Consider the following 141,920-nt stretch of genomic DNA (forward strand, 5'->3'; position numbering starts at 1 on the left):
ACGTGTATTCGTCCCGCAAATTTACGGTACGGCCGTCACGGTGCGGTACGCGCACCCATGCGACGAATACGGCCCACAGCGCAAACACACCCACATGCAGGCACTTGCGAGGTCCGTGCGAGAACAGCGTGCGTGGCCGGGCACACCGAGCTCAGACTTCAGAGCGGCGAAAGTGCACAGAGGAAAAAGGCACATTTACATTGGAACAGCTGCAGGGTCATTACAGTTTTCTGGTCGTGAAGTTAAATTCTCTCTGGAAGTGAAACTGAAACTTAGCAAGGAGGATAAGTTTAAAGGGGCAGTAAGCAAGTGGATGCCTGAACACAGAATGACACCAGTATCACTAATTACCACGGCAAGCCTATAGAAAATTATTCTATTTAATAATAATAATTATCATAATTATCATAAATATAATATATAAATTTAAAAGATTTAAAAAAAAATTATATTAATAATAATTATTATAAATATTTTGTTTCTGTTGTACCGAACTCGTACCGAACCGTGACCCCAATACCGAGGTACGTACCGAACCGTGGCTTCTGTGTACCGTTACACCCCTAGTCCTTGAGCAAGACACTTAACCCCTAATTGCTCCCGATGAGCAGGTTGGCACCTTGCATGGTTGCCTCTGCCATTGGTGTGTGAATGTGTAAAATGTGAGGAACAAATTGTAAAACGCTTTGGATAAAAGCACTATATAAATGCAGCCATTTACCATTTAAGGACAGGGCTCAACACATAGCCTTGATGGGGCACCTGTGTTCAGGGTCAGGGTAAAGGATGTTAATTTACCGAGCCTGACAGAGTTTGTTGGTCAAAAAGTCCAGGGTCCAGTTGCAGAGTGCTGTGGTGAGGCCGAGGTCGAGCAGTTTAGTGACCAGCTTAGTGGGCATGATGGTGTTAAACGCTGGAGATGGCATCCTCTGTCCTGGAGTGATAGGCGTACTGGTGCGGGTCGAGTGATGGGGAGGTGGTGACTTTTATGTGGTTCAGCACTTGTTTTACAGTCTTTGTCTGTATTATAGTGTTCATTATTTGCTTTTTCTTTATTATTGTTTGATTCTTGAGTCTTGATTTTAAGTTGTTTATTACACTATTTTTCTTTTCTATTGTTTGATTCTTGACATTTATTTTTTGATTATTATTTCAATGTGTCAACTATTTGTGTCTGTGTGTGTGTATTTATTAAACATCACTTTTTATTTGAATGTGTCCATTATTCTCTCTTTCTTTGTGTTTGACTCTTTTAATTTGGGATTTTTAAAGTGTTTGTTACTTGTTTTTTCTCTTCATTTGTTAAATATTTGGAGGTATACAGTAGGTATATGTATGTATGTATGTATGTATGTATGTATGTATGTATGTATGTATGTATGTATGTATGTATGTATGTATGTATGTATGTATGTATGTATGTATGTTTTTGTTTTGTTCTATGTGGACCCCAGGAAGAATAGCTGTTGCCTAGGTGACAGCTAATGGGGAATCGAATAAACAATAAACAATACACTTCAATATAATGGGACAATGCAATGGGACGGTAGTGGTTCAGGCATGTTACTGATGATTGTTTAGGCACAGGGGTGATGGTGGTGTTTTTTAGGACCTTGGGCAGTGACACGTTAAAGACCAGTCAGCTGGTCTGCACATGCTCTTATCACCCATCCCGGTTGATAAGTAGACAGTAGACGTGACCTCAGAAGTAGACAGCACTTGATCGTCTGGTGGTGGCAGGGCTTTGGTGGCAGTCTCCGCCACATATAATACAATTTGTTCAGTTGCATAAACATATTAATCACAACTAAATATTTGATTAATTATATTTCCTATGCATAAATGAAGCAACACGCTAATCAATCTTCTTCCAGGGTTGCACTCATTCACTTGATTTAATTAATCTGTCAGAGAACGCCTTCATCAGTGTTTGTTCGGATGGCAAAAAACATTCTGCGACAGATGAATTAAATCGAGTGAATGGAATATTGTGCAACCCTCTCTTCATATAATGATTCCAAAATTGTACACACACACAGTAATCTGGCTGGCTAACAGAGCATATGAGGGAGTAAATAAATAAATAATAAATAAATGGTGCATTTATATAGTGCTTTTATCCAATTTTGTTCCTCACATTCACCCAATCACTCACACACCGATGGCAGAGGCAACCATGCAAGGTGCCAACCTGCACATCGGGAGCAATTAGGGGTTAAATGTCTTGCTAAAGGACACATCGACACGCTTCCCGGGAGGAGCAGGAATTGAACCAGGAAGCTACCAGGCGACTGCTCTACCTCTTGAGCCACTGTCCGCCCGGAATACAGATGTGTTGAAATACTGTCACAGGTCGAGGAGACTGGGTCTGGACTGGAGTCTGGACTAGGTTCTTAGTTTGCCCACACAGTAATACAACAGGTGGAGGTGTTTAAATTTAAAGAAAATACTAAAAGTTTATTTGGGGGTAGAAAATCTCCTAATAGAGAATTCCTGTGCAATAGTGCTCATTTACCTTATTTTGGTAGCTTCAATTGATCTATTTGACCGCTGCTACCTTTTTTAACTTTAACTTCACTTTTTAACTTAAGTACTGATTCTATTGTTTGTCCACCACATTGTTTTACTCGTTTTACAATTTTATTGTGAGTCTATTTTAACGTTTTCTATCTATCTATCTATCTATCTATCTATCTATCTATCTATCTATCTATCTATCTATCTATCTATCTATCTATCTATCTATCTATCTATCTATCTATCTATCTATCTAATGGTCCCAGATTAAGGCCTGTCTGGGGCTGTGAGGACAAGATAAACAATGGTCTCCTGCCTCCCTCTAGCGGGCACCATCAGATGGTGCAGGCTATTATTATTTCTGTGTTGTCAAGTTTGATTAATGTTATTTAATTATGTTTGTTGTCGTTGGCTTTCCCTTCCCTTGTGTGATGTTGTCCTCCTGTCTGGTTGTGTTATTGTGATAATGCTTTTGTGTCTAGTTTTGTGTTTATTTGATTCTGTGTTTTGGCCTGGTCTGCCAGGTGTTGCTCATCATAATTAGTCTGTGTATTTAAGTGTGTTCTGTCCTTACTTCCTTGTGGCGTCATTACCTCCGGTTACCCCTTGTTCCTGTCTACGTCGTCCTTGCACTGTTGTTGTTCTGTCTAAGTAAGTGTTGTTAGTGTTCCGTTTTGTTGCCTTTTATTTTCGAGTTCACAGTTCGTATTAGTGCCAGCTCGGCTGCGCCGTTTATGTTCTTTTGTAACGTGTCGTTGTACTAAGTAAAGTCCGTCACTACACGTTATCCTGCCGTCTCTGCCTCCTGTAATTCCGCATATTGGGTTCTCCTCTCCTTCCCTCGCCACCTAATCCTAACAATCTATCTATCTATCTATCTATCTATCTATCTATCTATCTATCTATCTATCTATCTATCTATCTATCTATCTATCTATCTATCTATCTATCTATCTATCTATCTATCTATCTTTCTGTCTGTCTGTCTGTCTGTCTGTCTGTCTGTCTGTCTGTCTGTCTGTCTGTCTGTCTGTCTGTCTGTCTGTCTGTCTGTCTGTCTGTCTGTCTGTCTGTCTGTCTGTCTGTCTATCTATCTATCTATCAATCTATCAATTTATCTATCTTCCTTCCGCTGCCGACAGCCAAATGCCGGTGCGGATATATATACATACATTAAAAATATGATCTCTGACCATTGTGTGTAAACTTGTCACTGTCTTAACTGATTGTATTGTTTATTCTTAGCTTATTTTGTTGAGTCTATGTGTATGAATTTGCTGATAACTGTGTCTTGTTTTGTTGTTATAAATATGGTATTGGGATCAGTGTTGGGTAAATTACTTTAAAAAGGTAACTAGTTACAGTTACTAGTTACTTCTTCCAAAAAGTAACTAAATTACTTACTCAGTTACAAATTATAAAAGTAACTAGTTACTTCAGAAAGTAACTATTGCGTTACTTTCAAGATTTTTTTTTTACATAAACAACATACACAAATCTAAACTATTTTAATGTTGCTGTGGGACAAAGTGAGACTAGCCTCCAATCAAATGCCATGTAGGCTATGTAGATATTATAATTACTATGTTTATATAGTGGATCATACAAATACAAACAGAATAGATGTTTTGGAACTTTTGATATGTATTGCCCCTCAACAGGCCACAACTGGGCAACATTAAATTATGCTTGTTAAGCACTATACCAAAAATAAATAACAAATATATACTGATTGATTGAACATTTTAATTAACAGATTTCAGAATGGGTACAATACAGTACAGCACAATTGTTAAGGGGATGCAGACCAGAGAAAGAGTTTCGTCTTGTTTACATCAGGGTCCCCCATTTTCAATTCATGACATTTATGACGAAAGTCTTTCTCTGGTCTGCATCCCCTTAACAATTGTATGTATTGAGCTGTACTTTACTGTACCCATTCTGCAATCTGTTAATAAACTTTTCAATCAATCAATCAATGACATACACAACATACAGATATAAGAATCTAATCGAATCATCTAAACTAATCTAATCATTACATTTAAGACATGCATGACATACAGAGATATATATCTCTGAGCAGCTGAAGCCTGTGCTATTAAACCAGGAAGTGCAGCACTGTTGATAAGGCTGTCAGCACTGCAGTAGAGCCACTCAGTGCCCTGCGCTGCAAAGAGTGAACACAAAACGCTCATGGACCCACGGTCTCATGTTGACATTGTGTTGTTCGTTGGATTCGTTTTTGAGCTCAAAACGTACACTACACGGACCGCGGTCTCATGCTGACTGATCAGTGATCGCTTGTCTTGTCGCGCTGTGTGTCAGACTCTGGATGCTTTAGACACCCGCCCACCTCCACCTCTGAATGGCTTACCATGACATTGTATTCAACCTCAGCCAATCGTCAGCATGTATGCTTGGCTCGCGCACTGTCCACTAAACAAGGAAGAACATATTATTGCCTCTCGGCGCAGAGATATGTCTGATGAAAGAAACAGGTTCATTCATAGTAACGCGCCGCATTTTTTTGTAGTAACGGTAACGACGTTATTAAGATTGGAAGAGTAATCCATTAGATTACTCGTTACTGAAAAAACGAACGCCGTTAGTAACGAAGTTACTTATAGTGCCGTTATTCCCATCACTGATTGGGATAGACGCCTGCGCAATAGAGCACTCGAAGCAGCTGCTCTCCCACTATTGAACTTGGGGGAGCAAACGTGTCATTTTGCTCCCCCACTTTTTGATCATATGAAAAATATGATATACCCCCCCCCCAATATATAAATCTAACCATAACTACGTAATTTCAATCAAATAAATAATACGCAATGACACTTAATAGCACGTTTTTAAGTTTCCAAAGATTGCGACCCCCCCCCCCCCCCCCCCCTGCCCCATATGGTTTGATCCAGTGCCTCCCATCCCCAGCAGACCGTGGCGCGGCGCACTGCGCTGCAGCCTCCAGGTAGGCTGAGTGTAAATATCAAAGCCCACCGAGTCATTGGTGGCAGGCACGCAGGCTTTTCCACTAAGTTGTTCAAATAAAAGGATTATGTTAGACATGTCTTTACTATTGAGTGGTAGAACTTCTACGGTTCTACCACGCAATACAATAAAAGTGTTTCAAGGTCCCGAAATGCGATCTGGTCATACCGTAAATCCTCTAATAAATAATAATAATAATAACGTCTCCCTCTGGTTGGCGTTAGCTTTAGTGCTAGCCGCTAGCTAACGTTGTCATTATTATTATCTAGATATGTGGTGTCAGCTGGATGACGTTGACTTCGTTTGCAAACGTTAACATTCACTATCTATATCGCAGACGAGCAGGGCCGGATTAACGACGGCCGCGGCCCGAGGGCCTCCTGAGACGAGGGGCCTCCAAAAAAAAATTGTTTTACTTTTTTTTTTTTTTTTATATATTTTTTCTGGATATCGATGTCATGACTGTGCACTGCAGACTCAGGGAGGAGGCAGAAAAGGAGAGAAAGAGACACAAGAGTTACAGGTAATGGAAATATATCTTTTTTCTCTTTCTTATTAAAAACTTGGCCTATTTGAAAGGAGATTGATTTAATAAAAATAAATGAGCGAAAAATCAATATACAGTATATATACAGTATATATATATATTATTATTATAGTAATTGGCTATCATACTGTAATATAAACTGAGTTTTATAGTGAAAAGAGCAGCTTTATTGGTCAAGATTGAAGGCTCTATATTGCAGGAAATTGCACATACAGGTTCATTACATTTAAAAAAAAATTGCCTTGCCTGTCAAAAAAATTAATAAAAATCTTGCACCCCCACTTTCAACTATAACTAGGCGGCCATGGGGACACCCCATGAGAGATAGAATGGGTGACACCCTGAGAGAATAGAGGCGCCAAAATAGTGGCACATACACGGTCGCCACGCCAAACTGGCAGAACGTATACATGCATAGGGGAGGACACCAAATGGCCACACATTTAAATAAATAGGTGCAAGGCACCATCCACAAAAATGGATATAATACTACTACCTCTATACTCAAACATGCTCGTAAAACAACACAGGTTTTACACTCTGGTCACAAGCAATCACAGGCTAGACATGCACTCAAATATACTGCCAGTGATTACAGCTCTGCTTAATTGGTGACGACTGACAGCAATGGGGATACTGAAGTAACAATTAATTCATATTGCCAATCAAGTTAAGATCAAGTTAAAACTAGCTAGATAAATAATATTGATTATGTGTATTTGAGATGTCTGAGGGGCTTTGATGTAACCGGATTAATCTCTCACACACACAAACACCCACTGCCACACATATAGACACACTCACATATTCTCTCATGTGACACTCCACCGCTAACTCACCCACCAGGACATTTTGAGACCACAAATTCATCTAAAACAGGACAAACTGGTTTCAGGTTAATTTGATCAACACACACACACACACACACACACACACACACACACTTATACACACACATACTAACACACACTCTCTTTAAGTGGATCACACAAACACATATAGCCACACACACAGAGAGAGAGAGAGAGATAGAGAGAGAGAGAGAGAGAGAGAGAGAGAGAGAGAGAGAGAGAGAGAGAGAGAGAGAGAGAGAGAGAGAGAGAGAGAGAGAGAGAGAGAGAGAGAGAGACACAGACTCAGGTGACACCCACACACACACACACACACACACACACACACACACACACACACACACACACACACACAGAAACCCGGGGTGGGGCCCTGACCCACCCCTGATCACAAGACCATTATTGTTAAAACCTGTTTATCAAAGAAACCTTTGTAATACGTGTGATTTGGAGCAGCTCATTTTGGATGAGAATAGGGGTCAACAATTTAGATAAGAACCCGGTTTGACCATTGTAAGGGACTCAGTCTAGTCGAGGCTGGGTCAAAGATGGACCTGTTGCTTCTGTGCTGTGGAACCTATGCTTGTATGCTGAATAAATCACCTTTTCACCAACTGGGCCATTGCCTCTGAAAACAATCTCCAGTCTGAATTCTTCTTGGAACCAGCGCTCTCACTCACAAAATCTACTCCAATACAGGGTACTGCTGTAACCAATAGGGTCCAGCTGCAGACCCAGAGACACCTCTCACAGGGCAAGCCTCTGGCATCCACAGAGCTCTGGCGTAAAGTATGGATTTTACGACAATTTAAAGGAAATCGTCGGTATGTTACACTCCAGTGACTCACCCGTCTCCCATCCACTGTAGAACATTTGCTTTCGGAATTTTTTTTACGTTATTGCCATAAAACAGAACGCAGAATGCAGTTAGTTTCTCTACCTTTCTGTGAACGTCTAGCAAATCTGATGAAAAATGGCGGAGAAATTTCATTTATAGGCCTGATATTCTATATTCTATAATCATATTTCAAATTGCATGTATCCGGATGGCAGAATTCAGTGCTGTATCTACAAAACCTTCTGTTTAATCATCTTCCCTTTATTCATTTGCTTAAATATGTTGTACATGTGATCTCAAGAAGGTGCTGAATTGGGTTTTTTCATGTCTGGTAAATTTTAGCATGGTGTTATTCACCGTCAAAGATGACAACATAATAATAATAATAGAATTTATATTCTCCTTTGGTTCATTACAATTTCCTCAAGCCTAGTAACAGACACAATATATCTGACACTGGGAATACATTCCCTGAGATCCATAGATGTCCCTAGATACAGTACCAAGAAAATGCAAATGGCCATTGTAGAAGTGGAGCAATCTTCCATTTACTTTTGGTATGTATTTTTAGGCGGATTTTTTGAAAATAGGGGTAGGACTTAAGAGGTTAATGGCGTTACATCTTATCCCGAGCCATTAAGTGGTGATCAAGTCAGTATTTTGAGACACTGGGTAACAAATAAAAACAAAGTTCCGTTTTTGGGTTGTATGCGTAACATTTTACGCATACAACCCAATAACTGAACTATGTTTTACACAAGTGTTATTGCACTAAGAGTTACTTATTTCAACATGTAAATGCAATAATAAACTGCAGAAGAAATCAGTCGACACCAGTGTTTTCAGCGATTTGGAAAACAGGCTTTTTGATGTATTGCCAAGAACCAGTCCCATTGCCAAATGATTGTTGAATGGCGTTATCTAGAAGAAAGCACAAAGATAATTAAAATGTGTTTCAAATCTAATGGCATTACTATAACTAAGTCTTTGCCAGGGTTAAATTCATAATTTACCATCCTTCGCCAGCCCTATTTAACATGGAGAAGTTCCCCTTCTTTGCAGGGCTATAACTTTTTAAATTGTATTGCTAAATTGACATTACTATGGCCCATTCAACGTCCTATATCTATTGTTCAGGGTGTAGCAACGTTATACTTTTTCATTCACATATTCATACTAAAATACGGTCTAAAGTATAAGTATGTTTTTATCGTTTTCTGCAGCTTTCTCCAGAAAGTGATTTATAGCCCCAAATGCATTATATTGATGATGAAATACAGTTTGATAGGAATCTGCGCGAGATAAAAAATGTCAAATGGACGTGCTTCTAGAAGTTACTAATTATGATCTGATGATGACCGGATGGGGGGGGGTCGTTTATAATTCCGTGGCCAACGTTATATGATTCATCTATGTGGGTGATATGATCATTAGAGCAGTTAGTATCGAACACATTGAAAAATAACGCTGAATCTTACCGTAGCTTCCTCGCGCCGTTGGGCGATGAGCGTGGAACAGAAATGTTCCTATTATGGGATGTAGAAATATCTGATCCATTTCCAGGTTGTATAATAGTATATACGTCAAAATCATGTTGTTTATCGAGTTATTTGCAACCGATCGATGTCCAGTGTATCAAGATGGAGTCCCGCTAACGATAGCAAGTGCCCGGACAAAATATGGGCGAGCACCACTTCAGGCGCGTCACAGTTTGGGCGATCCGCCGATCGGCCACCAGATGGCGCTCTTGAACCGTTAGAGAGTTGAGAGGGGCTCAACAGTAGATCTCAGGTCTCCGGGGGAGAAATATGATTTCGATCACAGATTTTTGAAATATTGATATCAAAGACGTGGTCCAGCGTCTTTGGCAGAATGAGCATGGCGGGGAAAGGATTACGGCTACATGACTTTCGGCATAAAGGAACATTGTAACAACAAATGTGCTTTGTTTGTACTAATTTAGGGTTGTGCCATTATTATTATGCAAAGATAATAATTGTGATTAATTCTGTAATGAGTTGTATGTGTGTTTCTAGCATCCTTGACACCCAAGGACAACGATGTAAATAAGTCACTGCGCCTTTTTCGTTTCTATCCTTGACAAAAATGTATAATGGAGTAATGATCTGTATATGTTTTGGAGTCTAAATAAAACCTACCTACCTACCCACACAATTATACATACATAATATATATTATGTTGTTCAAGTGGGGAGTGGGCCCATGATAACTTTCCGTTTTTGGAAAGTAACGTGTCTGCTTGTGGTTGAGAGACAACAGGAGCATCTGCACTAAGGGTCTCATTCTCATCAGAGGAGGACGCCTCATAATCAGGGTCTCAGACACATTCTCTCCTATGTCACTTTCACCGTCAAATATCTGTGACAACTTCACTGGCAGAAAACTTTTTCTTCAAGGTAATTTTCAAATTAGAGTTTAGAAGGCTGCTATGCAAGCTATGTTTGCTCCTCCCCTATGTTGCGTAAAGTTTAGGTAGTCAAAAATCACAAATAACAATAAAAATACAGTCCGGGATATACATTCTAAAATATATACATTCTAAAATATACAGCCAAAAATATACAGTAAAATGTACAGTAATAAATGTAGAATTTTTTAAATAAAATGTTTTAAGTGTATATTTAGTTTAAAGTGAATGTTAAAGGTGAGTGTTATTCCATACACATGGAATATGTATCTCGATACGATAGAGGGCACACATTGTGAAAACAAAGAACAATTTACCACCTAATAGAGGCCTTGCACAGAGTGTTTAGAATGCCCATTTCTCCTTGTTAGGGACCAAGCAGTGAGACAATGAGGTAACAGGAGTTGTAGATGAAAACTGGGTTTTTATTTACCCTGTCATGAACCAAGCTCAAGGTACAGACAAAAACAAGGGAGACCACACAAGTACTTAAGGTTTTTAAAGAAAAGTAATTTAATTAAGTTATTAAACTATGTACAAAAGTAGTTAAAGAATGAGTGGATCAGTATTATCAGTAATGTAGTGAGTGCATGAATGAATCAGTGTGTGGTGCGTGTAAGTGAGAAGATGAGAAACAAACAAACCAACCAAACCAAACAAACAAAACCCAAAATGCCATGACCAGCCTGGAGGAGAGAGACAGAGATCAGAGGCAGCCTCTCTCTGATATCCTGCCTGGGACACCCCGGCCCAAGTGTGCCCCAATTAGCTGACAAGCCTTCCCCAGCTCTGCTCTGCCAGCCAGAGCAGAGGAAGACAAGACAATGTGGGAGAGGGTCGTCACAACCCACAAGGTGCAAAACCATTGCAAACCAAGAATTTAATAACTAGGCCTATAGATGGGTTTCTCGTCCACGTCAGCAAGGAAGCCAAAAGGAACATAATAATCCTGGTCAGAACAATGGGGCAGACTGTAGAGAGCAGTGGTCACCAACCCGTCGATCTTGATCGACTGGTCGATCTTTGAGACTGTCCCTGTAGATCTTTCCATGAAAAAAAAAAAAAAAAAAAAAAAAAATTTAGATCTTACCCTGAGAGTCCACATTACAGTTCTACTTTTGTTTTGATGTGAAAAGTGATGCTGCACTTAGCACTGACTGAGAAAGTACACATACAGTTCTACTTTTGTTTTGATGTGAAAATGATGCTGCACTTAGCACTGACTGCACTTAGCACTGACTGCACTTAGCACTGACTGAGAAAGTAAACATTACAGTTCTACTTTTGTTTTGATGTGAAAAGTGATGCTGCACTTAGCACTGACTGAGAAAGTACACATTACAGTTCTACTTTATAAAATGCTAATTGTAAATATGTTTGTCAATGTTAATAATATGAGAAAGTCCACATTACAGTTCTACTTTTGTTCTGATGTGAAAACTGATGCTGCACTTAGCACTGACTGCACTTAGCACTGACTGAGAAAGTACACATTACAGTTCTACTTTATAAAATGCTAATTGTAAATATGTTTGTCAATGTTAATAATATGAGAAAGTCCACATTACAGTTCTACTTTTGTTTTGATGTGAAAAGTGATGCTGCATAAGATGACTGCACTTAGCACTGACTGAGAAAGTACATAATAGTTCTACTTTGACGTTTTAATGTTGGACCAAAGCATTGCATGTAATTAGAATACAGACAAATAAAAGTCATTTAGTTTAAAGTACAATCTTGGCTGTCTTTTTCTCTCAAAAGTGATCTTGGGCTTAAAAAGGTTGGTGACCACTGGTATAGAGGATACTTTGTAGGACATGACCTCGAGAACATTTGAAACTGTTTAGGGAGAGATTTCACACAGACACAACCAGGAATGAGGAAGATATGGATAGTGGTTTACCATTGTATCTCTTTGTTCCTGGATTGTAGCCAGCTCTTCATAACAACTCATCAACAATAGTCTTCCGGGATTCTGAAATCGGGGAGGAGATAGCGGGGGGAGCAAATGAATGAATGTGGATGAGAGCCGTGATGTAAGTGATTGCAGCTACGGCTGTGGGGGTGCTGGAGACATGATCGAATAAATGGTAAATGGTAAATGGCTGCTTTTTTATATAGCGCTTTTATCCAAAGCGCTTTACAATTTGTTCCTTACATTTTACCCAATCACTCACACATTCACACAACGACGGCGGAGGCAACCATGCAAGGTGCCAACCTGCTCATCGGGAGCAGTTAGGGGTTAAGTGTCTTGCTCAAGGACACATCGACACGCTGCCCGGGAGGAGCGGGAATCGAACCGGGAACCTCCGGATTGCCAGACGACTGCTCTACCTCCCGAGCCACTGTCGCCCCATAGACTTGTATGCGCCTGAATCTCCTGAACACGGCGCGACCCATTCCTAATCGATCAGAACTAAATCGACGGAGAAAAAGCCCATTTTAAGCACCTATTCCCCATGCACATGCGCAGATTGCCCACGGATTGTGATGCCACGCACACCCGCCCTGGACTGTTCCATCAGAGGGGGGAGCTTCGGTGGTAGTGTGAGTGGCTACAGACCACTGCACTTAAATATAAACATTAGTCTACCTGGAGACTCAATGAGGTAATTGTAGATGTTGCCATAAGACGCGTCTGGCCATTTAGTGGGATCATTGTTTCATTATCCTGTTCGGCTGAAAGGACACTGGCCACCGAAGCTCGCCCCTCTGATGGAACAGTCCAGGGCGGGTGTGTGTGGCGTCACAATCCGTGGGCAATCTGCGCATGTGCATGGGGAATAGGTGCTTAAAAATTGGCTTTTTCTCTGCCGATTTAGTTCTGATCGATTAGGAATGCAACCACTTACATCACGGCTCTCATCCACATTCATTAATTTGCTCCTCCCGCAATCTCCTCCCCGATTTCAATGTAACGCGGAAGTGTAGTGGTCTATTAGGCGCTCTACAAATTAAAGTTATTATTATTATTATCATTCAGTTTACAATTGAACATTCCATGAAAATTATCTATAAATTCTGCATCTTCTGAAACATTTATAAACAGTAAATTCATAAAAAATGGCACCAAAATTTGGTAAATTCCAGTAAATATTGCAATTTTGAAACTTTTTTCTTCTCTTAAGTATCATAACTGGATTCAGTATCCCGAATAACCCCCAAAACAACTCCAACATTGTTGAAATTGATCAAGTAGTTTCTGAGATTTGGCCATTTAGGTGATTATGCAAATGTGTGCTAATTATCTATGTCTGGGATCAAATATGTATACAACAATGGGAAACAACATGCTCCAATAATTGGAGGGAATTTAGATTAATTAATTAAATTAATAATGAGTCGGGAGCTGTGCTGCCTGGGCAGCTGCTCTCCGTTACACAGCCAACAACATTACATTACATAATTATGTTACAACCTTCGTCTATAAAGCAAACAATTATATAAATATTTATATGTAGTTAATAGAGACAAAGGCAGAATTCGACTTAATTTTTTATTAACTCATTGACTGCCACGCATTAGCCTCATCCTGTAGTAGTTACCGCCAGTGCTGTAAATGGTGGGAGTCGCTCACCTTGTTTGCAGGGCTATAACTATTTAAATATTATAGCTATATATGCAATACTATGGCCCATTTGACATAGACTATCTATCGTTCAAGATGTGAAAAAGGAATATTTTTTCCATCCATACATTCTCGTTTTATACCGTGGTGAATATAAGTATAGTTTGCCTCTTTTCCATTGCATAGTACCTACTCGACTCTACTCTACTCGCTTTAGGTACCTGGTACTTCGTTCGTTTTCCACTGCAGGTAGTACTCCGTTTTTCTCCGTGTGGGGAGGCGGGGCCGCTGGCGTACAGCATGAGAGCTCCGTGAGCATAGCTACCGTATGTCCGTGAGGGCTTGGAGCAAGCCAGAGTAAACACAGTTTTCAATCAATCAATCAATCAATCAATCAATCAATCAATCAATCAATAACAACATTAACCAGACTCTCGTTGTGTCTATTCTGCTAACGTTAATGTTACCTCTCATGTCTATTCTGCTAACGTTACCTCATGTCTATTCTGCTAACTTTAACATTACCTCTTGTGTCTATTCTACTAACGTTAACATGACCTCTCGTGTCTATTCTACTAACGTTAGCATTAGGTAATAACCGGTTTAAAATGGATGATGATGATTACCTCACATTGTGTCTATTCTACTAGCATTAACGTTACTAGTACAAACAATCAATAGCGAGTTATATTGATCTTTGCACGCTATGTATGCTAGCCGCAATGCTAACTATTATAATGGTAAAACGCAATCACATTAGCACGTAAGCTAACAAATCAGCTATCTTTTTGTGAGACTAAACTCTCCGCTCTTGGTGGTAAATTGTGTTGATGTTGGTTTTGTTTCATCAATAAATGAGGCAGAATAAACTTTTTTGTTTATTGCACTTGTTCCTGCTGCAAACAAATAATGAACACTACGCGAGGCTATAAAGATGGCGGTGTTGTGTTTTGTGCAGGATGCTCCAACGTGTGACGCTTCTCTCTTCTGACCAATCAGTGGTCTGCAGTGTTTCATCTCACTTTTCTGGTATCGCTTCTACTCGCTTGGAACCTCAAGAAAGGAGGTACTAAAAAAGTACCCGGTACCAGGTACGCCTGTAGCTGTTCCGCAACCGTTCCTATTTCCGGGGTAGGCCTGATTGGCCCCGACAGGCACGTGACCCGCCGCGGCCACGCCCCGCGGCAGCCCCAGGACGCGGCAACGAGGCTGCTGTGGTTCACAGGCGCTTTCCGCCTTCAACGCCGCCCGCAGCATTAGGAAGGAGTTTGCGGCGCCTTTCACATCGCAGTGCAATAATATATATACTAATATATACTAATATACAATACGGCTCACTTTTCCCACTTCAATGACAGAGCCGCTGTTTAATAATATTGTCGCGGCGGAGCTCCGTCGCGGCAGCATTATGTAGCAGTAATCCCCCCTTTTTTACCATCGACTAACTAGCTTAATTGGTAACGCTGCTTGGCTGTGGATCCTATGGTCCGTTTGTGACAAGTTCGATTCCCTTAAATCTTTTTTTTTTTTTTTTTTTTTAACGTGCATTGCACTATAGCGTATTGTATATTGTATATTGTATGGTACAGAGGTACAATTTACAGTAAGGTGTATGCGTTGCAGTGCAAATGCTTCTTACTGTTGCGCTCCAGAGACCGTTACTGTACCATACAATATACAATACGCTATAGTGCAATGCATGTTATAAAAAAAAAAAAAAAAAAAAAACAGATTTAAGGGAATCGAACTTGTCACAAACAGACCATAGGATCCACAGCCAAGCAGCGTTACCAATTGAGCTAGTTAGTCGATGGTAAAAAAGGGGGGATTACTGCTACATAATGCTGCCGCGACGGAGCTCCGCCGCGACAATATTATTAAACAGCGGCTCTGTCATTGAAGTGGGAAAAGTGAGCCGTATTGTATATTAGTATATATTAGTATATATATTATTGCACTGCGATGTGAAAGGCGCCGCGAACTCCTTCCTAATGCTGCGGGCGGCGTTGAAGGCGGAAAGCGCCTGTGAACCAGAGCAGCCTCGTTGCCGCGTCCTGGGGCTGCCGCGGGGCGTGGCCGCGGCGGGTCACGTGCCTGTCGGGGCCAATCAGGCCTACCCCGGAAATAGGAACGGTTGCGGAACAGCTACAGGCACCAGGTACCATCCGCAAATTTTGGCAATGGAAAACCGAAAAGGCAGAGTAGAGTAGAGTAGAGTCGAGTAGGTACCATGCAGTGGAAAAGGGGCATTAGAGTGGTCTAGGGTAATTCCTGGAAGGCTAGTTATAGGCTGCAACGCATATTATACTTAATCCATTGGCATTTCGTTTGTCTCCCTCCTGTGTAACATATCTGTCTCTCAGGGTCTCTCAGTTCCAGCAGCAGCTGGTCAATCACCATCTCACTTCAGCAGCAGCAACAGCTGAGGCTCGTCAGCAATCAACCTCTTCTCTCCCTTCATATATCCCATTGTGTGCAGTGTTAGCCAGAGCTCTGTCTGTGTGTTGGTGATAACTATGTCTCTGTGCTTTTTGATGGTAGAGCTCTCTCTGTTGGGTGGTAATCGAGCTGGTTACAGCTCTGTTTAGGGTGCTTTTGGCACCAGAGCTGGTTAAAGCTCTGTTGGGGTGCTTTTGGCACCAGAGCTGGTTAAAGCTCTGTTGGGGTGCTTTTGGCACCAGAGCTGGTTAAAGCTCTGTTTAGGGGGCTTTTGGTATCTGAGCTGGTTAAAGTTCTGTTTCTTTGTGCCCATTTATTGTTGTATTTTTCTCCTGCCTGTTGTACATTTCTGTTTTATCCCTAACCCGTGTATTTTGTTATTCCATGTTCACCCAGCCTATGGTGATTACTATGTATTAGCCTTTTGTTTTCATACACAGGGAGAATTGAGGACAGGAAGATACCCTGGGTCTACATTTTTGGATCACGTAGGTGACCTGATGTTAAAAATACCAGCTTTAGAGTGAGCACCACCACCTGTACTTTTGGGCGTTCAGAGCCTGTAAAGGGGGGGTGGGTTTTCATTTCCTTTTGTATTTCATTTGGTGCCACTAGGTAGTCCTTCTTGCTCTCTGTGTTGCTGAGTTTTTTTGTTTGTCAAATAAATACTATTATTTTGCAAATCGTTTCATGGTTTTAGTGTCACTGCACCCTCACCTACCCTGTCTGTGGCCTTGTGTTGCATCCCCTTACTGGGGTACGTAACACATATGATCGGTATATTATGTTCCTTCATGCATGCATGAAAGGGGGGGGGGGTCGTTTCTGATTAATTGATTGTCAATAACGGCATTCGTTAGTACAGCATACGCTGATCAGGGCGATGGCTATGAAGACAATGGACAACCAAGCTGAAATTGACGTTAAATTGCTCTTACCTGTGGCCGATGAGAATATTCCAATTATTTGATTGCCATCTGCTAGATCGTATGTCCATTTGGCCCACACCATAACCCCCAACAGCATAAAGCCGATTCAATGCGATCGGGTGAATATCTTGATCCACGTTACAAGAAAACTCCGCCCGGATGACTTTCAATGACACACAGCCACATTCACAGAGTCAGAAAGGAAGTGCAACATCGGCTGCATACCACCAGGTGGCGGTATCGGACCATTGCGATCTCAGACACATTGCCACACAGTACCACAGCCTTCCAGGATGAATTATGAATGGAAATAGTGAATAAAAGAAATAACGATCATAATAACGAGTATACTCGTTGTTGGCATCCAACGATTGGCGGGCTACAGTATAACGAGTATACTCGTTGTTGGCAGCCATTGAGTTAAGACATGTTTTTATATGGGTCGGGACACTATGAAAAATACTATAGAGAATTGTCAGTGCTGTAAAGTTTAAACCTTTTTAAATCTTAGACAAACAAAACACTTTGCTTTTATGAATTATTGTAAGCCGCCATTTGAGGCTTTATAAAAGCAGCACAATGAACACAAATCTGTCAGTGCCGAGTCCGACCTCATCTTAAATAGCAAATGGCATTGCTTGTTGTAGTTAACACTTTCGCGGCCAACCACGTATATATACGCTATTGGGCGCCAGCGGTTAACAGCCAACATTTTTATATCCTATTCAATGTCAGGGACCTGTATGTTGCCGTTAAAAGGCATACTGGGACTCCGAAGGTGCAGTACCGGCCAGATCCTGCTAGTAGGCAGTATAGAGAGTGCAGTAAACCCTGTTCCAGACCGCCTGCTACGTTTAAATGGCTCCGGACAGACTTTTCTAGTAATGGGAAACCTAGGGCTTCACCCGATCGCATTGAATCGTTTTCGGGATCCCCAATCCATATGTTGTGGTGGGTTATGTCGTGGACCAGATGGACATAGGATGGACCAGATGGCGATCAAATAATTGGAATATTCTTTTTGGAATACCACCGACCACAGGTAAGAATAATCTGATGTTCATTTCAGCTTGATCGTGCAAGGTTATCATACCCATCCCCCTGATCGGCATGTGTTGTGGAAATAACGAATGACGTTACTGGCAATCAAATAATCAGAAACGCCCCCCCACCCTTTCATGCATTCATGATGAAACATAATACCTATGATATAGATTTGATTTGAAAATAGTAGCGTGTCGAGGGACGAAACGCCAATGGTTTTAGTAGAATTCACGTTGTGCCCTTTAGCCGGCCTCCCAGGAATTAGCCCGGATCATTCCGAAATTATACTTATATTCACCATGGGATAACGCGTGAACGTATTAATGAAATAATTAGTGCTGTCAATAGATTAAAAAAATTAACTAATTAATCTCACAATTTTCTGTAATTAATCTAGATTAATCTAGATTAAAAATAGCATTTTTCTACTCAAAACCGAAGCTTGTACCAGATATTTACTTTTACTTAATGTAAAATCAACACAAAGAAAGTATATTTAGATTCAAAGACTATTTTAATAGCTTTCTTTGAATACAGTTTCTCTCCTGTGAAATACAAATGTTCAACAAAACCATCAACATTGACTCAGCTAGACCTCTTTCTTATATCCGTGGCGCTAAGATTGAAGATTTTTCACTCCATAGATTAATCTAGATGAATTTATTTTAATGCTTAGATTTAGCTCTACAAACAACGTGACGCACAGTGAAACTATGTAATGGAAAGCTGGCCCAGCTATAGCTAGATGGGGAAATCGAATGGCCGCGAATGTGTTAACAAAGAGAGGCAGAGTTAATGAGGCGTATGACGATCGTTGCTTTGGATTTTGCAGGTGGGAGGGGGGGTTAAAAAAAATATATATATATATATATATATATATATATATATATATATATATATATATATATATATATATATATATATATATATATATATATATATATATATATATATATATATATATATTAGAGCTGGGCCGTTAACGGCGTTAACGTGTTGCGTTAACACGAGACTAGTATCGCGCGATAATATAATTGACGCCGTTAATCTTTTTCTCAACGTTGGGTCTTGTCGTGGAAATATATTATCATGTTCTTATAGATCTGTGTTGAGATATCATGTTATACAGCTTGACTTTCAGTATGACCAGGTTGACTGGTTAATGTGTGTATGTCTCTTTAAGAAGACTCCAATGGACTGACATCTCGCCAGCCATAATTTCTTTGTTGTTGTTCCCACTGACTGAGAACCATTTTTGTTTACCTTCGTCATCATATCTGATATATTATGTTATGTCTGACAACTGTGTATTTAACATACGTGTGAACAGCGCTCTAGGTCAGTCTATGGCCAGACGCTAGTGGGTTAACATATTGTCTCTGACTATAGACTGCCCTTTCATATGTGGCCACGGTGAAATAAACGTTCTTCTTATTGTTAATAAACTTTCTTCTTATTATTGATAATGACTCAGAATGATTTGTAAACGGCTCATCGTTTAGTCCTTTAATATTTCCCATTACAGATGGTGGCGAGTGAAATTATGGGATTTTTTTTTTTTTAACTAGTTTATTAGATTTTAAAGCGATGGGGGTCGAGGTGGCCGCGGGACGGGCTCTGCAGACAGGGTGAATCTTGGGTTTCCAGGGAAGCTCTGCCCTGTCTCAAACTCCTCCGCGCACTGGGGGGGGGAGAGAACAGTCTGCGCCGTCCGTTTGGCTGTCACCTCCGGCTTGAACCTTGGGAACGCGTGGGGAACATTCGGTGAGCTGTTGGCATTCTGTTTAAAGCGGTTTTGTTTTGCATCTATAAAGTAGTTACGATTAGATTAGGGCGTCTAGATTGTCCAGACAGCGAATGACACAGAGTGGTGATTGCCGACGAGCAGTCCAGGGGAGAAATAATATCCTTTGCCTCAAATCCTCCGGGAAAAAACAAGGAGAAGAGGGACGCCTGTCTACCAACTGTCTTGTCAACTCTGACAGGTAAACCTATGGGGATGCGTGTGGGAGTTTGAAGTTATTTTTGGGGTTCTGGGTCTAGATGGTGTCTGACATTAGAACATAGTTTTTCTTTTTGTGTGTAACCCTCTTGTTTTCCTCTGATCACTTGGATTTAAGGGGTACGTTCTGGTAATTAGCGAGAATTACATTTGTATCCGATATTGTAGGCATGTGCAAAGTGTACTGTGAGTATGTTTGGAATTACAGGAGTTCATGCAATAAGTCCCACTATTTAGCATCATTGCGTGGGTTATCTTTTAGGCACTGAATCTGTTTTTCTTTGGGTAACAACGGTCGGACAATCACAGTTAGCCCTGGTGAGAACTGTCTCACTGCTTGTTGGGGAGAGCATCCCGAGGAGCATCCCGAGAAAAGAGGCTGCACAAACCTGCTGGTGTTTGTTTTGTATGCGGCCAGGACGGTCATTGGCATAAGGATTGTGCCTATAGGGAAGAATTTGAGAGGAAAAAGGCACAATGGCGGGCAGAGTTGCAAGGCGGGACGGAGCCCTCAGCGCATTGACTGGACGCACGGTGGGGAGGCATCGACCGGGAGGACATGACGTAGCAGGCAGAGTATAGCGCACACACATGTTTACATACAGGCACGTTATGACAGGGGATGAACAATTCTGGTTGAAATATTCTCATTATTTTGGTTGAAATATTCTCATTATTCTGGTTGAACAAATCTCATTAGATATTTCCATTGAAAATCAGATTTATTTAGAACAGGCTTGATCCATGCATGGTCCTAGTCGAGACCGGCTAGGTGGCATTATTTTTTATAAGCGCAGGGTTTGTGATCACAGGGGGAGGAGGGGTGCCGCTATTTTATCTTGTCTGGACTGTTTTTGCTCATCATCACATTGTACCAGCCACCAAAATACTCATCAATATTTACATAAATTAACACTTATGTCTGTGATCAATACATAGAACTATCCTACATGTCTGTGACCTATCTGTGATCAATACATAGAACTATCCTACATGTCTGTGATATTAGGGTAGAATGTGTTGTCTTTGTACGGCACAGATACAGTACAGTGGGAATACATGTTAGCATGCAAGGGTGACAGTAGAGCATGGGACGACAGTAGAAAATAAAACAGGCATATGGTCAGAGATACGAGCACGTATCACATAGAGAGACGATACTAGGTCTAAAAGGACCCACTGGATATGTAATACAATAAATTAATCGCAGGTATAGATTTGATATCTACAGATATGTAAGGGAGAATTATGTGCGCTATCATTAATTGCAGCGATGATTAAAATGAATGCAATGATATAATACAACATATAGTACAACATATAGCGTAGCTATGACACAGAATAACGTTAATACAATTACATGCATCATTGTTTACAATAAACGGGTGGGGCTAGTCAAAGGACTGGACACGGGGACAAGTTAAACATGAATCAATTTATTATAAGGGGTAGTTTTGAGTCGTGCCTACGCACCGCAGGGCTACTGTTCTAGTATATACGGGTTTGACGCTTCCTCCTCATCGTTGATTGCCTGTAGTAGCTGCATCTAACGTTAGTAGCTAACGTTAAAACTAACCTAAAGTTAGTTGTTCACCAACAATCTCAACATTTGTTTTATCATTGGCTCAAAAACACAGAACCGGACGAGACAAGTTGTTCGCGCATAGGATAATCACAGAACAATACTTCCGGTCCGGTCGGTGGGCTTCAAAATAAAAGTCTAAAGCACCGGAAAATACGTTTATTTTGTACAGCGTTTTCCTCCGCGAGTACTCGAGTACATCATGTGATCGGTCGATCTGGATTATTTTTGCCCATCCCTAGTTTATCCTGTGCTGAAGTCTCCAGTTCAATAGAGATAGTGTATATTTTGGTCTTTATTTGATTATGGTACCACCTTTTTATTTATTAGGTTTCCAGTTTGTTTCCTCACACTTTATTAACATTTTGTACATGGTACTGCGGCGCAAGGTACATTGATAATACATGTACATGTTAAAAGGATGACAAAAAGCCAGACAGAGGGCTTGTGTCCAGTTTCAGGTTGCTCAAACTCATTCAATCATGGGCCAAGGGTCCATTTGCTATACATTGAGACAGGTTTAATGGGAGCATTATTTTTGGGTATAATTAATTGAGAAACCAAATAATGATTTATGATTCTGAGGGATGATTAGAATCAAAAGGGGGGGAAACGGAGAGTTTTTCAATGTATATTTGGTTTATAAACTAATATATAGAGACGCTTCACTATGGCAGCAAGTCATATTGTTTATTGTTGTTGTTGATTGTTTAAAAGGATCCCCATTAGCTGTCACCTAAGTGGCGAGCTAGTCTTCCTGGGGTCCACATAGAAAGACAACAGAAGACACAAAACATAAGACACAGGTGTGAAAAGAAAGAACTGTTTTTCTATGATTATCACAGAGTATATACACTGCAACAAAATAGGAAGGACAGCAGTATTCTTCACTAACAAATTACAGACAATTTGCTTGTGTTATGTCAACTGAGCTTTACAAAACTGTCATGGGAGGTGACTACTCTATTTCCTGTATTGGCCCTTTGATAATATGAGTGGGAAGGGTGATTAGAGGTCTATAGTGAGAGAGTCTATAGAGAAAGGTCTATAGTGAGAGTTTATAGAGAGAGGGGCCCTGAAGAGAAGCGATAAAGGGTCCTAAGATACAGTTTGCCGTATATTTGATAGTAAAATAAGAATGAACCTGATTGCATCTGACAATATATAATATATATATATATATATGGGGAGATGAGAGCAGATAAAGGGTCGAAATGTGCATGGCTTGCCTTAGCAGAGGGTGATAGACGGTGGTTCAGTAGAGCAGGGTGGTTCAGAGTGAATAGCAGCACACTGTGAGGGAACGTTGACATTCCTTGTAAAAACAAATTGATAAGAACGATAGCAGTGTTGGCAGGCTCAGGGTCCACTGCGATATATATGTATATAGATATATATGTATATGTATGTGTATATGTATATGCCTATAATGTCGTGATACAGACATGGACACGATTAGAAAAAATCCTGCAGGAAAGTAACTAGGAAAATGTAATGGAAGGACGGATGTCATAACCTTGCCCTTTTGTTTTGACGCCAGCTGTAATAGTGTGTTTTGGGACAGGCAGTGGCAGAGGTACATGCATGTACATTACAGTGAAATGCTTGGTTCTGTATGAGCCTTCTGAGAGTGTGCTTCATGCCGTAAAAAGAAGTCCAAACACTAACAAAATATACTATACAAACTAAGTACAAAATGCTAAAAATGCTAAAAATTAAGGCCTTAAAAGGGATTAAATTTAATTTGCACAGGTATTAATTTTTTTGGGGGCAGCCCGGCTGTCAGGAGATTAAATATTATTATTAATATTATAAATAAATGTTTCAGAGGTTATATACATATTGTGATACAGTCATTCTAAGGATTAAGTGTGTAATAAATTAGTTTTGTACACTGTAATTGCAAGTTGATATACAGGTTAATTAAATAGAGTTTAATTATACAATGGATTAAATGAGAATTGCACAGAGATCGAAATGTGCATGGGGTGGGGCCTCTCTGTTGTGGGAGATTTATAATATAATATGAGCAAATAACTTTCTGAGTCCAAAGTTGAAATAAGGGGTAGAGGATGGATTCTGTTCCTCACTTGGTCATTGATGGGGAATGCCCAGTTGGAAATCGGACCAGTGTGGACAAGCGTTTGATCACAAAGTGAGACCAAGGTCTCGTTTGAAAACACAGTTAATACACTTAGAAGGAGCTGGAAAATCACCCTGAGGGTTGGCTGAAATGACTTGTTGTGACTGTCTTCTGTGGAAACGGGGCAGTTCCCATGGCGGTGTGACTTGCGGCCTTGTGGCATTCAGGGTTTAATACACTTACATGTAAGGTTAAGATCAGAAACCCCAGAAGCAACAAGCGTTACAGGCTAGAGTTTCAAGTGGTAGACCAGAGTAGCAGAATGTTTTGAATTCCACAGCACAGAGAGCCATAGGGCTCCGAGGTCATCGGCAAGGTGGTAGCATAAACAAGCTGATATACAGCAGCGCCCTCTCATACAACATGAGGAGATTAGAACCAGGGAGTGACACGTCAGCTAAAATACTCTAGACTGAGTTTGCCACCATCTAGGGGGGAAAGTGGGATAATCCAGGCACATTTTTGCAAGAGATGTCAGCTCACCAGAGTCTCATCTGCTCTCACTGCTTCTATTTTTGCCGTTTGTTCTATTTTGGCCTATGTCCCTTAGTTTTGTTATTGACCTTTGGAGTCTGGAACACCCAGCTCTCACCCTTTTGTCCATTTAAATAGCTGTTCCAATAAATATTGTTATTTTTGATAAACTCCTGTCTTGTCCTGTGTCCACCACTTTGCATTCAAGGCCTACACGAGCCATACTTTAGGCTTGAATGTAACATGGGGGCTCTAGCCGGTCTTCAAACAGGTGAGTATGCTCTTAATTTATAATTTGATTTGACCACTTATATGCTGTTTAAATATTTAGTTTAGTGGACACCACAAGTAGGTACTTTCATTGTTTTCTGGCTGTGTTTAGCTTCCTGTGTACCACGTAACCCTGGGGCAGTCGTTGAAGGGATTAGTACCATATACTTGTCTTGTACTATACAATATACTTGACGGGTATATGGTCGATATGATCTTTGGCTGGTAGCAGGTGTGGTTGAAGAAAGCTAGGTCTACAGTGCATTAGCTTTCAGTATAGGTAGGTTAGGGGGCCGGAGAATGAATTAGTGTGTTAGGACCTGATGTAAGTATTTTTGTTAGATTAGACATGTGGTGGGCCTAGCAGTCCTTCTTTGGCTGCAGTGTAGGTTTTAGAAGCTATTTGTGAGTCATATCAGATTGTAAGGATTGTTTGGATTGTTTGGATTTGTTTGTTTGAGTTTGTTTATTGGATGTTGCTTGAGTGTAACACAGGAGGTTTTGCCTCACTTTGTTTGTGTTGCTGAAGAGCGTTTGTTCCATTATTTTTGGGATAAATGTCTACATATATATATGTGACTCCACAGGGTTAGTCTTGTGGGTGGTATGCATTATTGAGCTTGACTTTTTGATCCACTATCTGTTATGCCGTGTATCTTAAATCACTGATTTAATTACGTGCTGACATTTTTGTGGATACAGGGCAAATTGGAGGTTGAGCCCCAGGTCGTAGGAACGGTGGGTGAGTTGCTTGTGTTTAGGGTATTGAACTATATCCCTTATTGTGGTGCACAGTTAATTGTTGTATTCATTTGTTGTCGTTTACTGTGGATGGTGAAGATGACGTTGGACATTGATGATTTTTTTTAATTGTATGGCTAAATTGACATTACTGGGGCCCATTCAACGTCAAGTATCTATTGTTCAGGGTGTAGCAGCATTATACTTTTTCATTCGCATATTCATACTAGAATACGGTCTAAAGTATAAGTATGTTTTTATTGTTTTCTGCAGCATTCTCCAGAACGTGATTTATAGCCCCAAATGCATTATATTGATGATCAAATACAGTTTGATAGCAATCTGCAATTAGATAAGTCTTGGGGAAAAGCAAATATATTTGAGGGGACATTGCATTGTGAGATTGTTATTTGATTTCGAAGCAAAAGTTGTTACCTTGTACATTACCCACTGTGAGCCCACATCGGGTCACTGAGAATGTGTCATATGTTCCATAATAGGGGAAGTTATGTTCTTAAGACATGCCTACCATTACATTTCTAGTGTAATACCGTCACTCCATTTAATGATAAACCAGCTTACTGGCATAAATTCTCTAGCATGGCCTCTATAGGGAGCATGCTATTTGTTTTGGGTATATTAAGATATTGTTTTTGGTGGTTTTTCTGTAGTTTTAGTCTCAATATTGGTACGTCCCAGATGCATCAGAGGGGTGGGGGCTTCAATATTATATATACTATATATATACCGTAGGTTGTTTTTTTGGCCAACGAGACTCTTGAGGGTATAGTATAGAATGTCCTAACTTCAAACCTGAGTGGACACCTTTTTACTATTTTAGTGTCCTCTCTAAGTCCTCTCTGTAAAATGTTACCGGACAGCTTTTTATTTTTATTTCGTTCTCTCTCTTTTCCTTTGGTGAGTCTCTCGCTGAGCGTGTCTCTCTTCAGTCTCCCGTGCGGTCCAAGTACCCCGTCTCTGCCCGAGAAGAGGACACACAGCTATGGGGCGCAGAGGACCACTGACAAGTGCTGGCCCAGCTATTCTACTGAACCGGGGTTCTGCTCTGCAGTTACAGCTATGACACTGGACAGTTCTCCGTGACCATCAGCCGGGGTCAAAGATCTGTGAGACGGTTTCCAGCAGACCTGTTCCATCAGGGGCACAACCGAGAACCTGAGTGGGGGAACCGACTACAGCTGATTACGGGGAAAGTAAGCTGTCCCAGTCTGCTGCAGAACTAGGCCTATCGGCTGGTGAAAGCATACACCCAGCTGATGGGACGCTAAGAACATCAACTGACAGCCAGCCTGATATTATCGGTGGTCCAGAGATAGAGATCTAAGAGGCGGCTTCCATCATGCTTTCGACCAGACTCAGTGGGCATGAACTGATGACAAAGGTCTAAGCCAGCCGGTCTTGCATCGGAGCCATGGACTGCAGAGGAGGGGGTGTTTGGACCATCGGCCGGGGGAAGGAGGAGAGACCGTTCCGGGTTTCGTCACAGATGATAAATGAGGCAAGTTTGAACCAGGACATATACAGATATTACGGTATCATCCTAAGAGATGTTAGGTAATAATGTACTGAACTTGGTTCAGATTGAAGATGTTTTTGAATATGCTGTACATTGCAATGGTAAACTTGAGTTATGTGTGACTTCCCTGAAGATTATATTTCATTCTTTGTGAAGAGTCTGCAAATTTTGTTCTTGTTTCTTGCTGTTAATCTGTTTTCGCTCTACTGACAGGGTTTTGATAATATTTTTTGTTTTGAATAAGGGAAATTATTTTTCTGCAAAATACTCTCCTGTTTTTTTTTGTGATTCTATTTTTCAGCTTGGTGGTGGGAGAAATATGGCCTTGACAAAACCAGAGGCTGGACTGTACTATTGAGTCCTCCGACCACCGTCTGGACATTTGCAAAGAGACGCTAATGATGGTTGGCTGTTATGGCAACTTCTCTTTTGCACGTGACACAGGGTCTATGCAGAGGACCTTTTGTTTTTTAGATAATAAAAATAGTTTATGCTAGTTTATGAGTTATTATAATTTGTGTTATTTTTGGTTTAATGATGATAATATTTTTTGTTGTCTTTATGAAGTGATAATGATTGTGATTAATTATCAGACGGGGGAACTGTCGTGGAAATATATTATCATGTTCTTATAGATCTGTGTTGAGATATCATGTTATACAGCTTGACTTTCAGTATGACCAGGTTGACTGGTTAATGTGTGTATGTCTCTTTAAGAAGACTCCAATGGACTGACATCTCGCCAGCCATAATTTCTTTGTTGTTGTTCCCACTGACTGAGAACCATTTTTGTTTACCTTCGTCATCATATCTGATATATTATGTTATGTCTGACAACTGTGTATTTAACATACGTGTGAACAGCGCTCTAGGTCAGTCTATGGCCAGACGCTAGTGGGTTAACATATTGTCTCTGACTATAGACTGCCCTTTCATATGTGGCCACGGTGAAATAAACGTTCTTCTTATTGTTAATAAACTTTCTTCTTATTATTGATAATGACTCAGAATGATTTGTAAACGGCTCATCGTTTAGTCGATCCTTTAATATTTCCCATTACAGTCTGTATTGTCCTTAAATACTTGCCGTAGTTCACAGCTGTGGTGCCCGGAAGTGATTGCACGTATGTACCGGAGCTGTAGTCAGAATAATGTGTTAAACTAAAGTAACTTTAGTGGTCCGGTAATCATTGTTATACAGGTGAGGTTAAGAAGTCCTCAGGATATAACACAATTCGGCGATGAGGACGTCTGAATCTGCGCAATGCAAGAAAGAAGAAGTCCGTTGAGAGCTTTGTTTACATTATTAACGTTAGCTTAGCGAGTTAGCATGTTAGCTCACGTTAATCGGGCGACACTTGAAAACATCTACAAGAGGAGGAAATCCACTTTACACACTAAAGGAAGGATCGACTGGATTATCGTGAGTGTTTACAACAGAAATGGCTTGGGTTATTGGAAATATTGGACCGTTTGATGACAATGTGGAGCAATATGAAATGAAAATGGGAGACCCTGATGTTAGCATGTTAGCTCACGTTAATCGGGCGGCACTTGAAAACATCTACAAGAGGAGGAAATCCACTTTACACATTATACATTGGCGTCGTTAGATCTGGGCTTCCGGGGCTTTAGCCCCGGATGTTTTTCTCCTAGCCCCGGATCTAAAAAAAAAATTAAAAATTGTTTACATTTTTTTTTTTTTTTTTTTTTTTTTTAACTTTTTTTTTTTTTTTATGTCAGCATCCCCATTGTCTGTGCTGAATGTTTGTTAGTGTTTGGTATTTTTTGTTGGTTTTTAGTACTTTTAAACATCAATTTTTAGTAAGTAGTTTTCATTTGATCCTATAATTTTTTCATTCACCGATTTGTGGACTTTTTTTTTTAGTGTCCTGAAAGGTGCATTATAAATCAAATGCATTATTATTATTATTATTATTATTATTATTATTATTATTATTATTATTATTATTATTATTATTATTATTATTATTATTATTATTATTATTATTATCATCATCCAGGAGGGAAAAGACACTTTGGATAGTAGGGACTGCATCTCTGCCTGTCCTGACCAGGAAACACTTTGCAACTGTGATCTCCTCTTAGTTGGATATTGTAATGTGTGGCGAGGGGTTGCAGCAATTCCACTGAGAGAAACTGGTCTGAGGCTGGATAACATGCCTGTATGCCTCTCATAAGTTGTTATCCAACTCATGAGAACCTGCTCTCAAGCTCTTGCAGCATTCTGTCCATGACTGGATAGAACAGTATCTGTCTCAGCTGATCTCCTGAGCTGAGGTCTGAGCTTGTGCCACAAGATGACTCAACTACATACTCGTCAATCCTTTTCTGCTTCCTCCTTTGGCTGGTAGTATGTTCCTCAATCCAAAGGCCATTACATATGGCCTTTGTCCTGTCATACATGTCCACTGCCATCTCTGAGGTGCGATAACCTTTGAGTGTGTCCTGCACTGTGCTTTTAAATAGTACAGATATTGAAGATGTGCACTTTAACGCAGCAGCACCTGGAGCCATCCATACCCATGTCCAGTGTCCTATAATAAGCTTTAATCGAACCCTGGTTCATTTCCTCGGATAGTCCGGTTGGTTTGGGGTGGTGTGAAAGCTCTTGCAAGTGAACCCTGCTGCGGTTCATTTGAGATGTCAATGCAAAGCGGACCAAAGCCAGGAAAATACCCAAAAATCGAATATTTTTTTTATGAAAAGACTGAAACATTATGTATATAATGAAACACACAATACAGTTTTTTTTCGATTGCCTAAGCATGATTTTGAAAACGGGGCCCGGTGTTTCAAAACACACAATTATCAGAACACCTCAGATCCTTTGCTAAATTAAACACTTGTCAAAACCATACACTAATTTATAAAAACTACATTTAGTTACCATATGAAACACACGTTTCATATGACTTAATTCTGTTTGAACCAGTTACACACACTGCTGTGCTTAACCTAAAACACATTTAGCAATTCTACTTCTCAGTGATTAGAGTACTGTAAGTGAAGTACGCAGAGAATGTGCAAATATACAATAAATTCACCAAACACTACACAAGACCAATGCTGTAGACTGATGAAAATATAATTTATTTATCTACATATACCCAAATCAATGATGCAGACTGATGAAAAAAATTACATTTTCTCTCCATATACCCAAATCAATGATGCAGACTGATGAAAATATATATGTTCTCTCCATATAACCAAATCAGTCAACATTTCAACATGGAGAATCACAACAATACATGTCCCAGTTTTCATGCTACTATGTGCATAACACTGTAAGCTCAGCAAATATCAGACAAACATAAAATACTGTATCCAGTACAGGTTAAAATTACAGTAAAAAAAAGATTTTTTTGAAAAAATTTAAACAGAAAATACTAGACATTATCTCTTTGCCTAGCTGGATCTGGCAAGATACTTTTTTGTTGTGATTCTCCATGTTGACTGATTTGGGAAAATGGGAGAAAATGTATATTTTCATCAGTCTGCATCATTGGTTGTCTTGTGTAGTGTTTGGTGAATGTATTGTATATTTTCACGTTCTCTGTGTACAGTACTTCACTCTCTTTCCATTTTGGTTGAAGACAGGTGAACTCACCTGCTGTATTTTTATAGTGCTTAAACCTGATTGGTGTATCTACAATTAAGCAATGGTGTGTTTGTGCATCTGATGGCTATGTTTAACCAATTGGCTCATATGTGTGGTAATTTGACATTCTGTGTCTAATGTAATGCAAGTGTGTTTAGTGTTTTGCAAATCACTGTGTGTATTGTTTTGCAAAAAGTGTGAGGCTGACATTGTAGGGGTGCAAATCTGGGCCTATATTTTGCTCCTTGAGTGTAAGGTTTTGATAATTGTGTAATACTTTTGATTTGAGTGTTTATGCAATTGAAGAAAACTGTAAAGACTAGAGATGAACTGTTTATTTCTTTTGTACATAGGCTGTGCATATGTTCGTTTGTTTGTTTATTTGCTTAACTTTGAATTTTCTATGGGGACTGCCCAGATCCCTCTCATGGACCTGGACCTCACTTTGAGAACCTCTAATGATTCTAGTTATTCAGTATTCATCTCTAATTACTCTAAAATTGCGTTTTTTTCAGTGTTCTCTTGGAGGTGGACCTGAGACTGTAGTAGCTGTTCAGTGTTCTCTTGGAGGTGGACCTGAGACTGTAGTAGCTGTTCAGTGTTCTCTTGGATGTGGACCTGAGACTGTAGCTGTTCAGTGTTCTCTTGGATGTGGACCTGAGACAGTAGCTGTTCAGTGTTCTCTTGGAAGTGGACCTGAGACTGTAGTAGCTGTTCAGTGTTCTCTTGGATGTGGACCTGAGACTGTAGCTGTTCAGTGTTCTCTTGGATGTGGACCTGAGACTGTAGTAGCTGTTCAGTGTTCTCTTGGAAGTGGACCTGAGACTGTAGTAGCTGTTCAGTGTTCTCTTGGATGTGGACCTGAGACTGTAGCTGTTCAGTGTTCTCTTGGATGTGGACCTGAGACAGTAGCTGTTCAGTGTTCTCTTGGATGTGGACCTGAGACTGTAGTAGCTGCTCAGTGTTCTCTTGGATGTGGACCTAAGACTGTAGCTGTTCAGTGTTCTCTTGGATGTGGACCTGAGACTGTAGTAGCTGTTCAGTGTTCTCTTGGAGGTGGACCTGAGACTGTAGTAGCTGTTCAGTGTTCTCTTGGATGTGGACCTGAGACTGTAGTAGCTGTTCAGTGTTCTCTTCATTCATGGAACCGTTACACTGAGCTTGCACTGAATTTGTTGAGAAACCTGCTTCTGCAGCAGTCTGTGTGTGAGCAACCAGTCAGCAGCATTGTGAATTCAGAGATTCACTAAAAGACACATTGAGAGACAGGTTTGTGTGTGGATTAAGAAATGAAGGTGCACAGAAGAAACTACTGACAGAGAGTGATTTGACACTGGAGAGAGCTGTCAATATCAGTGTAACAATGTTAATGGCATCAAAGGAAGGGCACAGAAAATTACGATAAATCTGGTTTTAAAAGAAACACTGGAAATTACAAAAAGAAGAGACATGTTCATGCTGTTGAACAAGGAGATAGAACAGCTAGTGACTCCTCAGATGAAGAGGATAGGATAAATCTCCTCCTCTGGTCATTATTTGGGTAGAACACACATTTTGAATGCATTTGGCAGACTTTTTTCTTTTTCTTGAGCCATTTTAATCTAGATTAATCTAGATCAATTCCAGGATTGCAGGTAGATTAATCTAGATTAAAAAATGTAATCTATGCCCAGCTCTAATATATATATATATATATATATATATATATATATATATATATATATATATATATATATTTTTTTTTTTTTTTTTTTTTAGATATTCAAATCCCGTTAGAATCCTGTGCCCTTCGAACGAAGCTTCGACGCTTCAAAGTATTTAAGACAGCTCAGACCGACAACTGGTAAAAGCTCATCGATGGAGGATGTGTTACCAAGCTGGGTAAAGAAGAGGTGAATAAGTCTGATGAGTCCTGGTTCATCCCCCATCACAGGGCGGCGGCTGACTCCTCTTTACCTCATTCTGACCTACATAACACCGAAGTCTTCCTGCTGAAGACCAGCCAGGCGGCAGAGCTGGAAAACCAGTACTGCCCAGTAGTAAGCTCAGTATGCTCTCACCAAAGATGGATCGTACAATGGGTCTTCTCCGAGTTGGTGGACACTTTCTTCACCTGGACACCTCCTGTTCTACTGACATCCACCCCATAGTTCTCGATCCTGGCCATACAGTGACAAAACTCCTCATCAAGGATGTGGATGCATGCCTACTCCACCCAGGGCCCGATAGGGTCTTTGCAGAGATCAGGCGCCAGTACTGGGTCCTGCGGGCAAGACAGGCCATCAAGCATCATCAGAGGACTTGCACAGAATGTAGGAAGTGGAGAGGGAAACCGGTGGTTCCAACGATGGCAGACTTACCTCCTGCCCGTTTGTGGTTCCTTAACTCATTCTGCGCCATTCACGTATATATATGTGTTTGCTCGCCAACCGTTGAACGCCAATCACGTATATATACGTTATTTGGTCCGTTTTCCTTTTTTTCGATTTTAATATTCTATTCTGTCTCACGGACCTCTATGTTACCATTGAAAGCCATACTGAGACCCAGAGAGTGCAATACCGGCCAGATCCTGCTAGGTGGCAGTATTGCCTACCCTTTGAAACCCTGTTCCAGACTGTGTGTGATTGATTGATTGAAAAGTTTATTAACAGATTGCAGAATGGGTACAGTACAGTACAGCTCAATACACACAATTGTTAAGGGGATGCAGACCAGAGAAAGACTTTCGTCTTGTTTACATCAGGGTCCCCCATTTTCAATTCATCATAACATATATGACATACATGACATACAGATAGACAGTACTGCTACATCTATACATTTATGACATATCAGATTTGCAAATACAGTACTGTTTGTGATACAAAAGTGTCCAGAAAAGGAGTGTATATACATTTGGCGTAGAAACTGTACATTGGAGGAGGTTGGTTGGGTGGGGTGGGGTTGGGTGGGTTGGGTGAGGGCTGTACATTGGAGGTGGGGGGGGGGGGGGGGGGGGGTTGGGTAGGGGACACACACACATTTTACACTGTACATTGGAATATTGACAAAGCCTTCCTTGGTCATTTACTAACTAGGTTAGGACATTTGTAGGGGCCAGTTTCGAATTGCAGTCTCACGAGCCGAATCTGGGTTTTACATGATTTGTGGAGCTCCCTCTGGTGTTGTGATCGTGGTATTCACTGACCTTTGGGAAGTATTTTGACATGTACATGGGTACCTTGGTCGCGTAGTGTATCTTGTAGACCAGGCCCATTGCAAATTGCTGTACTCTGTCGTCTACTCTAAGCCATCCTAGGTTGTCAAAGTGGGCAGGGGTGAGGTGGGTTCTAGGAGTCAGGTCAAGTAGTAGTCTGACTAGCTTGTTTTGAGATGTTTGTAATTTGTTTTTTAGTGCCTTTGAGGTGCTTTGGTACCATGAGGTGCAAGCATAGTCGTAGTACCCTTGAATGAGTGCTCCTGCTAGAGTCTTCAGGGTATTCTTGTTTACCAGAGAGGAGATCCGGTACAAGAATCGCGTTCGTTGGTTGACTTTTTTTTATTACATTGGATGCCATTTTGTCACAGGAAAGATTAGCCTCTAGGATGGAACCCAGGTAGGTAATTTCATCTTTCCTTGTGATAATATTGTCACCCACTGTAACCGAGAAGCCGTCGGTCTTGCTGAGTTTGTTATTTGAACCGAAGAGAATGGACTCTGTTTTGCCCATGTGTAATGATAGTTTGTTGTCGGCGAGCCATATGCAGATTTTGCCTAGTTCCGAGCTGAGGGCTTTTTCAACCTGTAACTTGTTCTTGTCAGAGACCAGCAGGGCTGAGTCATCCGCAAACAGGAACAAGTTGCAGTCACAAGCTGACGACATGTCATTTGCATAAATTAGGAATAGTAGCGGTCCTAGTATGCTTCCTTGTGGAACACCACAGCTCACTGTGAGGGGGGGGGATAGGGTACCGTTTACTTCCACCATCTGTTCCCTCCCCTCCAGGTAGGATTGTATCCAGCTCACTGATAAACTATCAAAACCAATTGCTTTTAGCTTGTCAATCAGAATGGTGTGATTGACAGTGTCGAAGGCCTTTTGTAGGTCCAGCATGACCATGCCGCAGTATTTGCCCGCGTCCACCTCTTGTTTGATGTGGTCGTTCAAGTAGAGAAGGCATGTGTCACATCTAATGTCGTCCGGGCGGAGAATTTAGACCAAGCCAAGTGAATTGCTTCATGCATGTGTTGTGCCAGATTATGTCGGGGACCTGATGGACATCAATACTGGAAATCGCGATCAGACAATTGGAATATTCTTTTTGGAATAACCCTGATCAAAGGTAAGGACTATATGACATCAATCCTACTTTGATCCTACAATGATTTCACATCGATCCAGCCGATCAACATAGTACAAAATAAATGCCGTTGCTGACGATCAGAACATCAAAAAACGACCCCCCCCCCCCCCCCCCCCCCCCCCCCTTTGATGCATTCATGATGAAACATAATACCTATTATACCTTTGATTTGGAGATAGTAACGTGTCCAGGCGAGCAACGCAAACGCCTTTGGCTAAATTCACACATCGCTCCATAACGCAGTTTCCAGGAATTAGCCAGGATTACTATACAATGCAGGGCTGTACAGTGCGATGATCTCGTCGCAAATTGCCCCTTAATTTGGCCGTTGCGAGTTGGAAATATTATTTGGGAGCAACGTTGCGAGTTGTGATTTCAACCCTTAATTCGCATTTCACTCCTAAATTAATCCATACAAATTGGATACATTTTTTAAAAAACATTAGCCTACAACCAGGGCTGTACAGTGCGACACAATGTCGTGGTGCTATGAAAGAATCTGTCGGCAATGAATGAACTTACTGCGATCACCGATAGCCTGAGTGAAAAAAAAGATTTGCGTGTGGAGTGAATCTGGGTCACACTATATACAGTACCTGGTACTTGTAGTCTATCGTGCGATTAAAGACCATGTCCCTATCTGCGTAGTCTATACATCCAACACCAAATCCCATAATTCCTAGCAAAACGAAACTGAATGTGGGCTCTCTTCCTTTCAATATGGGCTATTGCATCGCCAAAGAAGCACCTCATTTCAATACATTTAAGACGCAAAAAAGAACAACGGAGTGGATATCAGTCCATCTTATGACAACCACGTCCGATGTGGAGAGATGTTAAGATGATGATGATTGACGTGATGATGTGATGATTGATTGACGGGGACACGGACACTTCTAACGTTCAGGTTCAGCTATGCATTAGGTGAGTAGTCCTACCGTAAGAGCCTCATACGGGTCAATTAAACCTTTTTGATTAGTCTTTCCTTCCAGCTAAGTTGGACTGAACATTTCACTGTCAAAAGCGCAAATGTAAATAAGGTTGCGTCGCAACACGGTTTTCAAAATAAAGGTCACATATACAAATACCTCTCAATTCTTATTAAAAAAAAAGTCCCGGATATACATAAACATTAATTGGCATAGATCTCTATAAACGGCCCAACACATTGATCACTTTAGGCACACACTGAAACCAGTAACATCACAAATATGAAGCAGGTAATTACCCATACAAATAAACCTTTCATGGGGTTATTTACAATAATAATTCATTTGATTTCTAAAGCACTTTTCATTGTGAAACAAATGTATGCAGAGTTTCTTGTCCTCCTGATTAATGCAATGGTGTGTGTGTGTGTTGTGGTGATCTCATTCAAGGAGCACCACACAAGCGCGCGCACACACACACACACACAGTTTGTTGTTTTTGTTCTATTAGTGATTTACACACTTTCTCAGTTGGTTCATTATAAAAGATACAAACCTGAAAAAAAACGCACTTAAATGTTAAATAAAAGGACCACAGTAATGAGGCAGGAGGAACATATTTTTTTAATAATGGTAAAATTGTTATTTAAAAATGTGCCCCTAAAAAATATTTTTTGCCCCTAAATTTCTCATTTAGGGGTAAGTGTGCCCCTAGTGAAAAAGCTTAGCGTACAGCCCTGCAATGTTCACCGCGGGATAACACGCAAACCTATAATACATGAACAAATGCATTATTTTTTACATGTTGGACGAGGGATAGTTACTGTCAAATGAGCCATAGTATTGTCTCCATAGCTATAATACTTGCCGCATTTACTACAGCATGAGGATAATAGAGGATAATAAAGAAGTATAAGTACATTTATCCCACCCCTTTTTACTCATCATCAGATCATACTTTAGTAACTTTACTAACTGCTCGTTTTATTGTCAAATTTACTTAGTTAATTTTTTTTTTATAATTCCTTGTTAATATTTTTTTTTTGTAATTTTTTTTTATGGCTTTTGCCTCTTCATAGTTCTCTAACGTTAGTCTTTCTTTCCTCAACGCTCAATTCTATAAACACTTGACCGATACCCATCAATGCACAGCGCTCTAGCATGTTCTGACTGTGAACACCTAAAGCTGAGGCTCAGACCGACCGACCGTTTTAGATTTTTGGCTAATTTTCCCTTATGTTAGAATTTTTTTTATGTAAAAATGATGGTTGCAGATATAGAGGGGGGCGCCAAAACTGCACAGAGAATTTTTTCTTTTTTTATAAAAAAATAAAAAAATAAAATAAAAATATGTGGCGCCCCCCTCTGGGTGGCGCTCTAGGCGACCGCCTATATCGCCTGTAGGAAGGTCCGCCCCTGTCTGTACCTCTGGAAAACCATTTGACTATATTTTATTTTAAACTGTTTTATGTTTTGACATTGCTTTAACCACAGTCAGACCGTTCCATAATTTTACTCCGCAAATTGAAATACAAAGCCTTTTTCATGGACGTTCGAAAACTGTAAAATGTTTTATTAAATGTTCCCCTTAAATTGTAACCCCCATCTTGCACGTTGAACAATCTTTGAATATTTCCTGGGAGTTTATTGTTTATGTTAATTCAACTAATCTGTTTTAAGACTGCAACCTTGCGTGAATGGATGACGTTTTTCATTTATTCGGCGTGTAAATATATTGTGGGTCGCTAGGACCCATATTGGATTATGAGTTTTACTAATTGATTGTTTTGAGTTTGGCTGCTGCCATCTTCCTATGGCCATTTTAATTTCATCAAGGACCACAGTGGGAATACGTTTGTTAATGTTATTTGTTTTATCGCGACAATCTAGGGCAGATGTCTCATTTTATGAATTGTCAAATAAACTAAACTTAACACAATATCTCCTGTCTCAAGTAATCACTTCAATTTACAAACATTAGATCCTGACATATGAAAACACAGCTCGTTCTTCGTGTCAACATCGGTTATCAAAGTAATGCACCCCGCAAACAGAGCTGCTCAATGAGAGACACAGCTGGATTAAGGCAACCTGTCGTAAAAGGATTACTGTCATAATCACAGCAAGAGCGTTCCTCACTCCTCCTCATTCCCCCCTCACATTCACCACACACCCTCCTCACTCCTCTTCATCCTCCCTTCCATCCACCACGGAAGCCTCACGCCCATATATGGTCAGCACCCCTTCACCCCCTGTCACTCAACTCAGCTGCACCTCATCCCCTGATTCGCACGCTGCCAGGCTCCTCACTCCTCACAGCTGTATCCCATCCCCTGATGATGAAGACCCTACTTCTACCGGACGACGCTGACCAGAAGTCGTCGTGGTGTTAGTATCATTACCTAGGACCTCCGTGCGAGCATGCCCCTGTCCTGGACCCCCTGGAGCTTACCAAGGAGTTCCTGCTCACTCTCTCGACACGGACCCGTGTCTTCCGTCCGCAGTAGCACTGGAGTGCACCTGCTCCCATTACCCCAAGAACATTCCCAATTCATATCTGTTGTACATTTCTGGATGTAACTCTTGCCTACTTGGAAATACTATTAAACATCCTGACACGCTCATTCTCTCTTCTCCTGTGTTCAGCGATTGGGCTCTGCTTAAAACCCATTCTCACAATTACAAGTACAAGGGCAGAGGGAGAAGTTTAACATTGTATGTAAGAGGAAGTCTCCTTTGATGTTCTCTCCGCTGAAAGCAGCAGGATGGATAGCTCCATGATATTAAAGAAGTCAAATGAATGTGTTGTTCTGTGTTCATGGATAAGAGCCCTGCATCCCCTTAACGATTGTGTGTATTGAGCCGTACTGTATTGTACCCATTCTGCAATCTGTTAATAACATTTTCAATCAATCAATCAATCAATCAATGTTGTGATTGTTTGATGGTCAGAAGACCAGGGAGCATCACCTCGAATCACCACCTGATACCGGCCTGGATCACCCATCTAGTTATTTAATCGTTATCGCAGCACGACACCAGAATGGTAATGAGGCTTCTAGCCAGTCTAGGCCAAAATAAAGACAACATGAATGAATGTTGTCCTGCAGATTAAATAAGAGTACTTGGGTTATATAAACCACTGCACAGAGAGAGAGAGAGAGAGAGAGAGAGAGAGAGAGAGAGAGAGAGAGAGAGAGAGAGAGAGAGAGAGAGAGAGAGAGAGAGAGAGAGAGAGAGAGAGAGAGAGAGAGAGAGAGAGAGAGAGAGAGAGAGAGAGAGAGAGAGAGAGAGAGAGAGAGAGTGAGGGAGTGAGTGAGTGAGTGAGTGAGTGAGAGAGAGAGAGAGAGAGAGAGAGAGAGAGAGGAGAGAGAGAGAGAGAGAGAGAGAGAGAGAGAGAGAGAGAGAGAGAGAGAGTGAGAGAGAGAGATCACTGACTATTTATATTTACAAGGACGAGAGAGAGATCACAGACATTTTACAATATTTACAGGATTTCCATTTGTGTGTGTGTGTGTGTGTGTGTGCGCGTGTTGTGTACTCTAGCTTGTGTGGCTGAGTGGTTTTCTCATTCTGTGTCTCCACTCCACAGGTAGGGGTCCTATATGATCCTATCATCAGGGTGGGGAGGTCCCTGGGAGGATGAATACTGGCCATTATTTTATTACTAAAGGTCGAACCTGAGGCCCAGCTATAGCTGCTGCACACTGATGAAGATGAGAGCTCCTTGACTCCATGCAGCTCACAGGGGCCTTTGTCGCACAATGTTGTAGCTTCATAAGTACTCTAAATACATGATGGGATGTGTGATGGGAGTTGTTTTTCCTTTTAAAGGAGGCGTATTAGGGAGCTGGTCATTTCCCCGTTTAATGTGTTAATTTCCGTGGTCTATTTAGAACATTTGCATGGTTTGATGGTTGAAAAGCACCTAGTTCCAGCTGTGCAGGGTGTCATTCAGGATAAGCCTCCAACAGGCAGGTTTAGCTCTTGTCTCTTTAAATAAGTATTAGCTATTTCTCCTCTGTGTTGGCACTTATTGGTTGGCAAAATTCTGATCAAACTAAAACTAGGTAGCACTAGGTATTGGAGAAACATAAGTCAGACTACAGAATATTAGGTTGATGTTTTTATTGTAAGAGTGAACAATAATAAACATCAATAGACACATGCTAAGAGTAAACCATTGTGTTACATAGTGACATAGATATTAATAGAGGAAAAGGCTGGATTAAATACTATGCATTCTAGCAAGAAAGGCTGAACTACAAGCAGTTCAGGCAGTCGGTCTGGCGTGGACTTAGGATTTTGTAACTCTGCAGACGTTCTGTACCTCTGTACCTCCAGCTACAGTATATAAAGGTAAGGGGGGAAACCCCCAAAAGCACAATATGGCCTGTTTAATGATTTCCTTATACACATGGCTACCCCATGCCCGAGAGTAACATACTTTTACACACTGGGCAGTACATGTATTGAAGTACATAATCCTTGAAAAGTCAAATAGATTAGTTATTATTTTTAGTTCTAGACACTCTATATAGCTACCTCTGGTTGTTATGACGACATAAGCATTTCTCTGTATTTCATCTTGGAATTTTAGATTTACACCTGGCAGGGTTAACGACAGCCATGTGCAAAGAACACAGAAAAACACACATTTATTTTTTAAATAATTTACCACTTTATTAAATCACTTTATTTGACAATACGTCTGCTCTGTGTAAACCATCTCTCTCTGGTAGCATCAAACGTGAAGATTTTCAAAAAGCAGTGATAAGATCTCATGTAAAGGCTTAAGGTTGATATTTTTAAAATATCTAAATATTTATATTTAAAAAAATATTATTTATTATTTTAAGTCCACATGTGGTTGCAACTATTAAATATATTTAACAATCACATAAATACATGAAACAATATCTACACTTAAAAGGGCATAATAGACCTAATTCACTGAAACACATTGATATTCAAAGGATATTCACATATTAAATATAGTTTTAAAGTATTTTAAGCTGACATACTTTCCTGATGTATCATCTTAATTTACAAACGATAACATGTTCAGAGGGACCCTTCTGTCTAACATGTCCAGAGGTACTCACTCTCCTGTCCATAAAATTAAATTCATAACATGCAATTAAATTATTTTGAATACTATTTTCAGTGTGATGTGCAAGTATGCCTCACATTACATAAACAAATACATACATACAGGTTTAAATAACTCCAAAAACCGATGTGACAAGCAGAAAAGTGTCTGTACTACTCTACATCTTGAGTGGATCATGAATAACATTAAAATAAAAATATAATAATAAAAAAGGGTATAATAGCTTGAAATGAAAGCATCGGCTGCCCTTGTAACAATCATACTGCATCTTTTACAAAAACCACTATATTATTTTCCCATTAGAACCGGGCTGTGCCGTGAAATCCGCGCTTCCAAGTTCATTTTCACGATTGCGGCGCTCACCTACATGTACATACACCTGGTCTCATCTAGAGTCCGACAGGCTCTTGAAACTGATATACAAGGTCGTGGCGTCCTCTGGGATGGCCTCCTTCGTGTCCGACTGGCTGACGCACATCAGTGCTACCAGCCTCTTAGGAAGCCCCCCACTGAACAGCATGTAGATGCAGGGGTTGGCACAGCTGTTCAGGCTGGCCAGCAGCATCATGATGGTGAAGGTTGCAGCTGAAACAGAAGTGACAACAGAATGACAAGATGAGATGATGCTCAACCCCTTTTTCTGCAGGTCTCTGTACAATTATTGGGGATTGCCTAACATTTATGACATCAAAGTAGGAAGACAACATTCTTATGTTTATTTATTTAATGTATTTATTAACACAGAGTTAAAGAAAAGTAAAAAATAAATAAAAAATACATAACCAAAGTTTAGAAGCCTTAATAATACATAAACACCCACCCACCTGCCTACAAACCTGCCTACCCAACCAAATGCATATATATATGTATGACCTATTTATATTATCTACTACTTTTTGGATATGAGCATTTTTTTTGTAGTTTGCTTTAAAAATAAGCAGAGATGGAGATTTCCTCAGCATAGGATCAGCTGCATTCCAAAGATTGGACCCTCTATACCTCACTGAGAACTGCCTTTAAGTACTATAATAAGGTAAATTATGCAGGTCCCTCGACTGACGTGTGACCGAATCAAAAGAAAAAAAACTATTAAAACCATTTGGCAGATTGTGATAATTATAAATGCATTTGTACACAAATATACATATCTGTAAAGAATTTACTTCAGACAGACAGAATGTTTAGTTTCTTGAAAAGAGGAGCAGATGGTTCAAATCGATCTGAGAGGGTTGCCAATTGCCAGTATAATAAATATTTTTGAAGTACAATAATTTTTTGAAGATGAGATGATAATATGCTAGCCCATATTATGTTACAATAAGATATGTAAGGAAAAATCACATTAATACAGGATTAAAAAACTACTTTTATGAATGAACACAATGTTCATGTGTTAATACAGATCAACTGTATATTGTTCTAAACTCTACAGGCATGGTGACTTACTAGCAGGGTGGTATACATAAACCGATAAACGCATTATGGTAACTTACTCTCAGTGGGCGCCTCTGAGTCCCAGACAGACCACAGCTGCACGGTAAAGAAAGGTGTCCAGCAGATGATGTAGGCGAGGACAATGACCACAGTCATCTTCACGGTCTTGACTCTTGCCTTGGACACTCTGGCTATGCTGCTCGTCCTCGAGGACAGCGGTTTGGTGGCCGTCTCCCTAACTTGATGCATTTTCATGTGGAGGTTAATGTGCATGGCACGGCAAATGCACACTTGGCACACGATCACGGTCAGAATGGGCAAGACGAATATCACCAGAGTCGTCCATGTCACGTAAGCTTTCAATCCCCACGGTTTGATGAAGTGAGCCCAGCAGTCGTGGACACCCGGCGCGATCTCAACCCGTGAGAAGATGAAGATTTGGGGGAGACTGCCGACAAGGGAAACGCACCACGCGACGCACACGGGGACGTTCCAGCGCGCTCTGCGCCTTTGGAACGTGACCATGGGGTTGCAGATGGCTTGGTACCGGTCTATGGTCATCACGACTATCATGTAAGTCGACGCGAACATACCGACCACCTGCAGGTACTTCACCGCGCGGCACATACAGTCAGGACCGACGAATCTGTCCGTTATGTCCCACATGAGTTGAGGACAAACTTGGAAAAATGTGACCACCAGATCTGCCAGGCACAGATGAAGAACGAAGACGCGCATCCTTGACAGCTGTTTCCTGCGTTTCCACAGCACGAGCAGCACTCCGACGTTGAGGATTGCGGCGCTGATGAATATTAAACCCAAGAGGGCTATTTCAACTTGAGCCAAACGTTCATCTCGTGGCTGGTCGTCGGGTATCACAGTATCCAAACTAATATTACTGATATTTAGACTAAACAAAGTCATGGCTTTACGAAGAAGAAAAAATGGTTGAGCAGTTGAAATAGAGACCAGCTAAATGAATTGAGCATGCAAGAGGAGTCCACTTGCAATTTTTTTAATAGGCTACTTAATAGTTACGTTTTAAATACATTCAACAATTACTGAAAATAAACGTTTTATTCTTCTACACAGTCTTTGAAAGAGTTGCTGGTAATTTTCCATTACGCACAAGTATTTAAGTGGCCACAGCCCCGGACACACGCTAAAGCGCAAGTAGAGGGGTCGATGGGAGAGCGCGCTTTATATCTCTGGAGGTCCGCATGAGGGAGTGGCGAGCTTCTCTCAGCGTGGATGACACAAATGATCGATCGTGTTCCATGGTGTCAGTCTGACACATAGGCTAGTTGTTTACTTGTATATTGTAATGCATGGACCAGAAAAGGACACTGACTTTTGTCTAGGATTTCATTTAAACAGCAACACAAATTATCATTCTTTCAAGTATCCTTAGATAAATCCAAAACAACTCTAACCAAATAATATAGAGAAGTCATTCTTATTGAACTGAAGAACATGCAAACAAAACCTATGTTTTCCATATCACATACTGTTTGTTCTTTACAGTGAAAAAAAATGCTGGTCAAATCACACTTCAATCAATCAATAAAAAAAAAAAAAAACGAACCTTCTTACCGTCTTATAATCATGCACTCTTCCTACTAATGTCTTTACTACTATATGCATGCATTCATCACTGCAGCACCCACGTTTCAGCACTGTTTGATGAACATTGTTACTCAGAGTCAGTACCCTTCCGACTTGTAAGTTGCTTTGGATAAAAGCATCAGCTAAATGACTAAATGTACTGTTCAAAATGTCCAGAGGAATTTTAATGATGTGACATTGAACATTTCAGTCCAATATTCACCATATCTTGGCTTCTTGGCAGTCTTTCCTTTAAAACAGACCTGGGCATTGTACGGCCCGCGGGATGATTCTGACCGGCCCGCGAAAGATTACATGATAATAAAAAAAAAATAAAAAAAATAAAATATATATATATTTTTTTTAATATTTTTTTTTTTTTTTTACTTTTTTTTTATGTCAACGTTCACATGCACAATATACGCTTAGGAGACATGCTCAGAAGATGTTGGTTCTCTTTGGATCCACCTACATATGTGAACAGACATTCTCAGTCATGAACTTTACCAAGTCCAGGTACAGATCCTCTCTCACTGATGAACATCTGGCAGCTGTGCTTCGCATCTCCACCTCAGACATGCAACCTGACTTTGATGGACTTGTTAAAGCTCAATAGAGACTGGATTTCTCACACTGAATGAAAAAAAAAAAGAACTGAAGAACACTAAAATGTGGAAATATAACAAGTGAAATGGGACACTTGATATTTTTTTTTCTTTTTTTTGCACAGTTCTGAAAACATTAAATGTTTAATATAGGCATGTAAAGTAAAAAAGGCTACAAAACACTTTCACAGTTGTGGGACACATGTTCACAGTTCAGTGACATGTCTTGTTTATTTTTGCTATAAGATGATGTGATGTCTTTAGAAAGCTAAGAAAATCCTTGTTTCAATAGTATATGAAACTCAAAATGCCCTTTGTTATTAATGTTTCACATTTTGTTCATCATTTTGGAAATAAATTCTATTTGAATAAATGATATTTTTGAAAGCTAACCTCACCTTTTAATTGCCAAATAATAACATACACTCTTACCAGGGGTCAAAACAATGCCATTTACTGCTTTTTATATAGAAATAAAATGTATATTATGCATAATTGAGTTTGGAATTTTGGCCCGGCCCCCCAACATATTTTCAGTTGCTCATTCGGCCCCCTGGGAAAAATAATTGCCCACCCCTGCTTTAAAAGGTACACTGAAAATAAAATATTCCGGTTTACAGTCAGATGTTTTATGTATCGTCCAACAGGCTCCCAAAAACTAACTTGATCTGTAACCTCGACTCAGCAATGCATTATAGGCTTATATACTCATTGGACAAAAAAATATTGTAATATGATATATAATGTAAATTTTTCCACATTACAATTTTTCTTTTGGGCTTCTCTACGCGCAAAGTGCAGAAAACCCTTCCTTTGATTTCTGACATATGCATGTTATATCAGAAACTCTATTACAGTCTGGCATCGACCCGAATAGTGGATACTGGTATTAGGGCTGGTTATCAGCACAGACTAGCTGATTTGACTCACATGGTCCAGATTCTGCTGTTGTTGTCAAAAGATGTGATTTGGACAACTTAGTTTCTGTAGTAGTTCAGCGGAAACTCGGAGCAAGGCGTCTAGACTAGAGATGTCTGCTGGATGGAGCCACGCAGAAAAGTATGTTTAAATTATTAGCTATGAAAATAGCTAAAATCTTCACATTCCCTGAAAAAGAGGCATAAATAAAAAATATATATCTTTTAACTAAATCGATTAGATTCAAACGAAACATTCCAATATCGATTTTGTTTCTTCTATATTTTTTTCTCAGCCCTAACAGATATAATTGCATCCCTACTTCCACTTCTTGGATAAGTGCCAGCTTCACTAATAACACCAGACTGTTCCTTGACAATGACATTTTGGGAGCAAAAAAACAAAACAAACAAAGCTGTATAATTTCACAGATGTTGCAATCAGGGCGTCTCCAATCCATTATGCACACTTGGCTCCCATGGTAACAAGATGTGAGGCCGCGAGCATATTGCATAATCTGTCTTTAAAATGTACATGGGGACGTAATAAAATAGGTTTGTGGCTAATTTAGGGTAAAATGGTTCATCAGTGCAGTACACAAGCCAAGGTCTGTAGTGTCTTCAATCATTATCAATCTGACCAATCAACAGCTGCTGGGGAGGGGGGGGGGCTAAAGTTTTGAGATAACTTCAGGATGTCGTCCTTGTGATGCAGAGCAATCGTTTCAGTGCGAGTCTGTTAGCAGTCCGTTATGTTTACAATACAAACACACACGACTATTCACGAATCAACATGACTGAGGAGTTCGTCTTTGTCCATCTGGTAGCGACCCTTATTCCAAACGTCACGGAGTTCCTGCTGGGTGGAGTAGATCTCCTTGCCTGTGATGCCCATCTTCATCAGGTCGTGGCCGTTGACGGGGAAGCGAGGGATGCTCCACCCGCTGAGCTGCGCCAGTAACTTGTCCTCCCCCTGGTACTTGAGGAAGCTCGCACACTTTGCTTTGGGTGTCCAACTGGGTGTCCCGACTCTGCAGGGGAAGAACCTAATGGTCAAAATCAAATCTCTAGTACCACTACAAACCATTGCCAAATAGACCACAGCCTGAATAAAACAAATATGTGAATCCATTGTATGAATTAGATTAGCATTTACAATTATTTATGTTGATATTGCCAATGAATAATACCAATAGCATGACCAGCATCATATGCATTTTACGAATACTGCTAGTACTTCATTGGCAGGGGAGGAAACTAACTTTTTGGCTTACCAGCCAACTGGCGAGTATATGATTTTTTTTTACCAGCCAAACAGATTTTTTACCAGCCATAAATAAATCGCTAATTATGATAATTACTTCTTTGTATGTCTTCGTCTAAATTGATTTTCAATCATAGTAATAATCACACGTGTCTCTACTCTTTAAAATATTTATTACCATAAAACATTAATAAGTGTCTCTACTCTTCACAATATTAGCATAAAACATATATTAATCACACCGTCTCTACTCTTCAAAATATTAGGATATCACATATTAACATGAAAGAGGGAACTATTCTGGACTGGGTTGGGCTGAACTGGGCAGTGAAAGATGCTGGGCTGGACTGTTGGGCAGGGAAAGTTGGGCTGGTCTAGGTTAGGCTGGACTGGGCTTGGCAGTGAAAGAACCAAGCATTTCACTGTAATGTAATAGCTAAATAAAAAAAACTTGAACTTGACTGGTTACATTTGCACTCTGGTTGGATGCCAAACGTATTCTGGTTGTACTGCACTTGTGCTGTATGATGACAATACATTGGAATCGAATCTCATGTCAACGCTAGGGGTTCAGCAGGTGTATTCTGAATGACAAACATGACAACATCACCGTTGTGAAGGGCATATGGGCGAGTGGTGATATGGGGGGAAACCCGGTAATAATTCGGTAATAATAAAATGTCACTCGGCTGCATTTAAGCAAAGCCGCACAGTATAGTCCACTATGTTGAACGTGCGTTATGGTAGCTTGTTACATGCTAGGTAGCTAGCCGGCTAATGCTAGTTGACTTGAGTGAGCCTCACGCCCACTTGTCATTCTCATCCGACTCGAAGGAGACGCGTTGCGTGCTGTTGTTCGCCCCCATGTCAGACAGACCGCACTTATATCCGAAAGCGACGACTCTACATGCAATTATTTTCATCCACTGTTTTTCTCTACGTTGTCAAGCCGGTGACAGGAGTCTGTAGGTCTGTGCGCAGTGATCGGTGCACTTCCCCTAGATGGGCGGCATCTTCTAGAAAACGAGTGTTTATTGGAGGAGCTTAGAGCGCAACGATGATGTTCATTGGTTATGGATTATTATGAGGTGCAAATGGGATGAATCATAAGGGGGGAGTCAGAGTTCGGCTTGTGCCAGTGAGCAAATCAGCAGATTGCAGAATGATTTTTTTGGTTTTGTTTACTACTCGCCAGTGTGGCGAGTGCTCTTCATGAATCACTCGCCAAACATAAATAATACTCGCATTTGGCGAGTAAAATGGCCTAATTTCCTCCCATTCATTGGTATGAATCTCTTCTGCCATTTCTGGAAAAATACGAATGGACAAGAACCCATGGACTAATAATACACAACATATGGTATGAGTTCATAACAGGGTTGGGATCAGATCACTTTCATTTCACACAGGAATTTGATTTGCTTTCAAATCCAAATACTGAAAAACCTTTGGTATGAAAAGATCCAACCTATTTTTTTTGTATCCACTTTTTCTCCCAATTTTCTATTTTTCTCCCATCCCAATTTCGTATTGCCAATTCTCCCCTCCCCTGTCTTGAACGTTGCTAGACTATGCCCCCCACTGGTCGGTTGTAGTGAGGATAGAAGCCTTGCATCACGTGTCCCCTCCGGTACACGAGGTCGAGGAGGCAGCCTGTCGCATCTTTTCACCAGACAGCGCGGACTCTGTGGCGAGGAGTAATGCGTGGGAGGCTCACGCTGCCCCCGATACTTCCTGTCTCTGCTGTGCAGGCGTCACCCAACCGACCTGTAGCAGTCGCTGTCCACAACGTCCAATCCCCACCCATCGACTTCCACCCTGCTGACTCTGCCAAATGAGCCAGTACGACGGCCGGTCCAAGTCGAAGGCAATGCTGAGACTGGGATTCGATACCGGAGTCTCTTGCATTGGCGACAAGTGCAATCTCTGCTACGCCACCCAGCCGCCAAGATCCAACCTCTTGACAGCAGGTGAGAATGAATGTTCCAGCAGCATTAAACAGGCCCCCGGGTTAACTGGCTTCAAAAAGCATGTACGATCATGGCTATCGGCATAGGAAAGAGAGGGTAGCATATTTATTCATTATTCTTTTATCTTCAACTGTATATGCATATTGTATCTTAATGTTTTATGATGCTGTTTTATGTTGATGTTTTTATGATGTTGTTTTATGTTGATGTATGTCCTGTTTTTTTAATACCAGGGACCATGATGGAAATAAGTGCTTGAATTTTATCATGTTTTTATCCCTTGGATGATGTCTCTAATCCACAATAAAATCAATCAAACCAGTAACCGGCAATTTTTTAAATTGGAGATGATCCCAACCCTGGTTCCATACTCACATGATCGATGATGAAGTCAGAGAAGGGCTTAATGCTGTCAGGCTCATCCGGGCTCTTGCGGAGGTCTCGTCTGTATTTGACTAGGAACAGAGCCAAGGTCTTCTCCTCGTTGGACACCTTCAGCCGCAGGACCATCCTCTCCACCTCCTCAGGACAGCGGAAGAGAGTAGACAGAACTGTCACAGGCCTGTCTACCCAACCCCCCCCCACCCAACCTCCTCCAATGTACAGTTTCTACGTCAAATGTATATACTCCCTTTTCCTGACTCCTTCTGTATCACAAACAGTACTGTATTTGCAAATCTGGTATGTCATAAATGTATAGATGTAGCAGTACTGACTATCTGTATGTCATGTATGTCATATATGTCCTGATGAATTGAAAATGGGGGACCCTGATGTAAACAAGACGAAAGTCTTTCTCTGGTCTGCATCCCCTTAACAATTGTGTGTATTGAGCTGTACTGTATTGTACCCATTCTGCAATCTGTTAATAAAGTTTTCAATTCAATTCAATCAATCAATCCTGGGAGAGTGGTCCTTGGAGCGCTGCCACACTCGCTTCATCTCCTCAATGTCGCCATCTGGTGGTAGACCTTGGAGGAGCAAGAACATACTGCATGGGTTGACATTTTGTGTGTGTATATAATATATATATATATATATATATATATATATATATATATATATATATATATATATATATATATATATATATATATATATAAAATTAATATTTAGATAAGTGACTAATATAGAAAGAAAACAACTATGTACACAACCATATAAAAGCAGTGTAACGGACCACTTGAGATTAAACATGTCTAGACAATATCCTTTGCTGTTTACTAAATAATATTCAGTATGTATGTATGCCTTGAAATGACGTGTGGGATTTTACCGAAGTTCGATACCCGTAGGCCTATATAAATCTGTCCCTATTGGCGCACCGTAAATCAGTACAGCTGGAAGCACCTGTTAAGTGATGTAGTCGGCAGCAGGAAAGTTTGGTGCGTCTTTTTGTATCGCCTTTGTATTACTGTGCGACTTTTTATCCTTTTGTATCCCCATGTATTGATTGTGTTTTAAACGGAAGAAAGGAACTTTTCGGTTTACATTCCTTGGAGAGCGCAGCAAGGTATGCTTTGTTGTTTATTTGATTATGGTTGTAACTTTGTATAATGTAATTTGTGAATGAATGATTTTATGTCTTGTGTAGGAATGTAATCTTTGTAGTTTTGATACCAATGTTATTTAGTTTAGTGTTTGTACTGTGCTGTGTAAACCGTTGTGAAATGTTTGTTTGTCTGTTTATGTACGTTTCCAATGCAGTTTTCACAGTGCTAAGATGACGTCACGGATGGACAATTAAATAAAGATCGTCTTATGCATCAGTCGAGACTCTGTCGTTTGGATCCAAGGGCTGTAACAAGCAGTATGATGAATAAAGCCTGTTAGTGAATATCAGGAGGTAGATCCAGATGAGTTTCAGTTGAAAGGGCTGTGTGTCGAGACGGTTCATGCCTCCACCCTCATTCATTAACACATTGGGTGCCAACGACGAGAAATCTCGTTGTTGGCCGCCATGCGTTGTGTGCCAATGACGAGAAATCTCGTTATTTAATCGTTATTTCTTTTATTAGCGATATCCATTCATTTTTCATCCATCCAGCCTCACGTTATCATTGGGAATGGCTCTGAGCTGGAAAAGGGCAAATACCACCCCCTATCGTCTCCCGGGTGGTATTGCACCCATTGGAATGGAGTCGATGGGAATGCATCAGAAAAAAAACCTCCAGGCTCCACATTTTACTTCTGAGGCATGTAACCTGAGACTATTGCATCCACTGAGGGCACTGGAAGAAGCGTCGATTATGTGTTTCGAGGTATAACGTTGGATCAATAAACGCGATCGATATTTGGAATGGCGATCAGGAATTGGATTAATTTTTTTGCAGAACATCTGATCTGAGGTAAGGACTTTATTTTTCCAGTATTGGGTTAATCAGAGTTTTTTTTCACAGCGTTCACAACGTGTCTCCTGTGTGTGTACAGTGTGTGCGTAACGTTAGCGCCAGGCACGGCATAGATAATCGATTTTTCAGCCCGCTTCTCTAGTGTGCATAAGTACACATATACTATCGATAATCTAGCGTTTATTTGAAAACTATTCATAAATCAGCCGGAAAATGACAAGGTGTTGACAATCGTGGTTCACAGTCCAGCGCAGGGTTTCCGTTAGAATTTTTTTTTGCAGGTCTGAGTGTCCGGTAGATTTCAACTAACCGGACAAATGGGATAAATTCCGGTCAGAGTTTATTGAGCTTAAAAACAATTGATAGGCATATATAAAGAATGACATCATCAAGGCATTTATAATATTTTAACTTAAAACTAGGCTACTTTTGCGTATATACAGTCATTAATATATTCCAAATAAAATAAGTCCCTCGAGACTTCGTGCTGCTGCCGACTTGAGGTGTCGGTGGGCAGTCTGCCCGACATTAATAAACAGCAGTCTGTTATAATCACATTTTTATGAGCTAACGAATTCCGTTATATTGGACATTTGTATTAATTATATCAAGCGAAGAACTGAGAAATTTGGCAGAGAGAGACTGCAACATTGTCGTGGGTTTGCGTGATGTATATCTCCACCTCCCAACGACTTGGTGCTGGTCATAATGTCCTGTGAAAATAATTCCCTCTAAGCACAATTTGATTATTTGAATTGTATTAAAATAGGCTAAAATTAAATAGCCTATGCGATGAACGAAACAATCATTACATTTGTTTCATCGTTGCTTCACCAAGCAGCCGGTCTAATAATGACATCGCTGTTGTCAGCGCGAGCTGGCTGCTGCTAGATTTACGTGAAGCATGGAGCTGCAGACCCACAGAGCAGCGGTGTTTTTAGGTCCGGTCTGGGGACCGCTCAGCAGCGCCCCCCACCCAACAGCTGAATTGCCAATGGCTGAATTGGAGTACTGCACCTTGCCGGCAAAGCTGGCGGGTTCTGTGGGTCTGCAGATGGATGCTTCTCGCAAATCTAGCAGCAGCCAGCTCGCGCTGACAACAGCGATGTCATTATTAGACCGGCTGCTTGGTGAAGCAACAATGAAACAAATGTAATGATTGTTTCGTTCATCGCATAGGCTATTTAATTTTAGCCTATTTTAATACAATTCAAATAATCTAATTGTGCTTAGAGGGAATTATTTTCACCGGACATTATGACCAGAGAGATTAAATATGTCGGACTTCAACAGATTTTGCCGGTCAAATACCGGTAATTACCGGCTAACGGAAACGCTGGCCAGCGTGTCTCAAATTCTGGGGGATTGAAAAAAGAACACCTTCCCCTAGAGGTAGACACATTATTAATAGGTTGCTACGTAGAGAAGCATTCTGGATCACCGAACTCAACACAGCTGAACCATCGGGACTTAATGAGGAACTACGCCGGACTTGTTTTTTTTAATGAAGCCAACGAAAAATTATTGTTTTAATACAAGCTATTTATCATTGTCACAGATAATATAATATTTCAATACAGTTTATTGGATGTAGTTACTGATGTAATGTCAAGAATATTCATTTATTTGTTTTCTTCAAGAGCTTGACAACCACCTCTTCAACTAGAGTTATGCATCGAGCCTTATGATCAATAATGTTGCCAATGGTTGACAAATGGTGAACATGATCTGGCAGTATGTTTGACCCCAAGGCAGTGAAGCAGTCTTTTGTGTTGATGCGCCAGCTTCCTGGAATGATCAAATCACATTAAAAACCAATACCCCATTATATGTTGGATAATATTCCTGTATTTTTGGATTCACAACTCACCTATCGAAACCACATTCATAAGTTAACGAAGAAGCTCAACCAGAAACTGCATGTTCATAAGAAGATCAGACAATATCATCAGTACTGTCTCAGACGCAGACACATATCTACATGCAATCATTATTTCAGCAATATCCTATTGTCTCGCAATCTGGTCCCTCACCACAAAGGAGACCAGTGAACCAATAGTAAGACTAGACAATAAAGCGTAGAAGATCCATGGCAACGTCCCCCCCTTGGACTCACCACTGCACTCCACGTTTACATTTGATACAATACAACTAGTCTAGCCATTACATTTTACTTTCATATCTAAAATAATAACTGCGCTCCAGCACTCACTGCTCTACTGCCAAGACATAACACAAGACAGGAATGCATCACTAAATTAATTTCACAACAATAACTACCTGGAATGATATGTTATCCCATATTACATTGGAGTAATAACCTCCATTAGACACATAAAAAAGGCATATCAACACTATGTGATGGAAGGACACACTTGCAACCATTGATCCATCGTGCACGTACCTTACTCAGTCCACTTAAGTCATCTCCTCTATAGTGTCATCTCCTCTGTAGTGTGCGTCTAGCGGTCTATGTTCTGTTATTTCTTTAGGTTGTTATTGTTTTGGATCGCAATCAGTTTTAACTGAGTCAGACCTGTTTAAATGTAGCACATTTTATGTAATGTAATGTTTACTTTTGAAGGAATCTATGTTTTTCAATGTGTATATAATGTATTGGTGGGTGACAGCATCTACTCAGATGGATCTATAGATCTTAAAAGTAGCCAGCAGTCAGAGTGTGTTGCAGCAGACTAACAGCAGCAGATGAGGATTTGGGCTGTGCTGTTTAACAACAACAGCTGATAGCCACAGCATCAAGGTTACTCGATCTGGAGAAAGTGCATTATCAAGCCACAGGCAGGTTTAGTCAGAGAGAACTGGGGGATAATATCAACATCGCCGTTGCTATAGTGATTTGGGTCAAAGAGCCGTTGTCAAAGACTGCGTGTCACGTAGTAACAAGGAGAGGGGGCGGGGGCCCCCGTTGCTAGGGGGAAGACGTTATGATGAGTTTCTTCCGGGTAAGATTAGACTAAGACACGTGGCGGAATCGAGCAGTCGCGTTGACAGAGACTTTGAAATCCCTCCTCACCCTCGCCGGGTGGGGGAGGGGAATATGACACATCATCGCTAGCTTCGGCTAACAGGATACTGGCTGGTTGGCTATAACGAGGCCCAGAACCATTGAGAGAAGAGACGGTGGAGAAGAATGATTTAAGACTGTTCAAGGACAATACAGAATGGGTTACATCGGGTACAGAGGCTATGTTTATGAAAATAAACATGAGGATCCAAGGAAAGAGATCACGTTGCAGTGTCGTTTCTTATGACTAACGGATGTACTAACAGGGGTTGATACAAACAACGCAGGACAGAGAGTCACGAAGGAGATGACGAGATGAGATTGGCTGATTACAGAAACACCTAACACTTTGAATCTTTTCCTGTATAAAGAAATTCTATGAAAATGTATGAAAAATAGGGATGCTCGATATTGGCTTTTTTACCGATATACCGATATTGTCCAACTCTTAATTTCCGATACCGATATCAACCGATGCCGATATATGCAGGGTTCCCCCCCCACCAAAAAACGGAATAATTTCAGGTAATTAACATTACATATCTCTTGTCGTGTAATTAACACAACATTATGCATACTTTGACAATAAATAAAATAATAATTTTTTCTTACTTGCTTGCCTGGGTAAATAAAGGTTAAATAAATGTAAAAAATAAAAATAAAAATCTTTTTACCGATACCGATATTTTCCGATATCACATTTTTATGCCAATATCGGTAGGCCAATAATATCGGACATCCCTAATGAAAAATATAAAAATGTTCACAAAAAAACAGTAGGCTATGTGTACCATCAGTCGTAGCCTCAAGTAGAGTCATTACAAGTAGAATTGCAAGGACAGCATGCGTGATGACCGTTTATGTAAAGGAATTGCAAAGTAGCCATTTGCTGTTAGGGAATCATACAGCTAGGCACATCTCATATGGAAATTAGCCATGTACTTTGCTTTATTTTGAGGACTCATATTGCCTGTCTAACGTTAGCAAGATCAGCTGATGCAAGACAGTCATAGTTGCATCTATCAATGTGCATTGCCTCTAATAGTTAAGTTGATACACTGAAAAGTAACAGTGCATCATTACTTTCAAGAAGGAAAGTTTTCAGTAAGCTTGCATTATCATTATATTTTTTAACAGTACATGGTTTATATCACCTGCCATAAAGGACTCAAATACTGATAGCACATTCATCTGTAACTGTGAGAAGACTGCAGCTGTGCAGGATCTGAAATTAATCAACACCCTTCCAGCCAATCAGAATTGAGTATCCACCCAGGCCCTGGCATCACAAGGCATCATCAATCTGTCCCCTCTCACCCATGTATTGAGCTAGTCCCAGGTTGTGTTCATCTGTCCCCTCTCACCCATGTATTGAGCTAGTCCCAGGTTGTGTTAATCTGTCCTCTCACCCATGTATTGAGCTAGTCCCAGGTTGTGTTCATCTGTCCCCTCTCACCCATGTATTGAGCTAGTCCCAGGTTGTGTTAATATGTCCTCTCTCACCCATGTATTGAGCTAGTCCCAGGTTGTGTTAATCTGTACTCTCTCACCCATGTATTGAGCTAGTCCCAGGTTGTGTTAATCTGTCCTCTCACCCAGGGGTGCAGTCGTAATATGGGCGGAGGCCAAACGGTATCCTATTATTATGCAAAGTCTAGGCACTTATCACCTAGACTTTGCATAATAATAGGATGCGCGCACTTCGAAGCCCAAACGCTGTTTGACCGCGGTTGCCCAGCACTGCACCACTGCTCTCACCCATGTATTGAGCTAGTCCCAGGTTGTGTTAATCTGTCCTCTCTCACCCATGTATTGAGCTAGTCCCAGGTTGTGTTCATCTGTCCCCTCTCACCCATGTATTGAGCTAGTCCCAGGTTGTGTCCATCTGTCCCCTCTCACCCATGTATTGAGCTAGTCCCAGGTTGTGTCCATCTGTCCCCTCTCACCCATGTATTGAGCTAGTCCCAGGTTGTGTCCATCTGTCCCCTCTCACCCATGTATTGAGCTAGTCCCAGGTTGTACATGAGCTCCAGCAGGTGAGCAGCATGGCTTCCTACGGCCATCTTTTTCAGCTCCACCCAGATGCGCTCTCCTGAGATGGCCGACAGGCCCCGGGCGTTCTTCCTGATGGCATCCAACGTCTCGGGCTCATGGTCACCAGGCTTCACCGCCACCCTGCCATAGAACCTGTGTTGAAGTCATAGAAATGGCCCGACAGTCGGTCAGGGCTGGCTGGTAAAATGGAAGACATTAACCCAGGTGTCTGATCTTACAAGCGAGATATAATTTTAGAACTGATCATTCTAATGCTGATGTAGCAATGGCTACTGTAAGCTATTTAGTGGTAAACTTCTAAAGACAAAACAATAACATGAAAGAGTTAATATAATGATAATCCTGAAGATTAAATTGATGTGCATTGCATTAACTTCATGGAAACTTAAAAGAGTGATAAAACCAAAATTCAAATAATAAATCTGTCAATATTTCAGATAAACTTAAAGGGGACATGCATTATAAATGGTTTTTTTCTGTGTTTAGCATGGTTTTATAGTAATAGGGGTTAGTATCAATGGGTCTGTGTCTCTAATTACCATATTGACTCAGTCTAGTCTCGAGTTCACGAGATCTTCCCTCACTCAACTAAGCTGTTCTGATTTGACAGTTTTGCTGACGTGAATATAGCACTGATTTGCATAACTAACGCTCTATGGTTGACAGCGACAGCAGAGCGAGTGGAAATATCTTCACTTCCTCAAACAGAGCGAGGCAGAGAGCGCATAGTGTAACCCGACACTTCCTCAAACGGGTTTTGACTGCGAGCAGGGAGCGGACGAGCGAGAGAGAGGGAGAGATAGAGGGAGCGAGAGAGAGGGACCAGTCTTCTCTCACACACACGCAGCGTTTACACAGTGCTCCATGTGTCCCTCTCTCTCTCCCTCTCTATCTATCTCTCTCCCTCGCAGTCGAGCACCAGCATATCACTGTAATATCTTTGCACATGCTCCCACGAGCACGCACATATTCCGATCCGTACAATAATAATCACAGGGGTCATTTGAAACAAGTTACCAATGCATTGTCCCGTGGGATTATGCCCCCCCCCCCCCCCCCCGCGGCAAAATTAATTAGTATCCCCTCAGTCTCTCTCTATCTCTCTCTGTGCCAGTCGCAGACTGTGTGGATGACTGTCACTCAAAGTGATTATGGGCGGAGCCAGGCCAACACAGCCTGAAATCCAAAGGGAGAAAAATGTGGCTTTTGAGTACTTGATTAGAAATATAAAACAATGAATCTTTTTGAATAAAAGCTTACAGATGTGTTCAATAGACTCACAGGAATTGTGTAAAGTTGCCCAAATAGTGCTAGGAATAGCAATGCATGTGCCCTTTAAGAGTTCAAATGTGCGTGTTATCCTAACTTTTTTTGACAATGGAATCACAATTAGAATTGCATCACACTACAATCCTACTGAAAGACATTGAAAGATATGACTGGTTTTCATTATGATTATAACAGGATAAGTATGTATGTAAATACCTTTATTCAGCCTACCTAAAATACCGCAGTATCCTCAGGTAGTCCTCCTGGATCCTCTTCTCAGCACTGCCGACAAACCGGACCTTACGTTTCTGTAGGTCTTCATATCCTTTGAAGTAATCATATAAGGTTCCATCTAAACCTGTTGAACAAACGTACAACAAAACATGGGGTGGGACTGTGTTAATTGTGACAGTGTATCTAGGAAAACATAAACTTTGCACATTTTGGAAATCTTCCCATTAGTCATCAGCATTCTGCAATACTGACGTGGGTACCTCTAAAACTGCGGTAGTATAGCGACAGCTGGCCCAGAGGGTTTGTTTGCAATTGAGCTGACCACAATGCTTCAATCGCTGCCATGGTAACTGGTGTAAAAATCACTATTAAAATGCTTAGAAAAACAACAGGTAAACTCTGTTGTCAAATACAGCTTTTTTCCAACTCCGTAATATTGCTCAAATAAAACCCATCCTACCCCCCCCCCCCCCCCCCCCCCCGATCTAGAAAGAGTTATTCACGCATTCATCACTTCACGTGTGGATTATTGTAATTCACAGGCATCAGCCAAACATCCTTATGCCGTCTACAACTGGTTCAGAACTCAGCAGCAAGGCTCTTGACTGGCACCAAAAGGGGGAAGACATCACCCCCGTGTTAGCTATGGTTTGATAATACTAATGAATTGAGTTTCAAAGTGCAAAACGTTCCATGTTTCCGGGGCACAGAAGCTAAAAGCTGATTTTCCTAATTCAGTGCAAATTCTGGGAACATTAAATGTAAGCCAATCAGCAGAGTATGATAAGGTCCAGAGCTCCAGTCCCGCAATGAGGTGACATCAGCATAAGAAATTGTTTATAGAAATAACAATAATCTAACATTCATTTTGAAAATCAGTTTCTCAGACGACACGTTCAGAACAACATATCTACCCTACAGTTCTCAATTACCCGCCGCATTGAAACGCTTGTGCGAGAAGAATGAAGCATCAATTATTTGATCATTGGTTACTAGGGGTGTAACGGTACGTGTATTCGTCCCGCGAATTTACGGTACGGCCGTCACGGTGCGGTACGCTCAGCCATACGGAGAGATACGCCGCACGTCGCCAACACACACAGGCCGCGCATCGCCAACACACACAGGCCGTACATCGCCAACACACACAGGCCGCACATCGCCAACACACGCCGTGCGTCGCCAACACACGCCGCGCATCGCCAACACACACACGCCGCGCATCGCCAACATACACACACACACGTCACGTAGTCAACAAACAACAACAACATTTCTCCCGCCGGACTCACGCTGATCAAATAAAAAAAAATAAACATACTTTTTCGGACTGATCATCTGAGCTCCTCTCGACTCCAGTTGAACTGCTATTGTGTTTAAATCCAAATAATCCTCTGCCATTGTTGTGTAACATGTCATCTGTTCTCTAGTATTCAGTCTCGTGCAGTTAAATTCTCTCTAGAAGTGAAAGTGAAACTTACCAAGCCTATAAGTTGTTAAAGGGGCACTAGGCAATTCATTTACTCTGGATGCCTGAACACAGTGACACCAGTATCACTGACTACCACGACAAGCCTATAGAAAATGATTCTATTTAATAATAATATATAAACACTTTTTTTTATTAATAAAAATCACTATTCAAATGCTTAGAAAAACAACAGGTAAACTCTGTTGTCAAATACAGCTTTTTTCCAACTCCGTAATATTGCTCAAATAAAACCCATCCTACGCCCCCCCCCCCCCCCCCCCCCCCCCCCCGATCTAGAAAGAGTTATTCACGCATTCATCACTTCACGTGTGGATTATTGTAATTCACAGGCATCAGCCAAACATCCTTATGCCGTCTACAACTGGTTCAGAACTCAGCAGCAAGGCTCTTGACTGGCACCAAAAGGGGGAAGACATCACCCCCGCGTTAGCCATGGTTTGATAATACTAATGAATTGAGTTTCAAAGTGCAAAACGTTCCATGTTTCCGGGGCACAGAAGCTAAAAGCTGATTTTCCTAATTCAGTGCAAATTCTGGGAACATTAAATGTAAGCCAATCAGCAGAGTATGATAAGGTCCAGAGCTCCAGTCCCGCAATGAGGTGACATCAGCATAAGAAATTGTTTATAGAAATAACAATAATCTAACATTCATTTTGAAAATCAGTTTCTCAGACGACACGTTCAGAACAACATATCTACCCTACAGTTCTCAATTACCCGCCGCATTGAAACGCTTGTGCGAGAAGAATGAAGCATCAATTATTTGATCATTAGTTACTAGGGGTGTAACGGTACGTGTATTCGTCCCGCGAATTTACGGTACGGCCGTCACGGTGCGGTACGCTCAGCCATACGGAGAGATACGCTGCACGTCGCCAACACACACAGGCCGCGCATCGCCAACACACACAGGCCGCGCATCGCCAACACACGCCGTGCGTCGCCAACACACGCCGCGCATCGCCAACACACACACGCCGCGCATCGCCAACATACACACACACACGTAGTCAACAAACAACAACAACATTTCTCCCGCCGGACTCACGCTGATCAAATAAAAAAAAATAAACATACTTTTTCGGACTGATCATCTGAGCTCCTCTCGACTCCAGTTGAACTGCTATTGTGTTTAAATCCAAATAATCCTCTGCCATTGTTGTGTAACATGTCATCTGTTCTCTAGTATTCAGTCTCGTGCAGTTAAATTCTCTCTAGAAGTGAAAGTGAAACTTACCAAGCCTATAAGTTGTTAAAGGGGCACTAGGCAATTCATTTACTCTGGATGCCTGAACACCGTGACACCAGTATCACTGACTACCACGACAAGCCTATAGAAAATGATTCTATTTAACACTTTGATTGCCTTGGGTTAAATTCATGATATACCATAGGTTGCCGGCTCTATTTGTCTATGGAGAAGTACCCCTTCTTTGCATGGCTATAACTTTTTAAATTCTATTGCTACATTGCCATTATTAGGGCCCATTCAAAGTCCTATATGTATTGTTCATTGTGTAGCAACGTTAAACTTTTTCATTCACATATTCATAGTAAAGTATGGTCTAACTCTAATGTATAAGTATGTTTTCATCTCTTTCTGCAGCTTTCTCCAGAACGTGATCTATAGCCCCAAATGCATTATATTGATGATGCAATACAGTTTTATGGCAATCAGCGCGATATAAAAAATTCCAACTAGACGTACTTCTAGAAGTTACTACACGTCATCTGATGTTGACCGGATGGGCTAGGGGGCGTTTATAATTCCGTGGGCAGCGTTATACCAATCATCTAATGTGGGTCAAATGTTGATAATAGCAGTTAGTATCGAAGACGGTAACGTTACACGCTAAAACTCACCCCAGTCTCCGCACGCCGTTGGGCGATCATCGTAGAGTAGAAATCTTATCATTATGGGATGTAGATTTACCCGGTCCATCTCCAGCTTGTATAATGGTATATACGTCCAAATCATGTTGTTTATCGAGTTATTGGCAATCGATCAAGTCAAGTCAAGAGTTTTAATTGTCACGGCATACAGGTATACAATGAAATGCGGGTGGTCTTGCCCGCAACGATGTACAATACAGTGGTACAACATATAATAGAATCAAAAAATGAAAAAACAACATTGTGCAGTAAACAGGTAACAGGTAACATGGAGTGACATCTCGGTATCTGTACATAGTTATTTACAGAGCATATGGGACATGCTAGTTAGCTTTGGTAGTGCAATACACTGTTCCTGTTATTCTAATTTAAAGTGTCCTTTCCTTTGGCCATAAGTGTGCGTGTGTGCGACATGAGTGTGTGCCCGCTCATGTTAAAGTGTTAAGTGGCTGCTCGTGTGTGAGCGTGCACAGCGTGCGTGTCGTGTGTGTGTTCTTGTGTGCTTGTGTGTGGATAGTTCAATGTTCTGAGCACTCAATGTTCATTGTTCATGGCTCTGATGGCCTGGGGGAAGAAGCTGAGCCTAAGCCGCTCTGTCCTAGTAGCTGGGGTTCGCAGGCGTCTGCCTGACCTCAGCAGCTGAAACAGGCTGTTATTGGGGTGGTGAGGGTCTTTCATTATCCTGCAGGCTCTGGATTTGCACCTCTTGTTGTATAGAACCTGCAGGGGGGGTAGTGCAATACCCGTGGTACGCTCGGCTGAGCGCACCACTCTCTGTAGGGCCTTCTTGTCCTGTGCCGTGCTGTTTCCATACCAGGCAGTGATGTTTCCGGTCAGGATGCTCTCTACAGCTCCTGAGTAGAAGGACTGGAGTATCTTCCCCGATACTCTGAACTTCCTTAACTGTCTCAGGTGGTAGAGGCGCTGTTTCGCCTTCTTTACTACTGTGTCTATGTGTGTTGACCATGTCAGGTCCTCTGAGATGTGGACCCCCAGGTACTTAAAGCTGCTCACCCTGTCCACGGTAGCCCCGTTAATCATCAGTGGTGTGTGCGTCTCCTGCTGTCCTCTCCTATAATCCACGATCAGCTCCTTGGTTTTACCAATGTTCAGGAGCAGGCTGTTGTCCTGGCACCAGCGTTCCAGTACCTCAACCTCCTCCCGGTAGGCCTTCTCGTCGTTGTCCGAGATCAGCCCCACCACCACCGTGTCGTCTGCGAACTTCACTATGGAGTTGAAGCTGAACTTGGCCACACAGTCGTGTGTGTAGAGTGAGTACAGCAGGGGGCTTAGAACACAGCCCTGGGGGGACCCGATGCTCAGGGTGATGGTGTTGGAGGTCTGACCCCCCACCCTGACCGCCTGGGGTCTTTCACTCAGAAAGTCCAGTACCCAGGCGCTCAGGGTGGAGCTCAGACCCAGCTCGATCAGCTTGTCCACCAGTCTGGTGGGGACTATGGTGTTGAACGCTGAGCTGTAGTCAATGAACAACAGTCTCACATAGCCCCCCTTCTGATGGTCAAGGTGGGAGAGGGTGCTGTGCAGTACCTGGGAGACCGCGTCGTCAGTGGACCTGTTTGTCCTGTATGCAAATTGCATAGGGTCCATATCACTGGGGAGGGAGGCACAAATGTGGTCCCAGCCTCTCAAAACATTTCATGACCACAGAGGTGAGTGCCACCGGTCTGTAGTCATTTGGACATGTTGGGGAGGGTTTCTTCGGTACAGGGATGATGGTAGACATCTTGAAGCAGGCAGGGACCACCGACTCCGCCAGGGATTGATTAAATATGGCGGTGAACACTGGGGCAAGCTGGTTGGCACAGGACTTAAGTATGCGTCCTGTTATACCATCTGGGCCAGCAGCCTTCCTGGTGTTCACCTGCATAAATGCTCTTCTCACACTGTGTACCGTCAATGAGAGAGCGTCCCCCCCCCCCCCGCGGATGCCCCCCCCCCTCCACAACAGCCGGCGCACCAGTGACGTCACTAGCCGTTGGGCTAGCAGTGCCACTGTTTGCACCAAACCGCGCATAGAAGGTGTTGAGCTGGTCCGCAAGGGAGGCGTCGTCGCTCCCCATTGAGGGGGCGCTGACTTTGTAGTCAGTTATAGCCCTCAGTCCCTGCCATAAGCCTCTTGTGTCATTCTGTGCCATTTGTGCCTCCATCTTGTCGGCATACGTCCTCTTAGCAAGTTTGACAGCCTTGCGCAGAGTGTAGACTGTTGTCTTGTACTCTTCCATGTTTCCTGACTCTCTGCCCCGGTTATAAGCAGTGGTGCGAGAGTTCAGGGCTGCTCTGATGGTACTGTCCACCCATGGTTTCTGGTTTGGGAACACCCTCGCCTTCTTTGTGGGGACGATAGTATCAGCCAGTGTTGTTATGAATGACACTACAGCGTCTGTGAAATCGCTGACGTCACTATTACTCCTCCTGAACATTCCCCAGTCGGCGTCATCCAGTGCGTCTTGAAACGTGGCCTCTGATTGGTCGTCCCATTTTTTTACCTCACGTGACACGACGGCGTCACGTGATCTCTGTTTATACGCTGGGACCAAAAAGATGGCGGCATGATCCGATGTGTTTGTTGCTCCCGCTAATGGTGGAGCCGGTACAGCCTTGTATCCGGCTCTAAACGGGGTGTAGCAGTGGTCGAGTGTATTTCCTCCCCTTGTGGAGCAGACGATGTGCTGGAAGAAAGACGGCATGACTTTCTTCAGATTTGCCTGATTGAAATCCCCGGCTATGATCATGGCTGCGTCCGGATGCTTGATCTGGTGCGCGTTCAGATGGTCGTGTAGTTCCCCTAGCGCCCTGCCGACATTCGCCTGGGGATGGATGTACACTGCAGTCATTATCACTGCAGTGAATTCGCGCAGAAGATGGAACGGACGACATTGGATCGTGATGTGTTCCATGTCGGGAGAGCATGAACGGGAGAGTATCTTCACTTCCCCGGGGCTAGTCCAGCCGTTGTTGGTCATAAGGCATAACCCCCGCCGATGCTCTTCCCGGAGGCTTCTGTACGATCCGCTCTGAAGATGGTGAAGGAGTCGGAGGGAGAGATGCTGTGATCGGGAGTCACTGGTTTCAGCCAGGTCTCGGTGAAGCACAGGATATTGCATTCCCTCATCTCTCGCTGGAATCGGACCCGTGCACGTAAATCATCCATCTTACTCTCTAGCGAACGGGCATTCGCTAGGAAGATGGATGGAATAGCCGGACGGTAAGCAGATTTCCTTAATCTTAATCTGATCCCGCTCCTCTTCCCCCTGTGTTTTTCCCCCTGTGTTTTTTCACTGTGTATTGTGACGAGCTAGAATGCCGGGACCTATAGCGAGTGCCCGGAAGTAATATGGACGTCCAGCACAACCTCTATGCCACTTCCTGTTTAAGCGATTGCGCCGATCGGCCACCAGATGGCGCTCCTGAACCGCCAGAGAGCTCAGTGGGTCCTCCTGGTGGATCTCAGGCCAGCGGAGGGGACATATGAATCCGATCGCAGATTTTAGAAATATTGATATAAGGACGCTGTAAAGCGTCCTCCGGCAACTTGAGCATGGCCGGCAATGACGTCTAAACATGTTTCCTGGCAGCCAAAGTGTTAACACTTTGAGTGCCAGCCACGACAATTGTCGTTTTATCAGCCCCCCCCATTGAGTGCCGACGACGACAAATGTCGTTGGATTTTTTTATTAGCGATCTGAATTCATATTTCATCAACCAAGTCTCCCGTTGGTATAGCAGCCCCTCCAGGAGCTCAGATGGGAAAAAAGCTCCCCCTATCGTCTATCCCTGTGTAACTGCAGGTCAGTCGATTAGACTGACCTGGGCTCTGTAGATCTGTAGAGGTGGAGCCAACTGGCTCCATTGTGCTGGCGAGCCGTCTGATCAAGAGGGATCTGATCGCGAGACGGAAAGCAGCCTGGTATATATATTTACAGCAGCCAATAATCAATCAATAAACGCGATCAATATTTGGAATGGCGATCAGGAATTGGAATAATCTTTTTGGAGAACATCTGATCTAAGGTAAGGAGTCTATGTTACCAGTCTTGGGGTAATCGGAGCTGTATTCACTGAGATAACAGTGTGTCCCTATGTGTGTATGTGTGTGTGTGTGATCTTGAGGAAATGAATAGATTTTTCAGCCCGCGTCTATAGCGTGCATAAGTACACATATTATACTATCGATAATCTAGCGTTTATTTGAAAACGATTCATAAATAGGCCGACAAATGACAATGTGTCTAGTGTATTAGAAAATATTCCAATAAATGCCGTTTATGGAGAAATCTTTAAATTTTCCGAAGATTTTCGAGAGAATGATAGCTTTTCGAAATGCTATAAAAAGGATATGAACCAATTAAAAAACAATCAGTTTCGACAATGTTGACTGCAAACAAGTCATTGATAAGCGACGGGCAGATTAGACACTAGGGCTGTCTTAAATACTTCGAAGCTTCGTTCGATGGCACGAGCTTCGAACAAAAAAAATAAATAATCGAAGTAAATATTTTTTTTGCCTCCAAAATCTTGCGCCTCCATTCCAATGAAACGAAAGTAAGCGGCGCCTTCCCGCCTCCATTCCAATGAAACTAAAGTAAGCGGCGCCTCGACTCCACCTCTCTACAACAAGCACGTGGAGATTATCTGTGTTGAAAACAACAAGGACATGTGCAGCAGACATGTCGACGAAGAAGTCAGACGTGTGGTTACTTTAAAATATGCAAAGACAATGCCCAAAAAGCAGAGTGCCAGATATGCCAGAAGAAAATGGCATATCACAACTCTACAACAACTTTGTCAAATCACCAAAAAAAACGTAAGTATCGTTGTACACGACGGCAACACAAAACATTAATAAGGCTATGCCTATGCTGCTATGACTAATGTGTTACCAAGTTGGCTAATTTAATTGTAATCATCTGCTTTTGTAGGTGCATTGTCTGATATAATTATAAATTAAATATAATTGTTTGCTTGATAGACGAAGGTTGCAACATAATTATGTAATGTTATGTCGTTGGCTGTGAGAGCAGCCCCACTGCACCCAGGCAGCGCAGCCGAGTGAAACCTTGTCGAATTAATGAATGAATGAATTTATTCACACGATACATTACATGTAAGTATCCTCATGTGATATAACAATGTCGCAATTGTGTGCATGTGCCAGGTCTCCCAAGAAGCTATATAAAGCTTTTGGAGGGAGCCTGAACACAGATATAAACAGAATATAAACAAACAAAACAATAAACAAAAGAACAAAACAAAACAAAACATACAACGTGGGTAGGTTTACACACCTACCTACTAACTGACATAACATAGATACATAATACAGACAGTTTGTATTCCTAAATTATAATTTTAATTAGAGATATGATTTAAGCAGAAAGGGGCTACTTAATTAATTAATCCAATTCACTTTACTTATAGAGCACATTTAAAAACAACAAAGTTTACCAAAGTGCTGTACAAGTCGCACAACATAAGATAAAAAAAAATATATATATATATATATATATATATTTTTTTTAAGCTTCGAATTAAAATCGAAGCTCGGCCCCGAAGCTTCGATTGCCAAAAAAAGCTTTGAAGGTCAGCCCTATTAGACACATAGCCATAATTTTAAACATAGATTAGGCGTTTTTAACGCTAACATTGAAGTGGATGATGGCATTCACCGGGGTAAAAATGTAAACAAGGTCGGCACTGATAGTGTTAAGTAGGGATGCACGATAATTATCAGGCCGATATCAGCAATTATGACGTCATCCCGATAAACCCGATAAAATTATTGATAGCTCCGATAAATAAATAAAAAATTACACTTTTTTCTTTATGTCAACATTCACACGCACAATATATGCTTACTTAGGATTTGACTTGATTCAACAACAAAAGCAGTAGGGGCATCGGCAAGCCGAAAACGGTCGAAAATGTGGTTATTTGAAGTTTGGATAATTTGTTTTACAACTGAGGTAGGTAGATTACATTTTTTTTTTTTTTTTAACTTTATTTTTTAGCGTTTATCGCTTTTCTGGTCAAGCATGACCGACAGTTGTAGGGTGAAACGGGAGAGAGAGCAGGGGGAGACATTCGGCAAATGACGGCGAGTCCGGGAATCGAACTCGGAGTCAACCAGATCCGTGACGCAGCACGGAGTCCCGCGACGCAGCGCGGTAACATGGTGTGCTACTGGAGCACCCGGTAGATTACATTTTTAGAGACTAAAGTACCAAAAGGTACCGTTGGGTACCAGTATCGATTCACAGGTACCGTATCGGTTCAAATGTGAACGGTACCCATCCCTACTGACAAAGCACAATACCTGTTGGTTTTTAGTTCACTCATTGTTCAGGGAAACACATTGTTAATGACATTGACGGATTGTGAATTTTGTGATTGACTCGAATTATATTTATTTGGAAAAATAAATATAGTGACTTTATTTGAAGAGTCAAAACAGTTCTCTTGGCTTTGTTTTGTTCATAGTAGTAACGCTCATGTCATGATAAATCTGGTTAGGTCAACAGTACAGGAATATACATAAAAAATTATATATTTATAATACAATAAATATAAATATAAATAACGGTATCGACCTTGAGGAGCAGAAAGTTATCGGTATCGATATCGGGGTAAAAAAATCTATATCGTGCACCCCTAGTTTTAAGCAAGGCCTTGAATGTCTGGAAGGTGTTGGCAGACTTGATGTTGAGAGGGAGCTTATTCCACAGTGTCGGCGCCATCACTGCAAAGGGCCGGAAACCCTTTGTCAGCAGTTTTGCCAGCGGGACCCTCAGACACAGTTGGTAATTTGATCTGAGGGACCTGGAGCTGACGGGTTGGACCAAGAGTTCCTCAATGTAGGCCGGAGCGGGACCATCGAGGGCTTTGTAGGTGAATAGTATGGTTTTGAAGTCGATTCTCTTCCTCACTGGGAGCCAATGGAGAGAGACAAGGAGATGTGGTCCCTCATTCTGGTGCCCGAGACCAGCCTGGCAGCAGCATTTTGAACGCGCTGGAGGGGGAAGATGTTTTGTCTGGAATGTGTATCGGTTATCCTCATTCTCTTCAATTTAATTCCAGAGGTGCGCCCAATATCTTCCAAAAGTGACAGTGATGAGGCGCGCGTCTTGGAGATTGCAGCAAAGTTGTACATTTACCCATTCTATTTGATTGTCAGATGAGGAGTTGACAGCCATCAATGCGCGGCCTCTCTAAGGTTGTTCCAGTGAATGTCGCCCACTCTCTCGCTCGCCTCCAGTCCAGCTCTCTTGCGCAGTTGGAAAGTTGCGACACTCCAGCCAGACAGTATTTGCTGAACTAGGATTAGAATCGCAGCATTCTAGCAAACAGATTTATTTAATCAATCCAACCCACAAAAGAAAATAATTAAGTTTCATTTTTAGACTTCAAGACTTGAGTAAGTTTGCAATTAAATGCGTGCTTCACACAGTGCTGTATGAAATTATTATTAACTGCTCAATAATACTTTGAAATGAGATTATTTTTAAATATCAAGTCAAGATGACATGCTGGCCAGTTTGCACCGCTGTCTGACTGAAGACAGATACTTTCTGTAAATAATTTACTTTTATTTTACCTCATTTTATATTTTAACTTACTATTACTACTTATTGTTACCATTCTTGTATTCATTGTTGTTTCTTAAAGGATAACTCCACTATTTTGGGAAATTAGCTTATTTAACATCTTCCCTGGAGTTAGACAAGAAGATACATACCTTTTTTGTCTCTGTGCGTGCATTTTAGCTTTGGGAATAGACGCTCCGTTAGCATAGCTTAGCTTCATCACTGGAAGTGAGGCAGGACAGTAGCCTTACAGTGCCTTACAGTGTATTGCAAGATCTGACATTGACCAAACTTGATATGCATGACCTTGGTGGGCTCTAGGTCAACTCCTGCAAAGGGGGTCAATGTCAGACTTTGCAATCAAAAGTTAGGGGGCTAATAACCCTTGCCATAATTTCAGTGCGCCCCCTAACTTTTGATTGCAAGGTCTGACATTGACCCCCTTTTCAGGAGTTGACCTAGAGCCCACCAAGGTCATGCATATCAAATTTGGTCAATGTCAGACCTTGCAATACACTGTAAGGCACTGTAAGGCTACTGTCCTGCCTCACTTCCAGTGATGAAGCTAAGCTATGCTAACGGAGCGTCTATTCCCAAAGCTAAAATTCACGCACAGAGACAAAAAAGGTATGTATCTTCTTGTCTAACTCCAGGGAAGATGTTAAATAAGCTAATTTCCCAAAATAGTGGAGTTCCCCTTTAATTGTGCACCATGGAGTCTGAGCTCGAAACACAAATTTCATTACCTGCAATGCCCCTGTATTGTTGTGTATTTGAACTTGAGATGAGATATGAAAGGCTGTTACATAAATTAACAGTTTGTAAACAATTCATATACAATTTCACAACATAACGTCCTGTTTTTGCACGGTATGGAACACCTTTGGTCGCTTATTTCACTTATACGGAATACCGTTGACCGTTATTTCATATATGATATTTTAAATGACGATCTTCCGTACACAGGCACAGGATCTGCGTCATGCCCTCACTCTACCTGATGTGGCGCCTGGCCTAAAGCAAGCGCAGTATTTCCATAAGTCAATTGATTTAGGAATAGTTACATTGATACATTAACGTACTCCAGAACGTATGCAGTTCATGCATTCATGATGAAACCTTATATACATTTGATTTGGAAATAGTAGCGTGTCCAGGCGAGCAACGCCAACGCTTTTAGTAAAATTCATGTATTCCTCCATAGCGCCATTTTACGGAATTAGCCAGGATCACTCTGAAACTATACTTATATTCAGCACGGTATAACACGCGAACGTATACATGACAAAATGTATTATTTTTCACATATTGAACGATGGATAGTTTATGTCAAATGTGCCATAGTATTGTATCCATAGCTATAATATAGAATATATAGCCCTGCAAACACCGCCACGCATTCCTATCTCTTAGAGCGGTGGCACAGTAGGAACAAAGATGCTCTAGGCCCACGGTGCTGAATGAGTTAAGGGGGGCAAAAAAAGTTTATTTCTAACCCTGTATAATATTGCAGGGAGCATTGTCTGCATCTAGCTTTATAAAGTGTAACCACACTTGCGACCGTTTTTGGCTTGCCATTGCCCCTACTGCTTTGTTGTTGTTGAATCAAGTAAAATCCTAGGTAAGCGTGTATTGTGCGCATGAACGTTGACGTGAGGCACACTTCATAGGTTTCGTGGTAAATGAAACGTTGAAGCCATCGGACTTTAAAAAAGAAAAATTACTTTCAATTTTTTATTACAGAAATGTGGCACCGTGGATATGACGTGAATCGGTACTCGCTAGTACCGACATGATTCGGTCGATACCCTTAAAAGTACCGGATTCGGTACCCATCCCTAACAGGTGTGCTTTTCTCAAGTTGATTGATCTGGGTCTGAACTCCACCCTGAGCGCCTGGACTTTGAGTGACAGGCCCCAGGCGGTCAGAGTGGGTGGACACACCTCCAACTCCATCACCCTGAGCATCGGGTCCCCCCAGGGCTGTGTCCCCAGCCCCCTGCTGTATTCGCTGTACACACATGACTGTGTGGCCAGGTGCAGCTCCAACTCCATAGTGAAGTTAGCGGACAACACAGTGGTCTCTAACAATGACGAGAAGGCCTACCGAGAGGAGGTTGATGTCCTGGCACTCTGGTGACAGGATAACAGCCTACTCCTGAACATTGGTAAGACCAAGGAGCTGATCGTGGATTTTAGGAGAATACAGCAGGGGACACACACGCCACTGTGGATTAATGGGACTATCGTGGACATGGTGAGCAGTTTCAAGTACCTGGGAGTCCACATTGCGGAGGACCTGACATGTCAACACACACAGACACTGTTACAAAAGCGAAGCAGCGCCTCTACCACCTGAGACAACTCAGGAAATTCAGAGTATCAGGGAAGATACTCCAGGGCCCTCATTTATCAATGGTGCGTACGCACAGATATGTGCGTACGCACAGATATGTGCGTAACCCGTGCGTACGATCATTTCTAAGCAAAGTGTGGGACTGATCAATTTGAACGTGTGCTTGACTTTGTGCGTATATATACGCACAGCTCTGACCATGCGTACCCGGCACCCAGCGGTAGAATATAGAGACTGCAACGCGGAAATAAGTTTTAGTGCATTAGTTTGACTGACGTGTTCGGTATGACCCCCCGTAATTCATTATAGTTAATTGTAAAATAGCGACAGTAGTGTAATTATTGTCGAAACCCTATAAATAGCATTTGGAATAGGTCTTTCTTTCCGAATGAATGCAGCATGGTTTATATATAGCGTTATCGGAATACTACAGGGTGTACTGACTGCGCTCCGCGTAACTCAACTCGTTATTATTTTGCGCATAGATTGCAGAAATACGGGAACGTTTTGATTATATTTAAAAGGCTTTGCATTGTTAAACGAAATAAGTGGAATTTCGAAGCTGTAAGCAGAATACAAGTCATATGAACACCCACGATAGTGTTCTTCCCCCTTCCTACTGTATAAGAAAGAATTAAAAACGCATTGCAACGAGAACAGAGGTTATTTGTTGAGTTTATGTGTATTACAAAACCCTTGCAATAAATGCGTCTTAAAGGAAAACTCCAACATTTTGGGAAATTATCTTATTTAACATCTTCCCTGGAGTTAGACAAGAAGATACACAGATTTTTGGTCTCTGTGCGTGCATTTAGCTTTGGGAACAGTAGCTCCGTTAGCGTAGCTTAGCTTCATCACTGGAAGTGGGGGGGGGGCAATAGCCTGACGTTCCCTACAGAGTCCTACTGTAACTGAGGGGTACAATTCCCTGACTGTATTGTTAGATATGATATTTAATACCACTACCTCCTGTACTTTAACTTCTGGCCATCCAGTACATGATATAAGTATGATGAACACTTTCCCACCTGATGAAACGAATCCACACAAATGTACAAATCGAATATTTAATATAGCAAAAGGTATATACAACGTTCACTTGTTTACACTTATGATTTGAAATATGCACTTGTATGGCAAATGAGTATTCGTAGGTAAATCAACATTGAATGTCCAATCTCTGGTTACGCAGGGAGTAAGTATACAACCTGGATATTTAGGAACGATAGCGATGGTACTTAAATGATTATAGCTGGATACACTAAGGGGGGGGGGGGTCCCGCTGGTTGTAAGACAGTAGGAGGGGGGGGTTAGAGAAGCCGCTGGCGGTATCCCATCTGGCCGACGGTTTCTTGGGAGAATTCAAAGTCTTGAACACGGTGCCCACAGAACCTCGGTCCGCAGACGAATACAGCTGGACCCTCTGGTGGACGGTAGCTGCCGGTCCACAACGGAGAGACGTGAGGCGACCTCACTGGTGTAGAGCGCCGTCTCACCTGGAGTCCTCTCCGGGGGGTAGTTCCAACACTCCGCAGTGTTGGCCGTTATCCATGGAATAATCAAAGCACCCAAAGCATAATCCAAGCCGTGGAAGGCTCGCCGTCGTCCGGGTAGAGTAATCCAATATATAGGTCCAGTCGCCCTGGCCCGGAGCTCCTCGGATGCAAGCACCACTAGGGGTCTGCCCAGCCTGGTTAAGCGTCCAGATAACGTCAGGAACGATGGGGGTACTGATAACTTTATAACTCTAACCGAACGATGCACCATACATAAATAGACTATTATTAGCTTAATAGAATACGTCCAACTCGACGGTATAGTGCCAAACTATGACTATTCAACTATTAATCTACACGATATCTCAATGCCTATTCTGAGGCCAAGTAGGCCTTACTACACCACACGTGCGTCGTGGGTGAGGCTTCGCGTCTGTCACTCTGTTGGAGGGTAAAGAACTGGACTAAAAGAAAGTTCTACTTTACTTGCGCCATATATATATGCGCTATGAACAAATAGTACCATTCGTATTTCGCCCGACATATTCCTACGCGGAACCGGGGCTTGCCACGACATGTTGGGCGGCACGATTGAACTTGGACCTAGGGGTATGGCAACCTGGCGCCAGGTTCTCGTCCAATGGTAGAATGAAACTATTATGGGCTGTTCAGTAGACTAAAGGGATATTCAGTGCATATTGTACAAGGAATATACAGGGGATATCAAACGATATACAAATACAATTAAATATATATAAATAAATATATATATTCGGTTTAATCTGATCCTTCACAACAGCCGCCCCCTAATTAGTCCCACCTAATTAGCTAAGCAGAGACAGATTAACCGCACTGTCTACCACTCAAGGTCCGCTGTAAGGGTCAGTCAACTCACAAAGTTATGGGGTCATGGTCATCATCGATAGTATCTGGGAGTCGGGGCAGTTCTATGAGCCTCGCCACGGGACGTGTGTAAGTGCGCCCTTGGACGAGTACTTCAGCTGCTCGGACCTTGCCATCGGCACCGGTGATCACTTTGCTTACGCGGCCAGCCGGCCACATAGCTCTGGGTAGTGACTGGTCAATAATCATGACGACTGTTCCTTCTGTCAAATTGTCTCTCTCTTTTACCCACTTCTGGCGGGTCTGTAGAGACGGTAGGTAGTGGAGTAGGAAGCTGCTCCAAAACTTGTCAGCTAGTACTTGACTGTACCTCCACATTCTTCGGCCGTTCGCTTCTTCAGGCCTGTACATTGTCTGGGGTAGCGCGGGGTCCAGCCGCCCCATTAGGAGTGTGTTGGGGGTGACTGGGTCGACATCTGCTACATCACTGGAGACGTAACCGAGGGGCTTTGAGTTCAATACTCCCTCGATCTCCGTGAGGACTGTCATTAGGACTTCCTCCGCCACAGTCTGGGCCCCAAGCACGGCGTACAGGGCTGTCTTTATAGAACGTACTTCTCGTTCCCAGGTTCCACCGAAGTGGGGTGCGTTCGGGGGATTAAACTGGAAGTCAATCTGGGATGGAGCGAGGTGGGTCTTAAGTTCTGGGCCCATAGCTTGGAAGCTCTCTCTCAGCTCTCTTTCTCCGCCTTTGAAGTTGGTCCCGTGATCAGACAACAATGTAGACGGTTTTCCTTTCCGTGATGTGAATCTTCGGAAGGCCATAAGGAATGAGTCTGTGCTCATGGTCGGAAGGAGCTCGATATGTATCGCTCTGGTGGTCATGCATTTGAATACAATACCCCACCGCTTCTCGGTGCCTCTTCCTCTCTTTATATACAACGGGCCAAAGCAGTCCATGCCTGTGGAGTGGAATGGCTTGTCGCCGATTCGGAGGCGACAGGGGGGTAAGTCAGCCATCCGTGGTATGCTGGGCTGCGCGCGCCACTTACGGCAGTCTAGACAGGTTCGCTGGAAGCGCCGTACTGCTTCTCTGCCTTGCAGTATCCAATAACGACGTCTGATCTCCGCGAAGACTCTCTCTGCTCCTGCGTGGTGTACATCCTCGTCGTATTTCTTTATGATCAGCTCTGTGACCTTGTGTCGGCTGTTCAAGACGATCGGGTACTTAATATCATCCGGTAGATCGGGGGCTCTCCGCAGGCGACCACCCGCTCTGATGAGATTATGGGCGTCACTCTCTGGTGCCAGGTGGAGCAGTCTGCTGTCTGACGGGACGGGGTTTCCTCCCTGTAGACAGTCTAGCTCATCGGGGAACGAGTCTCTCTGGGCTCGTTGTAGTAGAAGAAGTTCTGCTTCTTCGTAGTCAGCTGCTGACATGTCAGTGGTGGACTGAATCTCTGGGTGGTGCCGCAGGAATGTTCTTTGCTGCGCACTCGCTAGGGTAATGCAGTCATCTATGTTGGGGTCTGTGGAGGCGACTGTGCTCAGTCCACAGAACATAGGTTTCTTGTTCTCAGCCTCCTCGTTACTTGTTTCCCGTGGGGTGGGCGTAGGCCACTCTCCTTCCGGGAGCTTGAGGAATTCTGGTCCGTCACTGTAGATGTTGCGACGGGTTAGGTCATCCAGAGACATTCCCCGGGTGATGACGTCAGCTGGGTTGTGTTTGGTGTCCACATACCGGCAGCTCGCTGCTTCTGTTAGCTCTTGAATCTCGGTGACTCTGACTCCCACGAAGACTTTGTATCTGCATGAATCAGACTTGATCCATGTGAGTACTGTCGTGGAATCTGACCACAAGATTGTTCTGTGCACCGGAATGGTGAGTTCACGTTGGATTAACGTGGCTAGATGCGCTCCTGCTAGGGCTGCGCAGAGCTCTAGACGTGGGATAGATTGTTGCTTACGTGGGGATATTCTTGAGCGGGCCAGGATGAAAGCAGTGTGTATCTTTCCTCCCTTCTCTTGGGCACGCAAGTAGGCCACCGATCCATAGGCTACTTCGGAGGCGTCGCTGAAGACGTGTAGATCAATCTCGCATGTCTCTGGCCTCACTGTGGATGGGAAGTAGCTGCGGCGTATATTGACGCCTGGGAGTGAGCGGAGTTCCGTCTCCCACTCTCTCCATGTTGAGGCAAGGTGTGCGGGTATTGGGTCGTCCCAGCCCTGGTCCTTGTCCCATAGTGCTCGTACAATCATCTTTGCCCTGGTGGTGTAAGGTAGAATACATCCCAACGGGTCATATTGTCTGGCGAGTGTTCTGTACACACTCCGTCTGGTGGTCGGTATCACCGTCGACCGTCCCTGCTCTGGAGCCAAGGGTTTGTGTCTATAGTGGAGCGAGTCTGTTTTGAAGCGCCAGACTAGTCCTAGTGTCATTTCTTGGGCTTCTCCTGGGATGGTCGCCATCCAGGTCTCGCTGCTGGCAGCCTTGTCCGCGGGGGAGAGGCTGCGCAATACGTGCGGGTCACTGCTGGCCCACTGCCTGAGATCAAAGCCGCCTTTGATCAGGGAGGCGCGTAACTTGATTAGGAGAGCCTCGGCTTCTTCTTGAGTCGAAACGCTTTGTAAGCAGTTGTCCACGTAGAAACTGTTCTTCACACTGTGTTGGACCTCTTCATCTGCTGTTGGGTCCTCTGCGACGTGTTTCTGTAGTGCAAATGTAGCACAGCACGGGCTGCATGTGGTTCCGAAGGGGAGTACTTCCCACTGGTAGATGGCTGGGTTCTCATCTCCGATCTTCTCTCTCCATAGGAACCGCAGCAGGGGCTTGTCCTCCTCTACTAGTCTCACCTGCAAGAACATCCCTTTGATATCCCCGCTGATAGCCACCTTGTCCTGGCGGAAGCGCAGTAGCACGCCTAGTAGGGAGGGGCCGAGTGTGGGGCCGGGCAAGAGCTCTTTATTCAGATTTTGGGATCCGATCTGGTAGCTGCAGTTAAACACAATGCGATCCTTGCCGTTGTGATGGACCTTGTGATGCGGCACGTACCATGTTTCGGTCGTCTGATCGGCCTCTTTAATGTCAATCTTTGTTACGTGTCCCGCTGTGATTAGCTTCTCAATCTCAGCGCGGTACACACTCTCTTGAGCGGGGTCTTTGGCTAGGCGCCGCTCCGTGTTCAATAGATAGCGCTCCGTGGCGTCTTTCTTTGCATGAAAGGTGGGCATTCCCTCTCGCCTCAGGAGTGGAGTTGCGTATCTCATCACTCCGCCGACTGTGACTCTCTTTGTCCCCTGCTCGAGTAGGTTGATGGCGTAAATGTCTTCTTTAGAACGAATATCTTTCTTTTCGTTCTTAAAGGGCATTGTCTCTAATGTCCATAGCCTCTCGACATGCTGCAGGAGAGTGGTGTCTTCTTCTGTCGTTCTGGAGTGGAGGCAGCTAGTGGCTGCTGTTCGGTTGAGAGATTTAGCGAGGGGGCCTTGTAGGGTCCACCCTAGGCGGGTCTCGACTGCTGCAGGACAGCCTCTGGGTCCTGTATGGACCCGGTCAATCGGGACTATGAGTTCTGCATGGTCGGAGCCTATCAGCAGGGTCGGGGTAGCGCCGTCTATGAGCGGGATAGGTAATTGGCGCAGGTGCACATATTTATCCATCAACTTGGCGACAGGGTAGGTGTACTGCGATAGTCCTATTTCTTGGCTGGTGAAAGCATTTGTAATCTTGTACCGTCGCTCTGGCTGCCCGTTTGCTGCGATAGTGAAGGAGACGTTCTCGCCCTTTATCGTCTTTAAATCTCTTCTTATTGTCCGAATCGTCATTTCGTTCTTGCTCCCCCGCAGTCCCAGCTGGGCCGCAGCGGACGCGAGCAGAAGGGTCTTCTCTGACCCGTCATCAAGGACGGCGTAAGTGTCCATGACTTTATCTTGGTAGCTCAATGTCACACGGACTACCTTTAAGAGCACTTGGGCGCCGCTGCTGCTGGCGGGGTCAATGTACATGACACTTGCCTTGGTGCCGCGCGATGGTGCAGGTGGAGGCTGTCTTCTGTTACTGTCGTGTAGTATATCTAGATGGGCTCCATCGCACCGACTGCACCTTTTCTTTAGGCGGCATTCGGCTGCCATGTGTGGCCGCGCACATCGGTAACAGCGCCTGTTGGACTTTATCCATTGACTCACTTCTTCTGCATTCATCTTTGTGAATAGGTCACATTGTGACAGCCAGTGTTCTTTCTCACAGTAGGGACACGCTATCTTCCACTTCTCTTTTCTCGAGGGGGTGCTGTGACTCTTACTGCTCGGTACTGACTCTGATTGGTGCATGACAGTCACCGATCTTCTTCCATCATTTATTCTCCTGGGTCCCTCTCTGGAGCTTGGCGTGCTCCGCCCGAATGTATCCAGTTGTAAGCTGCTGACTTCTCTCGCCAGGAAGTCGGCTAGATCAAGGAGGGATGGCTCGGGGCCGTTGGGATCCCGGTACTCTCTCTGCCGCCTAAAGCGCTCCTGTCTTGCGGGTGGCAGCTTCTCCAAAATCCTCTCGACGTTAGAGTTGGCGTATAGCTCATGCATGCCCTTTTCCCGTTGCGCTCCCAGCATCCCTACCAGGGACTGCACTTTGATTGACAGGTCGTCTAACGAGCGATTGTCTGTGGCTGGGGGTAGGCGATCAATATGCCTTATCTCTTGGATTACGTAATCCCATATACGTCCATATCTCTGGTCCAGCGCCGCTAGGGCCGCTGTGTATGGTGTCGAAGAGGTGGCATAGGCTAGCGCTATATTGTGCGCTCGCGGTACTTTCAGGTGCTTCAGTAATATTGCATACTTGTGGCGTTCATCAGCGACATCCACCATCATTGTCTCTAAGCACATCCGGAGCTCCGTGTACTGTGCTCGACTCTCATAGGCGAAGTCTGGAAATGACGGCGTGGCAATGTATGACGCTGTGGATGGCTGATACATCGGCGAGCGTTGGGGGAGAGACCTCCTGGGTGAGTCCCCTCTTGCGCCTCGCTGTGGGCTGGTACTGACAGGGTACCATGGCCCGCTGGTCCAGGTGCTATTCCTCGGGGCTGGTCGTGCGTCGTGCTCACCCGCGAATAGAGTCGGGGGTCTGTAGCGCAGCGCCGCGGGGGTATAGCCTGGACTGTACTGGACCTCCTGGTCCGGTGGAGTACTGTGCTGTCGTCGGGCTTGGTTCTCCTCCTCTCCCTCTTCTTCCTCTATCAGATCTTCCAGATCCTGTAATCGTTTATTTAGCTTCTCCGCAGTGTATGCCGCTCCTTCCTTGTAGCTGGGTCTCGCTTGGACCGGTCTGAGAAGGGGGTCTGCGGGGGGTCTAGGCTCGGTCTGTTGGTCAAGTTCAGGGTCGCTTGCTCGTTGAGGAGACGCTGCCCTTGACTGTTGTCTCGACGAGTTCCTTGAACCCCTGGCGGAGGGAGAGGGTGTTGCCTTGCGGATCAGCTGCTCCATTAGCTGCGCTTGTAACTTGTCGCGCTCGACTTCGCGCTTGGTGAGATCTGCTTCTCTTTGGGCACCGGCAGCGGCGCGCTGGGCGTCGGCCCGGTCTCTTGCCATATTCTCTTCTGTCTGAAGGCGTCTCATCTCCAGGCGTGTGCGCTCTTCTTCGCTCCGTTGTTGTGCTTGGAGACGGTCGCGTTCACCCTGAAGTCGATCGCGTTCGGTAGAGGCTGTCAGGCTGACGAGGAACGCCTGTTGTAGCATCCTCTCCGCTTCGCTGGGGGAAGGCGGTTGTGGAGGTGAGCCGCTCCTGCGTGAGCCGCTCCTGGGGGTACTCGTTGGGGAGTCCTGGAGCTCTATTTCCTCGGCGCTCTCCTCCTCTTCTTCCGTGCAGAGTTCTCTCTCTGTAGGGTTGTCTTCCTCCCGGGGCTGGTCGGGGACTACTTCTTGGGTAGTGGCGGGGGGTAAAGGCATGTCCGCTCCCTCCTGGTCCCCACCGTGAGCTTGGTCAGTTACATTAGGACCTACTAGGGCCTCTGTGGTCGGGGAAACCTGGTCGTTAAGGTCAGACATAATTTTACTTTCTACTTTTACCGCGTTTACCGTTTGTCGAAGGCTAGGTAGTTGACTGACAGTGTAAGCCTCTAAGTACTGAGGTGTCTGTCGTCTGCGCCGCGGGCGTTCTAGGTTAGGAGGACCGTTTCGTGGAGTGTTCATCATAGGCCATTTCAATATTAATAACACTATATTAATATTACACTAGTTACCATCCGGCTCGAAGGACCAATTGTAACTGAGGGGTACAATTCCCTGACTGTATTGTTAGATATGATATTTAATACCACTACCTCCTGTACTTTAACTTCTGGCCATCCAGTACATGATATAAGTATGATGAACACTTTCCCACCTGATGAAACGAATCCACACAAATGTACAAATCGAATATTTAATATAGCAAAAGGTATATACAACGTTCACTTGTTTACACTTATGATTTGAAATATGCACTTGTATGGCAAATGAGTATTCGTAGGTAAATCAACATTGAATGTCCAATCTCTGGTTACGCAGGGAGTAAGTATACAACCTGGATATTTAGGAACGATAGCGATGGTACTTAAATGATTATAGCTGGATACACTAAGGGGGGGGGGGGGTCCCGCTGGTTGTAAGACAGTAGGAGGGGGGGGTTAGAGAAGCCGCTGGCGGTATCCCATCTGGCCGACGGTTTCTTGGGAGAATTCAAAGTCTTGAACACGGTGCCCACAGAACCTCGGTCCGCAGACGAATACAGCTGGACCCTCTGGTGGACGGTAGCTGCCGGTCCACAACGGAGAGACGTGAGGCGACCTCACTGGTGTAGAGCGCCGTCTCACCTGGAGTCCTCTCCGGGGGGTAGTTCCAACACTCCGCAGTGTTGGCCGTTATCCATGGAATAATCAAAGCACCCAAAGCATAATCCAAGCCGTGGAAGGCTCGCCGTCGTCCGGGTAGAGTAATCCAATATACAGGTCTAGTCGCCCTGGCCCGGAGCTCCTCGGATGCAAGCACCACTAGGGGTCTGCCCAGCCTGGTTAAGCGTCCAGATAACGTCAGGAACGATGGGGGTACTGATAACTTTATAACTCTAACCGAACGATGCACCATACATAAATAGACTATTATTAGCTTAATAGAATACGTCCAACTCGACGGTATAGTGCCAAACTATGACTATTCAACTATTAATCTACACGATATCTCAATGCCTATTCTGAGGCCAAGTAGGCCTTACTACACCACACGTGCGTCGTGGGTGAGGCTTCGCGTCTGTCACTCTGTTGGAGGGTAAAGAACTGGACTAAAAGAAAGTTCTACTTTACTTGCGCCATATATATATGCGCTATGAACAAATAGTACCATTCGTATTTCGCCCGACATATTCCTACGCGGAACCGGGGCTTGCCACGACATGTTGGGCGGCACGATTGAACTTGGACCTAGGGGTATGGCAACCTGGCGCCAGGTTCTCGTCCAATGGTAGAATGAAACTATTATGGGCTGTTCAGTAGACTAAAGGGATATTCAGTGCATATTGTACAAGGAATATACAGGGGATATCAAACGATATACAAATACAATTAAATATATATATATAAATAAATATATATATTCGGTTTAATCTGATCCTTCACAACACCTACAGTCACCAAATACACTCCAAATACAACTCCAAAACGTTCCTGTAAACATGTTGTGACCTGTGTATTTACCACGTGGAGAAATAAAAAATAATTGAATTAGACAATTACGTTTTATAAGCAAATATACTCTGAACTATTTTTTGCCTAACCACTCCTCTGGGCGCAGTGATTTCAGTGCTACCTGCTAACGTCGAGGGGGGCGGGCACTGAGACAGCCGGTGTGCGGCCAGTGTTTACATTTTCATTTCATTCAAAGCATCCGAACCGATTGAATTGAAGCTATCGCTACCTGCTCGCTCTGATATCTCAACTTTATAATCATGGTGCATTACTGTGTTGTAAATGGTTGTGATAATCTACAAGGTAGGCCAGGTGATCCTTTTTCTTTTCATAGAATTCCAAAAGATCCGGAAAGGATGAAGACATGGCTACTTGCTCTGAACATAGATCTCAACACACCGATTAAAAAAAAGGAGTCGTTTGCTCAGAAAATTTTGTAAATGAGGACTTTCGTGACCCAAATCAACTGAAATACCAAACAACGCAACGTTATCTGAAGGATACAGCTATCCCATCCATCGGCATAGCAAGGCGAGGAGAGCGTGAAAGACTGACGGTGAGTTTTCAGTGATTATTATGAAGATTATTTAGTTTTATCAAAAATTATTAAAAATGTTTATTAGCAACGCCGAGCTTTCAAACCATCCCGTATCTCTGTTCGAAACCCTTGTGCAACTGTGAGTACCATTGACATTTCTCTGTGATACTTGTATAACGAACGGTTCGGCCAGAACCAGTCCTTCATGGTCAACATACGTTGGTTTCCTATTGAGGAGCAAGTGACTGTCAAGAAAGGGGCTAAGGCTACTCGTAAATATGGTCAGGTCTATGAAAAGTCTGAAACCTACAAAATGTTTATATATTCTACAGAGAACTTTATAAAAGAAGGGAAGGGCCTACTTGCTTTAGACCGTCTAGTGTAATCTGCAGTATATTAGGAACACACATCAATGATTTATGAACAGTATTGTGACTACAATTGGACAATGCAAGTTATACACACACACATATGAATTGCATTCCAAATATATTGCCTTCATGTATGTATTATGAATAATAATGTGTTTTATCCATGTTCTGTCATTCATCATTAGGGTGACCCAGAAGTGGTGGATCCTACCAACGTATTTCCTAGTTTTCCACAATCAACACCCAAGAAAATCCGTTCACAACACCCTGCAGAGTTCAAACTCCCACAGCTGACTAGTCCTCAGCAAACAGTGACCCGCAGAAAACCATGCGTTTCCCTGGCACCCAGCTGGACACAACAACCGGTAGGCTAATTAGTCATATATCATACTATGAATTTTTATTACTTTTCATTGTAATAAATGTAATGAAAGTTATTTTATTTGTAGGACATGGCATCTTCTTCCACAATGACTACGTGCAGGACAAAAACAAGGCTAACCTTCCATGTCAGTATATGTTATCTATCTAGGATCCCTAATAAAAGTCAATTACATTTGAGTAATTTAGTCAGTGCTGAAACACTCATGTAAAGGATGAAAAGTAGGGATGGCCGATATTATCGGCCGACCGATATTATCGGCAGATATCGGCAGTAAAATGTGATATCGGAAAATATCGGTATCGGTAAAAAGATTAAAAAAAACAATAACAATATTGCATCCAGTGAAATTATTAGTTACCTGAAATTATTCAGTTTTTTTGGGGGGGAAACCCTGCATATATCGGTATCGGTTGATATCGGTATCGGAAATTAAGAGTTGGACAATATCGGAATATCGGTATCGGTAAAAAAGCCAATATCGAGCATCCCTAATGAAAAGCATACATGCGGATACAGGTAGCATATATCGTGTGGGTGATATGACTTGTATTCTGCTTACAACTTCGAAATTCCACTTATTTCATTTTACAATGTCAAAGCCTTTTAAATATAATCAAAATATAATCATCATCAGAGCAATAGACTGTACCCATGTAGCTTTCAAAGCTCCATCAATAAACAAATCCAGTAATGTGAACGGGATTCCACTCGGTCAATGTACAGATAATCTGCTATGCGCATTTTGGCTGATAATGTCGTTGCCGGTGGCTGGGAGGAACACGACTCATTCAGGCCTAATTGTATTTAATTCAATTGTAATGTTATTACTGGGGTATCTAAAACATCACTTAAATGCAGATCAGGGTTATCCACGACTGAAGACATGACTCTGACCAAAACCACGGGCTCATGAGCGCACAATAGGCATTGTAGAGCGCAGAGTTGGCGTGTTGTGCTAATTCTGTAGCAGGACTGGGTCAGTCAACATCCTTGGCTCCCGGCGCACGAAGATAGTCTACACGCTCCCTCCTCCTCAGCGGAGTTGTCTGTGAACTTGACAACTTCATTGGATTTATTTATTCTCAAAAAATATCTATAATCATACGATTAAATATTGTTTAAAATAAAACGCTAAATACTATTATTCTGTGTGTCATGTTTCCAAATAACATTGGTCACAACGAAATGCTTTCTAGCTTCAATGTGTTGGTTAGAATTAGGGGTGTAACGGTACACAAAATCCACGGTTCGGTACGTACCTCGGTTTTGAAGTCACGGTTCGGTATTTTTTCGGTACAGTGGGGGTGGGGGGGGGGTACAAAAAAATTTGCTTTTCATTTATCTATTTATTTAACTATTAAACAATATAAAACGAATTGGCCATAATTGACTGAGCAAACTAATGCTTACTACTGCTGTAACCTACTAATAACACTTAAGTGAATCTGAAGATTATTATATAGCAGACAGATGCCTTGGACAGGGGTTCTCAACCTTTCTGCTGCCAAGGCACCCCTGTGTTCAATAAAATATTCCAGGGCACCCCTACATACGATAAAGACTTTTTCGGTCCTGTCTTTTTTGCTACAATGATGATACAATGATTCTTTATTTGCCGTGCTGTCGTTGAGATGTTTTGTTGTTTGTTTGTCTTTGTTGCTTGTTGGTGAATCTGCAAATATGAATTGCCCCACGCGGGATCAATAAAGTTGTCTGAATCTGATGACAAAAGTGCTTGCTTTCAAAATAATGTTTATTTAAGAAAAAACTGAAAATCATGTATTTTTTTTTTAATACAGAAAAGGATCACTAAAGTGCTATCTGTTGCAGCTGCACTGTTCTCCATAAAAATAGCATATTTGGATAAGTTTGACAATTTCTCAAAAACAAAAAATCATGTATTTTTTTTAAATACAGAAAAGGATCACCAAGTTACCATTTCTCAAAAAATATAAATAAATACAGAAAATAAGCACTCGTTCACTCAGTGGACATTTCTAGCTCAATGCGAGGTCCGCTGCTGCTGGCTAATAATACGGTCAATACGTGGGGAGATCTTTGACAAGGCAACACGCATGTCATCATCAAGGCTCAACTTGGCCCTATATTTTGTTTTCAGAGCTGTCATGGATGAAAAGCCAGCTTCACACAGATATGTGGGGCTGAATGGTATCAACACCTTAACTGCAGCATCATGAGATACTTGGTACTCAGCACCACACTCTGAAACTAGCTCTCCAGGTGGTATCAGATGAGATTTCAATGAGTTCTTCCAAGAGTTTGGATGGAGATGTGTCAGGAAGCTTTGTCTCAATGTTGTCTGTAAAGTCTTTTTTTATCCAGAGTGACTTAATGATTTTCAGATTTTTAGAAATGGTCAAACTTATCCAAATATGGTATTTTCATGGAAAACAGTGCAGCTGCATCAGATAGCACTTTAGGGATAATTTTCTGTAATCCAAAAAATAATTTGGATTCACTATAAAGTGCCTGTTCACTATAAAGTGCCACGTTTTGATATATTGAGCTTTAAACTTTAAGTACATTTTTTGGAACACGCAACCTAAAACACCTTCCTCTCCCAAACCGTTCCTGCAATTGTTTTATGTTGCATGATGATCATGGATACATTTCAAATCAAATCAAATCAAATTTATTTATAGGGCCCGACAACACACGTTAATGTCCCCATGGGCCGTACAGGTCTTCTTTAAACAAGTCAAGAAGACAACATAACAATAAGTCAAGAACAGAACAAGAACACCATAGGGTCCAAATTTTTTTTTAGATGAATGCAAATAAATGAAAGAATGCAAGCACTCCCAGACATACCCCACGCGAAGGTAAGGAAAAACTCACTAAAACCTAACAATAGGGAAAAAAAGCTCCACAGGCAATGTGGAGGAGAGAAACCTTAGAAGGGCCGTTCAAGGGGGGATCTCCCTTCTTAGATGTCGGTGATAGTAGTGTTGCAGACGGACAGTTGGTAAGCATGCACTCATGTGTGTGGTGAAACACAGATGAGTGCATGCAATAGCAACTGTACATTTTGAAAAATTAAAGATAGAGCTAATAGCGATAGCAACTGAACATTTTGAAAGATTAAAGATAGAGTTGATAGCGGATCTATTTGAGGCACAGGGGCGGCGCAAGAGGGTCACGTCCTCCCCGTCTTAGTCACGGGACATTCAACACTCCGGTCGTTGCTCAGGGACAGCCGGAGACAGGGGGAAGGGGGGTGGCGCAGAGAGGGTCGCGAACTCCCCGACATCATCGCGGGACATCCGGCACTCCGGTCACCACTACGAGACCTCCGGAGACAGGGGGGCACGCAGAGGGGGTCGCAATCTCCCGGCCTTCGTCACGGGACGTCCAACACTCCGGTCAACACTCCAGGACAGCAAGTCATAGGAAGACAGGGAGACGGGACAGGCGTTAGACAGCTCATGAGATTGTAGTAGGCGGACATAGCAATAGATACAAGTGGTAGGCATATATGTGAATGGAGTAGATATATGAAGTAAGCGTATTATGTGAATAGAATAGAAGTACTTAACCCAGCAATGAAACCGCGTTGACTGTTAATCTGTTAACAGTCTGTTAATCAGTTGACAGGACCACGGACAGACGGCGGTGAATAACTGATCCAAGGCCTCGGAGGTGCATGTAGAGCAGTCACTACAAGCTTGGCCAAGACCCCGAGGCATCCATCACCTTGGTCAGCGCCAGGAGACGGGTACTCAGAGAGAAGGGGGAGGGAGGGGGGGGGGGGGGGGGAAGAGTTAGAGAGTTCCCATGTTTGTGGTGCTGCAAAGGAGCAGACATGTAGTACCCTGTAGTGCCATGTAGTACCCCGTAGTGCCATGTAGTACCCTATAGTACCCCATAGTGCCATGTAGTACCCCGTAGTATCCTGTAGTACCCTGTAGTGCCATGTAGTACCCTGTGGTGCCTTGTGGTACCATGTAGTACCCCGTAGTGCCATGTAGTTCCATGTAGTGCCATGTAGAGCTATGTAAGCCATGTAGTACCCTGTAATGCCATGCAGTACCAAGTAGTACTCTGTGGTACCATGTAGTACCCTGTACCCTAACTAAACTACCCTATAGTAAACTACCCAGTGGTACCATGTAGTACCCTGTACCATAACTAAACTACACAGATTAATCTAAAGGTCAGTCCCCGACCAGGTGAGATCAAGGTAGGTTGAAGGAGAGAGAGAAAAGATGAGTCTTAAGCAGGGATTTAAAAGCTTCGACAGAGCAGGCGCCCCTGATGACGGCAGGTAATTTGTTCCACAGGTAGGGAGCGCGGTAGACAAAGGCTCTGTGGCCGGCGGATTTCTTTTTAACCCTAGGGGTCGATAGAAGCCCCGCATTTTGTGAGCGCAGAGCACGAGCGGGCGAGTATCGGGAGATGAGATCGGATAGATAGAGCGGTGCAAGCCCATTTAAAATTTTGTAGGTGAGGAGTAGCACTTTAAAGTCAGAGCGGGCTTGGATAGGAAGCCAATGTAGGGTGGACAAAACTGGTGTGATGTGATCAAATTTTCTAGTTCTAGTTAGTATCCGTGCAGCCGCATTTTGCACGAGTTGAAGATTTTTGATGCTTGAATTAGGTAAGCCTGAAAAAAGTGCATTACAGTAGTCCAGACGTGATGAGACAAAAGCATGAATCAGGGTTTCAGCATCAGCCAGAGTTAAAATGGGGCGTATTTTTGCGATATTACGAAGATGGAAGAATGCAATTTTGGTGACATTTTTTATATGTCACCAATCACACAGATGAGTGCATGCAATAGCAACTGTACATTTTGAAAAATTAAAGATAGAGCTAATAGCGATAGCAACTGAACATTTTGAAAGATTAAAGATAGAGTTGATAGCGGATCTATTTGAGGCACAGGGGCGGCGCAAGAGGGTCACGTCCTCCCCGTCTTAGTCACGGGACATTCAACACTCCGGTCGTTGCTCAGGGACAGCCGGAGACAGGGGGAAGGGGGGTGGCGCAGAGAGGGTCGCGAACTCCCCGACATCATCGCGGGACATCCGGCACTCCGGTCACCACTACGAGACCTCCGGAGACAGGGGGGCACGCAGAGGGGGTCGCAATCTCCCGGCCTTCGTCACGGGACGTCCAACACTCCGGTCAACACTCCAGGACAGCAAGTCATAGGAAGACAGGGAGACGGGACAGGCGTTAGACAGCTCATGAGATTGTAGTAGGCGGACATAGCAATAGATACAAGTGGTAGGCATATATGTGAATGGAGTAGATATATGAAGTAAGCGTATTATGTGAATAGAATAGAAGTACTTAACCCAGCAATGAAACCGCGTTGACTGTTAATCTGTTAACAGTCTGTTAATCAGTTGACAGGACCACGGCCAGACGGCGGTGAATAACTGATCCAAGGCCTCGGAGGTGCATGTAGAGCAGTCACTACAAGCTTGGCCAAGACCCCGAGGTATCCATCACCTTGGTCAGCGCCAGGAGACGGGTACTCAGAGAGAAGGGGGAGGGAGGGGGGGGGGGGGGGGGAGGGGGGGGGGGGGGAAGAGTTAGAGAGTTCCCATGTTTGTGGTGCTGCAAAGGAGCAGACATGTAGTACGCTGTAGTGCCATGTAGTACCCCGTAGTGCCATGTAGTACCCTATAGTACCCCATAGTGCCATGTAGTACCCCGTAGTATCCTGTAGTACCCTGTAGTGCCATGTAGTACCCTGTGGTGCCTTGTGGTACCATGTAGTACCCCGTAGTGCCATGTAGTTCCATGTAGTGCCATGTAGAGCTATGTAAGCCATGTAGTACCCTGTAATGCCATGCAGTACCAAGTAGTACTCTGTGGTACCATGTAGTACCCTGTACCCTAACTAAACTACCCTATAGTAAACTACCCAGTGGTACCATGTAGTACCCTGTACCATAACTAAACTACACAGATTAATCTAAAGGTCAGTCCCCGACCAGGTGAGATCAAGGTAGGTTGAAGGAGAGAGAGAAAAGATGAGTCTTAAGCAGGGATTTAAAAGCTTCGACAGAGCAGGCGCCCCTGATGACGGCAGGTAATTTGTTCCACAGGTAGGGAGCGCGGTAGACAAAGGCTCTGTGGCCGGCGGATTTCTTTTTAACCCTAGGGGTCGATAGAAGCCCCGCATTTTGTGAGCGCAGAGCACGAGCGGGCGAGTATCGGGAGATGAGATCGGATAGATAGAGCGGTGCAAGCCCATTTAAAATTTTGTAGGTGAGGAGTAGCACTTTAAAGTCAGAGCGGGCTTGGATAGGAAGCCAATGTAGGGCGGACAAAACTGGTGTGATGTGATCAAATTTTCTAGTTCTAGTTAGTATCCGTGCAGCCGCATTTTGCACGAGTTGAAGATTTTTGATGCTTGAATTAGGTAAGCCTGAAAAAAGTGCATTACAGTAGTCCAGACGTGATGAGACAAAAGCATGAATCAGGGTTTCAGCATCAGCCAGAGTTAAAATGGGGCGTATTTTTGCGATATTACGAAGATGGAAGAATGCAATTTTGGTGACATTTTTTATATGTGCATTAAATGAGAGGGAGGAATCAAAAATGACTCCGAGGTTTTTTATGGTGGAGCTCTGGGATACATGACAGGTATCAAAGTTGAGGGAGATGTCCTGAAACAGGCCTCTGTGGTTTGGGGGGCCAACAATTAACATCTCAGTTTTATCTGCATTAAGGAGTAGAAAGTTTTGCGACATCCATTTTTTGACGGCAAGCAAGCAGGCCTCAAGGTTTTGTAGTTGGGAGGAATCATTTGGCTTAATAGGTATATATAATTGGGTGTCATCAGCGTAAAAATGAAAGTTTATGCCAAATTTGCGTATGATATCGCCGAGGGGTAGCATGTAAATCGAAAATAGCAAAGGGCCCAGGACAGAGCCTTGTGGGACACCACATTGCACCGGGAGGGTCTCAGATGTTAAATCATTATAGACCACGCAGTGTGTTCTATCAGTTAAATAGGATTTAAACCAAGCTAGTGCGAGACCCCGAATGCCAACATGGTTCTCAAGCCGACCTAGAAGAATCGAGTGATCGATAGTGTCAAAGGCTGCACTGAGATCAAGCAATAAGAGCACAGAGGTGAGGTTTGAGTCAAGAGAGAGCAGTAAGTCATTTGTGACTTTGGTAACCGCCGTTTCGGTGGAGTGTAAGGCTCTAAAGCCAGATTGAAATGATTCATTAAGATTATTGTTTGATAAATGGTCAGTAAGTTGCGTTGCGACGATCCGTTCTAACACTTTGGATAGGAATGGGAGATTGGAGATAGGTCTGTAATTTTTCAAGATTAGAGGGTCGAGGTTCGGTTTTTTAAGTAGTGGTTTAATGACGGCTGATTTAAAGGCCAGGGGCACCACGCCAGTAGACAAAGAGGTGTTGAAGATATTGAGTAGGGCAGGGCCTAGAGTTGGGAAGAGTTTTTTGATGAGAGTTGCTGGGAGAGGGTCAAACAGACAGGTTGAAGGTTTAGCCGCGCCAACCAGTTTAGAGAGGGCACTAAGTGAGACGTTTTCAAGGCAGCATAGCGTATGACTGGAATCAAAGTCAGGGGGAATGCCCGTCAAAGGTTGGGAGGGACTCTGATTGTTGAGTAAAGCAACAATTTCATCTCTAATGAGGTCAATTTTCTTGGTAAAAAATTTCATGAATTCGTTAGCCGAGAACGCATGGTTTAGGGCACTTGGTTGTTTCTGCGTAAGTTTTGCAACTGTGTCAAACAGAAACTTTTAGTTGTTTTTGTTTTCATTTATGAGCCTGGAAAAATAAGAGGTTTTGGCAAGTGAGAGTGCCTTTTTGTAGTTACGTAAACTATCATTCCAGGCGAGGCGGAATACTTCGAGTTTGGTCGAACGCCATTTATGTTCAAGTTTGCGACAAGCCTTTTTAAAGGAGCGCGTTTCCTCCGTAAACCAGGGAGTTAGTTTTTGCGGAGCACGTTTAATTTTAGGTTTAAGGGGAGCGACAATGTCGAGCGTGCTACGAAGGGCGGCATTAAGTTTGCCTGTAAAGAGATCAAGGGGGCCAGAGTAAGAGAGGAAGGGAGAGAGGGTGTCTGGTAGGCAGTTAACTAGAATTGGGACAGTTGAGGCGTTAATATGACGGCTCATGTAGGATTCTACACTGTCTGGGCGAGAAACCGTCAGATCAATTTGAAATTTGATGAGGTAGTGGTCTGAGAGAGCAGGAACATAGGGGGAGACGGTCAAATTTGACACAGTGAGACCGCGGGCTAGGACTAGGTCAAGGGTGTTCCCACCACTGTGAGTGGGTTGGTCAACGATTTGAATGAGACCGACAGAGTCAATGATGTCGGTAAAAGCCTTATTTAGGGGATCTAGAGTTTTATTGGAATGAATGTTAAAATCACCAACAATTAAAATGTTATCTGAGCGCATAACAAGCTCAGAGATGAAAGTTGAAAATTCATCTAGGAAGAGGGTGTAAGGGCCTGGGGGGCGGTATAGGACAGCCATTACAAAGGATGCAGTGGAGGTAGGAATCAGACCGCCACACTTTCTGTTGGGTGGAGAGGGATGCAACAGGAGCACCTCAAACGAGGAAAACGTACAGTTTGCGTCGGATGTAAAGTTGTGCTTAGAGTCATAAATTAGAGCAACTACGCCTCCTTTCTTGGAGGTGCGTGCAATGTGGGAGCTACTAAAATTAGGGGGTGAGGCCTCGTGTAAGGGCAGAAAGTCATTAGGTTTAAGCCATGTCTCAGTGAGGCCAAATAGGTCGAGACTATGGTCTGTTATCAGTTCATTTACCAAAAGAGCTTTGGTTGGCAGAGAGCGGATGTTGATAAGGCCAACCTTCACACTCTCTGTATACTTAGCAGCGCGGTTTTCAGCCATGCGGGTAGGTTTAATCGCAATTAAGTTGGCATGGTTTATCGCACAAGGACGAGCTGGGTAAAGCGGAGCGTAACGGGATATTCTAGTTTTGATTGGGTATACAGGTTTAGGGGTAGAGATAGAAAGAGAGGAGTGGGGAGCCTGGTGGAGGAGGGACCGAGCAAGAAAGGTATAAGGATTGGCAGGGTCCATCAGTTTAGCATGACTAGCAGGCTCGCTAAGAGCCTGCACCCTGGCATGCTTGTGGGGTGGCTGTCAGCCCGAAGCTATAATCTTGTCTATATTGCGAGATAAGAGAGAGGCGCCTTGCATGTTAGGATGCACGCCGTCCTTTCTCAGCAAGCCAGGGTGCCCCCAGAAAGAGGACCAATTATCCACGAACCCTAAGCCCTGTTCTTTACAGTATTTTTCCAGCCATCGGTGTAGAGAAGCTGTCCTACTCACGAACTCATCATCATGCCGGTTTACAGGCAGGGGGCCAGAGAAGATTACTCGATGCCGACTCATCTTTCTGGCGAGGTCAGAAAGCCTAACTATGTTGATCTTTGTGACCTCAGAGACTTTCATCCTACAGTCATTATTTCCGACGTGTATAACAATATGGTCGAATTTATCTTCAGTGGGTGTGATACGTGGGTTACCTTTTGCCTTGACTATGCTATTCGCCAGAAATCTCAGGTTGGCTTCAATGTCGGTAGCTCTGGCTCCCCCATAACATTTGATCTCGGCTGGCTTGTCTAGCTCAATATGCCGTGTGATGGAGTCGCCAATCACAAGGACGGAACGACGGGGTTGCAGTGGAACCGGCTGCGTACTGGGACCGGAACCCGCAACATGTGTAAAATCATGTTGCGGAGCAGGTGCTGTTGAGGCCGAGGCCGAGCGGTTACACTGCCGCTCCGTAATGGGCGCAAAGGCCTTGTCCTGAGCACTATGTCTGGGACTCTCCAGACGAGAAGACCTCGCTAGAGGCTCCTCAGAAAAGCCTGTAGTGTCCAAGACGTCTAAAGCTGACTGTTTTCCTGACTCAAGTTCAATGACACGACTCTCTAACAGAGTTAACCTTTCTAGGAGAGAGGGACAGACAGGACAGACAGAACACATAGCCATGCTTACACTAGGTAAAGCAGGAACAAATAAAGATACGAAGTACTATGGATCAACTGCTAAAGGCTATGTGTATGAAGCCGATTGAAGGTTTAGCTAATGAGCTAAAACCAGTGGGTCGAGTAAGTTGACAAGCTAACAAGGCAAGACCAGAAAATGCAGGTACAAAGGAGTGGCCTGCTAGAGGAGGGCAGGTGAGGGGCAGTAGATACTCTAGTGCACTCGGTTGCCTCCTCGGAAAACTCCAGCAGGAAAACTCCAAGTCTTTGTCTGTCTTAGTCGGTCGCCGGCGCTCTGCTGGCGCTTGGATAGACTACACTTAAATCCCTATTGAATATTGTCCCACACCTGTAGGGGGCTAGTCTCTGACTGATTGGACTAATTAGCACAGGCTGCTCAAGTCAAACCCAATGGGGTTGAAGAGAGCCTGATTGATTAAGAACAAACAATTATCAAAATATACAATGGATTGAGTACTAACTTACATTACTCAGCAAGAACACAGTGAAGTCAGCTCAGGTTTTAGAGAAATGTGTGCACAGGCAAATGTATTTAACAAGCTTTGCCTCTGACTGATTGGACTAATTAGCACAGGCTGCTCAAGTCAAACTCAGTGGGGTTGAAGAGAGCCTGATTGATTAAGAACAAACAATTATCAAAATATACAATGGATTGAGTACTAACTTACATTACTCAGCAAGAACACAGTGAAGTCAGCTCAGGTTTAGTACATTTATTATGTATTGTATGTTTTATGTTTAAATATCAACATAATCTGTCTGTCCACCCTCAGTACATTTACTATCAATATAATATAGTAGTCTGACTTCATCATATATTTTCAAACGCACACACATAGAGGGAGAATGCCCCCCCCCCCCTCCTTCCCAGTCCTCCTTCCAAGTCCCCACCCTGCTGTTCTCTGTCGCTCTGAACAGGGCTTGTTGTTAGCTTATGCTAAAGGGACATTAATTCCGGTCTTAAACACAACGTGGCCACAAAGGAATGGCAAGGATTGCAAAGCATATGCATTTGACCCGTTGCGGAATAAAACAGCAGGGATTTGTTTTGGGTCGCAAAAACACTATCCTTGCTGTGTTTCAATGTCCGCGTTCCAGATCCAGAGTACGCTACTACTGCTGAGCTGAGAGACGCTAAGCTCACTGCTCAGCCTGCTGTGTTGAGATGCATCCTTATTGGCTGTGTGCTGTAGAGCGGATATGAGTCACGACACCACGGAGTTTCAAAATAAGAGTATCATAATGACCTAAATGTTGCTAGCTTTCGGAGCCTAGTTATTTAGCTGGAGCTGCGCGTGGGCAGAAATGAGACCCGCTATAGGATTTTCAAAATAAGACTGTTGTCATTCTATATTTTTAAAGAACATTGCCAGGCATCTCGCGGAACCCCTGGCAGCTCTCCGCGGAACCCCTGTGTGCCGGGGAACCCCTGTTGAGAACCGGCTTGGAGGATAAGTCGTGGACAACTGTAGCGTGTGCTTGTTTATACATAACCCCTTTCATGACTGTGATGCTTGAATACAGGGGCAGGGCTTGCATCACAGTCATGAAAGGGGCTAGTTTATAGAGCTGGTGGTATGACCAGGGACGCGGGAAGGGGGGGTGCGGGGGGTGCTGCAGCACCCCCTCTCAATTATTGCAAAAAAAATATATATATATATATATAATTTATTTATATATATTTTTTTTTATGGCAGTATTTATATATTTGTATATACTGTAACTGTATAACTGTAACACTGTATATTATAAGTTTATCCTGCTCAAAGCACGTCACCATTTTAATATTGTGTGTATTGAGCCGTACTGTATTGTAGCCATTCTCCAATCTGTTAAATAAAGTTTTCATTCATTCATTACACTACTGTATGTACACAATCATACGTGTAAAACCGAGTAGATTTTCGAGTGATGACAGACTGTCACAGATGAAACAACTAATTGTATTCACCTCCTGTCTCCCGCCCTTCCCACGCGCCACGAACCACTGAGCTACTGTGATACAGTGCTTGCGCAGTCAGTCGATTTGAGCTAGTAGTCAGACTTTGCTAGCACAGAATGTCTCACTCGCAGAAAAGAAAAATATCAGATTTATTTTCGAAACGTCCCGCCGGTCCCAGTGACAGTCCCACTAAATCTGATACGTCAGAGAGAGACAGAGACGACAGGTTCAGCCTCAGCATCAGGTATTGAAGAGTTAACTGAGTCTGTTCCCCTATACCCCCCCTCGGGCGCCAGGGGCTTCCACTGAGGGGTGATGCAAATAGGGATGGGGTGTTATGGCAGCTCATGATGGAAAGAGTGCGCACCGAGTCTGATCCCGAGTTGAAGAATTGGCTCCAAAAGAGAGACAACTGGATGTCCAACAACATCCAAAACGAAATCTTACAGCTGCTTGCCCATGATATTCAGCGACAAATTAGAGGCAAAGCATCCAAAAGCCCAATCTTTGGCTTGAGCGCTGACGGAACCACTGATGTCACTCACTGGAAAAGAACAATTCTCGTGTAATATACAGTTAGCCGATGACAACTTGGAAGCTCAGAACTTCTTTTGGGGTTTTTACAATGCCCGGCCCAGACACAACAGCCGAGACGCTGTTTTTGTGTATAAAATACTTTTACGCCTCGACCTGCCCATGGAGAGGCTGATAGGATACTGTTTTGACGGGGCCAGCAACATGTCTGGGGGGTACAGGCTAGACCAGGGGTTCCCAAACTTTTCAGGCCGCGACCCAAAAAAAACGGTGTCAGAGAGCCGCGACCCCCACTATTATAGGAGGTAAACAAAATTATTTTAAATGGAAATGTATGGTTGAAACATGCAAACGTTCAAACGCACACACACTAATAAGCATTGGAGGCTTTTAACCAGGGCCGGACTGGGGAAATCATTCAGGCCAGGAAATATAGCCCCAGTCAGGCCACTTTTTAAGCAGGGGGTCTGGGGGTCCCCCACCAGGAATTTATTTGTTACAAAGACTTAATTTCCTGCATTCTGGTGCAGGCATTTTTTTTTATTTGTACCCTTTAAATGCCAGTGTTTGTGATGGCATCACAACTTATTGTTAAAAAACAGGCTAGCATATGTATGATTAGCAACAACACAGATTTTTATGGATTTTCAGTTTTTTGTAATTGATAAATACAATATTTTATTCAACTTCAGCCCTGATCATAACACCACATATTCATTTTATAATTCTAACCCTTTAAATGCCAGTGTGTGTGATGGCATATATTTGCAATATATCAAATGCAAAGTACATTTTTCTGGGGGGGATTATTACAGGCTAGCATGTGTCAATGATTAGCAGTTTTTCGTAAGGATCCCGCCTCCACCAATCACATGCGGCTCCCTTTGTGTGTGTGTGAGAGCAAGAGAGAGAGAGAGAGAGATAGTTCTCCAACTTGTGTGAGTTGCAGTGATCTCCTGGTTGTTCCCCACCTAGGTTATCTAACTATTGCGCTGGTGCAAATAGAAACACTGGCCTGGCCTGCTTCTAAGTTCAGTGGCCTGACCCAAATTTTTTTTTTTTTTTTTTTTTTTTTCATCTGGCGACCCCCCAGCACCCCCTGCCGTTTTATAGTTCCCGCGTGCCTGGGTATGACTTGCTGGCTGAAATACGGACGAGGGAATGAATGAATGAATGAACGAACTTTATTAACAGATTGCAGAATGGGTACAATACAGTACGGCTCAATACACACAATTGTTAAGGGGATGCAGACCAGAGAAAGACGTTTGTCTTGTTTACATCAGGGTCCCCCATTTTCAATTCATAGTGCTAGGTAGCGGGGCTATATTACTTTTAACATGTGCTTAAACCCAGTGTTCTCGACAACGGAGTATGGTCGCAGATCTGCTGCTATAAAAACACATATGGCGTTTGTTATTGCGTTGGCCCGGTCTGAATTAATAGCGAGATGCTTCTTGAATGCAACAGGGAGCTGGGTTTGCACTAGCATATGTTTCTTCCGTGTACCAGTGATATTCACATTCGGGTGATGCGGTTTCAAATGTGTGATAAAGTTTGCAATAAAGTTGAACAATGACATGGCTCTGGCTTGTCAGTTAGTATTGACTCGCCATACTAAAGCTAATATGCTATGCTGAATTACAGCTCTCGTTCAGTGTAGCTGCGCGCTGCGTGGAATGAACCAACAACATCCGGTTAGTTGTGCACGTTATATTAGGGCCGGGGGGATTTAAGTTCTGCAAAAAAAGGTTCCATACCGTTGCAATCGCTCGGTGCACAGCGCGTACTGTACCGGAGGACCACATTGAGGCGGTACAGTACGTATCCGCGTACCGTTACACCCCTAGTTAGAATAGATGACCTCCGTTGAAACTTCACTGACAGTGAGATTGATCACGAAGGACTTGCTCTCAGTGAAGTTTCAAGTCCGCTTAGTCCATTATTCTACATTCCATGGGGTGTTTCATGACCATATATGGATAATCATGCACGAGCATTGACGGTAAGAACAAATGGTATTTATCAACACAGAATGTGCGTAGGACCTGTGTACGCACGGTTGATAAATCCAGATTTTTCTGTGCGTAGAGACATTCTAAATTCTGTGCTTAAGAACGAAAATAGAAAACTTTCTAAGCATTGTTGATAAATGAGGGCCCAGTCCTTTTACTCTGGGGCTGTGGAGAGCATCCTGACTGGGAACATCACTGCCTGGTTTGGCAACTGCACTGCCCAGGACAGCAAGGCTCTACAGAGAGTAGTGCGCTCAGCAGAGCGTACTACAAGTATTGCACTACCACCCCTGCAGGACTGGTAGGAGGTGCAGATCCAGAGCCTGCAGAATAATGAAGGACCCTCACCACCCGAACAATAACCTGTTCAAGCTGCTGCGGTCAGGCAAGCGCCTCCGCATTCATGCAGCAAGAACAGAGATTTCTCCACACACACACAAGCACACATGAACACACACACACACACTCACACAAACACACTACAAAAAAGGTCACTTTAAAAACACAACTGTATATTTGTAATTATTGTATATAGTACTCATTACCATTATTTCTTAAGCTTAGCATTGTATTGTATTCTTATTACTTTTTATCATGTCTATTTTATTATCTATTCTATTTTATTATTTGTATTTTTGCACAATCAAGGCGGGCATGGCCACCTTCATTTCACTACATGTCTTGTGTATGTATGTGACAAATAAATCTCTTGAATCTTGAATCATGATCATAACTAGGGATGCTCGATATTGGCTTTTTTACCGATACCGATATACCGATATTGTCCAACTCTTTTATCTTTTCCCCCCTCCTTCTTTTTCCGATTTTTCTCCCATCCCACTGTTAGTCGTTATGCCAATTCCCAACCCCCTTCCTGGTTGTTGCGCACTTTCCCCTACTGTTGGTTTGAGAGGCCAGAGACTGTCACATGCTTTCCTCCGACGCATGTGCAGCCAGCCGGCAGCCAGCCTGGCCGCGCAGATTCTCACTGGGAGAGTGTAATGTGTGGGAGGCCGCACTACCTCTCACCAGATCCTACCTTCGCTGAGCAGGCGCCCCGACCGAACTGTAGGGGTCGCTGTCCACAATGCCCAGGACCCACCCACGGCTCCCCTCCACCTAACTCAGCCAAACGAGTTAGTATAGCGATCAGCCCAAGCCAAGGCAATGCTGACTCTCCGGGAGTTGAGACCGCAGCCTCTTGCATTGGTGATGAGCACAATCTCCGCTACGCCACCTGACCGCCAAATCCTATTGTCCAACTCTTAATTTCCGATACCGATATCAACCGATACCGATATATGCAGGGTTCCCCCCCCCCCCCCCCCCCCAAAAATTGAATAATTTCAGGTAATTAACATTACATATCTCTTGTTGTGCAATTAACACAACATTATGCATACTTTTGACAATAAATAAAATCTGAATTTGTTCTTACTTGCTTGCCTGGGTAAATTTTTTCTTTTTGAAAACCGATACCGATATTTTCCGATATCACATTTTAATGCCGATATCGGCCGATAATATCGGACATCCATAATCATAACACTTACTAACTGGAGGGTCTAGCAATGGTCAGCTTGTACTGCCTCATTCAAGAACTACTGCCTTACAGCAATATTGTATTTTAGGCCCGTCCCCGACTAAGGATTTGTCGACTTTCTTTTGGGGGGGGGGGGGGGGGGGGGCATTTAATTTGGGCTGTGGGGGGTGCTTAATGTCTGAAGGAGTCGACTGAAGGCTTCTTGTCCTCTGCGAAAGCATGCAATTGGTCCACTGATGGATACATCTCGATATTTAAATGACAAAATGTACATTTAAATATTTGTCTAGTGAGTTCATTAGACGGGTGAAATTCTCTTTCAGTGCCTCTGTGCCTGTTTTCTTAGGCAGTTAGCCTCTCTGGTATGCGCGCCATTAGCATTAGCCACGTTTCTAGGCCTCTTTGCTTTTGGAAAGAATGATAAAAAAAATAAAACAAACATATACGCCCCTTCCTGACAAAAGAAGCCACCCAACTCCTCGTCCAATCAACAGTCATCTCCCGCCTCGACTACTGCAACGCACTGCTCGCTGGCCTCCCGGCCACTGCCACTAAGCCTCTTCAACTCATTCAGAACGCAGCGGCCCGCCTGATCTCAAACCTACCGAAGTCGGCCCATGTCACCCCACTTCTTAGGGACCTGCACTGGCTCCCCATTGCTGCACGAATCCGCTTCAAGGCCCTCGACCTAGCATACCGTGCGGCAAAGGGAACTGCTCCCGCCTACCTCCGGTCAATGGTCTCTAACTACACACCCTCAAGACCCCTACGCTCTGCATCTTCTGGCCGCCTCAGACCTACTCCTATCCAAGCTCCGGGAGGGTCATCAAAGAGAAGTCGCCTATTCTCAGTCCTTGCCCCACAATGGTGGAATGAACTACCCACCCCAGTTAGGACAGCCGAAACACGTCCAATCTTTCGCCGTCGACTAAAGACGCACTTCTTCAACCATTATCTGAATAAATAAAAAAAAAAATAATCTAACCCTAACTAACCATACTGTCATGCACTTGTCCTAATAAACTAACCTACACTGTAGCACTCAACACTTTGATGAACATTGTTACTCAGCTGATAGAGTTGTGCTCTTCCTGATGGCTTGTCGTACATAACTTGTAAGTCGCTTTGGATAAAAGCGTCAGCTAAATGACTAAATGTAAAATGTAAATGTAATATACTGTATATACATTTCTTTTGGCATTCGACTAAGAGGTTAGCAGTCCACTACGTAGGGTGACCAAATCCGTATGATCCAAATGCAGGACAGCATGTCGATTTTGCGGGACATTCGTTGAAATTGCGGGACAGTAATGAATACGTATGAAAGAATCATGTTTACATAATGTATTCATAATTTTGATAAAAATATAAGCATTTAATGTATTAAAAACACAATATTAATTGCTTATTATACTCATAATTATATAGAAGACCATACCATGCAATCCAACATGCTGTTACCTGTTCCCCCCCACAGGGTCGGTACCGACCCCTTTTGACATTATGATCATAATATAGGCATATTTTTATGAGTGATGAAAATTATTTAGCGATTTTAAAATCAACCGTTTTCAAGTATTAACATAACTACTATGTCACAAAAGCATGTAGAATGTAAAACGTTAGGTTGGCAATAGTTTAGCAATAGGTTAAAAGTGTCCTTATATCGTTTAAAGTTTTCGATATGCGATCGTCTATCCGACCCGGAACCGGAAATGGAAATCTTGAACCATGGGAATTGTAGTTTTTTGCGGCCATTTTGTAGAGGAGATTCATAGCTGTCGGCCAGCGTTGAAATTTCTCCGATCTACACTTCCTGTCACATACTATGGTGGTTCAAAGTTCAGCGTTCTGAATGAATCATATCAATAATTGTTATGATTCGCGATAATATGCCACAAAAGGTAACGTTTTTGACAAATATTGAAACGCAGTCAGTTTCTCCTCACTATTGTTAGCATGTAGGAACAATTAGATCTGAAATTAGTTTCAAAACGGTTACACTGTGGGGGAAATAAAAAAGTACAGTCGATTACAGTAAATATCAGTATCTGTTATTATGCACGCCTGGTGATACTAAATCCAAATTGAACTCAGGCATTTGAAAGATACTATATGTATATATATATAAATGTGCGAATTGGCTATAATAAGGTAATGTATAAGCATATATTCTATATTCTATAATAATATTTCAAATTGCATTGGTCCGGATGGGAGAATTCAGTACTGTATATACAGAACCTTCGGTTTTATCATCTTCCCTTTATTAATTTCCTTAGATCTTTTGTACACATGATCTCAAGAGGGTACTGAACGAGGTCAGTGGCAGTTTTTTAAGTCTGGTCATTATTATCATGGTTATTATCTGTCAAAGATGAAAAGAAAAATCATAATTCATATTTTCCTTTGTTTCATCACAATTTAAGCAAGCCTAGTAATAGACACAATATTTCTGACACTGAGAATACATTCACTGAGGTCCATAGATGTACCTAGATACCAAGAATATGCAAATAGCCCTTGTAGAAGTGGAGCAATATTCCATTTACCTAGGTATACATTTTATGCAGATTTTCACCTGGGGTGGAACAGGTTGGTTCCCGAGTCCTATGGCTATAGTTAAGATGTACATGCAACCTGTGATCTCTCTTGTAATTTGATACTGAAGTGCACATTGTCTACACTGGCTTCCTTGATTCTAAACATGTCCAGAACATGCTACAAAGTTTAAATGTTTCATTCAATGATAATCTGACAAAATGTTACAATTATTAAAATGATAATACTTTTTTTATATCATATATATATTTGATTATTATTTGTATGTAAATATATCACAGGTATATACAGGATGAATATAATAACATGAGTATAGCATGAGTAGGCCTACAAAGAGTGTTATCCTGCATAAGTGAAATACATACAAACAAATTAAAACAGCAGTGAACAATAGGAAACAACTATTTAAAAAATTGCCTATGGGAACAGTAGGCTAAATGGCTGTAACTAGAAATGCGCTTCGCGTTGTGCCTCCGAAGGTTTCAGCACCTTGGAGAGCACCATAGTGCACGTACAGGTAGTTAGTGCTTGAGGAATCTATATTATTACTGGACCGTGCAGCTTCAATTAGAGCCTTCTGACCAAGAGAATATTATAAAAATATTGACATGTTAGAGAGAAATTCGCTTTGACTTGGATCTCACTCTTCAGTTACCTCAATGACAGTGTTGATGTGGGCAAGACAGTTTGCCTTCACAATGCTGTCGTGGTCGTAGTGAAGCTTTTTGTACACAAATTTGTGTTTTCCATAGTTAACACTAGCATTATCCGCCGCATATGCAGATATAGCATTATCCGCCGCATATGCAGATATGCGGTCTAAGCCCAGACCATTTTGACGAAGCCTGCTCGTGATCTGGCTGTGGATTGGCGAGTGGGAAGAGTTTGGTCATCCCGTGATTAGACGCATCAGATGCCCAGGTGCTATGTATATGCGCTCGCGCTGGTTAGACTAGGCTATGTAACGTACAGTATTTGCGGTGCATTAGTGCATGGTTGGGGATTAATGAGGACAAAAACTATAATGATTCATATTTAAATTGTTTATTGAAATACGGGACACTTATTGAAATGTGGGAATTCTTTCTTCTGTTGCGGCATGCAGGACTGATGGCTAAATATCAGGACTGTCCGGCACAAATTGGGACGTTTGGTCACCCTACCACTACGGCTCCTTTCGATTGATTAGTCGACTAGTCGAGGTCAGCCCTATTGTATTTATAGATCAATATCTCTCTGGAATAAACTGCCTAAATATTTTGACTGCATTCATAGTAAATAGATTTTTTTTAAATTGTTTCTTACAAATTCAATCCAAGACTGTATTTTGTTTGTGGGCTGTGTTTGTATGGTATTGTGTTGTCATCTCAGGTGTCCTACTAGTTCGTTTTATTATCCATTGTGTGTCGAGTTCTGGTTTTTATCTTTTGTATTTTCAATTATATGGTTTCTATATGCGTTTTATGTGGACCCTAGAAAGCCTTGCTGGCTGCTATGGCAACAGCTAAAGGGAATCCATAACTAAAAGTGATTTCAATATCCCCGTTGTAGCACTCAATCAATTTAGTAATCAAGACACAGGATAAACATTTGACATGTTATGTATAAAACAGATAATCAAGTAGTTCAGCAAATGTCGATTGCCACCGAGGGTTAAACCAGAAACCGTGGGTGGACAGTACTATCAGAGCAGCTCTGAACTCTCGCACCACCGCTTACAACCTGGGCAGAGAGTCAGGAAACATGGAGGAGTATAAGGCTTCAGTCTATACTCTACGCAAGGCTGTTAAACTTGCTAAGAGGACATATGCTGACAAACTGGAGACACAAATGGCACAAAACGACACAAGAGGCTTATGGCGGGGACTGAAGACAATAACAGACTACAAAGTCAGCGCCCCCTCAATGGGGAGCGACGACGCCTCCCTCGCGGACAAGCTCAACTCTTTCTACGCTCGATTTGGTGTAGACAGTGGCGCTGCTAGCTCTCCGGCTAGTGACGTCACTGGCGCGCCGGCTGTTGTGGAGGGGGGGGGGGGGGGGGGGGCAACCGCAGGGGGGGCGGGGACGCTCTCTCGTTGTCGGAACACAGTGTGAGAAGAGCATTTATGCAGGTGAACACCAGGAAGGCTGCTGGCCCAGATGGTATAACAGGACGCATACTTAAGTCCTGTGCCAACCAGCTAGCCCCAGTATTCACCGCCATATTTAATCAATCCCTGGCGGAGTCAGTGGTCCCTGCCTGCTTCAAGATGTCTACCATCATCCCTGTACCGAAGAAACCCTCCCCAACATGTCCAAATGACTACAGACCGGTGGCACTCACCTCTGTGGTCATGAAATGTTTCGAGAGGCTGGTCAAGGACCACATTTGTGCCTCCCTCCCCAGTGATATGGACCCTATGCAATTTGCATACAGGACAAACAGGTCTACTGACGACGCTGTCTCCCAGGTACTGCACAGCACCCTCTCTCACCTTGACCGTCAGAATGGGGGCTATGTGAGACTGTTGTTCATTGACTACAGCTCAGCGTTCAACACCATAGTCCCCACCAGACTGGTGGACAAGCTGATCGAGCTGGGTCTGAGCTCCGCCCTGAGCGCCTGGGTACTGGACCTTCTGAGCGAAAGACCCCAGGCGGTCAGGGTGGGGGGTCAGACCTCCAACACCATCACCCTGAGCATCGGGTCCCCCCAGGGCTGTGTTCTGAGCCCCCTGCTGTACTCACTCTACACACACGATTGTGTGGCCAAGTTCAGCTCCAACTCCATAGTGAAGTTTGCAGACGACACGTGGTGGTGGGGCTGATCTCGGACAACGACGAGAAGGCCTACCGGGAGGAGGTTGCCTGCTCCTGAACATTGGTAAAACCAAGGAGCTGATCGTGGATTATAGGAGAGGACAGCAGGAGACACACACACCACTGAGGATTAACGGGGCTACCGTGGACAGGGTGAGCAGCTTTAAGTACCTGGGGTCCACATCTCAGAGGATATGACATGGTCAACAGACATAGACACAGTAGTAAAGAAGGCAAAGCAGCGCCTCTACCACCTGAGACAGTTAAGGAAGTTCAGAGTATCGGGGAAGATACTCCAGTCCTTCTACTCAGGAGCTGTAGAGAGCATCTTGACCGGAAACATCACTGCCTGGTATGGAAACAGCACGGCACAGGACAAGAAGGCCCTACAGAGAGTGGTGCGCTCAGCCGAGCGTACCACGGGTATTGCACTACCTCCCCTGCAGGTTCTATACAACAAGAGGTGCAAATCCAGAGCCTGCAGAATAATGAAAGACCCCCACCACCCCAATAACAGCCTGTTCCAGCTGCTGAGGTCAGGCAGACGCCTGCGAACCCCAGCTACTAGGACAGAGAGGCTTAGGCTCAGCTTCTTCCCCCAGGCCATCAGAGCCTTGAACAATGAACATTGAGTGCCACAGAACACTGAACTATCCACACACAAGCACACATGAGCACACACACGACACGCACGCTGTGCACTAGCAGCCACTTTAACACTTTAACATGAGCGGGCACACACTCATGCCGCACTCACCCACACTTATTGCCAAAAGGAAAGGTCACTTTAAATTAGTATAGCAACAGTAACAGTGTATTGCACTACCAAAGCTACCTAGCATGTCCTATATGCTCTGTAAATAACTATGTACAGATACCGAGATGTCACACCATGTTACCTGTTACCTGTTAATGCACAATGTTGTTTTTATTGGATTCTATTATATGTTGTACCACTGTATTGCACATCGTTGCGGGCAAGACCACCCGTATTTCATTGTATACTTGTATGCCGTGACAAATAAAACTCTTGACTTGACTTGACTAACTGTCCTTGTTGGTCATCATTTCCACTGTTATGCACCTGGCTTGCGGTAACGTTGCTGACGTTATGATACAGAACTTGACTTGACTTGACTTGGGCTGTGGCCTGCTGTGTTAACCTCTTGTTGCTATGCTAACTTCAAAACAGGGAAAGATGGAGGTTGCCTGAAAATGCCTTTTGTAGATTCCACAGAAGAATTTAAGTTTCTTTCCTGTGAAATCTGCAAAAAATGCATTTTTGGGATAACTTCGCCCCATTTGAAATAAGTAGTATAGCACCAACGCAATAGCAATAGTTCAGACCTCAACTTGTCACGGATCATAATGTTCTCAGTAGCAATCAAAATTATCGCTAGCGGGTGAAAAACTACATACACAGCAGATCCAAATTCACTGAACCTTCCTTTTTAAATGTATAAGACTGATATAAAAGTTACCTAAAAACATTGAGTTGATGGTGAGGTCTCTCCGCTCTGCGTCTTTCTGCCAGTCTGTGGTGAATTCCACTTCTGCATGTCGTCCGTCTGGACATCCACCCTCAACGTGGTCACTTCAAAGCTCTCATCGTGTAGCTGCACAGAAGACACGGTGATGGATTAGCTGCAACAACTGGGCTGAGGGCATAATCGACTTTAGTTGGCATCGACTACTGTCAATATGATAATACAAATGGCTACAACCACTGCAACCAAAGGATACTTACCGCATGCATGGCATGAGAGAAGGGGAGACCTTCTACTGTAATGTTTATATAATGTTTATAGAATTATAGACATGCCTGGCCCCACTGCTTCTAGAAGTGTTTCTTCCATGCTCTCAGCCTTTGACGGTAATCAAGATTATACACAATTATTTCTTTGTGCAAGATAGAAACCCAGTGTTCTCCAAGATTGGAAAAGCAGTTGCTTAGATGTATTTTGTGGTTGTCAAGATCAGGAAACCACATTTAAATATGAGGTTGAAACCAGAGGGACTTTATCCTATGATATTATAACAAGCAGCAAACTGTGCAGACCCCAGGACTTGAGCTTAGGGACTTCCCATTGTCCCGCGGACTATGGAAATAGGATTGGGGAGGATGTACATAAATTTGGGGATGAATTTGAGATTTGTCTTCAAAATTGATATGGATTCATTATTATTCAGGGGCCTTGCTCTCGCTGCACATCTGTCTCCGTCTCTCCCTCGACTTGAGTACATCAGAGGTGACTTCATCCAAACTGATCCAATCATATGGGCACAAAATCCACAACAGAAGCCATGTCCACCATTATTAATACAAATATGGAAGAACGATTGATTATTCTATAATAGAGGCCTTGCACAGAATATTTGTGTAGTTCTTTCTTCCAACATGGCTGCTTGTAACCATTGGCAAGTTAACCACTTTCAAAAAAAAAATATTTGTGCAGTGGTAGTAGGTAAATCATAGGAAAACCACAAGATTTGTTCCACTGTGACTTGTTTATAAGATCCAGGAATAACTAATTAATATTTTTGCTGACATATTTCTCATACATCAACACATACTGTAGCACATTGTTTCTTCCAACATGGAGGACAAATGGGCATTCTAAACATTCCATGCAAAGCCTCAATTTCTACTGAAGCTTCAAAGCCCAAAAAGATGGCAATGGGGACAGCCATATGGTAGAGCAGGGCCAACTCTTGATAAGACTCTTACCATAACCATGATGGTCCCATGCTTCTCTCCGTTAGTGTTGATCATTCTGATACCCGCCTTCTGGAACATGCTCTTCATCTCCTCCGGGGTGGCTGTGGTGGCGAAGTCCACATCCTCAGGACGTTTTCGTGAAATGAGGTCCCGTACGGCGCCCCCCGCTACCCTCAGCTCATACTGGTGCTTCTCAAACAGCTCTGCCAATGTCAAAATCAGAAACAATTTATTTGTTAAATGCAATAAATTGTTGAGGAATTTGTCTTGGTGACATGTGGTGCAGACACACAACTTGAAGATTTTCTCTGTATGGACATGAACTCTTCAAGTGGCATGACGCAGAGCGCTGAGAGACATACAATAGACCAGTGATTCTCAACGTGGGGTCCGGGGCGGGGACCCATAGCTCTATTGAGCTTTGTATCCATGCATGTATGCATGTATGTACTGAAAGATATGACTTGTTTTCAATATGATTATAACAGGATAAATACGTAAAGTACATAGGTATAACACCTTTTAATTCTGGCAAAGTGGTGTTTAGTCTTTTAGACTGAATCTGTATTAGACAGAGACATTTCACTCCATTTCTGTATGAGGCCAGGGCCTGTGCCTGTGAGAGATACACAACAATAAAATAGATAACAATGCAGGAAAGAAAGATAGTGGTGCGGGTCGCCTAGGCAACACAGGCGAGCTAGGCGGAGCTGGTCAAGGTCGGCATTCCTATGAGAAACATCACTGGCTAGGTGGTGCAGTGGGCAAGGCGCTCAGTCACCACCAATGCAGGAGACGCTGGGCTCGAGCCCAGCTCTCCACATTGCTATCAGCTTGGCTGGTCGTTCATACTAATACAATTGGCAGTATTAGGGGGTGGGAAGCTGATGGGTGGGGATCGGACGTTGTGGACAGCGACTCCTACAGGTCGGTCGGTGCGCCTGCGCAGCAGAATCAGGAAGCGACGGGGGCGGCGTGCCCTCCCACGCAGACCCCCGACGCTGAGAGATCGCGCTGTGCAGGTGAAAAGATGCGACGGCTGCTTCCTTGAGTACCGGAGGGGACACGTGATGTAAGGCTTCGTCCACATTGCAGCCGGCTTGTGGGAGGCATGGCCTAACAGTGTTCGAGACAGGGGAGGGTAGAATTGGACGATACGAAATTGGGATGGGAGAAAAATAGAAAATGGGAGAAAAAGTAGATAAAAAAAAAAAGAGAAACATCACGAGAGAGGAGAGAGAGAGAGAGAGGGAGAAGCTAGTACAGAGACACTTTAAGCCAGGGCTGTACAGTGTGACATATATGTCGCACGTGCTATGAAAAAAACAGTCTGTGCGATGAATGAATTTACTGCGTAGCACCCTGTGTGACAGCCTGCGTGTGTGGGGGGTGTGTGAAGTGAAGTAGCCTGGGCCACGCTATTCTACTTGGTAGTTGTAGTCTATCATGCGATTAAAGACCATGTCCCCGTCTGCGTAGAGTCCATACATCCAACACCAAATCCCATAATTCCTAGCGAACAATCGAATTTACGGGGACACGGACACTTTCTAACACAAAGTGAAATGGTCTATGTTCGAATCAATATAATTTAAAATCAGCTTGTCGTTGGCTTGATGCCTCTAACTCAGTGGTTCTCAAACTACGGGTCGCGACCCAAATTGGGGTTGCAGGTAGGTGACAGTGGGGTCGCGCATTGGCAAAAGAAATTTAATAAAATAAAAAGATGAAGCGAAAATCCACAAGCCCAACTCAGAAGATCGAGTTTTCCACATGGCCGCTGTGTGTATTTGCCATGTCTCGCCCCTGCATCAATGGCGGCACAGTATTTCAATACACATCTCATACATCCTGCACAGGTATAATCACGGAGGCCACGTCTGGTCTTTTGGGAGTCAGAGGAGCGCAAAGTGCCGTGACGTGCATGCGCGAACGTGTGTGACAGCCCTGCGCAGGTATATCGTCTGAACTTGTGAGTCAATGTGTACTCAGATATTTGTGATCGACACTGTCTCGTAACTAAGACACTTCCAGGGGGGGGGGGGGGGGGGGGGGGGGCGGGCTTTCCAGGCCAAGCATATAAAGCTGATTTGATTAATTTAACCTGGACACTCGCAATGGATAGGTTTCTTGTCAGAAGCGGCGCATCACGTGCGTGTGTTCCAAATGCTGACAAGAGAAAGGCAGAATTTAGTAGTTAGCGATACCAGCACTACTATGAAACGGAGTAAAAGAAGTTATGATCCTAAATACTTGGCATATGGATTTACTTGGACTGGCCAAGAAGATGACCCGAGACCACAGTGCGTTTTGTGTTACGAGAGCCTTGCTAACGAGAGCTTTAAACCAAGTAATTACAGCGGCACTTGGAAACTAAGCATCCTGAATTTAAAACGGAACAGTTAGCTTTCTTTCAGAAAAAAAACTACGGTGAGCTGAAAACTGCAACAACCGTCAACGAAAAAAGACTACATGCTCCGTTTATTGTTGCCAATTGGATCGCAAAGACTGGGAAGACCTCACACACTTGCAGAGAGCTTTTGGTTACAGATCTCGCCTCAGAGTAGAAGCGGATCTGCGCCTCTTTCTCAGCACAACTATGTTCAAATGTACAAGCACAACCTTGCCATTAAGTCTCGTTTTTGTTTATTCTTGAAAAGCGCATGTGAACGCATTAAAAAAATTAAAATTAAAAAAGGTTCGGCCAACATATTTTGGCTAAATATGCCTTGATCGTTTTATAACGTGTAGACTATACAGAGACAATCCCGTTTGATAATATTCATTAATTTCATTAATAACATTGTGCTGTAATTTCATTTGCTAATAAATATGCATGTGTGCTTTTTAGTGGTGGGACTCGATTCAAATGTCTTATCGAATTAATTCGAGACTTTATAGTTAATTAATTGAAATTAATCACACTTTAATCGCATATCAATATTTAATGCGAAAAGCAAAGAAAGATTTTGGTATACGAGTGAATCAATGAATATACATTATACATACGTTTAAGCAGCAAAATCCTGTATTAGCTACTACACAGACCAACAGATCAGACCTGGCGCTAAACCACGCCCCAAATAGAATTTGTCCAATCATATCACAGCAAAAATCCTAGCTTGGAGAATAGTCGGACAACAAGAGAAAACCCATTTGTGGCGCATCAAACCAGACGGCTGTGATCGAAACCACTGTGAAGAGTTCAGTTTATATGTTATTATCTACCTAATATCCGATGGTGAAACGCTGTGCGTGGGGTACCTGTAATTCGGACACCAGGTACCCTGAAAGACTGGATGGAGGAGTATATTTCATACCTTTTCCGAAGCCCAAACGAAAACTAGAGAAATGCAAGCGATGGATTCTGTTGTGTCGTCGACCACATACACAACTGAATGTGAAGACCATTACCAATGTTTACTTGTGTTTACTTATGTTTGCTCAAAGGTAAGGTCAATTCATAAAGACATAATATTTGACGGCATGTATTAGAAACGTAGACCAAACTATTAGTTTGCTAACGTTTGACTTTGACTGCGAACTAGCTATCGTATATCCAGCCCAGCTAGCTAACGTTAGCTGCCAACATGTAACGATACCGCAGATATTTCTGCATCATAAGGTTAGCTTTCTGCATCATAACGTGAGCCTTCTGTATCATAGGGTTAGCTTTCTGAATCATAACGTGAGCCTTCTGTATCATAAGGTTAGCTTTCTGCATCATAACGTGAGCCTTCTGTATCATAAGGTTAGCTTTCTGCATCATAACGTGAGCCTTCTGCATCATAAGGTTAGCTTTCTGCATCATAACGTGAGCCTTCTGTATCATAACGTCAGCAACGTTACCGCAAGCCAGGTGCATAACAGTGGAAATGATGACCAACAAGGACAGTTAGTCAAGTCAAGTCAAGAGTTTTATTTGTCACGGCATACAAGTATACAATGAAATGCGGGTGGTCTTGCCCGCAACGATGTGCAATACAGTGGTACAACATATAATAGAATCCAATAAAAACAACATTGTGCAATAAACAGGTAACAGGTAACATGGTGTGACATCTCGGTATCTGTACATAAAAAATATTTACAGAGCATATAGGACATGCTAGGTAGCTTTGGTAGTGCAATACACTGTTACTGTTGTTATACTAATTTAAAGTGGCCTTTCCTTTTGGCCATAAGTGGGTGTGTGCGGCATGAGTGTGTGCCCGCTCATGTTAAAGTGTTAAAGTGGCTGCTAGTGTGTGAGCGTGCACAGCGTGCGTGTCGTGTGTGTGCTCATGTGTGCTTGTGTGTGGATAGTTCAGTGTTCTGTGGCACTCAATGTTCGTTGTTCAAGGCTCTGATGGCCTGGGGGAAGAAGCTGCGCCTAAGCCTCTCTGTCCTAGTAGCTGGGGTTCGCAGGCGTCTGCCTGACCTCAGCAGCTGGAACAGGCTGTTATTGGGGTGGTGGGGGTCTTTCATTATTCTGCAGGCTCTGGATTTGCACCTCTTGTTGTATAGAACCTGCAGGGGAGGTAGTGCCATACCCGTGGTACGCTCGACTGAGCGCACCACTCTCTGTAGGGCCTTCTTGTCCTGTGCAGTGCTGTTTCCATACCAGGCAGGTTATAGATGTAATGTAGTGACCACCATTGATAGTATAAAGAACTGGCTAACAGACAACAGAATACTAATAATCTGAATACTACTACATGCACTAAGAATGCTCGATGCACTTCAGATGCCATAGTGCCACTTGAAACCAGTAACAACAGGGACAACGATGTAAACAGTAAATAAGTCCTGGACTTTTCGTTTTATCCCTGACAAGGCAAACACAAATGTTGATCTGTCAAAGTTGTTATGTTTGTTGTCAATAAAATCCATTTTGAGATGCATTTTATGTATGAAAGATGCTCCATAAATGAACTATTATTATTATCTGTCTATGCTTAGCTAATACTTAGCTTTTTGTGTTTTTTTCACAGAATGAGGTGTGCTGGAGATGTTACTGCCCTCACAGAGACGACACAGGTCAACCCAAGACAGGACATGAGTGACAATAAAAGAGGTCTGATTTATGTTTTTGGACTAAAGTGAGCATCATGGAATGTGTGCAGCTTTACAATCATGTCATGGATGAACTGAATATATTAACTGAATAATATCCCTCTCTCCTCATTCACCTCTCCCCCTCATCCCTCTCTCCTCATTCACCTCTCCCCCTCATCCCTCTCCCCTTATCCATCACCCCTCTCTCCTTATCCATCACCCCTCTCTCCTCCCCTCTTACTCCAGATGAGGAGTGCCAGCCTGTGGGCACCAGGCTCCCCCAATGGAAGGTGGACATTACTAGAAAGCTAAACAGAATGCTTAAATAGGAATGTTAGAGGTTCTAGACGGTTCTACTATGACATCATCACCAACGTTCCAGAATGTTCGGGTGGCACACATTTTCTAGAATGTTCCTAACAATAGGTCTGTGGGTGAATTATGTACCATTACAATCACTACAGTACTGTATTAAGTTTCAAAAGTAAAAGTACAGTACATATTCTATAGGGCAGTGGTTCTCAAACGTTTTACACCAAGTACCACCTGAGAACGTAGCTGGCTCTCCAAGTACCACCATATGACCGGCGTTAAAATACAGTCTATTCAGCTATGCACAGTTCACGCAGGATGCAAATGTATTCCTAATACCATTATTTATTGTTAACTTTTGTCAGACACAGCCACAATGTACAAAGGGATAGCACTAGAACTAGCAAACGCTTCCACACAACTCATACAATGCAAGGGGCATTGAGAACATAATAACTAACATTCTCACATAGCAAGTGAGAAAATTTATTAATTAATTAACTGTATTTCAGAAAATGTACTTAATTCTCTCTCTATCTCTCTCTCTCTCTCTCACTCTCTCTCTCTCCCTCTCCCTCTCTCACACAGCAAGCAATTGTCCGTCATTCTCTCACACACACACACACACACACACACACACACACACACACACACACACACACACACACACACACACACACACACACACACACACACACACACACCAATTATTTTGTTACAAAAACTTAATTTCCTGCATTCTGGTGCAGGAATTTTTGAATTTTTACCCTTTAAATGCCAGTGTTTGTGATGGGCATCACAAATTATTGTAAAAAAGAAAAGAAAACACATATTCAATACATTTTTGAATGTTTACCCTTTAAATGCCAGTTTGTGTGATGGCATCACAAATTATTGTTAAAAAAACACACAAAAAGTAAAATATTTACAATATATCAAATGCAAAGTAAATTTTTCTGGGGGGGATTATTACAGGCTACAGATTAGCAGCAACACATATTTTGATGGATTTTTTGTAATGTCAGATTTAACACCAACTCTTTTCAGAAAAGTGGGAGTATTTCATTTTTTATCTGACATTACAAGAAATCTAAAAATAAATGGTTATGATCAGGGCTGAAGTTGAATTAAAGATGTATGACTGTTTAGACTGCATTACTCTCTGTCACAGTGATCTCCTGGTTGTTCCCCACTTAGATTATCTAACTATCGCGCTGCCGCAACCAGAAAAACTGGCCTGGCCTGCTTCTAAGTTGAGTGGCCTGACTGCAAAAAAAAAATAAAAAATGTTTAGCTTTTTTGGAAATGTTTTCAAGTACCACCAGCAGTACCACCAAGTACCACTAGTGGTACGCGTACCACAGTTTGAGAACCACTGCTATAGGGTGTTCTTGTAGTTCAGTGCATTCAACCCTTGATTGACCTGAAGGTTGTTAAAGTGGTCCAGTTATGCTGCTCTGTGTCCCTCAGATTGCTGGTTTACAATGTTAAAGTACTTAATCTTCATCAACAGTTGCTGATATTGCAAATGTCAACAGACCAGGCTATTAATCCATAATGGAGGTACTAGAAGAATATAATGTTAAATTACCATAGATGTATCACAACAACACATGATATTGTTCGCTATTCCAGTTTATATCGTAGGGCTGGGCGATATGGAAAAAAATCATATCGCGATAACGATATGATAATGTTATCTTATTTCTCGATATCGATAATTATCGAATTGTTATAAGTATATTAAAAAAAAAATTTAAACAACAGATGTATGTTTATTTTGCAGCAATTCTTTGTCATTGCCGCCATCTTTAGTGTTACATCCCCTCACACTCCAGTTCTCAGGCTGCAGCTTGTTTAAAAGCGAAAGTAAACCGGCTTCTCTGCTGGCTGTGGCTCCAGGGGAGTTGAACAGTTCTGGCTCTGCTAGTTTATTTTCGATCTTTTGGTGCTTTTTTGGTGGACAAACCACCGCACATGTGCACCGTGACTCGTGACTGGAGTCTAGTTCTGCTAGCACACATAGCCTACTGTGTACATGTAACGGATATGTGCCGCGATAGTGTGACTACGGCACATAGAAGTGTGTAAAACTCACTCCCCAGAGGCATACAAACTGAGCGCTTAGGGGGGAATTCCCTTCTTGGCGCAACGGTTTGTTATGTCGGCCCCGGTGCAGACGCTCGGGGTTCGACTCCCACTCGAGGCACGGTCGAATTTCATGGCAGGTGCTAGGTGGCACCTGCTACAGTGGTGCCGTGACCCGGATGCCTTGGGTGGTGTGAGTTTAGGGGGGGTGAATGTAACGGATATGTGCCGCGATAGTGTGACTACGGCACATAGAAGTGTGTAAAACTCACTCCCCAGAGGCATACAAACTGAGCGCTTAGGGGGGAATTCCCTTCTTGGCGCAACGGTTTGTTATGTCGGCCCCGGTGCAGACGCTCGGGGTTCGACTCCCACTCGAGGCACGGTCGAATTTCGTGGCAGGTGCTAGGTGGCACCTGCTACATACAGACGGTTTCAAACTGTATTTTAAATTAGAAAGCATACGTTAACGAAGTGAGAGTAGGGAAACGTTGATATAGTCAGAGTGTAAAGCGGGGACGGTAGATAGAGGCAGCACTTAATTTGCAAGCGGACAGCTGACCAAGCAAATACTGACTCGACATAACTTTACCCCGTTTCCAATGTTAAGTCGAGTTCATTCATACTACACCAGTACACGTATGATCAATCCAATAATGAACACATATATATATCTTGTCATTTTAAACAAGTTACCATTCATTCATTCATTATGCGTCACCTGCGGCGAACAACAACAACACGCTGTGTTGAGAGAGCGAGATAGAGAGAGCGAGAGCGAGAGAGAGTGAGAGAGAGCGAGAGAGAGAGAAAAAGATTGCGATTCACCAGCTAAGACAGAGTATAGCCTTAACATAGACTCACTTACCATCACAAGTTGAATGGGGTTGAATTGTTGTTGTTGTTGTTGAACACAAGCCATAATCCACTTATTTTAAATCCACTCAAAAAGAAACTCCAGTCCGGACCATACCGTCGTGCTGTATCCAGCTACTAGTCAAGGTAGCAAAACATCCTGTCTGAAACACCGGTGTTGTGCCTAATGCTTTTTTTCTAGCAGAGCACTTGAAAACGCAACCGGCTTCCATCATAATACATCATATTTCAACGCACAGCGCGTTACGCACTGATTGGCTGCGACGGATACAGCGATGAAACCAGTGCACGCCCACTGTAAGCGCTATTGCGTCTAGCCCGAGAGAAATGCAGCTACGGAAAGTATAGAGGCGGTATTATTCTCTATTAGACAGTCACTTCCTGTTAACGAAAACAATTATTTATATTTGATATATTAACGTTATATTGTGCATTGGAAACACAAACATACTTAAAATGAGTAAATATTATTCATTTTAAACATGTTTATTTTATTTCTAGGGCTAAAAAATGTATAAAAAAAAATCTTCTCTCTTTTAACCAGGGAGGGCGGCGCTCTAGCGCCCACAATCGGCCGGCCGCCACTGCATTAGGGGCTCGAGTCCGGGATTTGAAAATAAATCCTGATTTCATCGGTGAGATGTAAACTGTATGGAAACGTGAAGTTAGCTCATGCTACTGGAAAACGGACGCACGAGGCAATCTCGTCATTAAATTAACTGAGTTAAAATGATGACGGCCCCATATGGGATTTTTTTTTAATCACGGTTGTCGCTGTTGTTTGTTCTCCATCCGCGGGTGCCTTGATAACCCACGGTATTGCGGTGATGTGGTTACCGCGACAGCCCGCCTCTGAATCCAACTGAAGCGAAAAAATACACTTCCAGCCAATGAGTCGCCCGCCCGCTCGCGGCCGGTATAAACAGCGACACCCGTTAACATGGGAGCGAAAGTGAAGTGCTGATCGCCCACCCGCCTCACGCCCGCGCGTTTGGGCCGTAATGAGAAAATAATATGAGAGAGACTACTATGATATTAGCTTTCAGTTTCTCCACTGTTATCTCCAAAACTACAGTACACACAGCTATGAAGTCTGGACTAAATCATATTATTTTTAAGGAACGTGCCAACATTAAGGGAAATGCGCTTACCGCCTTCTCCAGAGTCAAGACAAAATTATAAATACCTCTCTGTGGGTTCAGAAGAAAGCTATCCCGCTGCAAGCTAACTTAGCACAAATGAATGGAAGTGGATACGGATCAGCTAGCCTATCTTAAAACTCCGGGAGAGGTGTTTAGGCTAGCATGTATCCGCATCAGCTTTCATTAATTTGTGCTAAGCTAGGCTAGCTTGCAGCTGGACAGCTTTCTACTAATAGTGCGGTGGCTTAGCACCAGATTTGAGAAGGATGTGGACGTGCCGGACAAAAGCACAACATTTTTCCCACGTGTTCCTCATCATCATAGCTTTCATTTTGGGGTAGGGGCCACGTCATCATGATGGATTTCAAGATGGCCACCAAGTAACATCAAGGTTCTGCCCATTAATAAATATCTTGGTCCATAGCGTGCTCAATATTTGAGCGAACACAAAGGTATTGGTATCCCTGTAAACTAGAGAAGCTAAGCTTTACATTGGTATCATTTTCATTAAGCCCAACTGTTGGGAAGGTGGTTTTAATAGGAATTGATTCAAAATTATGTTCAATTTTCGCCTAGAAGAAACTGCCATGCTCATCTTCCAAAAGGTCCCTTGGCCGTTCACATGAATATATCAGAGTGAACATTGGTTTTATAGGTACCCACAAGCCTCTTCTTTCCAGACATACCCACTTTGTCCAACTTGCATGCTATTTGGGGCAATAATCAAGCAGGTTTGTGTATGTGGTACAAATGTGTCGAACATTCTAACAACTGCCAAAAATGTGAATGTTGGGTTAGGGTTTGTTGTTAGAACGTTGAACATAGAAGATACATTTTGGTGTCAAACTACACATTTTCTGGGTCAATAAATGTGTTAATGCTATGAAGAATGTCACCAGATGAATATTTGTACCATTCTAACAACATATTTACATAATTTTTTACTTGTTTAACACTTTCAGTACCGGCCATTAACATGGTAAAGCATGGTTAAATGCCACCACCCACTTCAATGATAGCGTTGTGAACGCATAATCTCTGTCTTAAATTATGGCTATGTGTCTAATCTGCCTGTCGCTTATCAATGACTTGTTTGCAGTCAACATTGTCGAAACGGATTGTTTTTTAATCAGTTCATTTCCGTTTTATAGCATTTTGAAAATCCCTAGTTTTCAAGGAACATATATAGATTCTGTGATAAAAGGCATTTACTGGAATATTCTGGAATACACAAACACAGTCATTTTTCGGCCTATTTATGAATAGTTTTCAAATAAACGCTAGATTATCAATAGTATATGTGTACTTATGCACGCTATAGAGGCGGGCTGAAATATCGATTCTCTCATTTCCTGATCACGCACACACAGACACACACATACACACGCATAGGGCAAACGCTTATATCTCTGTGAAAATAGCTCTGATTATCCTAAGACTGGTAAAATAAATTCCTTACCTGAGAGCAGATGTTATCCAAAAAGATTATTACAATTCCTGATCGCCATTCCAAATATCGATCACGCTTATTGATTACAGGGTTGGTACTGTAAATACATAATCCACGCGTTTTCCGGGCCGGCGAGTACCCTTCAGTACCCTTCCGTGCTGTGTGTATCTCTGTATCTCCTGTGTCAGTACCTTCCCGTATTTGTAGTCCATGTTTTCCAGCATTGCTGAGGTTTTGTTTCCTCCTGTAACGTGTGCCTGTTGGCTGTGCTCAGTAAACCTATTATTATTAGCGGAACGTCGCCTCGTCTCTCTCACTCCACTTTGTCCTGCGATTGAATCCTACACCTCTCCTGAACTCCGAATCCTCACACCCCCTTCGTCAGTGTAAAGCAGGGGTGGGCAATTATTTTTCCCAGGGGGCCGAATGAGCAACTGAAAATATGTTGGGGGGCCGGGCCAAAATTCCAAACTCAATTATGCATAATATACATTTTATTTCTATATAAAAAGCAGTAAATGGCATTGTTTTGACCCCCGGTAAGAGTGTATGTTATTATTTGGCAATTAAAAGGTGAGGTTAGCTTTCAAAAATATCATTTATTCAAATAGAATTTATTTCCAAAATGATAAACAAAATGTGAAACATTAATAACAAAGGGCATTTTGAGTTTCATATACTATTGAAACAAGGATTTTCTTAGCTTTCTAAAGACATCACATCATCTTATAGCAAAAATAAACAAGACATGTCACTGAACTGTGTAAAGAAAAGTGTCCCAGTTTTGTAGCCTTTTTTACTTTACATGCCTATATTAAACATTTAATGTTTTCAGAACTGTGCAAAAAAAAGAAAAAAAATATATCAAGTGTCCCATTTCACTTGTTATATTTCCACATTTTAGTGTTCTTCAGCTCTTTTTTTTTCATTCAGTGTGATAAATCCAGTCTCTGTTGAGCTTTAACAAGTCCATCAAAGTCAGGTTGCATGTCTGAGGTGGAGATGCGAAGCACAGCTGCCAGATGTTCATCAGTGAGAGAGGATCTGTACCTGGACTTGGTAAACGTCATGACTGAGAATGTCTGTTCACATATGTAGGTGGATCCAAAGAGAACCAACATCTTCTGAGCATGTCTCCTAAGCGTATATTGTGCGTGTGAACGTTGACATGAAAAGAAAAAAGTAAAAAAATAATAATAATAATAATATTATCATGTAATCTTTCGCGGGCCGGTCAGAATCATCCAGCGGGCCGTATCCGGCCCGCGGGCTGTACAATGCCAAGGTCTGGTGTAAAGTAATGGGGTGCAGTTACACAGGGAGAGACGATAGGGCGCGGTATCTTCCCAATTGAGCTCAGAGAGAGTCTGCAACACTAGCGTGAGGCTCGATTGATGAAATATGAATTCAAAACGCCAATAAAAAGAAAACGACAAACAAACGCTATATAGCGTTGGGGGCACTCAAAGGTCGGCATGAACTAACGACAAAACGCGTCCGTGGCACTCAATGTGTTAACAGTCAGACATGCATGAATCGAATAGACATTTTATTAGGATCACTCGTTACATTTATTATTATTATCATAACTCTTTAGCCCGTATAGGCATATTTAACTGTTATGGAGATATTTTCGCGGGTCTTGTGCAGTGGTCTCGTGCCCGCGAAAATATCAGAATGTTTCATAAAAATTCCCACGGTATACTGGCCAGCTCTCAGTGCGTGTCTCGTGACAGCTGTCGTGGCTTAGCGCAGCCAGAGGACAGCGCGATAAGGGACATGTTTAAAAAGGCAAAACATAATATAACAGGTAAGTCAAGTGTCCTTACTTTAGTTATCAAAGGTGGAATCTCTGGACATAAGCAATGACATTATAGTTTAAAGCTAAACTATACGTTTTTCTCTCTTGTTAGAAGAGGGATAACTTCTTCAGTTAGATTTGATACTCCTACAGGTCAGGTCTGGGCGCCTGCACGCGTGAATATTTTCCCTAACGGGGTTGCACTTCCCGATCGGTTTGCGCAATCTGATTGGTCACTGACGTTTCTGGTCATGTGACATCTGCGCCAATCGTGTGACGCCTGTTTCTGTGCCTATTTCCGCCTCGAACAGCCTGCAAACTACCTAACGCCTAGTTTATCACTGGTTAAGCTTAGGCGACTCTTTCGAAGTTGGTTAAGGTTAGAGTTTGGAATCAGGGCTGGTGTTCTATCGCCCTGCTCTAAGACAAACTCTAACCTTAACCGACTTCGAAAGAGTGCCTAAGCTTAACCAGTGATAGAAACAGGCGTCACACGATTGGCGCAGATGTCACATGACCAGAAACGTCAGTTGCCAATCAGATCACGCAAACCGAACGCGGAAGTGCAACCCCGTCAGGGAAAATATTCACGGCGCTAGAAAAAGACAGGAAGTGGTGAAGGCAGCGTGACCTCCCACACGTTACACTTCACCAATGAGAGTCCGCGCTGCCAGGTGAAAAGACTGTCTGTCTCTGCATGTGTCGGAGGAAGCATGTGGTAGTCCTCAGGGCTCCCTAGACTGACCAGTAGGGGGCACATGCGCACAACGACCAGGTAGGGGAGGGGGGAATTGGTACAACGACTAAAATTGGGATGGGGGGAAAAGTACAGAAAAATCAGGCGGAGAAAAAGAGGATTAAAAAAATAAAGAATATAGAATATCAGGCATAAAATGGTTATGCGATTAAAATGCGATTAATTAGATTAATTAATTACAAATCCTGTAATTAATTAGATACATTTTTTAATCGCCTGACAGCACTAATAATAATACATGTAATTTATTGAAGTTCCTATGTCTCTATGCCACCTCCCTCCGCCATAACTTTACGAGATAATTTGTTCTTATAGTAACGAGTGATCCTAATTAGGGATGCTCGATATTGGCTTTTTTACCGATACCGATGTACCGATATTGTCCAACTCTTCATTTACAATACCGATATCAACCGATACCGATATATGCAGGGTTTCCCCCCCCCAAAAAACGGAATAATTTCAGGTAATTAACATTACATATATCTCTTGTTGTGGAATTAACACATCATTATGCATACTTTTGACAATAAAAAATATATAAATGTGTTCTTACTTGCTTGCCTGGGTAAATAAAGGTTAAATAATATTTTTTTTTAACCCGATACCGATAATTTCCGATATCACATTTTAATGCCAATATCGGCTGATAATATCGGTAGGCCGATAATATCGGACATCCCTAATCCTAATAAAATGTCTATTCGATTCATGCATGTCTGACTGTTAAACAAGTAAAAAATGATGTAAATATGTTGTTAGAATGGTACAAATATTCATCTGGTGACATTCTTCATAGCATTAACACATTTATTGACACAGAAAATGTGTAGTTTGACACCAAAATTGATCTTCTATGTTCAACATTCTAACAACAAACCCTAACCCAACATTCACATTTTTGGTCAGTTGTTAGAATGTTCGACACATTTGTACCACATGCACAAACCTTTTGGAAGATGAGCATGGCAGTTTTTTCTAGGCGAATATTGAACATAATTTTGAATCATTGCCTATTAAATCCACCTTCCCAACAGTTGGGCTTAATGAAAATGATACCAATGGAAAGCTTAGCTTCTCTAGTTTACAGGGATACCCATACCTTTGTGTTCGCTCAAATATTGAGCGCGCTATGGACCAAGATATTTATTAATGGACAGAACCTTGATTTTACATGGCGGCCATCATGATGACGTGGCCCCTACCCCAAAATGAAAGCTATGGTGATGGGGAACACGTGGAAAAAATGTTGTGCTTTTGTCCGGCGCGTCCACATTTTTTTGCTAAGCCACCGCACTATAAAGAAAGAAGCAAATTTCACATAATGATGGTGTGTTCCTTTAACAACACAACTCAGATGGGGGTGCCTGAAACATATTTTGAGGAATATTGTGTGGGTTGCAGCTGTAAATTGTAGTGACGATCTTAAATTTAGGCTAGTAGTGTCCGGTAGTGTATTATGTTATGGTAATAGTTGCCATTTAGGCAAATGACTAATGTGAATTTAAAACAAACAAAAACAACTCACCTGCTATTCCTTTCAGTCCATCAGTGAACAAGGGCTGGAACTCACTGGTTTTAAGCTGCATGGTAAGTAGACTTCTGGAACTAAACATTAGACTTGATGACTTGCCAATCACAAGAGGGCTCAACATTCTGCCCCACCACATCTACAGAAGAAATAGAAAGGGAATTGATAAACATACGCTAGATATAGTTTGTGTGTCTGTTTAATAAGTACACAATTTCATATTAACAAAGGTGACATTGAACATGATTAATTGAATCATCAGTGAGTAGGCAATGCAGAGTCAGGTAATAATAAACACAACGTATGGGATGTTAGTTAGCTGGTTTCAGAGGCATTCCTCTTATTGTAATATATTCTCGAAGACATTCTGATGTCACGAGACCGCCGCCATCTTGGTATAGGGGGGTGTAGTAGTATTTGGTAACCATAGCTAGACATGTTGCCTGAAACTGGTGTTCAAATCAAACTAATGTGTTTTAGTCTTGTAGAAACATGTCAATATCATTAAAACCTGATATGCCCTGAGGGACAAGCTTAGAGAATGTGTGTGTGCTTGCATAGACGTGGGATCACCACAGGAGGTAATTTGCATTTAACTGTAGGCAGCTGCAAGACAGGATACTGGTCACGCAGGTCTTAACATCTCCCTGAGAACAGTTGGTTATCTCACTTCAAAGAAGGATCGGGTGTCCCAGGTCAACAACAGACGCACCGGCATTTTCATGTGACCACCTGGCTTGCTCCTGCCTTGCTTAACACTAAGTACATTTTCAAATGTCTAGTACTACACTTAGATTAGGTTGATATGAACTACAAATAGGCCTGTTTATATTGTGGTAATAATCTTGAATCTAATGATATAAAATATGCCAGGTTTATGACGGGGAAACACAGAGTTTGAAATTAGGCCACGTTTGAATCTACATTGGAAAATACTTAAATGTGTTGCATACTAAACTGTATAAAAGAGATATTGATGTAAGTTAAAAGAATGATTAGGCCTCATGTAGCTATTCAATGAAAGCCAAAAAGACTGTGTTGAAGACTTAATCCCCTGCACTGTAAGACTAGTTTCACTTAGGTTGAAACTAGGCTTAAAGGTAACAGAATGTGGTCAATTATGATATCTCTGTGTTTATGTAATCAATTGCAATTCGAATATATATATTGTGAGATCAATAACCAAATTATTATGTTAGTTAGACTGTGGTTGTTCTTTGGTTGAAAAACAAGGGAAATAATAGGGTGGGCCCTCCTCCGTCTTCAAATACTCTGTGCCGGCCTGGGATTGGAGGAACACATCTGGTGGGTGACATCACGAGAGACTCTAGGGCCCTCATTCATCAATGTGTGCGTAGAACATTTTCTATTTCCACACGTAAGCACGGAATGTAGAACTAGTGTACGCACAGGGAAGTCGGGATTCATCACACGTGCGTACGCAGGCTCTACGCACACCTGTCATGATGAATCCCACCTTGGCTCTGCGCCGCGGCTCGTGCACGCTTTCACGTATTTGCATACCAGAAACGCCCCGATTAACCATATACGGTAATGGAATACACCCATGAAATGTGGAAAAATGGACTAAGCCGAGGGAAGCGTGTCATGAGACAGGCTGACAGACGTGTACACTTACGGTGATGTCGGATATGATATCTATTAACCATTGCTGCCTGGGCAGCGCAAACACTAATAAATACCGCGCTGGAATATGACTGCCTTTTCCCGTGTTGTTTGATTAATACCCAGGGATTAAAGTTCTCCTCAATTTTATTCCAAATCGCGATGGATCTCCCGTAAATTTTCTACCTGCTGCATATGATTTCTAGAGGCATACTACAATCTATTTTGATGTCAGTATTGGGTAGCAATGAATCTCACTGCATGTATGATGTAGCCTGCCTTTCAATACATGAACTTGAATTCCATCATGTTTGTGTGCGGGACTCACAAGGCTGTTGTCACAATGGGTGGTACCGGTACAGACAGTAATAATAACAGTCCACACAATATCACGATCCATGCCATAGCCTATGTTCTATTAGGACATGATCTGTGACGACAAATGTTCTGATATCATACTCTGACAGCATGCCTATGATCAACAAAAACGCGAACTTGAATCCCATCATATACATAGTCTGTCCACTATCTGGTGTCATTGCAATGCGTTTTCTATTCTTTCTTATACAGTAAAAAGGGGGAAGAACACTATATTCATATGACTTGTATTCTGCTTACAGCTTCGAAATTCCACTTGTTTCGTTTAACGTAAAGCCTTTTAAATATAATCAAAACGTTCCCGTGTTTCTGCGGTCTGCGCAAAATAATAACGAGTTGAGCTTTATGACTTATGATGAATTGAAAATGGGGGACCCTGATGTAAACAATACGAAAGTCTTTCTCTGGTCTGCATCCCCAATTAACAATTGTATGTACTGAGCTGTACTGTACTGTACCCATTCTGCAATCTGTTAATAAACTTTACAATCAATCAATCAATCAATCAATCAAGCTACGCGGAGCGCAGTCAGTCAGTAGCCTACACCCCGTATATTCCGATAACGCTATATAAACCATGCTGCATTCATTCTGAGAGAAAGATCTATTATTCCAAATGCTATTTATAGGGTTTTGACCATAATTACACTACTGTTGCTATTTTACAATGAACTATAATGAACTACGGTTCGTACAGAACATGCCAGTGTTATTATGCACAGAAGCTCATTTCCTTGTTGTAATAATATATTCTACCACTGGGCGCCAGGTACGCCTGGTCTGACCTGTGCGTAGATGTAAGCACGGAGTCAAGTTCAAATCAAAATTGATGAATCCCACTCTTTGCTTAGAAATGATCGTACGCACAGGGTAAGCACAGATCTGTGCGTAGAACACGTTGATGAATGAGGGCCCAGGCTTTTGAAATAAGAGGGGGTGTTGTGACGGTGGGAGGAGGACTCTGACACGGAACCACAAGGAGAACACCTCACCTTTTCACACAGGAGACAACGCGGCAGAGGAGACTGAAGAGACAAAGAACTTTTTGGAGGGAGAACAGACTTTGCTTTGTTCATCAGCCAGAGAACAAAGCCCATCAACCACTTATCAAACTATCATTATTTAATCTGTTTTCTTAGTAAGGACGAGCGGCATAGGGCTCCGGTACCTTGAATATTTTCTTTAATTGTAATTTGTATACACTCTGAACTTTTATTAAACAGCTGCCAGTACACATTCTTCTCCTCCATTTCTCCTGCTGCCCCGCTGGTCGTGAAACAAGACCATTTGGTCTTATTGGTAGTACAAAGGTTTTTAGGGGAACCATTCACAACGCAGAGGACGATCCAGCCTGTTCTGATCTTATCAGAACCAGAATAGAAGCCTTGACTACTTCAGGGGTCATACGGATTTCTACCATCAAATGCATGCGTTGAGGTCCATTTTTATTACATGTTTTATCACATTCTTGTTCATTTCATAACATTTTCATACGATTTGTTTTGAAAATGTTATTAACAGATTGCAGAATGGGTACAGTACAGTACAGCTCAATACATACAATTGTTAAGGGGATGCAGACCAGAGAAAGACTTTCGTATTGTTTACATCAGGGTCCCCCATTTTCAATTCATCATAACATATATGACATACATGACATACAGATAGACAGTACTGCTATACATTTATGACATACCAGATTTGCAAATACAGTACTGTTTGTGATACGAAAAGAGTCCAGAAAAGAGAGTATATACATTTGAAACTGTACATTGGAGGAGGTTGGGGGGGGGGGGGGGGGGTTGGGTAGGAGGAGTGGGTGGGGGACACTGTACAACTGAACAAGCAAAACTGTACATTGGAATATTGACAAGACCATACTTGGTCATTTACTGTACATTGGGGGGGGTTGTGTTAGGACATTTACAGGGGCCAGTTTAGAATTGCAGTCTCCCGTAGGTGAAGCTGCTATGTTACGTTTTGTACTAATAACAAAACAAACACAGAAATCCAAATCGCAAGTTTTATACCATCACGGGGGAAAAAGTGGCTGGCGGCTAACGTTCGGCTAACTAGCTCTGGTGTTGTGGTCGTGGTAGCTACATGCTAAGCTAACGTTAATCACAACATATCGAACCGATAGGAGCTTATTATCTTATCTAATCTAATCTTACGTGGTGGTACCACGTGTGCCACTACCCGATCAAACATCAATGTAAGATTAGATAAGATAAGCTCCTATCGGTTCGATATGTGATTAACGTTAGCTTAGCATGTAGCTACTGTTACAGGCTGGGCTACAGCTCTGCCTGGTGGGCGTGCTGGGCCGGTGCCTGTATGGTATATTACGTGTCTCACTTCCTGGGGAAGTGGTGGTTTGTTTACTTGTGCTTTCCAATACACTGCATTGAGAACCAGCGCGACTCGACTCTTTCATTTTACAGCTACACTTACAAACATGGTGTCAGAAGTGGAACTAGGAGGACCCAAAGTGGATTTATATACGGCCCGTCGCTGAAACAGCTGTTTGCAATAACAGCGGACGTTTATGTGTTGTTTGGGTGAGAGTTTGTGGCGACAATGGCATCCAGCATTCCGCCTCCGGAGCCAATGAAGATGACAGGAGACATTCACGGCAACTGGGTGAGCTTTCAAGCGGAGTTCGAGGACTATCTGCTCGCGACCGGGCTCAGCGAGAAAGCAAAGCCAGTACAGGCGGCGGTGCTCAGACGGTTAATGGGGAACAACTGTCATCATATTTATAAACACAACCTGGGACTCACCGTGGAGCAACAAAAAGATGTGGGGGCTATTCTGACAGCACTGCAGCAATACTTCACACCAGCTAAGAACGTGATATTCGAGAGGTACGTTTTTGGCAACTTGAAACAGGAGGATGGAGAGCTGTTTGATGCTTTTGTTACAAGACTGAGAGAAAAGGCTGCCTCTTGTGAATATGGAGCTATTAAAGATGAACTCATAAGAGACAGGCTTGTCCTAGGGATAACTGATGAGGGCGCTAGACGTCGCTTATTAAGAGAAAAGGACCTTAAATTGGATGAGGCCATCATTATTTGTCGGGCAGCTGAGGTCATGGACAGTAGGTTAAAGACCATGTCTCTGGGCAGCGGCAGCTCCGGGCCTGGGGACAGCGTTAACGCCACACAAGGGCAGCGATATGGATGGAGGCCTGCCAGCAGGCCATCCGAGGCCAACACATCGGCACAGCCACAGAACATGAGACACCGGTGAAGTACTGTGGCACACGGCACAAACGTGGGCGTGACCAGTGCCCCGCCTTTGGTAAATCATGCCGTTCATGTGGCACGGCTAACCATTTTGCAAATGTTTGCATGAAAAGAGGCCAGCAGGCTCGCCAGTTAAATGCTGTGGATGACCCATGGCCAGGGGAACTGGAGGACAGCGACCGGGAGGAGAGAGACATGTACACAGCAGAGAGCGTGGGGGCTGTGAACACTCAAGGGAAAAAGTGGTTTGTCAACCTACCACTGCAAAAAGGCCTCCAAAGGTGCCAGCTCGACTTGGGAGCCACATGCAATGTGATGAGCATCAAGGACAAGACAAGACTGGCACCTAGAACACCCCTTCAGAAGAGCTTCATCAAACTGAAACTTTACAACAGTGAGTGGATGAGCTCGTTGGGGGTGTACAGCACACAATGCGTCATTAGGGGTAAGACGCACAGACTGGACTTTGAAGTCGTACATACTGGCCAGAGGCCCTTGCTTTCGGGGGAGACATGTGAGAGGCTTGGTCTGATACGCTTCACCATTCCTGAGGAGCTGAATAAAGTGGAGCACTGCAGGAAGGTGTCACTGACCAAAGAGTGGCTCGTCAGCACCTACCATGATGTGTTCACCAGCCCTGTTGAGTCTCTGCCCGGTGATATTCACTTTGAGCTGGACAGCACGGTGGCGCCGGTGCAGTGTGCTCCCAGGAACGTTCCAGTGGCCCTGAAGGCAGCTGTTAAAGCACAGCTGGATAAATATGAAGAAGATGGGCACTTGACCACAGTCACTCGACCCACGGACTGGATTAGCAATCTGGTCATAGTAAAAAGGCCAGACAAATTGAGACTATGTATAGACCCAAAGCCCCTTAACCGAGCTCTGAAACGGTCCCATTACCTGATGCCCACTTTGGATGACGTGCTGTATAAGCTGCCAAAGGCACGTATATTCACGCTGGTGGATGCACGGGATGCATTTTTACAGTGCCGTTTGGACGAAGAGAGCAGCCTGATGACAACGTTCTGGACACCGTGGGGTAGGAAACGTTGGCTAAAACTCCCTTTCGGTGTGTCAGTGGCTCCAGAGCTATACCAAAAAAAGCAGCATGAGCTGCTGGCTGGTTTGACAGGGATTGAGCCCATAGCCGATGATATCCTCATAGTTGGCTGTGGGGACACCGAGGATGAGGCCAACCACGACCATGACACGAACCTCGTCGCTCTGATGGACAGATGCAGAGAGGTAAAGCTGAGTCTGGGCCTGAAAAAGCTGCAGTTTCGACTGAAGGAGGTCCGCTTCCACGGCCACATACTGTCCGCAGAGGGCCTCAAGGTTGACCCTGACAAGGTCATGGCGGTTCTGGACATGCCAAACCCCACAGACGCAAAAGGGGTCCAGCGATGTGTCGGGTTTGTGAACTACCTGTCGAGATTCATGCCACGCTTGTCAGCGGTATGTGAGCCTCTGAGGAGACTGCTCGACAAAGATGTGATGTGGCACTGGCTGCCCAAACATGAGGCTGCCATGAAGGAAATCAAGGCTCTGATCACGGCGGTGCCAGTCCTAAGGTACTATGACGTCCACAAGCCGGTCACCGTACAGAGCGACTCCAGTCAGACGGGTCTGGGCTGCTGCTTGCTTCAGGGGGGGCCGGCCTGTTGCATTTGCCTCTCGTGCATTGACCCAAACGGAGCAAAATTATGCACAGATAGAAAAGGAGTGCCTAAGCATCGTATTCGCCTGTCAACGCTTCCACTACTACCTATATGGGAGGAGTGATGTGACTGCAGAGACCGACCACCGCCCGTTGGTGTCCATCTTCACTAAACCTCTCCTCAGTGTGCCAAAGCGCCTTCAGAGCATGCTCCTCACACTGCAGAACTACTGCCTGGCGGTGGTATACAAGCCAGGCCCTGAAATGTACATAAGTGACACACTCAGCAGAGCCACCACCCCACCACAGAGAACAGATACACTGTACAGACGGGAAATGGTCTGCAGCATGCGGCAGGAGCAGTGGGACACGGCCGCCATTCGGCAGGCGGACTATCTGAACGTCAGCAGCCAACGTCTGGCACAGATTCGAACACACACTGAGGAGGATGTGTGTCTGCAAACACTCAAGTCAGTCGTGCTGAAGGGATGGCCAGACCACAAAGAGGAGACCCCTTTAGTCGTCCGGGACTATTGGGCCATCAGAGACGAGATAAGTGCACAGGATGGCCTGCTCTACAGGAGTCAGCGCATCATAATTCCGAAAGCTATGCGTCCGGAAATGCTGAGACGGATCCACTACAACCATGTGGGGGCCGAGGCGTGCTACAGACAGGCTCGTGATACACTGTACTGGCCCGGTATGCAAGGGGAAGTCAAAGATTACGTACAGCAGTGCTCCGTGTGCAATGAGTATGCACACGAACAACAGAAAGAGACTATGATGTCACACCCGCTCCCCACACGGCCCTGGCAGCTGGTAAGCATGGACCTGTACAGCTATGCAGCACAGAACTTTCTTCTCGTGGTGGACCACTATTCGGACTTCTGGGAGGTCGACTTGCTCCCTGACCTGTCAGCGGACACCACGATCCGACGATGCAAGGCACAGTTTGCTCGCCACAGGGTCCCAGACAGGGCCATTTCTGATGGTGGGGGCCAGTTTGCCGGTGGGGAGTTCCGGGCGTTTGCGAGGGAGTGGGGCTTTGAGCACGTTATGTCCTCACCGAGGCACCCGAAGGCTAACGGCAAAGCGGAGTCGGCGGTAAAAATTGTGAAGAGCCTGTGCAGAAAGGCAGACCGGGCCAGAGAGGACCCCTGGAAGGCCATTTTACATTGGAGAAACACACCCACTGAGGGTATGCAGTGCAGCCCTGCACAGCGGCTTATGTCGCGGAGACTGAGAACCCTTCTCCCTGTGGCCGACCAGCTACTGGTACCTCAGGTCGTCACAGGGGTCCCGGACAAGCTGAGAGTGAAACATCAAGCAGCAAAGCTGATGTATGACCGATCGGCTAAGGATCTGCCGGAGCTGAACGTCGGCCGGCCCATACGGATGAAGCCACTCCCGGGTGACAGGACGGGCCGATGGAGGAGAGGCGTGTGCCTGCAGCAGTTGGGACTCCGGTCCTATCTGGTCGACGTGGAGGGGACTGCGTATCGCCGCAACAGGGTTGATCTCCGACCAGCAGAAGCGGCCCCTCCCCAGCCGTCAGTTCACCCAGAATTGGCCCCAGAGCAGCCTGCGAGTGGGGGAAGCACCGATGAGGTCGTCAGCGGTCCTGAGGAGTCTCCAAAGTAATCAGCCCCGAGGTCGACGCAGTCTTCCCTGCAGACTGGTAACACACCAGGTCGTGAGTTACAGGCCCGGGCCTTCTCCCGGAGCGGGAGGCCGATACGGCCTCCGGACAGACTTAACCTCTAGGTCGCACACAAACTGAGACTGTCTCACACACACACACACACACACACACAGTCACGCTCGCACCCCAGCACACAAGGACTGTGTGAATGAATAAATGAATGAATGAAAACTTTATTTAACAGATTGCAGAATGGATACAATACAGTACGGCTCAATACATACAATTGTTAAGGGGATGCAGACCTGAGAAAGACGTTTGTCTTGTTTCCATCAGGGTCCCCCATTTTCAATTCATATAGACATTTATGACATACACAACATACATGACATTTATGGCATAGGGACATATAGGTATTTAGTACTGATACATTTGTGACATAAGCGGTATTCAATTATACAGTACTGTTACCCCTAGATCCTGACAGAGTATTATACATATGATGGGGAGGGGACTGTACATTAGGAGGGGGTGGGTGGGTGGGAGGGAAATATACATACGGCGGGGAGGGAATACATACATGCGGTGGGGAGGAGACTGTCTATTAGGAGGTGGTGGGGGTTTTGGGCATTTACGGTGGCCAGTTTCGAATTGCAGCCTCCCGTAGGTGCTCTTTAAGAGCGGTTTTGAATGTGGGCAGGGATTCACATTCCTTTACGGCTTTGGGTAGGGCGTTCCACATTGTTGTGGCATAATTGCTAAACGTGTTTAGTCCCTTGTTTGAGCCGAATCTGGGTTTAACATGATTTGTTGAGCTTCCTCTGGTGTAGTGGTTGTGGTATTCACTGACCTTTGGGAAGTATTTTGACATGTACATGGGCACCCCGGTCGTATAGTGTATCTTGTAGACCAGGCCCATTGCAAGTTGCTGTACTCTGTCGTCTACTCTAAGCCATCCTAGGTTGTCAAAGTGGGCAGGGGTGAGGTGGGTTCTGGGGTTCAGGTCAAGTAGTAGTCTGACCAGTTTGTTTTGTGATGTTTGTAATTTTGTTTTAAGCGCCTTTGAGGTGCTTTGGTACCATGAGGTGCACGCATAGTCATAGTACCCTTGAATGAGTGCTCCTGCCAGAGTCTTCAGGGTATTCTTGTTTACCAGAGAGGAGATCCAGTACAAGAATCTAGTTCGTTGGTTGACTTTTTTTTATTACATTGGATGCCATTTTGTCACAGGAAAGATTTGCCTCTAGGATGGAACCCAGGTAGGTAATTTCGTCTTTCCTTGTGACAATATTGTCACCCACTGTAACTGAGAAGCCGTCGGTCTTGCTGAGTTTGTTATTTGAACCGAAGAGAATGGACTCTGTTTTGCCCATGTGTAATGATAGTTTGTTATCAGCGAGCCATATGCAGATTTTGCCTAGTTCCGTGCTGAGGGTTTTTTCAACCTGCAACTTGTTCTTGTCAGAGACCAGCAGGGCTGAGTCGTCCGCAAACAGGAACAAGTTGCAGTCACAGGCTGACGCCATGTCATTTGCATAAATTAGGAAGAGTAGCGGTCCTAGTATGCTTCCTTGTGGAACACCACAGCTCACTGTGAGGGGGGGGGGATAGAGTACCGTTTACCTCTACCATCTGTTCTCTCCCCTCCAGGTAGGATTGCATCCAGCTCACTGATAAGCTATCAAAACCAATTGCTTTTAGCTTGTCCATTAGAATGGAGTGATTGACAGTGTCGAAGGCCTTTTGTAGGTCCTGCATGACCATGCCGCAGTATTTGCCCGCGTCCACCTCTTGTTTGATGTGGTCGTTCAAATAGAGGAGGCATGTGTCAGTGGAGTGGGACGTTCTGAAGCCAGATTGGAATTCGTAGATTAGATTTTTTTCCGCCAGGTACTTTTCGACCTGTTCGTAGACTATTTTCTCCATGACTTTCGAGATGGAGGTAAGAATAGAAACAGGGCGGTAGTTGCCTGGGTCTAATTTGCTGCCCTTTTTGTGCAGAGGGGTCACTCTCGCAATTTTGAAGTCCTTGGGGACGTGCCCCTGTTTTATAGAGAGGTTTATTATGTGTGTGATGACTGGGGTGATGGCGGCTGCTGCGTCTCTGAGGAATTTGGAGGGGATGTTGTCATGGCCAGTGGCCTTGTTAGGTTGGAGGGCGCTCAATTTTTTGAGTACCTCATCGGTTGTTACCATTTCAAGTTTGAAGTCGTCTTTGTGGACCCCTAGGTTTTTGTAGTATGCTACTATGTGTTCTACCCCATAATGCCCTGAGTGGGAGGGTAGTTTGTTTACCAGTGTTGTGGCTATGTTTGTGAAAAAGATGTTTAAGTAATTGGCTACATCCAGCTTGTCTGTGATGAGCGTGTTGTCCGTCTTTATGTTTATGTTTGAGAATCTGGTTTTAAGTTTTTTACTGCAGCCTAGTTGATTATTGAGTAATTTCCAAAGTTCGCGGGGTTTGTTTTTGTTTTCCTCAGTTTTGTCGTTGATGAAATTTCTTTTTGCGGTTCTGATCATGGTGTTTACGTCATTTCTTAGTCTGTTTCTTTGAATTTTTAGTTCAACCACGTGGGCTTGGAGTTCACTGTTTGAGCTTTTGGAAAGCTTTGTCTGACTTTTATGAAGTTCAGAGCATTTTTTGTCTCTGGTTTTCATAGCGGCCAGTATTTCAGTGTGCATCCATGCCTCAGCGCGATTTTTAACCCTGGTGGTTCTTATGGGTGCCATGTTGTTGAGTATTTCTGTGAATTTGGTTTTGAATCCAAGCCATGTTTCTTCAACCTGTGTACCACTGAGTTCATCTGACCAGTCCAAGCTCCCCAGTTCTAGGTTAAAGGCCTCTCTAGAGTAAGTTTTAAGGTCTCTAGATGTGACTGTTTTGTGACAGCCGGCCTTCTGTTTTAGCTTTTTGCGGGTACAGAAAATCATATAATGATCACTTAACCCGCATGCTATCACCCCTTTATTGGAGATCATTGACTTGTCAGAGGTCAAAATGAGGTCAATGGTGGTTTGTGTCGAATCGCATACCCTTGTGGGTTGGGTGATTAGCTGGCTGAAACCGTGCAGATCAGAAAATCTACTGAAGGCCTTGAAGACGGGTGCTGCTTTACGCAGCATATCCGTGTTCCAGTCCCCAATAAGAATTTTTTCTACCCCCTCCACCCCAGCTAAACACCCATCAAGTGTGTCATAAAAGCCACTCTGTTCTGGTGGTCTATAGATTGTGCCTACTAGTACTGGTTTCGCCCTGTCTAATAAGATTTCAATCCAAACAGTTTCAATTTCATCATGGTTAAGGTCAGTACGTTGATGTATTTGGTATCCTTGTGTATATACACACAGACACCACCTCCATACTGGTTCCTATCCCTCCTGACTATTGAGTAGTTTTGCGCATGGACTGTAAGGTAAAAAAGAAAAAGGGGGAAATGGGGAATGTGGGAAAATTGTGATTCTGTGTTTAATTGTGGTTGTTATTGATGAGGTGTTTTGATACTACTTAGGTCTGCACGGATTGATGTTGTTACTTACTAAAGGAAGGGAGATGTTACAGGCTGGGCTACAGCTCCGCCTGGTGGGCGTGCTGGGCCGGTGCCTGTATGGTATATTACGTGTCTCACTACCTGGGGAAGTGGTGGTTTGTTTACTTGTGCTTTCAAATACACTGCATTGAGAACCAGCGCGACTCTACTCTTTCATTGTACAGCTACACTTACAAACAGCTACCACGACCACAACAGAGCGAGTTAGCCAAACGTTAGCCACAGCCACTTTTTCCTCCCTGATGGTATAAAACTTGCGATTTGGATTTCTGTTTTTGTCATTAGTACAACGCTTAACACAGCAGCTTTGGCATTGTGAAGGACTGAAGAAAATTCCGCTTGATTGTCTTTAATTTGCCGCTTTAACGATCCGTTTCTGCACTAAATGAACCGTACACAATGTACCAGGCTGGGCAGTTTCCCCCCACGCTGCAGACCAGTTGCGTAGCAACAACAGGCAGGAAGTTGACTTCGAGAATTAGCAAACAAACAGTGTAGGACAGCTTCGCACGCCTGCTTCTGACAATAGGGGGTATCTGCAGAGCCAGGCGTGGATGGGTTTGAGGCGGGGCTTCGTGGTGTAGACAAGTATTAGGCAGAGGTTAGACTAGTGTATTCCTGGCGTTTTTTTATACGTTTTTGACGACGTATGATGTCCTATCTACACAGAAACGCGTATTTTGGCGTTTTTTTGTGGATACGGCTGAAACGCAAAATTGTGTTTGCGTTTGGAGATACGCAAAAAAACGAGTCGACAAACAGCGTGTAGTCAGCACGCTAGCCGTTGTTGCGAAAACGCCCATGCGCAGTAGATACCATCTGCGTGCCCTTCCGGTGACAGCAGAGTGTGTGTGTGTGTGTGTGTGTGTTTGGGACAGAGCTCCGTGTCCCATATAGCTTCAGCTACCATGTGTTGTCAAGTTATTGTTATAAGGACCCCAGTCCAAGCTACAACAGTCTGCATTCCCTTAACAATTGTTTGTATTGAGCCGTATTGTATTGTACCCATATGCAATATGTTAAATAAAGTTTACATCCATTCATTCTGCTAGCATTACCGATGGCATGAGCAGCTGGCTAACGTGAGCTATCAGGATTCAGACCCTGTTAGCTCAGAGTTCCTCTTTCAACTTAAGAAGCATTAAACAAAATGGCCCAGTCATCTATTCACCTTTGTTTAATACACACAGCGTTGTCTCTAATGTTATCTAACTACTGATAGCTCGCGATATCATCAGTTTTGATGCTGGCTAAGTAGCGTGAGCTAACGGTAGCTTCTAGCCACAATACTCCATTGACGTTAGCATGCAGCAAACAATGCTACAATGCATCCGATCGTTTTTTAGCCTAAACTATCCGCTCTTGGTGGTCACTTGTGTTGATGTTAGTTTTGTTTCATCAACAAATGACAGGCAGAACACACAGTGAATGTATCCGTTTTGTTTATTGCACTTTTATTAGGCTTTGCTGAAAAAAGAATTGCTGCATTGAGCAAGATGGTGGCGCGGCATAGGCGCCTGCCTTATTTACATTTTCTTTGCTGGAGCTTCCAGGAAGTGTATTGGCACATTCGTTCTGATTGGTTGAAATTGCCTTCATGTTTGCCACCTACTGCCACCTACTGCTTTGGCAGTGTACTACATCAGTGTGCTCTGGTGACAAAACGAAAAAAAAACGAAAGTGTGACTCGAGGCGCATGACGTCGCGGCGATACGCGGCGATGCGTATAAGAAAACAATACGAAGATGATACGAAAGGTGTAACCTCAGCCTTAGTGGCCTGGACAAGTATTTGCACTACTGCGCGGATGAGGGGGGGCTCTCTCGCTCGCTCCCTCTCTCGTTTACGACACATACACAACTTAACTTTCGTCTCGTTTACATCAGGGTCCCCCATTTTCAACTTCACTTTCGTCTCGTTTACATAGATCCCCCATTTTCAACTTAACTTTCGTCTCCTTTACATAGGTACATAGACAGTAATGTTACATCTAGACATTTATGACGTCACATACCAGATCTAGTAATAATAGAGTATATACATTTGAGGGGGAATACATTTAGCTGACGCTTTTATCCAAAGCGACTTATAGGTACATAGACAGTAATGTTACATCTAGACATACCAGATCTAGTAATAATAGAGTATATACATTTGAGGGGGAATACATTTACATTTAGCTAACGCTTTTATCCAAAGCGACTTACAAGTTCTGTACGACAAGCCATCAGGAAGGGCACAACTCTATCAGCTGAGTAACAATGTTCATAAAGTGTTGACATACCAGATCTAGTAATAATAGAGTATGTATACATTTGAGGGGGAATACATTTACATTTAGTCATTTAGCTGACGCTTTTATCCAAAGCGACTTACAAGTTCTGTACGACAAGCCATCAGGAAGGGCACAACTCTATCAGCTGAGTAACAATGTTTATAAAGTGTTGAGTGCTACAGTGTAGGTTAGTTTATTAGGACAAGTGCATGACAGTAAGGTTAGTTAGCGTTAATTTTTTTAATTCAGAATGGTTTAAGAAGTGCGTCTTTAGTCGACGGCGAAAGATTGGACGGGTTTCGGCTGTCCTAACTGGGGTGGGTAGTTCATTCCACCATTGTGGGGCAAGGACTGAGAATAGGCGACTTCTCTTTGATGACCCTCCCGGAGCTTGGATATGAGTAGGAATAAACTGTACATATACAGCACTGTTTGAACCTGGCACACAACATACTTCACATGTCATTTTTCTTTTTGTGGAGACGAAGATGATGAGTACCAGTCTTCTCCTCAGACATATAAAATCAGTTTTTCAATACAAGTACGACTCAAGACACAGAACATTAGTATGCAAAATAAAAAATGAACACAGATTGAGTGTGAATAACTTTATTTTAACAAGATTGCAGAATGGGTACAATACAGTACGGCTCAATACACACAATTGTTAAGGGGATGCAGACCAGAGAAAGACGTTTGTCTTGTTTACATCAGGGTCATATCGACATAGGGACATACAGGTATTTATTTCCTTTCACGGTCGATTTTGTCATCGAATGCCTCCCACTCACTAATATGAAAAAGCACAACATATAGAAAATGTAAAAAAGTTTGACAAGGCAATATTCTGGTAATTCTACACTGTACCACTATACATAGTTAGGTCTAATAGCGATATGACCAGGACAACACATACTGTGACAATAAATTCAAAACAAGACATTTAAAAGAGAAAATGTTTCAGATAATAAAAACGAATCTGATGATTAGGATAATGTTGGCATGCCTTTTGTCGACATCTGGACGGGGTCCAGAAGATTTCTTCAGCCCTCTTACTGGTGACCTCATTGACTGCTGCAATAGCGCTTATAGTGGCCTGTCATGGAGAGAGAAGATTACAGTTTACCCCATCATGAGACAAAGGCAAGTAAATTAGCCCCTGGATCATGCATTATTTTTCAATAACTGCACACATTAGAATTGACATCTCTCAACAAAGGCTTGTTTCATACATAGTGAAAAGTAAAAATATCATACAAATTCACCTCAGGCAGCAAGACCTCAAGGATATAGGCTACATTATCCAGGATGGGTACAGATGAGACTGTGCTGGCCAGGATGTTTGACAAGAAGTCAAACACTGCGTTTTGATGCCCGTCGTCCTGAAAATAGACTGGGGCACACGTTTGACCATGACCGCTTCTTGCTTGGTGACCTCTGGATGTACTTCTGCAACCAGTTTGACGGTTCTCTGCCACTTACGATGGCCTGAGAGTACAGAAAAGCAAGGAGAAAGAATTGTCCAGGATCAAATCATTGTAGACAGTCAGAATAGTGATAGATCAATGACTGCTTCCTGTGACACTGTAAGCAGATGACAAACACAGCTTACCAAGGAACAGTGAAGTTCACTATTTAAGGCGGTGGGTGGCAGTTTAATAAGATTATTGGACAAATCATGCGTGGTTTCAGTCAATAGGTGGCTAAACTTGAATTTAAGACATTTTAAGACTTTCTAAGGACCCAGGCATGCAATTCCACTTACTCGTCATTGCTGGGGGCAGACCTGAACCCGCTTCAGGGAGCACACCTTGAGCTGCTTCCAGTGATAGATCAAGGACTGCTTCCTGTGACACTGTAAGCAGATGACAAACACAGCTTAGTAAGGAACAGTGAACTTGATGAATGAAGACATTTATACATTATTTCCTAGATCAATTAAAACAGGATTAATGCATTAAATATCTTTAATGCAAGTGCAAGTAGAAAATGTACCCAATACAGCCTGGTGGTAGCTGTTTATTGCCACCGCTGTCCCAAATAATTTTTTGATGTTGTCCATTCGCTTCTTGTTTTTGTTGTTGTTTAAGTGTTCTATGATGTTTCTCATCAGGAACAGATGGGTCGATGGTAGTTGCTGCGTTAAAAAGTAATTGTTCTTTCTCATTTGTGCAATTTTGTGTATTTTGGTTACAAATGTTGCCTGGCAGTAGAGGCTAGAGGCAGTGGTAATGATAGTCTGGGCTGCCTGGTTTGCAGTCCAATCCACATCTGGGCAGGGGCTTGCATGATAATATATGGTGCGAAGCATTTTTTTTTCTTATAATTGTTGCCTGGTCATCAAAGAGAAGTCGCCTATTCTCAGTCCTTGCCCCACAATGGTGGAATGAACTACCCACCCCAGTTAGGACAGCCGAAACCCGTCCAATCTTTCGCCGTCGACTAAAGACGCACTTCTTCAACCATTCTGAATTAAAAAAAAAAAAAAAAAAATCTAACCCTAACTAACCTTACTGTGAATGAATGAATGAATGAATGAATGAATGAATGAATGAATGAATGAATGAAAACTTTATTTAACAGATTGCAGAATGGGTACAATACAGTACGGCTCAATACATACAATTGTTAAGGGGATGCAGACCTGAGAAAGACGTTTGTCTTGTTTCCATCAGGGTCCCCCATTTTCAATTCATATAGACATTTATGACATACATAACATACATGACATTTATGGCATAGGGACATATAGGTATTTAGTACTGATACATTTGTGACATAGGCGGTATTCAAATATACAGTACTGTTACCCCTAGATCCTGACAGAGTATATACATATGATGGGGAGGGGACTGTACATTAGGAGGGGGTGGGTGGGTGGGAGGGGAATATACATACGGCGGGGAGGGAATATATACATGCGGTGGGGAGGAGACTGTCTATTAGGAGGTGGTGGGGGTTTTGGGCATTTACGGTGGCCAGTTTCGAATTGCAGCCTCCCGTAGGTGCTCTTTAAGGGCGGTTTTGAATGTGGGCAGGGATTCACATTCCTTTACAGCTTTGGGTAGGGCGTTCCACATTGTTGTGGCATAATTGCGAAACGTGTTTAGTCCCTTGTTTGAGCCGAATCTGGGTTTAACATGATTTGTTGAGCTTCCTCTGGTGTAGTGGTTGTGGTATTCACTGACCTTTGGGAAGTATTTTGACATGTACATGGGCACCCCGGTCGTATAGTGTATCTTGTAGACCAGGCCCATTGCAAGTTGCTGTACTCTGTCGTCTACTCTAAGCCATCCTAGGTTGGCAAAGTGGGCAGGGGTGAGGTGGGTTCTGGGGTTCAGGTCAAGTAGTAGTCTGACCAGTTTGTTTTGTGATGTTTGTAATTTTGTTTTAAGCGCCTTTGAGGTGCTTTGGTACCATGAGGTGCACGCATAGTCATAGTACCCTTGAATGAGTGCTCCTGCCAGAGTCCTCAGGGTATTCTTGTTTACCAGAGAGGAGATCCGGTACAAGAATCTAGTTCGTTGGTTGACTTTTTTTATTACATTGGATGCCATTTTGTCACAGGAAAGATTTGCCTCTAGGATGGAACCCAGGTAGGTAATTTCGTCTTTCCTTGTGACAATATTGTCACCCACTGTAACTGAGAAGCCGTCGGTCTTGCTGAGTTTGTTATTTGAACCGAAGAGAATGGACTCTGTTTTGCCCATGTGTAATGATAGTTTGTTATCAGCGAGCCATATGCAGATTTTGCCTAGTTCCGTGCTGAGGGTTTTTTCAACCTGCAATTTGTTCTTGTCAGAGACCAGCAGGGCTGAGTCGTCCGCAAACAGGAACAAGTTGCAGTCACAGGCTGACGACATGTCATTTGCATAAATTAGGAAGAGTAGCGGTCCTAGTATGCTTCCTTGTGGAACACCACAGCTCACTGTGAGGGGGGGGGATAGAGTACCGTTTACCTCTACCATCTGTTCTCTCCCCTCCAGGTAGGATTGCATCCAGCTCACTGATAGGCTATCAAAACTAGGGGTGGGAATCACCAGTTTCATCATGATACGATACGATATCGATTCTTTGGACAACGATACGATATTTGCCGATATCACAAAGTATCTCACGATACAATACGATACGATTAGATTCAGGTGCCTGCAATCGATATGAGATGATATCATATGCCCATTTAACACAATCAGTAACATTTAGATCAACAAAAAAAAGGTAATGAAAATATCATTTGACATTTGTATTTTTGAGCTCTTCCAGACATTTAAAGGAAAATCAATCTATTGTTTTTAATACAAATAGACCTCCTGTTCACTGTAAAGTGCCACGTTTTTATATATTGAGCTTTAAACTTTAAGCTACATTTTTTGGAACTCAAAACTCACAACCTCCCTCTCCCAAACTGTTCCTACAACAATTTGTTGATGTTGCATGATCATGTATAGGCCTACATTTATTATGTATTATATTGTTTATGTTTAAATAACATTTAAACATCAAACTCCTGTTGGGGAAAATGTGTATACGAGGGTGGAGGTAGGAAAGGGGTTAGTCTTGACTAGTTTAATATAGGTCAACTAGCAGGGCTCAAAGACACTAGGGCGACAGTCTGGCTGATGTTCTTAAAACAGCCTCAAGATAGCAGATGGACATTTCAGTACATCATATCGTGTGTTCTAATCTTGTGTCTTTTCTCTCTTACACACATACACAGCACACACACAGACACAGCACACACACACAGACACACACAGTTACACAGCACACACACAGACACACACAGTTACACAGCACACACACAGACACAGACACACACAGTCGACACACACACACATACACACACACACACACAAACACACACATCTCACTCTCTCTTCATGTTCTTAATGTTTTACATCATATCGTGTGTGGATATCATATCTTGCTTATCTCTCCTCATGTTCTCTCTCTCTCCGATGTTAAATCTACGTATCATCTTAATGTACGTCATGTCAGATCTGACATGATGTGATACGTCATCATATCTGTCATGGGGGCAGGACTGAGAGGGGATTTAGGGACAGGCAAAGGGTTCCAGGACAGAGTGTTTTTGTTCAAGCTGTGGCGATCATCTTTGACCCATAGCTCTTGCTGTTAACGAACTTCTTTTCTTAAATAAATTACCTATTTGTTACAATTGGAAATATCGTCTCCTGCTGTGTCAAACAACCTTTCCACAACATTTGGTGACCCTTGACCTGTAGACCGCCCTGCCGGGCCCCCTCACACGGCCAGCTCCGGACCTCTTCCGTAGAAATTCTGCCGGTTGTCGACACCAAGGTAAGCGTTGGGCTTTTTAGTATAAATATCCGTCAGAGTTTCTGCGGGAGGGTTGAGCTGACTGTGTTGACGAGGTCTGGGAAGGACGGCTAAAACGAACACGGTGAGGTGTTTTTACACTGGGGCGACTCCTTTTTTAACAAGTGACGGCCACTAATCAATTTTAAATTGCATGTTTTTCGACCTCTGGTCAAATTTTTCTCTCCATCTCCCTTTTTCCTGATTTCTTTACACGACACTCTCCACATATACACATAACTGTGCCTTTCTGTCCTCTGTAGATAAGACTCTCAAGTTTTCAAAACAAAAACTGCTAAAGATAGCTCATTCTGGGCGTTCGGCCAAGAGAGATAGCTCTCTCTCTCTCTCTCTCTCTCTCTCTCTCTCTCTCTCTCTCTCTCTCTCTCTCTCTCTCTCTCTCTCTCTCTCTCTCTCTCTCTCAATTCAATTCAGTTCAATTCGGGTAGGCTTTGTTGGCATGAAATATCAACATACTTGTTGCCAGGTCAGGTCCAATATACAAGCGGTGGCATATATATTATTAAGCAGTAAAACATACCATAATATTAGCGATAAGTAAAACAATCAACAGAAACATATTAAATTGCAGGGTGGTCATTCGATTGGGTAGTCGTTTTGCAGATGTGGCCACCCAGATAATTATTTACAGGGCTTGTTCTCTTGTTGTGTGACGGCCGTCTGCATGTTTTGCAGCTGGTGCTGTGCACTGACTTTTCTCCCCGCATATGTGTAGCAGCT

At 43.2% G+C, this 141,920-nt stretch overlaps 2 protein-coding genes across 2 annotated transcripts; both read right to left on the reverse strand.

Moving 5' to 3' along the window:
• Positions 1–41,303: 41,303 nt before the first annotated feature.
• On the reverse strand, positions 41,304–43,276 carry avpr2b.1 (arginine vasopressin receptor 2b, tandem duplicate, 1; the record flags this gene model as incomplete). Its single annotated transcript, XM_084316164.1, has 2 exons — positions 41,304–41,503; positions 42,412–43,276. 2 exons carry the CDS (start codon positions 43,274–43,276, stop codon positions 41,304–41,306), a joined length of 1,065 nt encoding a protein of 354 aa, XP_084172290.1.
• A 2,984-nt stretch (positions 43,277–46,260) lies between these two features.
• trnt1 (tRNA nucleotidyl transferase, CCA-adding, 1) lies at positions 46,261–121,520 on the reverse strand (the record flags this gene model as incomplete). The annotated part of the gene is given in 10 exon segments (XM_084315765.1): positions 46,261–46,464; positions 46,466–46,510; positions 49,092–49,275; positions 49,615–49,684; positions 56,083–56,276; positions 57,645–57,771; positions 105,231–105,320; positions 105,323–105,365; positions 106,478–106,671; positions 121,460–121,520. Coding segments are annotated over 10 exon segments (1,212 nt in total).
• Positions 121,521–141,920: the final 20,400 nt, after the last annotated feature.

The sequence above is a fragment of the Notolepis coatsorum genome, assembly GCF_963971535.1.
Source record: "Notolepis coatsorum genome assembly, chromosome: 6".
NCBI classification, from domain to species: domain Eukaryota; kingdom Metazoa; phylum Chordata; class Actinopteri; order Aulopiformes; family Paralepididae; genus Notolepis; species Notolepis coatsorum.